Source organism: Moschus berezovskii, chromosome 7 (genome assembly GCF_049115385.1).
Source record: "Moschus berezovskii isolate FMDL1 chromosome 7, NW_MosBer_1.0, whole genome shotgun sequence".
NCBI lineage: Eukaryota > Metazoa > Chordata > Mammalia > Artiodactyla > Moschidae > Moschus > Moschus berezovskii.
In genome coordinates this window covers 45,372,401-45,516,579 of record NC_142466.1, presented here as the reverse complement: position 1 = coordinate 45,516,579, position 144,179 = coordinate 45,372,401, and the positions used below count along the sequence as shown (strand labels likewise).

The 144,179-nt window shown below is 38.9% G+C and overlaps 1 protein-coding gene across 4 annotated transcripts; it reads left to right on the top strand.

The window, feature by feature from the left end:
- The first annotated feature begins 44,229 nt into the window (after positions 1 to 44,229).
- On the top strand, positions 44,230 to 111,821 carry IL33 (interleukin 33). 4 transcript variants are annotated; one of them, XM_055428247.2, is made up of 10 exons: positions 44,232 to 44,439; positions 49,202 to 49,290; positions 90,402 to 90,570; positions 93,554 to 93,661; positions 101,075 to 101,197; positions 101,748 to 101,888; positions 104,619 to 104,726; positions 105,422 to 105,472; positions 106,328 to 106,425; positions 109,442 to 111,821. In XM_055428247.2, the coding sequence occupies exons 4-10, from the start codon at positions 93,565 to 93,567 to the stop codon at positions 109,646 to 109,648; spliced, it is 825 nt and encodes a 274-aa protein (XP_055284222.2). In that variant the 5' UTR covers positions 44,232 to 44,439; positions 49,202 to 49,290; positions 90,402 to 90,570; positions 93,554 to 93,564; the 3' UTR covers positions 109,649 to 111,821. The 4 variants fall into 4 exon arrangements, with proteins under 4 accessions (XP_055284225.2, XP_055284224.2, XP_055284222.2 ...); XM_055428250.2 differs by lacking the exon at positions 90,402 to 90,570 and having other exon boundaries at positions 44,230 to 44,439; XM_055428248.2 differs by lacking the exon at positions 49,202 to 49,290.
- The last annotated feature ends 32,358 nt before the right edge of the window (positions 111,822 to 144,179 follow it).

Below are 144,179 nucleotides of genomic sequence, written 5' to 3'. Positions count from 1 at the left end.
GCTTTTCCTACTACTATAGCTCTTCCCTTTAGGTCAAAGGAACTGGGCACTGCTTTTTCTCCAGTATACAGTCATCTGAGTAAATGGTCATAAGGAAGAACTGAAAAAAATCATTATAGTATATGCTTGCCATCATGTTTCAGGGTCCCTCCTACTCATGACCTAGCTTCCTTTTCAGTCAATGGGTTCTGTATATAAGAATTGGTTTTAATTAAGGAAACTATTCCATTCACTGTTGCAACGAAAAGAATTAAATACTTAGGAATATATAAGGAAACAAAAGACTTGTACATAGAAAACTATAAAACACTAGTGAAAGTAATCAAAGAGGACACTAATAGATGGAGAAATATACCGTGTTCGTGGATTGGAAGAATAAATATTGTGAAAATGAGTATACTACCCAAAGTAATTTATACATTCAATGCAATCCCTATCAAGCTACCAATGATATTTTTCACAGAACTAGAACAAATAATCTCACAATTTGTAAGGAAATACAAAAAACCTCGAATAGCCAAAGCAATCTTGAAGAAGAAAATGGAACTGGAGGAATTAACCTGCCCGACTTCAGGCTCTACTACAAAGCCACAGTCATCAAGACAGTATGGTACTGGCATAAAGACAGAAATATAGATCAAAAAAAAAAGAATTGGTTTAGATCTAAGAACTGAGCAAGGTATCATAACTCTATTGGGACTTCTGTGCTCAACTTCTATGTCTTCCATGATTCCCTTCTCCCTTTCATTTTTTGATTGCACAATACTCTTGGGTGCCTGCCAAAATAGTGCCTGTGTATTTTGCCTGTAGGGGTCCCAGACTCCATTAATATCTCAATAACCTCCTGAAGATCAAGCTTCCTTGGCAGCCTCTCTGATTTTGCTGGTCATTGTGAAAACTGTGACACTTTGGCTTTAAGTAGTCAAGTACTACCACCTGGCTTCTACTACTTCAAGGGCTCCATTATCCACGTGACATTAATGAACCTGGCTCTGTGACTGCATCTCCTACCAACAGCCTGAGTAAGCAGAAAAGACCTGCCACTGAACTTCTTAATGAGCCTGATAACCTTTTAACCAGTTCATTCCTAATATCTGGAGAAATGACATGTACTCTGAGCCCTTATTTGGCACATCATCATCTGAGAGTCTTTGGTTTCAAATAACATATTCGTTTCAGATTGGCTATTTCCTTTGACTCTTTATTCCCTACTCTGTTATCTTCTGGGAAACTTGACATTAGTCATGATTCTTTCCAACCTTTCAAGAATCACCTTCAGTTCAGTTCAGTTCAGTTCAGTTCAGTAGCTCAGTCATATCTGACTCTTTGAGACGCCATGAATCACAACACGCCAGGCCTCCCTGTCCATCACCAACTCCCGGACTTCACTCAAACTTATGTCCATTGAGTTGGTGATGCCATCCAACCATCTCATTCTCTGTCGTCCCCTTCTCCTCCTGCCCACAAGCCCTCCCAGCATTAGTCTTTTCCAGTGAGTCAACTCTTCGCATGAGGTGGCCAAAGTATTGGAGTTTCAGCTTTAGCATCAGTCCTTCCAATGAACACCCAGGATTGATCTCCTTTAGAATGAACTGGTTGCATCTCCTTGCAGTCCAAGGGACTCTCAAGAGTCTTCTCCAGCACCACAGTTCAAAAGCATCTATTCTTCAGCGCTCAGTTTTCTTCACAGTCCAACTCTCACATCCATACATGACCATGGGAAAAACCATAGCCTTGACTAGACAGACCTTTGTTGGCAAAGTAATGTCTCTACTTTTTAATATGCTATCAGTTTAGAGTTACCCAGTTTGTCCTATACTCAAGAGTCCTTGTTAAGGTTTAAATCTCATATTCCATAAAAGTGCTCATAGTTCAGTTCAGTTGCTCAGTCGTGTCCGACTCTTTGCAACCCCATGGACCACAGCATGCCAGGCTTCCCTGTCCATCACCAACTCCTGGAACTTATTCAAACTAACGTCCAGTGAGTCAGTGATGTCATCCAATCATCTCATCCTCTGTCGTCCCCTTATCCTCCCACCTTCAATCTTTCCAGTGAGTCACATCAGGTGGCCAAAGTATTGGAGTTTCAGCTACACCATCAGTCCTTCCACTGAATTTTCAGGACAGAGTTCCTTTATGATTGACTGGTTGGATCTCCTTGCAGTCCAAGGGACCCTCAAGGTCTTCTCCAACACCACAGTTCAAAAGTATCAATTCTCCATCGCTCAGCTTTCCTTATGGTCCAATTCTCACATCCATACATGACTACTGGGAAAACCATAGCTTTGACTATATGGGCCTTTGTTGGCTAAGTAATGTCTCTGCTTTTTAATATGCTGTCTAAGTTGGTCATAGCTTTCCTGTGAAGGAGCAAGCATCTTTTAATTTGATGGCTGCAGTCACCATCTGCAGTGACTTTGGAGTCCAAAAAAATAAAGTCTATCACTGTTTCCATTGTTTCCCCATCTATTTGCCATCATCTATTTTGCATGATCTTAGTTTTCTGAATGTTGAGTTTTAAACCAACTTTTTCACTCTCCTCTTTCACTTTCATCAAGAGGCTCTTTAGTTCTTCATTGCTTTCTGCCATAAGGGTGGTGTCATCTGCATATCTGAGGTTATTGATATTTCTCCCAGCAATCTTGATTCCACCTTGTGTTTCATCCAGCCCAGAATTTCACGTGATGTACTCTGCATATAAGTTAAATACAGCCTTGATGTACTGCTTTCCCAATTTGGAACCAGTCTGTTGTTCCATGTCCAGTTCTAACTGTTGCCTCTTGACCTGCATATAGATTTCTCAAGAGGCAGGTCAGGTGGTCTGGTATTCCCATCTCTTAAATTTCCACAGTTTGGTGTGATCCACATGGTCAAAGACCTTGGCATATTCAATAAAGCAGAAATAGATGGTTTTCTGGAACTCTCATGTTTTTTCAATGATCCAATGGATGTTGGAAATTTGATCTCTGGTTCCTCTGCCTTTTCTAAATCCATCTTTAACATCTGGAAGTTCACAGTTCACATACTGTTGAAGCCTGGCTTGGAGAATTTAGAACACTACTTTGCTAGCATATGAGATGAGTGCAATTGTGCGGTAGTTTGAACGTTCTTTGGCATTGCCTTTCTTTGGGATTGGGATGAAAACTGACCTTTTCCAGTCCTGTGAACACTGCTGAGTTTTCCAAATTTGCTGGCATATTGAGTGCAGCACTTTCACAGTACCCCCTTTTAGGATTTGAGCTACCTCAACTGGAATACCATCACCTCCACTAGCTTTGTTCATCGTGATGCTTCTTAAGGCTCACTTGACTTCGCATTCTAGGATATCTGGCTCTAGTTGAGTAATCACACCATCGTGATTATCTCGGTCATGAAGGTCTTTTTTATATAGTTCTTTTGTGTATTCTTGGCACCTCTTCTTAATATCTTCTGCTTCTGTTAGGTCTATATCATTTCTGTCCTTTATAGTGCCCATTGTTGCATGAAATATTCCCTTGGTATCTCTAGTTTTCTTGAAGAGATCTCTAGTCTTTCCCATTCTATTATTTTCTTCTATTTATTTGCATTGATCACCTAGGAAGGCTTTCTTATCTATCTTTGCTATTCTTTGGAACTCTGCATTCAAATGGGTATATCTTTCCTTTTCTCCTTTGCCTTTAGCTTCTCTTCTTTTCTCAGCTATTTGTAAGGCCTCCTCAGACAACCATTTTGCCTTTTTGCATTTCTTTTTCTTGGGTATGGTCTTGATCACTGCCTTTTGTACAATGTCACAAACCTCTGTCCATAGTTCTTCAGGCACTCTGTCTATCAGATCTAATCCCTTGAATCTATTTGTCACTTCCACTCTATAACCATAAGGGATTTGGTTTAGGTCATACCTGAATGGTCTAGTGGTTTTCCCTACTTGCTTCAATTTAAGTCTGAATTTGGCTCAAAGTGGTCGTGATCTGAGCCACAGTCAGCTCCTCATCTTGTTTTTGCTGACTGTATAGAGCTTCTCCATCTTTGGCTGCAAAGAATATAATCAATCTGATTTCAGTACTGACCATCTGTTGATGTCCATGTATAGAGTTTTCTCTTGTGTTATTGGAAGAAGTTGTTTGCTATGATCAGTGTTCTCTTGGCAAAACTCTGATAGCTTTTGACCTACTTCATTTTGTACTCCAAGGCCAAGTATGCATGTTACTCCAGGTATTTCTTGGCTTTCTACTTTTGCATTCCAGTCCCCTATAAGGAAAAGGACATCTTTTTTGGGTGTTAGTTCTAGAAGGTCTTGTAGGTCTTCACTGAACCGTTCAACTTCAGCTTCTTCAACATTACTGGTCGGAGCATAGACTTGGATTACTGTGATATTGAATGGTTTGCCTTGGAAATGAACAGAAATAATTCTGTCACTTTTGAGATTGCATCCAAGTACTACATTTCAGACTCTTTTGTCGACTATGATGGGTACTTATTTTCTTCTAAGGGATTTCTGCCCACAGTAGTAGATATAATGATCATCTGAGTTAAATTCACCCATTTCAGTCAATTTTAGTTTGCTGATTCCTAAAATGTCGATGTTCACCCTTGCCATCTCCTGTTTGACCACTTCCAATTTGCCTTGATTCATGGACCTAACATTTCAGGTTCCTATGCAATATTGCTCTTTATAGCATCAAGCATTACTTCCACCACCTGTCACATCCATAACTGGGTGTTGTTTTTGCTTTGGCTCCGTCTCTTCATCCTTTCTGGAGTTATTTCTTCACTGATCTCCCATAGCATATTGGCAACCTACCAACCTAGGGTGTTCATCTTTCGGTGTCCTATCTTTTTGTCTTTTCATGCTGTTCATGGGGTTCTCAAAGCAAGAATACTGAAGTGCTTTGCCATCCCCTTCTCTAGTGGATCCCATTTTGTCAGAACTCTCCACCATGACCCATCTGTCTTGGGTAGCCCTACACGCCTTGGCTCAGAGTTTCATTGAGTTAGACAGGGCTGTCTAACTTACTTACTTACTTATGTATATGTGGAAGCTAAAAAACAAAACAAAGGAACAAACATAACAAAATAGAACATACTCAAAAATACAGAAAACAAACTGGTGATTTCCAGAGGGGAGAGGTGTAGGGGGATGAGTGAAATAGTTGAGGGAGATTAAGAGGTGCAAACTTCTAGTTATAAAGTTGAAAATCATGAAGATATAATGTACAGAATTGGAAACATAGTCAATAATATTGTTAATAACTTCATATGGTGACAGATGGTAACTAGACTTTTCATAATTATCATTTTGTAATGTCTAAAAATACTGAATGTCTTACATACCTGAAACTAATATAATATTGTACATCAAAAATAAAACTAAATCTGTTTAAAGGAGCAAGATATACTGTCCTTACAATTAACATTTAAAACAAAATGATCAAGCTTGAAAATGAATAAACAGCAAGACAATAGGTAATTTTAAGCAAAAAATAAAGCGGGAATATCAATATTAGTTAAAATTGAATTTAAGGTGAAAAGAATTGCACATGACAAAGAGCATTAAGTTATTTTAAAAGGTATAATTTACAAAGTAAATACAACTCTCATAAATCTGCATGCAACTCCTAGAGTACTGGAAATAAAAGCAAAAATAAACAAATGAGACCCAATTAAACTTGAAAGCTTTTGCTTAACAAAGGAAACTATAAACATGGTGAAAAGACAGCCTTCAGAATGGGAGAAAATAATAGCAAATGAAGCAACTGACAAATAATTAATCTCAAAATTATACAAGCAACTCCTGCAGCTCAATTCCAGAAAAATAAACAACCCAATCAAAAAAGAGGCCAAAGAACTAAACAGACATTTCTCCAAAGAAAACATACAGATGACTAACAAATCCATGAAAAGATGCTCAACATCACTCATTATCAGAGAAATGTAGATCAAAACCACATTGAGGTACAATTTCACGCCAGTCAGAATGGCTGCTATCCAAAAGTCTACAAGCAATAAATGCTGGAGAGGGTGTGGAGAAAAGGGAACCCTCTTACACTGTTGGTGGGAATTCAAACTAGTACAGCCACTATGGAGAACAGTGTGGAGATTCCTTAAAAAACTGGAAATAGAACTTCCATATGATCCAGCAATCGCACTCCTGGGCATACACACAGAGGAAACCAGAATTGAAAGAGACATGTGTACCCTAATGTTCATCGCAGCACTGTTTATAATAGCCAGGACATGGAAGCAACCTAGATGTCCTTCTGCAGACGAATGGATAAGAGAGCTGTGGTACATATACACAATGGATTATTACTCAGCCATTAAAAAGAATACATTTGAATCAGTTCTAATGAGGTGGATGAAACTGGAGTCTATTATACAGAGTGGAGTAAACCAGAAAGAAAAACACCAATACAGTATACTAACGCATATATATGGAATTTAGAAAGATGGTAACAATAACCCTATATGTGAGACAGCAAAAGAGACACAGATTTGTCTTTTGGACTCTGTGGGAGAGGGCGAGAGTAGGATGATTTGGGAGAATGGCACTGAAACATGTATATTATCATATGTGAAATGTATCGCCAGTCCAAGTTTAATGCATGAGACAGGGTTCTTGAGGCTGGTGCACTGGGATGACACAGAGGAATGGGATGGGGAGGGTTGGAGGAGGGTTCAGGGTGGGGAACACATGTACATCCGTGGCAGATTCAAAAATAAATAAATAAATAAATCTGCATGCAGCAAAAAACTGTCACAAACAAAGAAAACACTAATAGCAATATAACTATCATGTATATTAATATACTTCTTCAAGAATTAATTTTCTAAACAATGAATAACTAATAATACAGAAAAATTAACATGTAAATAAAACTTGACTTAATAGATACACATAGAACCTATATATTTAGAATTGTTGATAACATATATTTTCAGTTCAGTTCAGTTCAGTTCAGTCGCTCAGTCGTGTCCGACTCTCCGCGACCCCATGAATCACAGCACGCCAGGCCTCCCTGTCCATCACCAACTCCCGGAGTACACTCAAACTCATGTCCACAGAGTCAGTGATGCCATCCAGCCATCTCATTCTCTGTCGTCCCCTTCTCCTCCCGCCCCCAACCTTTCCCAGCATCAGAGTCTTTTCCAGTGAGTCAACTCGTCGCATGAGGTGGCCAAAGTATTGCAGCTTCAGCTTTAGCATCAGTCCCTCCAATGAACATCCAGGATTGATCTCCTCTAGAATGGACTGGTTGGATCTCCTTGCAGTATTAGGGACTCTCAAGAGTCTTCTCCAACACCACAGTTCAAAAGCATCGATTCTTCGGCGATCAGCTTTCTTCACAGTCCAACTCTCACATCCATACATGACCACTGGAAAAACCATTGCCTTGACTAGACGGACCTTGGTTGGCAAAGTAATGTCTCTGCTTTTTAATATACTATCAAGGTTGGTCATAACTTTCCTTCCAAGGAGTAAGCGTCTTTTAATTTCATGGCTGCAATCAGCATCTGCAGTGATTTTGGAGCCCCAAAAAATAAAGTCTGACACTGTTTCCACTGTTTTTCCATCTATTTCCCATGAAGTGATGGGACCAGATGCCATGATCTTTGTTTTCTGAATGTTGAGCTTCAAGCAGACCTTTTCACTCTCCTCTTTCACTTTCATCAAGAGGCTTTTGAGTTCCTCTTCACTTTCTGCCATAAGGGTAGTGTCATCTGCATATCTGAGGTTATTGATATTTCTCCCGGCAATCTTGATTCCAGCTTGTGCTTCTTCCAGCCCAGCGTTCCTCATGATGTACTCTGCATATAAGTTAAATAAGCAAGGTGACAATATACAACCTTGACGTACACCTTTTCCTATTTGGAACCAGTCTGTTGTTCCATGTCCAGTTCTAACTGTTGCTTCCTGACCTGCATACAGGTTTCTCAAGAGGCAGGTCAGGTGGTCTGGTATTCCCATCTCTTTCAGAATGTTCCACAGTTTATTGTGATCGACAACACAGTCAAAGGCTTTGGCATAGTCAATGAAGCAGAAATAGATGTTTTTCTGGAACTCTCTTGCTTTCTCCATGATCCAGCGGATGTTGGCAATCTGATCTCTGGTGCCTCTGCCTTTTCTAAAACCTGCTTGAACATCTGGGAGTTCACGGTTTACATACTGCTAAAGCCTGGCTTGGAGAATTTTGAGCATGACTTTACTCATATATGCTCAGGTATGGCTTGGAGAATTTTGAGCATGACTTTACTCATATATGCTCAGGTAAAATATATATATATAAATATATATATATTTTACCTGAGCATTATTCATTTATAAAAATTAATATTTGGTGGAAAAAATTTTTTTTTTTTTTTCAGGTAGAGTAAAAATTTTATTTTTTTTTTTAGTTTTTTTTTCCAATTTTATTTATTTATTTTTTTCAAGTTGAACAGACTAAATTTCTTTAAACAAACTTGCTTATACTCCAGAGTCCTTTAAAAACTTAATAGCATTTATACATTGAAGGTATTTGATTTTCTTGTAACTAGCACTTCAAATGCAACAAGCATTTGAAGCAACAAGCATTTGACCCAACAAGTAAAACTTTCTACAGTTCATAACTTTTATAAATAAAATAAATTAAATGTACAGTGAATAAGTTCTCTGAAATATTTCAATATTTCTGCAGGTTTAGTAACATCGTAAAATACATTTCAACTAAAATTCACAAATCTAAAAACCTGTTAGGCATTTTTAGGCGTTTTAAGATGGAAATGAAGACCAATGTTACATCGTAATATGCCAATTACAAATAGTACTTCAAATAGCAAATACTACAGTTTGTCCCAAACTTTAAAAACTATTCATGAACTCAACACTGAACTATTGATGGCTATGAGAATTGTTTCCTAGCCTTTTTGAAAATTTCAACCCATTTACGTTTAAGGTAATTATTGATAAGTACGATCCTGTAGCCATTTTCTTTATTGCTTTGGGTTCAAGTTTATACACTCTGTGTATCCTGTCTATAGAAGATCCTTTAGCATTTGTTGGAGAGCTGGTTTGGTGATGCTGAATTCCCTCAGCTTTTGCTTGTCTGTAAAGCTTTTGATTTCTCCTTCATATTTGAATGAGATCCTTGCTGGGTATAGTAATCTGGGCTGTAGGGTATTTTCTTTTATCACTTTAAGTATGTCTTGCCACTCCCTTCTGGCCTGAAGAGTTTCTGTTGAAAGATCAGCTGTTATCCTTATGGGAATCCCCTTATGTGTTATTTGCTGCTTTTCCCTTGCTGCTTTTAATATTTGTTCTTTGTGTTTGATCTTTGTTAATTTGATTAATATGTGTCTTGGAGTATTTCGCCTTGGGTTTATCCTGTTGGGGACTCTCTGGGTTTCTTGGACTTGGGTGATTATTTCTTTCCCTATTTTAGGGAAGTTTTCAACTATTATCTCCTCAAGTATTCTCTCATGGTGACAATATACAACCTTGACGTACACCTTTTCCTATTTGGAACCAGTCTGTTGTTCCATGTCCAGTTCTAACTGTTGCTTCCTGACCTGCATACAGGTTTCTCAAGAGGCAGGTCAGGTGGTCTGGTATTCCCATCTCTTTCAGAATGTTCCACAGTTTATTGTGATCGACAACACAGTCAAAGGCTTTGGCATAGTCAATGAAGCAGAAATAGATGTTTTTCTGGAACTCTCTTGCTTTCTCCATGATCCAGCGGATGTTGGCAGTCTGATCTCTGGTGCCTCTGCCTTTTCTAAAACCTGCTTGAACATCTGGGAGTTCACGGTTTACATACTGCTAAAGCCTGGCTTGGAGAATTTTGAGCATGACTTTACTCATATATGCTCAGGTATGGCTTGGAGAATTTTGAGCATGACTTTACTCATATATGCTCATATATTTATATATATATATTTTACCTGAGCATTATTCATTTATAAAAATTAATATTTGGTGGAAAAATTTTTTAAATGAAACAACAAAGTCTTTAAAACCAGACACTCATTATAATCCAATAAAATTGGAAATATATAATATAAAGATAATCTTAAAAATTAGAAGGAACAGAAGTCAAACTTGACCCACTTAGTTTAGGATTAATGATTTTGCCTACCTCAAAGGTATTTTTTCATTGCTGAATTAGAACTGCTGCTTTTAATAATGAATTTTAACTATGAGAATGGTTGTTAGACTTATTTGTTTAGTAAGACAGGAAATGTATAAACATTTTAGCAGCATTTCCAAATTGTGAAGAAAAATTAAAAACTTGACAAAAAAAATTAGAACAAATATTAGAACAAAAATTAGAAAAATTTATAGAACAAATGTCCTACAAATGAGTACTCAGAAAATAAAATACAACCTAAAATTGATGGATTAAACAAAAAAATGCAGAAAGAAAATGTTGATTTAAAAGCTACTCCTTTGAACAGATCAATAAAAACATCCTTCACAAACCTAATTCTAGAAAAATATTGTAAAAAAACAAATTACACCTGATGAAGAATGAAAAGGGATTTACCTGTAGCCATCACAATATTATAAAGTAATCATTCCCAAATTAAATAAATTAAAAATAAATAAAAATTATGAGAATATTTTATACAAATCTACAGGAACAAATTTTAGGAGAGAAATTGATTATTTCCTTCCACAATGGAAACGGCTAGACCTGACCTAAGGAAGTATAAGACATAAAAGAGGTCTGTGTGCTAGTTCCTGAATCTGTGAATGAGTTGTTTTATATGGTCAAAGGATTATGTTTGGAAGATAAAGAAATTATCCTGTATTATCTGGTTGGTCCAAATGATGCAATCTCAGTTCAGTTCAGTCACTCAGTCGTGTCTGACTCTTTGTGACCCCATGTATTGTTGCACGCCAGGACTCCCAGTCCATCTACCGGAGTTTACTCAAACTCATGTCCATTGGGTCGGTGATGCCATGCAACCATCTCATGCTCTGTCGTCCCCTTCTCCTCCTGCAATCTCAAGGGTTCATATATGATAAGAAGAGTAGTAGGATAAGTAATGACCTTCAGGTATACTCAGGTTCTATTACCTGGAATTTGTGAACATTACCCTTTGTAGCAAAGAGATTTTTGCAGATGTAACTTCAGCATTTTATTCTATTATCTGGGTTGCCCCAAATATAATAACAAGTATCTTTATAAGATGGAGGTAGAGGGTGATCTGACCATAAATGAAGACAGTGTGACTGGGAGGCAGAGATTTGAAGATGCTACACTACTAGCTTGAAGATGCAGGAAAAGATTAGGAGCCAAAAAAATTTAGGTGGCCTCTAGAAGCTGGAAAAGACAAGGAACTAGATTCTTTTCTAGTGCCCTCAAAGAGGTGCAACCCTGATGACTTTAGCCAGTAAGCTGATTTTGCTTATTCAACCTCCAGAACTATGAGAGAATCAGTTCGTGTTGTTTTACTAATTTTGTGCTACTTTGTTACAGTAGCAATAGGAAACTAATGCAGGTGATTATTAAAGCCATTAAAACAAGGATCGACGTTTCATAACTGTGCTCTAACTCTTAAATAACAGGTAATTCTGATGCAATTTAAGCTTCTCTATTTATTTTATAAGCCAGCACAATCCTTTTTGCTGAAACCAAATAAAGAGCATGAAAAAGCAAAACTTTCAGGCCACTTTCACTAATGAATCTAGATATAAAAATTCTAAGTTATCAGCAAACAAAACTTAGCATCTAATGAAATGAATTACATGTATTATTTCTAGATGGTAAAAATTTTAGGAATCCAAGTGTATGGTCTAAAATAAATTACTCGATAAATGCAAAAGAAACAAAAGAGACCATAGCAAAAATCAACAAAGCCAAAAGCTGGTTCTTTGAGAAGGTAAATAAAATTGACAAACCACTAGCCAGGCTTATCAAGAAACAAAGGGACAAGAACCAAATCAATAAAATTAGAAATGAAAATGGAGAGATCACAACCGACAACACAGAAATACAAAGGATTATTAGAGAATACTATCAGCAATTATATGGCAATAAAATGAATAACCTGGAAGAAATGGACAAATTCCTAGAAAAGTACAACTTTCCAAAACTGAACCAGGAAGAAATAGAAAATCTGAACAGACCCATCACAAGCACAGAACTAGAGGCTGTAATCAGGAATCTTCCAGCAAACAAAAGCCCAGGTCCAGACGGCTTCACAGCCGAATTCTACCAAAAATTTAGAGAAGAGCTAACACCTATTCTACTCAAACTCTTCCAGAAAATTGCTGAGGAAGGCAAACTTCCAAACTCATTCTATGAGGCCACCATCACCCTAATCCCAAAACCTGGTAAAGACCCCACAAAAAAAGAAAACTACAGGCCAATATCACTGATGAACATAAATGCAAAAATCCTTAACAAAATTCTAACAATTAGAATCCAACAACATATTAAGAAGATCATACATCATGACCAAGTGGGCTTTATCCCAGGAATGCAAGGATTCTTCAATATCTGCAAATCAATCAACGTAATACACCACATTAACAAACTGAAAAATAAAAATCATATGATTATCTCAATAGATGCAGAGAAAGCCTTCGACAAAATTCAACATCCATTTATGATAAAAACCCTCCAGAAAGTGGGAATAGAAGGGACATATCTCAACATAATAAAAGCTATATATGACAAACCCACAGCAAACATTATCCTCAATGGTGAAAAACTGAAAGCATTTCCCCTAAAGTCAGGAACAAGACAAGGGTGCCCACTCTCACCACTACTATTCAACATAGTTCTGGAAGTTTTGGCCACAGCAATCAGAGCAGAAAAAGACATAAAAGGAATACAAATTGGAAAAGAAGAAGTAAAACTGTCACTGTTCACTGATGACATGATCCTCTACACAGAAAACCCTAAAGACTCTACCAGAAAACTACTAGAGCTAATCAATGATTACAGTAAAGTTGCAGGATATAAAGTCAACACACAGAAATCCCTTGCATTCCTATACACTAATAATGAGAAAATAGAAAGAGAAATTAAGGAAACTATTCCATTCACTGTTGCAACGAAAAGAATTAAATACTTAGGAATATATCTACCTAAGGAAACAAAAGACTTGTACGTAGAAAACTATAAAACACTAGTGAAAGTAATCAAAGAGGACACTAATAGATGGAGAAATATACCGTGTTCATGGATTGGAAGAATAAATATTGTAAAAATGAGTATACTACCCAAAGTAATTTATACATTCAATGCAATCCCTATCAAGCTATCAATGATATTTTTCACAGAACTAGAACAAATAATCTCACAATTTGTATGGAAATACAAAAAACCTCGAATAGCCAAAGCAATCTTGAGGAAGAAAAATGGAACTGGAGGAATTAACCTGCCGGACTTCAGGCTCTACTACAAAGCCACAGTCATCAAGACAGTATGGTACTCGCATAAAGACAGAAATATAGATCAATGGAACAAAATAGAAAGCCCACAGATAAATCCACGCACCTATGGACACCCTATCTTTGACAAAGGAGGCAAGAATATAAAATGGAGAAAAGACAGTCTCTTTAACAAGTGGTGCTGGGAAAACTGGTCAGCCACTTGTAAAAGAATGAAACCAGAACACTTCCTAACACCATACACCAAAATAAACTCAAAATGGATTAGAGAGCTAAATGTAAGAGCAGAAACTATAAAACTCCTAGAGGAGAACGTAGGCAAAACACTCTCCGACATAAATCACAGCAGGATCCTCCATGATCCACCTCCCAGAATATTGGAAATAAAAGCAAAAATAAACAAATGGGACCTAATTAAAATCAAAAGCTTCTGCACAGCAAAGGAAACTATAAATAAGGTGAAAAGACAGCCTTCAGAATGGGAGAAAATAATAGCAAATGAAGCAACTGATAAAGGATTAATCTCCAAAATATACAAGCAGCTCCTGCAGCTCAATTCCAGAAAAATAAATGACCCAATCAAAAAATGGGCCAAAGAACTAAACAGACATTTCTCCAAAGAAGACATAAGGATGGCTAAGAAACACATGAAAAAATGCTCAACATCCCTCATAATCAGAGAGATGCAAATCAAAACCACAATGAGATACCATTTCACACCAGTCAGAATGGCTGCTATCCAAAAGTCTACATGCAATAAATGCTGGAGAGGATGTGGAGAGAAGGGAACCCTCTTACACTGTTGGTGGGAATGCAAACTAGTACAGCTACTATGGAGAACAGTGTGGAGATTCCTCAAAAAAACTGGAAATAGAACTGCCTTATGATCCAGCAATCACACTCCTGGGCATACACACCGAGGAAACCAGAATTGAAAGAGGCACATGTACTCCAATGTTCATCGCAGCACTGTTTATAATAGCCAGCACATGGAAGCAACCTAGATGTTCATCTGCAGATGAATGGATAAGAAAGTTTTGGTACATATACACAATGGAGTATTATTCAGCCATTAAAAAGAAAACATTTGAATCAGTTCTAATGAGGTGGATGAAACTGGAGCCTATTATACAGAGTGAAGTAAGCCAGAAAGAAAAACACCAATACAGTATACTAATGCATATATATGGAATTTAGAAAGATGCAAATGATAACCCTGTACACGAGACAGCAAAAGAGACACAGATGTATAGAACAGTCTTTGGGACTCTGTGGGAGAGGGTGAGGGTGGGATGATTTGGGAGAATGGCATTGAAACACATATGTTGTCATATGTGAAACGAATCACTAGTTCAGGGTTGATGCATGTTATAGGATGCTCGGGGCTGGCATGTGGGGATGACCCAGAGGGAGGATAAAGGGAGGAGGGAGGTGGGAGGGGGGTTCAGGAAGGGGAACTTATGTAAACCCAGGGCGAATTCATGTCAATGTATGGCAAAACCAACCAATATAATATTGTGAAATAACTTGCCTCCAATAAAAAATAAATTAATTACCAAAAAATTAAAAAAAAATAAAATAAATTACTCATTACAACAGAAAATTAAAGAAAAAAACCACCATGTGAACCATATGACCATATGAAGACTTGCTGAAAAGACACTGATAAAATCTAGCAGCCTCTCCTAATAAACTCTCTATGTAAAATAGATACAAAAAGAAATCAGTGGAAAAGGTAGTGAATGACAAGTACGTGAAATCTAATAAGTGCTCATTCATTCAGTAAGTACTTACCAGTACCAGGCACACCAAGGATACAATAATGAACGTGATAGATACAATCTGTGCTCCCTAAAGCTTACAGTATAGTGGGAGTGACAGGAAGTTCACTTAAGGTTTTGATGTGGAAGTTGGATATGGGAACCCATGAGAAAGCTAAACCCAATCAGGGTCACATAAGAATAGAATTATTGCAGGAAGTGACATTTAATGAGATTGAAAAAGTAAGTTCACTGCATCTAGATTAAAGTGAGAGTGACTGATTGTAGTATATAACATGATAAATGTAATTGGCTTTTATATACGAAAGTTGCTAAGAGAGTAAATCCTAAGAATTCTAATTATAAGGAATTTTTTTCTTTGTTTTGCATCTCTATGAAATGATAGAGGTTCTAAACTTACTGTAAGAATCATTTCATAATGCATGTAAGTCAAATCATTATGCTGTACAACTTTAACTTACACAGTGTTGTATGTCAATTATATTTCAATGGAACTGAAGAAAAAGGTAGAGTGTTTGGAGAAAATATTTTTGAAAGAGAGAATAGTCCTTACAAAAGCCTGGATATGAAAGACCCAAAGTTGTTGTGAGTGAAGTTTAGAGAAGGAAGAGAGGGAAATACGTGATAAAATTGGTGAAGAAGACCCAGTCTAGACCAGGAAACAGCTAGAACCATACCAAGGATCTTAGACTTTATCCTATAAGCACAGTGAAGACATTGGTGAGGTTTAAGCAGGGGTATTGTGTTGGTTCTTCTCTGTTTCCCTTACATGAAAACCCACTCTTTGCCTCGATCTTGCCATGGAAAGCTGATCCCCACAGGGTCCACCACCCAGTTTCTTTTGCCTGCTGGCTTTTGGTTCAGTTTGGCCAATGAGTTGCTATGCTTCATGCCCTCTTGCTTCAGTGCTGTATCTCTGTCAGTGACTATTTATCTCTCCTGGGTCTCCAGCTCTCATGGAGTAACTATTTCTTGACCCTACAGGCCTTAAAGATGGATATGACTTCCCCTCTTCCTAGTCTCCTTAATTTTGCTCACATCTCTGTAAGAAACTCATCTATCGAAACTTTTCATCTGAACCATCTCAGTTAAAGTCTATTTCCTTTAGAGAATCTGACTGATATAGGAATGATTAAATCATATTTCTATTTTACAAAGATCCTTTAGGCAGCTTTGTGGAAAACAACCTGGAGGATGGCAAGCCTGTCTTCAAAGAGATGAGTAAGGAGGCTGTTTCAGAGGTAAGAGAGAACAGTGGCTTGGGCTAAGGTTTCAGAACAAGGGATAGGGAATGAGGAGTCCAGCTTCTTGCCAAAATCCTATTTTTGACTTTTCAGGTCCTACAATAGGCAATTACAAAGGCTTTACCAGGCAGGCTGCATAGGGAAAAGCCTCTCTCCCACACTAGCCAATGCACTGCAGTCTCTAAAGGGAGTTGCAGCCATACTCTTACATACTCTGTATTCCTTGACCACATATCTCCATTTGGAGGTCTCCTTATCAGGGACCCTGGAAAATACTTTTCCCATTCCAACACAGTACTCAGAATTTTTCCACTTCTAGCCCTTCTCCATCTTCCTCTCCTTTGGCTCCACAGTTCATAACATTGTAGGAGCCTCTTGTTTGGTGCACACTCAACAGTGAGTCAACTCCATCCGTTCATAATTCCACAGCAGAAAATGAAATGGAGGGTGTCAACACTTAGTTTGCTTTTATCTTCTTCCTTGTACTATGGTAGTTAAGTGATTAAAGACTTGATTGTTACTTTCATTTTAGCTCATTGTTCAGCTACTTCAACACCTGACAGCTAAATGTTCTCTAGCTCACTTGAGCTCCGGAAGAGAGAAGCATGTGGATTCCAGAGATAATTGGAAGACAGAGTTGACAGGTTCAGTTATTGACTAGATTCAGAGTGAAGTGGATGAAGAGCAGTAAGGGAAAACATAAAGCCAAGGAAGTTGCTTAGTTTTCTCATTTGGACAACTGAGTGGATAGTGCTGTCATTCACTGGAATGTTAGACAAGGAGCAAGAGAAGAGCGGCAGGGAGATATTTCCATTTGAGGTCTGTGGGTCATCCAAGTTAGATCTGCACAAGGGAGCTGGATATGTGAAAAGAAATTTAGGGGAGAGGTCTGGATTGTGGCAGAGATTTGAGAGTCACTGGTTTATAAAAGGTAATTGTAGCTATGGACATGAATAAAATGGTCCTGGGAGAATACAGAGTAAGAAGAGATGGTCTGAGACTAAAGCCTACAATGGTCCTTTCTTAAAGTTGACCTTTTGAGATTCTTTAGAGGAATTCTCTAACAATATATTTGTCTATGAATCTAGCAATACCCTTCTTAAACTTACTGAGTAAAGTAGATATAGTAGATTACAACATAGCACCAAAATTTAGAGTCAGTCCCATCATTCCTACTCTCCTCTGGCCTCCACATTGCCCTCCTTGCCCCCATAACTCTAAACTATGCCTTGGTTCACTCTTCTCAAGAAGCTAGAGGACGATGGACCCAATCAAGCTACCATTTGTTACCTTTCCATTAAATCACACAATCCTGACCTCCCTATATTTTGAGTCTCTCCAAAGAGCAAAGGAATAGCCAGAATTTAGAGTTCAACTCTTGAGTTTTTCTTTCTTTGAAGACAGGGATAATAATAGCACTTACTTCATAACTTTCTATATCAAATGATATGAGATAAATTAAAGCATTTATGACTGAGCTTGGAACACTGTAGATACTCAGTAAATGTGAGCCCTTTCTCTGAACTCCATGTCCCTCAGAGTTGATAGAAATCCAAAGAGCTTGATTAAAGCACATGTTTAATGGCAAGCTGTTCTTAAATGAAAGCAGCTGTCTTCACAACTGCAGGTAATATAGTTCTTGGAATAATGTGTTCTGTACATTTACATCAATAGTGTAAATGATTATTTCTTTTGGTTCACAAATAATTTCTCCTAATCAGTAAAGAGTACTACCTCTAAACCAAACCTGACTAAACCCTTTTCTCAGGAAGCAGGCACTATGACTCTGAATAAAATTGCAGAATAATTTCCTGAAAACTTTCATTTTCTTTTTCCATTTCCTATTGGCAAGCTGAACCGAGCAGAAGGCTAAATGACTAAGTATCAGGAAATATAAGGGTCACTGTGTATAATTCATCTTGAAAGGTTGAAATTAAATCAATCTGATAAAGATGGGGATTTCCTGATTTTCATTCTGTTTATAATGAACTATTATTTTGTTATGTTTAAAAGCATTCTTTCAAAACAAAGACCTGGCAAGATGCCTGAGTATCTAATCTCTTTCTAACCTCTCTTCTAACTTCTGTGTCCCCATGTGAGAGGCAGCACAGGCCCCACAGTTCTCTGAAAATACGTAAGCTTTGGAATTAGGCAATCTTGGGCTCAACTTTGAGCTTCACTGCTAAGCAGATTTGTAACCTTGGATCAGCCACTTAAACTCTATGAGCCTTAATTTTTCTATCTGTGTAATGATAATTTCACTGGGGTCCTGTGTCAATTAAATGAAATAATATGTATATAGCCTCAGGAACACAGTAGGTACCCAACAAATGGAAGTCATGATGATATTTACTATGGAGGGTTAAACAAGACAGAAGAATGGAGTGGGCCCAGAAAACATTTCTTGAGAGGAAGAAAGAAAGGAAAGGAGTAGACAGAATGGGAAGAGAATCTCATGATCTTTTATTCACTTCTCAGGGAAACTGGAAGGGACAATATAAGGGTGGGAGGGTCACTTGAGATGAAAAGCATATGAATAAAGTTTCACCAGGTCAAAAAAGAGAAGCAAAGTTCATTAATACTTCTTTTTGCATTCAAACAAAAATTTCTAAGAAAAAAATTCCAATTAGAGATGGGGTTGCAAATTTCAGGGAGGTGAAATGGATATCATCATCCCAGAGGACTCAACAATAGAATCACGCTGTGGGGAAAACACTAGAGAAAATACCTGGGAATGGGACCTGCAAGCGTAGCTGGTATTATTTTTCTCCATGTTTGTTTGGTTTATATTTTCTGTCCAAGAGCCATTTCTGTATCTGAGTGAGAGTTCCCTAGTTTACTTTGGGAAGATGACCTTTCCTAATGAAGTTGCAAAGGAGGAACTAAAGAGCCTCTTGATGAGGGTGAAGGAGGAGAGTGAAAGTGGCCCCACTACTTCATGGCAAATAGAAGGGAAAAAGGTGGAAGTAGTGACAGAGTTCCTCTTCTTGGGCTCTAAAATCACTGCAGATGGTAAATGCAGCCGTGAAGTCAAAAGATGACTGCTTCTTGGCAGGAAAGCTATGACAAACCTAGACAGTGTGTTGAAAAGCAGAGATATTACTCTGCCGACAAGTCCATATAGTGAAGGCTATGGTCTTCCCAGTGGTTAGGTACAGTTGTGAGAGCTCGACCATAAAGAAGACAGAGTGCCAAAGAATTGATCCTTTTGAGTTGTGGTGCTGGAGAAGATTCCTAAAAGTCCCTTGGAGAGCAAAGAGATCAAACCAATCAATCTTAAGGAAAATCAACCCTGAATACTTGTTGGAAGGACTGATGTTGAAGCTTAAACTCCAGTATTTTGGTCATCTGATGCAAAGAGCTGATTCATTGGAAAAGTCCCTGATGCTTAGAAAGATTGAGGGCAGGAGAAGAGGGCATCAGAGGATAAGATGGCTGGATGGCATCACCGATGCAATGGACATGAACTTGGGCAAACTTTGGGAGATGGTGAGAGACAGGGAGGCCTGGGGTGCTGCAGTCCATGGGGTCACAAAGAGGCAGACATGGCTGGATGACCGAACAACAACAATGAAGTTGCCATCCTTTTGAAGACTGATCAGCTTAATTATCTTCTCTTGAACTTTGAATCTTCAGTAGAGATTTAAAAATGAAAAGTGGATACAATGAATTCCTCTAAACTGGAGTGCCTAACAGAGTTCCTACCTTTACCCTACCCCCATCAGTTTCTGTTTTCCAGTTCCAGCTTTCCCTTCACTTCTGTTAGTCACCCAATTATCTTTCCAGTGAATCTCTTTTCTGTTTAAGTGCATGAGAGATGGAAATCCAGTTGCTCAGTGATGGCACTGAATTACAACACAATTTACAAGAAAAGAGGCCTCTAAAAGTAAGAAGATGGTCAAGTCAGTATTATGATATCACTCCTTGGAAAAGTTAATTTTTAGTTTCATTCATGCCTTTTAGCATTCTTTATGTTGCAGGATGCTGGAAATCTGCAAACTAGATTTTCTAGGTTTCCTTGCCAGGTAGTTTCCAGTGAGATTCCACCAAACGCAGGCCTAGAGAAAGACTAGGCCAGAGAAGAAAGATGGTGTCTTTACCATTTTCTGCATTTGGATCAGAGGCAACAGGCAACCATAAGCTCCAGAAGTCCTGGCTACTCCAGAAACACCAGTGGAACTGTGAGCTTCCATGTTCTTTCAGCTTCAGTAAGAGTGCAAACTCTTAGCTCCTAGAAGTATCAACAAATACGGAAGGGTCCCAATAGTATAGCCTCAGTACTACAACTCTTGTGAGCTCTGAGTACCATCATATACCCATTTCGGTCTCTTTGGATTTTATTCTCTTTATCTGAACTGCCTAGAGCACTTCTGCTTTTCTGACTAGACACTGACTAATAACTGGGTGATTTAATATTAAAATTTTTATGGGACTGTTGACACACAAGTAGAATCAAGCACCCAAGCACTCCATTCCTGCTAAGAGATTCTTGTCCACAGTAGTAGGTATAATGGTCATTTGAATTAAATTTGCCCATTCCTGTCCATTTTAGTTCACTGATTCCTAAAATGTTGATGTTCACTCTTACTGTCTCCTGTTTGACCACATCCAATTTACCTTGATTCATGGACCTAACATTCCAGGTTCCTATGTAATATTGTTCTTTACAGCATCGGACTTTACTTTCACCATCAGACACAACCATAACGTTGAGTCATTTCCACTTTGGCTCAGTTTCTATATTCCTTATGGAGCTATTTCTCAGCTCTTCTCCAGTAGCATATTGGACACCTTCCTCCATGGGTGGCTCATCTTCTGGTATCAATTTTTTTTTTTTGCCTTTTCATTCTGTTTCTGGAGTTCTCCAGGCAAGGATACTGGAGTGGTTTGCCATTCCCTTCTCCAGTGGACCACATTTTGTCAAACCCTCCTAGGAGGACAGGCCCTTCAGTAGCTCCACATAGCTGGATGGCATGCCTGGTGCCCTGGTTGTCCCATTGCTGGTCCTCCTTGAGTGCATAAACCTTCACTGGCCATTGAATTTTGGTCAATGTTCCGCCAGGGAGCCAAGGCAGAGGTCCTGCTGGAGTCCCCCCGGAAGGGGATCTGAGAAAGGCTGGAGATGTTCGATGGCATCCAGGAGTGGAGGGCACACAGGCCTCGCCTCTACATTGGCCGCCCTTATAAGTGGACTCTCTCTTCATATTCCTGCTTGAACTCATGGTTGTATCTGAGGGATATGGGCGATAATCTTCACACTTACTGAGATCTGTTTTCCTAAGACACATGCTTGGTATTCTAGTTTGCACTAAGAAGAGTATGTTTGTCCCACAGCACTGCCTGCAGGTGGATGGAGGGGGCCCCTTGCAGGGCTTATGCCCAACTCCCAAATCTTTCATACTGTGGATGAGCTTCCAATGCAGGCCGCTGTCTGAGAACCTTGAACGATGCACACTTCGTGGCAACTACATTTCATCCTTTAGCCTGATAGAAGTCTTTCCTGGACTCCAAGTGCAGAAATAATCGTCTCGGAAGCAGTTCCACTGTCCGGCCTCTTGGTTGTACTAGGACACTGTGCTGAGCTATTGTTTGTCTTCCAGAAAATTGCCGCCATCCAGCTGACCTGCAGCTGCCCCCTGAGCCTGCCTGCACCAAGCAGCCACACCCATGCACAGCACTGCCAGCGCCCAGAGCATCTGGGGATGCACACATTGGAGCCAAATCACACGGAGGCCCAGAACGCACGGCTCAGCCAGGAGCAGGGGTGAGAAGGCAGCCAGTGCCAATCCTGTGAGCCACCCAGCCCCTGCCGGACGCACTGGACAAGCTCCCAGAGCCGCTCCTAGATCCCATGGCCGCTGACCCCTGCCTAATCCAAATCTATGTCCCAACCATTAATGTCGAAGCTGAAGTAGAATGATTCTACAAAGAATCACAAGACCTCCTAGAACTAACACCAAATAAATATGTCCTTTTCATCACAGGGGACTGGAATGCAAAATTAGGAAGATACTCCAGGTAACTGGAGTAACAGGCAAGTTTGGCCTTGGAGTACAAAATGAAGCAGCTCAAAGGCTAACAAAGTTTTGCCAAGAGAACACAATGGTTACAGCAAACACCCTCTTCCAACAACACAAGAGATGACCCTACACATGGACATCACCAGATGGTCAATACCAAAATCAGATTGATTCTATTCTTTGTAGCCAAAGATGGAGAAGCTGTATACAGTCAGCAAAAACAAGACCAGGAGCTGACTATGGCTCAGACCATGAGCTCCTTACTGCAAAATTCAGACTTATATTGAAGAAAGTAGGGAAAACCACGAGGCCACTGAGGTATGACCTAAATCAAATCCCTTATGTCATACAGTAGAGGTGACAGATAGATTCAAGGGACTAAGTCTGGTAGACAGAATGCCTGAAGAACTATGGATGGAGGTTTGTAAAACTGTACAGGAAGTGGTGACTAAAACCATCCCCAAGAAAAAGAAATGGAAGAAGGCAAAGTGATTGTCTGAGGAGGTCTTACAAATAGCTGAGAAAAGAAGAGAAGTGAAAGGCAAAGGACAAAGGAAAATATATACCCAGAGTTTGAGAGAATAGCAAGGAGAGATAAGAAAGCCTTCTTAAGTGAACAATGCAAAGAAATAGAGGAAAACAGTAGAAGGGGAAAGACTAGAGATCTCTTTAAGAAAATTAGAGCTACCAAGGGAACTTTTCATGCAAAGATGGGCACTATAAAGGACAGAAATGGCAAGGACCTAACAGAAGCAGAAGATATTAAGAAGAGGTGGCAAAAATACACAGAAGAACTATATAATATAGTTCTTAATGACCCAGATAACCATGATGGTGTGGTCACTCACCTAGAGTCAGATATCCTGGAATGTGAAGTCAAGTGAGCCTTAGGAAGTATTACTATGAACAAAGCTAGTGCAGGTGATGGAATTCCAGCTGAGCTATTTCAAATCCTAAAAGATGATGCTGTGAAAGTACTGCTCTCAATATGCCAACAAATTTGGAAAACTCGGCAGTGGCCACAGAACTGGAAAATGTCAGTTTTCATTCCAAAGAAGGGCAATCCCAAAGAAGGGCAATACTGAAGAAAGTTCAAACTACCACACAATTGCCCTCATTTCACATACTAGCAAGGTAATGCTCAAAATCCTTCAAGCTAGGTTTCAATGATACATGAACGGAGAACTTCTAGATGTAGAAGCTGGATTTAGAAAAGGCAGAGGAACCAGAGATCAAATTTCCAATACCCAATGGATTACAGAAAAAGCAAGGGAATTCCAAACAAACATCTCCTTCATTGACTATGCTAAAGCCTTTGACTGTGTGAATTGCAACAAACTGTGGAAAATTCTTAAAGAGATGAAAATACCAGACCACCTTACTTGCCTTCTGAGAAACCTGTACACAGGTCAAGAAGCAACAGTTAGAATCAGACATGGAACAATGGACTGGTTCCAAATTGAGAAAGGAGTTGTCAAGGCTGTATATTGTCACCTTGCTTATTTAACTTATATGCAGAGTACATCATTCAAAATGCTGGACTGGAGTGCGTAGCCTTTCCCTTCTCCAAGGGATCCTCACAACCCAGGGATCGAACCCAGGTCTCCCACATTGCAAGAAGATTCTTTACCAGCTGAGCCACAAGGGAAGTCTAAGAATACTGGAGTGGTAGCCTATTCCTTCTCCATTAGATCTTCCCAACCCAGGAGTCTAACCAGGGTCTTCTGCATTGCAAACAGATTCTTTATCAACCGAGTTATCAGGGAAGCCCTTATATGCAGAGTACACCATGCGAAATGCTGGGCTGGATGAAGCACAAGCTGGAATCAAGGTTGCTGAGAGAAATATCAACAATCTCAGATATGCAATTAATACCACACTAATGGCAGAGAGTGAGGAGGAACTTAAGAGCCTCTTGATGAGGGTGAAAGACAATAGTTTATGAAAAAGCTAGCTTAAAACTCAACATTCAGACAACTAAGATCATGGCATCTGGTCCCATCACTTCATGGCAAATAGATGGGGAAAAAGTGGAAACAGTGACAAATTTCATTTTCTTGGTCTCCAAAATCACTGCAGATGGTAACTGCAGCCATGAAACTAAAAGACGCTTGCTCCTTGGAAGACAAGCTATGACAAACCTAGATAGTGTATTAAAAAGCAGAGACATCACTTTGCCGACAAAGGTGTATCTGGTCAAAGCTATGGGATTTTCCAGTAGTCATGTGTGGATGTGAGAGTTGGACCATAAAGAAGGCTGAAGGTCAAAAAACTGATGCTTTTGAACTGTGGTGTTGGAGAATACTCTTGAGAGTCCTTTAGACTGCAAGGAGATCAAATCAATCAATCCTAAAGAAAATCAACCCTGAGTATTCATTGATAGGACTGATGCTGAAGCCAGAGCTCCAATACTTTGGCCACCTGATGCAGAAAGCTAACTCATTAGAAAAGACCTAGATGCTGGGAAAGATTGAGGGCAAGAGAGAAGGGGTCTACAGAGGATGAGATGGTTGGATGGCATCCTTCACTCAATGGACATGAGCTTCAGCAAACTCAGGGAGATAGCAAAGGATAGGGAAGCCTGGCGTGGCATAGTTCATGCAGTCACAAAGGGTTGGACTTAGAATCAGCAAGGTGTACTGCAGCCAGACAGACCTGTGTTTAAACCTGGCTCTTTCACCAAGGCAGTGTCTTGGGCAGGTAACCTAACTTAAACATGCCTCAGTTTCCTTATCTGTAAAATAGAGATGACAAGATTCCTCATAGAGATATTATATAGATGAAATGATAATATGTATGTACTTGACACTTAGTAGGCACTTAACAAATTTTAGTTTCCTGTATATCTCTTTTTCAGCACTTGCCTACAGATGGTTTGGTAGGCTCAGTAGTAAAGAATCCACATGCCAATGCAGGAGACATGAGTTTGATCTTTGGGTCAGGATGATCACTTGGAGGAGGAAACGGCAACCCACTTCAGTATTCTTGCCTGGGAAATCCAAGAACAGAGAAGCCTGGAAGGCTACCACCCATGGGGTCACAAAAGAATCAGACATGACTTAGCAACTAAACAACAATAACACATGGTTTGGGGACGTAACTACAGACACAGTTCAGAAATTTTTACTTCAGATAAGCTTATCTCAAGAACTAAGATGCAACAGAATCAGACTATAAGAAGTCAGAAATGGAGAGGAAACATTTCCTGTCAGTTGCTGATAGGAAATTTAAGCTGAGTTTGCAGAAAGAGTGCTTTCCAGAAGATAAATACGACATACACACACAAAATTTAAATCGTCACTTCATAACAACCTAGCTCAAATCATAAATATAGGGCCCTATTCAGAAAAATTATGTTCTTATGTAAGTGTGGAAATTAGATATTAATTTGGCAAAAAATTTACTGCTAATCCTACTGTGGATATTTTCGTAATCTTACTTGGAAAATGGAATGAGTTATTTTTGACCCATCTGTATAGGTCACATTTTGTGTCATTTAGTATGAGTTATCACAGATGTTAACAGAGAAAAAATGCCTTTTCATATGGGCCCCTTTAGCCCTTTGGGGCACTGGCTCTCTAGAATGAATTATTTGAAGTAAATCCAAAAGAGATAAATAAAAATGATGCAATGACTAAAGGATTATTGCAAGGACTTCATGAGGAAATAGTAGGGATTAAAGATGTTTAAGTGTGAATAAAATTATAGGATACTAGTATTGGATGAGGAGATCCTTACCTTCATTCTTATTTTTGGATGAGGAAATCTAAGGTCAGAGGAGAAGGGACCCACTCCTAAGTCACGCATATATTTGAGGGCAGAAATGTAACAAGATTTCCTATATCTGGGAGGGAGGCCCCCAAATGTGCTATCTTTTGATGTTTTCTGGAGGATAATCATTGTTATGCACCTTCTTAGGGCTAACAAGCATTAGATTTTTTTTAAAAAATTATCTATCAGGAAAGCTCAGCCTCTCTCTCAGGGGGAGCACCAGTTATTCACTCCTTGCAGTGCAACCATACCAGGTACATTGGTTCCAGGGGAAGGGCAGCACCATACAGTGCCCTCTGGGCAAACTCTGCCCAGATCTTTGACTTTGGGGAACCCCAACAGTGATCTCCCATTCTTGGTTAGTAAGGTCACACATAAAAAATATGCCACTCTCTGCCACATATGTTTTGATCTAGTATTGAATAGACAGACATTTGCTTTCACATATATCCTTCAATATAATTTCATCATAAGCTTTGCAACTTCTATAATTACAAATGATCAAAAAGGCCTCAATTTTGACAAATACATATAAAATGAAGAGTGACTGCTCCACTCTGTTCTAGCAAGGAACAGAAACTGGCTTGGAAAGCATGCCTTTTGATATTCAGTCTTATTTTTTCCCTAGTTTCTCCAAAATACATAACAATAGCTTTCAAAAGTATTAAAATATGGTGCCCTGCATGTGTTTTATAAGAATACTTTATTTTCCCTTAAAAAAGAGACTTGTAATAGCTGGTCTAAATTTCTGGGAGGCACAATCAAATAATTTAAAGTAAATATTTTAATATTACACTAATGGTCACTAAGGATCAGCATAGTATTACTAATATTTCTAGAAAGCTTGAAGAACGTGTTTGACAATGTGAGGGATGAAAAGATAGCCAGACATTTTAGTTCACACTGTTCTTTGAATGTGTTGACAAGTGATGATGCTGAGAAGTCATCCCCATAGGATCCAGTCCAAGTGAAAGAGATATGGTATTGGCAGCCAGACATTTTGAGTGTTGCTGTTGTTATTTTTAACCACTTTGTTTTAAAAAACAGTTTTACTGAAATATAATTCACATATATACAATTCACTCACTGAAAGTGTACAAATCAATGGTTTTAATATATTCACAGGGTTGTGGTACCATCACTACACTCAGTTTTAGAACACTTTCTAAATGAAACCCTGTACCTATCAGCAGTCACTCCCCTTTTCATCCTTCATCCCATCTCAGATCCTGGCCACCACTAATCTGTTTTTTGTCTCAATGGAGTTGCCTATGCTGGACCTTTCATATAGATGGACTCACACAAAATATCACACATACATGGCCTTTTGTGTCATTTATTTTACTTAACATAATGTTTTCAAGGTTTGTCCATGTTATAGTATGTACCAGTATTTCATTCCTTTATATTGCTAAATAATATTCCATTATATAAATATACCACATATTTTAAACTCATTCACTAGTTGATGGACATTTGGGTTTTTTCTCTTTTTTGCTATTACAAAAGTCAGTATGAATATTCAGGTACAGGTTTTTGCATGGACATAATTCTTTCACATCTCTTGACTATCTACCTGGAGTGGACTTCCTAGGTCACATGGTAACTCTATGATTAACCTTTTGAGAAATTTCCAGACTGATTTCCAAAGTGGTTGCACCATTTTATATTCCTACCAGCAGTATGAGGGTTTCAACTTTCTACATCCCTTCAAAAATCTGTTATTTTGTCTCTTTTTTATTTTAGCCATTCTAGTTTATAAGGTATGGCACCCGATGGTTTTGATTTGCATTTTCTAATAGATAATAGGGCTTCCCTGGTGGCTCAGAGGTTAAAGCGTCTGCCTCCAATGCGGGAGACCCGGGTTCGATTCCTGGGTTGGGAAGATCCCCGGAGAAGGAAATGGTAACCCACTCCAGTATTCTTGCCTGGAGAATCCCATGGACGGAGAAGCCTGGTAGGTTACAGTACACGGGGTCGCAAAGAGTCGGACACGACTGAGCGACGGAACAGAACGGAATAGATAATAATGTTGAGTCTTTTCATGTATTTTTTAGACACTTGTTTATTTTCTTTAAAGAGCTATCATTTATGAAAGAAAGTTTTGCTGTACATACGTCCTGATAGTCACTTTCTTTCTTTCAGTACTTTCAAAATGTGATCCCACTTCCTTCTGGTATCTTGTTTCTTATGTGAATTCAGTGATCAAACTAATTGGAATTCCACTTCATATAATCACTCATTTTTTTCTTATGCTTTCAAAATGTCTATTTTTGGATTTTTACATTTATGATACATTGTGTATCTCTATATTTATCCCACTTAGAATTTATTGAGCTTTTTGGATGTGTAAATTAAAACTTTTCATGAATTTGGGAAGTTTTCAAACATTAAATCTTTTTAAAATTTTATTTATATTTAGTTTTTGGCTGTGCTGGGTCTTTGTTGCTGCATGTGTTTTTCTATAGTTGCAGCGAGCAGGGACAACTCTCTAGCTGCAGTGCACAGTCTTCTCACTGAGGTGGCTTCTCTTGTTGTGGAACTAGGGCTTTAGGCACACAGGCTTCAGTAGTTGCAGCTTGCAGGCTTAGAGCATTGGCTCAGTAGTTATGGCTCACTGTCTTGGTTGCTCTGTGGAATGTGGGATCTTCCCGGTGTCCCTTGCATTGCAAGGTGGCTTCTTTACCACTGAGCCACCAGGGAAGCCCTCAATCATTAATTCTTTGATTATTTTTTCTGCTCCTTTCTCTTCTCTCTTTAAGGGACTTCCATTAAACAGATATACACATACTTAATGGTGTCCCACATTTCTCTAAGACTGTTCATTTCCATTTTTTTTCTTTTTGTTCTTCAGATGGCATAATTCGTATCAATTTATCTTTAAGTTCACTGTTTTTTGTTTGTTTGTTTGTTTTTAATGCTTGTTGAAATCTACTATTGAGTTCTTCTAGTCAATTTTTCTTTCAGTTATATTCTTCACTTCCAGAACTTCCATGAGTTTATAATTTCTATCTTTTTATTGATACTCTCTATTTGGTAAGATACAATCATCTTGCCTTTTTAGGTTTTAAAGCATGGTTCCTTTTAGTTCTCCGAACATATATTTAATGGCTTTCTTGCAGTCTTTTTCTGCTGAGTCCATTTGGGTATTCTCACAGGAAGTTTCTATGGTTTCTATCTGCTATTTTTCCTATATATCACTCTTTCCTGTTTCTTTGTGTTAGGTAGTTAGAATAGGAAAAAGGAGTCCAAAATGGCAGTGGCCAAAGATAAGTTAGGGAAAAACCAACAAAAATAAAACAAAGGAAGGTCCAAGGACTGGAGTGAGGACCTCAGGTAAAACAAACAGCACTCCTTGCTAGACCAATTTACATAGGGCAGGCCCAGGGGGAGGAGAAAAAAACCATATAAAAACAGGAACCAAAGGGCCAGGGGTCTCTCTTTCTTCGTGTCTTTTGGGTCAGCATGCCCTCAGGCCTTGAGGATGTATTTTCCTTTACTTTCTAAATAAAACTGAGCTGTAACACGGAGCTATAACACTGGTCCATCTGAGGGCTGTAACACTGGTATGTCGCTTCAAATTTTTGTTGTGACGAGACAGAACCAAGGAGATTACACATTCCCCTGACATATATGGTGCCACAACTTGTTTAAGCCAGGTTTAAACAACCTGGCTTAAACAACCTTGGCATGGCCTTCGCAAGGAGGAGGCCAAGCACAGCAGGAGCCCAACTTGGCGAAAGCTCCCACGGTGGAAGCGGAACACAAAGAAAACCCAGCACACAGGAAGTGACAAGAAGCCCAGCATACTGGAAATGGGACAGTGAAAAAGGAAATCAGCAGAAAGTTCATGCGGCTCAGTCTCAAATTCCAGAAGACCTCCAGTTAAGGTAGGAGATCCTTGGTCCTATGGCTGGAAGGACATATGCCTAGCAAAATCTTAATTCCTTTACAGTCTCTCATTTCTTGTTTTCTTGAACCCCCTGTGAACAGGCGAGCAGTAGTATATGCAATGAGGGACTCTGGAGAGGCTACTCCTCAGTGTGTCCTGAAGACTCTCCTCTGTGCTCTAGTAGCTGTTACCCAAGTTGGTGGAGGTTCTTCTGTCCTTAATCTTCTTTGTGCCATGGATCAGGCCAATGAAAATTGTGAGCACAGGTCAGGTATTTAGCAGATTTTCCAACAAGTTATGAAGGGGATTCCTCGGCACGTTTTCCCCCACTGTTTTTTCCTCCTGTCCTTCAGCTCTTCTCTCCTGGGACTTGAGCCTGGCCAAAACCCATGACGCCTGGCTTCAGGACCTAAAGAAACTCAGGCTCTTATGTCTCATTACAAAAATTCAGTTAGAGACACAGCAATAGGTAAGAGGTGGATTTGTTGGGATTCAGAGAGAAGCACACTCTGCAGAGTGTGGGTCATTGCAGAGGGCAAGTGCTGAGGCCATGGAATGAGGTGTGGCTAGTTTTTGTGAGCTGGGTGAATTCATACACTAATGAGCGGGAGGATCATCCCAACCGTTGGGGAACCACCCACTCTTCCATCTTTTGACAGTGTCTTGGAACTGTTCTGCCATCTCTGGGTGTGTCATTTAGCTTGCAGACTGGGGATCAAGGTTTAGTTGAATTTGGCTTGTCATCTTGGATCTATTTGATTTTAATTGGTTTATGTTATGCCCTTGGGCTATGTCATTCTTTCAAAATTGTTCCCTGCTCCCTTCCCTCTTGTTTCATGCTCTTTTCCTGAGCCCTGTCCAGGCCCACAGTGTTGCCTCTACAATCTTCCAGAGGGACAACCAGAAAAGAGCTGGCCCTTGGGAGGGAAATACTGTATAATATCCAATCCCTCTACATATTCAGGCCTTCATCTTCCCTGTTTCCTACAACATGTGCAACAACAGCATCTCTCCGTGGACCCACTAGGGTAGGAGACAGGCACACAATGCCTGCTAGAAGTCCATCTGTTGGCATCCCTTCAAAGGCAATTGGGCTTCCAGGGATAATGTTGGCCACTTTGGGAGTTAGCCCTGCAGGCCGTTTGGGCCCAAACCCTTACCACCCTTCTCCTAAAGTTACAAACATATTGAAGGAGGAAACAGACAGAACTGGACTCCATCTTAGGCCAGGCTGTGAACATTAGGCTACACACATGGTCACCCTCCCAAAGGACTCTGAACTTTGTGCCCAGTGTCTATAAAAATGGCATGACAATGGAAAACCAGATCCCCAGATAAAAGAGCCTCAGGACTTGTACTTGGACTCTCTGTTGCCTAAAAAAATATGCTAATTATCTCTGTAATAGAAAAAAAGTGGTAAATTCCATTATGTTTATCAGGATATAACCATAGGCCTATTGATAAATAGCCACTGTTTATCTAGTCTTGTGACATATGAATCATGAGTTAATTTTGATCGTATCTCTCTTTTACCTTGTCCAGACTAGTTTCAAGGAATTTGGGGAGGTGGATTTGAGCAAGTACACTTAAGGTATATAAGGTTTTCACAAAAACTGGTCGGGGTCCTTGGCTAAGAGGAGACTCTGCCTTGGGCCCGCCGGTGTAATAAACTGCACTCCACTATCTGCATTGTCCTTCTAAGTGAGTTTGTTTCCCGGAACGTGTAGCTACAATACCCCCGGATCAAATCTCCACTCCACTTTTATGGAACATCTGGTCTGTTGCCTCTTATCAATTTGTTCTTAAGCCAATTGCTAATTCCTATGACCAGAACCCTGCCCCCTTGTAAGCAGCATTGCTCCACCCCACTTATTATTTAAATATTCTTAATGCCCCTAACAGGGCCACATAACCCACTCCTTTGTCATTACTTCTGTTATTACCTAAAGTGGGTCTATGATAATGAAATATTTACCATTGGAGACACCCTAACCTGCTCTTATGAAGGACGAGGAGAGGAAATCACTGACTTATACATTCCCTTAAAGCAGTAAGAGGATAAGGCTTATGGCTGTTTCACCAGGTTTCCAGTCTCAGGGCACAGGCTTGGATTGCTTAACACCATGATATCTATTCCTATATGTGGTGAACAAACTGGCAATGAGTTAAAGATTACAACCCCTTAATCCTACCCAGTACTGGTCACACTGGAGACCTTGGGGATGCCCAACTTCAGTCCAGGGGTCCTAGGCGGTCTACCTGCCTAGGGATCTGGTCCTTGAAAGGTTGTCACACCTCAACCTGCCTGGGGATCTGCCAGTCCAGGGGTCCCAGGAGGTCAACATGCCTCGACCTGCCCAGGGACCCAATTCTCAGGAGGCCAACATGAATCAACCTGCCTGGGGATTCAGTCTCCAGGTGGCTGTCATGCCTCAGCTTGCCTGGGTATTTGCACACTAACCCAGGGCCATCTGGCTCTCAGGTTGCAACAGTGTTGGATAGGATAAGTTTCAGAAAGGCTCACCCCTAAGGAAGTCAATCCATGGATATAGAAGGAAGCCTATTACTTGTGGGACTGTGCCCAGTCTCAGCAATAACTCAGGAGCCCAACAAGAACCTCATTGCCTTTCTGGAAAGGCTGAAAAAGGCCCTCCAAAAGTTTACCAATCTGTACTTAAGACTCTTATGAGGGACAGGTGAGTTAAAGGACAAATTCCTGTCCCAATGTGCATCAGACATCAGTATAAAGTTACAACAGCTACAGCAGCAGGACCCTGCTGCCTCTATAGATGAGATGATCCAGACAGCCACCCATACCTTTTAAACAGAACAGGAGAGGGAGGCCAAGGCCCAGGAAAAGGAGAAAAGGAAAGAGACAAGGCATGTCCAGATGCTGGCCACCCTCCAGGGAAACTCTATGCCAAACTCTGAATCCTTGAAAGACAAGGCACCAGGTAAATGCCTAATCTGTAGACAGGCAGGGTATTGGGCCAGAGAGTGTCCAAACTGTGATAAGCTTCCTAAAATGGCTTGCTACAAATGCCATCAATTGGGACATTGGGTGACACTCTGCCTTCGGGACCCAAGAGCCTCAAGGTCAAGCACCAAGCCTTCCCTCACAGTGGTTCAATAGGTCTGAAGCAGCCCCTAATAAGGGGCTGGAGCCAAGGGTACAATTGGATGTGGCAGGTAGGTTCAAGAATCTCTTGGTTGACACAGGGGCTACCTACTCTGTCCTGACCTCCTACTCCAGAGCCTTCTCCTCTGAAACTTGTACTGTTTTGGGTGCTACTGGAAAAACAATTACAAAAGATTCACCCAAGTACTTCTTTGTTGCTGGGAAGGACAAATATTTTCCCACCAGTTTCTGGTGGTCCCTAAGTGTCCTACTCCTTTACTGGGAAGAGATCTTTCCTGCTTTTGAAATCTTGCAGCTATTGCAGTCCTGATAGAAGATGCTTTAAAACTCTCTCTTGGGGGCAAACTATTTTTATCAGCCACCAGGTGAAACAACTCCTGAATGGGAGAGGCCACTTATGGATGTCTGATCAAAGGATCCTCAGATATCAAGTAGTACTAATGGAAAATCCAGGCTACACTACATCCCTTTGTGGGGTTTTTAATCCAGCCAACCTCCTGCCTACTCCCAAGGGCTCTCTCCCCTTTCACTCTTGCCTAGACACCTTGGACCACTGGACAAAACCCTGAGAGAGATTGTCGGAAGATCCTCTGACCAATCCTGAGGAAATCTGGTACACTGATGGAAGCAGCTTTGTCTTGGACCGGAAAATAAAAGCCAGATATGCAGTAGTCTCTAATTTTGAGGCCATAGAGGCTAAACTTTTGCCACCAGGTACTTCAGCCCAATTCAGTTCAGTTCAGTTCAGTCGCTCAGTCGTGTCCGACTCTCCACGACCCCATGAATCACAGCACGCCAGGCCTCCCTGTCCATCACCAACTCCCGGAGTTCACTCAAACTCATGTCCATCGAGTCGGTGATGTCATCCAGCCATCTCATTCTCTATCGTCCCCTTCTCCTCCCGCCCCCAACCCCTCCAAGCATCAGAGTCTTTTCCAGTGAGTCAATTCTTCTCATGAGGTGGCCAAAGTATTGGAGTTTCAGCTTTAGCATCAGTTCTTCCAATGAACACCCAGGATTGATCTCCTTTAGAATGGACTGGTTGGATCTCCTTGCAGTCCAAGGGACTCTCAAGAGTCTTCTCCAGCACCACAGTTCAAAAGCATCAATTCTTCGGTGCTCAGCTTTCTTCACAGTCCAACTCTCACATCCATACATGACCACGGGAAAAACCATACCCTTGACTTAGACGGACCTTGGTTGGCAAAGTAATGTCTCTGCTTTTTAATATGCTATCTAGGTTGGTCATAACTTTCCTTCCAAGGAGTAAGCGTCTTTTAATTTCATGGCTGCAATCAGCATCTGCAGTGATTTTGGAGCCCCAAAAAATAAAGTCTGACACTGTTTCCACTGTTTCCCCATCTATTTCCCATGAAGTGATGGGACCAGATGCCATGATCTTAGTTATTTGAATGTTGAGCTTCAAGCCAACCTTTTCAATCTCCTCTTTCACTTTCATCAAGAGGCTTTTTAATTCCTCTTCACTTTCTTCCATAAGGGTGGTGTCATCTGCATATCTGAGGTTATCGATATTTCTCCCGGCAATCTTCATTCCAGTTTGTGCTTCTTCCAGCCCAGTGTTCCTCATAATGTACTCTGCATAGAAGTTAAATAAGCAAGGTGACAATATACAACCTTGACATACTCCTTTTCCTATTTGGAACCAGTCTGTTGTTCCATGTCCAGTTCTAACTGTTGCTTACTGACCTGCATACAGGTTTCTCAAGAGGCAGGTCAGGTGGTCTGGTATTCCCATTTCTTTCAGAATTTTTCACAGTGTTGTGATCCACACAGTCAAAGGCTTTGGCATAGTCAATGAAGCAGAAATAGATGTTTTTCTGGAACTCTCTTGTTTTTTCCATGATCCAGAGCATGTTGGCAATTTGATCTCTGGTTCCTCTGCCTTTTCTAAAACCAGCTTGAACATCTGGAAGTTCACGGTTCTCATATTGCTGAAGCCTGGCTTGGAGAATTTTGAGCATGACTTTACTAGCATGTGAGATGTGACTTTACTAGCAATTGTGCGGTAGTTTGAGCATTCTTTGGCATTGCCTTTCTTTGGAATTGGAATGAAGACTGATCTTTTCCAGTCCTGTGGCCACTGCTGAGTTTTCCAAATTTGCTGGCCTATTGAGTGCTGCACTTTCACAGCATCATCTTTCAGGATTTGAAATAGCTCAACTGGAATTCCATCACTTCCACTAGCTTTGTTCATAGTGATGCTTTCTAAGGCCCGCTTGACTTCACATTCCAAGATGTCCGGCTCTAGGTGAGTGATCACACCATCGTGATTATCTTGGTCGTGAAGATCTTTTTTGTACAGTTCTTCTGTGTATTCTTGCCACCTCTTCTTAATATCTTCTGCTTCTGTTCTGTTCCGTTGCTCAGTCGTGTCCGACTCTTTGCGACCCCATGGACTGTAGCCTACCAGGCTTCTCCATCCATGGGATTCTCCAGGCAAGAATACTGGAGTGGGTTACCGTTTCCTTCTCCAGGGGATCTTCCCGACCCAGGGATCGAACCCAGGTCTCCTGCATTGGAGGCAGACGCTTTAACCTCTGAGCCACCAGGGAAGCCCTCTGCTTCTGTTAGGTCCCTACAATTTCTGTCCTTCATCTTTGCATGAAATATACCTTTGGTATCTCTAATTTTCTTGAAGAGATCTCTTTTCTTTCCTATTCTGTTCTTTCCTCTATTTCTTTGCATTCTCAAGGGTGTAAGTACCTATTAGTCATGACAGATACATTGACAGGATGGATTGAAGGCTTTCCCCCTCAGGCTGAGAAGGCTGAGGAGGTGGTAAAAAAATTGCCCCATGAAATCATTCCAAGCTTTGGTCTGTCCAGGTCATTACAAAATGACAATGGGACATCATTTACTTCTAAGGTAACCCAAGGGGTCTCTAAAGCATTGGGCATTATTTATTATCCCCATTGTGCCTGGAGGCCTCAGTCTTCAGGAAAAGTAGAAAGAGCCAACCAATACTTAAAATCAGTGATAAAAAAGATAACCTAGGAGACCTCCCTGGGATGGAAGGAGGCTTTACCAATAGCTCTTCTCTGCACTCATATTGCCCCTTAGAAACAGGTTGGTCTTAGTCATGAGATGCTATATGGGAGACCTTTTGTTTGTGTCAATGACCTCTTCCTAGATCCAGAGGCTCAGACCTTCTGGTCTTATACCATGGCCATTGGGCAATTCCAACAGGATATACGCTTGTGGGGTGTCAAACAGGACCCAAAAGATTCTAAATATTCACCACTATATGCTCCAGGGACTCAAGTCCTAATTAAAGTCTGGAAAGATGGGTCTCCAAAGGCTCAACTCCAGCCCACATGGAAGGGCTCCTACCCTGTAATACTTTCTATCCCCATAGCAGTCAAGGTACCAGGACATGACTCCTGGATTCACAACTCATGAGTCAAGTCATGGAAGAAAACAGAAGAGGACACTCCATACACCTGTGAGCCCCTGGGAGATCTTAGTTAACACTCCATGATCAGTCACTGTCATGAACTCTTTGCATACATCCTCAGCTCCTTAGATCCTATCTCCCTCCCTCATTCTTACCAAACATATTCCAACACTGGTTAAATCCAGTTTTTCACCTACTCAGCACTTGCAATGTATCTTCACATAGCCCAGGAAAAACACATATCTACCTGAACAACCTCAAATATGCCAGCCTACTTTCACCTGTGCCATATATTCTGACTACCTTTAAAAGTAAGGGATATATGTGTAACTCCTCCATATGGGTATTAGATCCCATATCCTTGAGCCAGCTCAAAGACTATGACATTGTGATTATCCGTTCTTTCACCTGCATCATTATGATCCCCCATCTCTACTCTCTAATTCACATCAGCATACAAATTGTTGTAATTATCTCCCACAATATTCCTCTTTATGTCCAGATCACCACCCTCCAGATGTCATCTTCTTTTCAGCAAAACTCTTTAAAAGAGAGCTATTACTCTCCTTTGGGATTGGCCCACCCTCATGCCTCAAGGGTGTACTTTCCTTTGCTTGCCAAATAAAACTCTGCTGTAACTGAGCTGTAACACTGGTCTGCCTGAATTTAACCTGGGTGAAATAACCTTGGTTCGGCCCCTGCAAGGCTGAGGCCAAACAACAGCAGCCCAACTTGGTGAAAGCTGCCACAGTGGAAGTTGAATGTGAAGAAAACCCAGCGCAGTGGCAGTGGCAAGAAACAGAGCACTCTGGAAACTGGGACAGCAAAAACAAACTCGGCAGAATGCTCATGTGGCTCACTCTCAGAATCCAGAAGATCTCCAGTTAATTTCTTTTCCCATTTAGGCGTTACATAATCTGTGTGGTTCTAAGAGTTGCTTTGGGATTCCAATTGAGTGAAGGAGTCAGGCTGCCAGTCCCTTCCATCTGGATTGCTGGCTAGTTTATGCTGCTTCCTCAACTACTGAACATGGGTGAGAAGAACCCACAGCACTGGCTTTAGGGAGCCCTGAGGAGAAATCCATGTGCTGAGAGAAACTGAGCATCCTCCCAACAGTCAGCAAGGAGCTGAGGCCTTCTGCCACTAGCCCTGTGAGTGTGACATTTTGGAAGTGGATCACCCAGCCCCAGAGATCAAGCCCTGAGTCTTTGGAGTGGGAGCACTGACTCCAAGAACATAGACTACCAGAAAAGTAACCCTAAGGAGTATCAAATAGTGAGAACTCTCGCAAAGGAAACCACCTAAATACAAGACCCAGCATCACCCAACCACCAATAGCACCCTATGCAGGACACCACATCTAAACAACAAACAAAACAAAAATACAAACAAAATCATCAACAGACAGGATTACCACCTCTCAGTCTTGCCCATCAGAGGACAATCAAACAAACAAATAATCTCAGCACAAATCTCACCCTATACAAACTTTACACAAACCACTGGACCAACTTTAGGAGGGCAGAAACCAAAAGGAAGAAAGAATTCAACCTTGAAGCCTGGGAAAAGGAGACCTCAAACACAAGAAGTTAAAATAATAATAATAATGAAAAGGCAGAGAAATACTACACAAATGAAGCAACAAGCTAGAAACATAGAAGTCCAAATAAATGAAGAGAAAATAGGCAAACTACCTGAAAAGGAATTCAGAATAATGATAGTAAATATCATCAAACACCTTGAGAACAAAATGGAGAAAATGTAAGAATCAATTAACAAAAACCTAGAAGAATTAAAGAATTAAACATACAGAGACAAACAACACAATTACTGAAAATAAAAAAAAATTTTGCAAAGAATCGATAGCAGAATATCTGAAGCAGAAGAACGAATCAGTGAGCTGGAAAATAAAATGGTGGAAATAACTTCTGAAGAGCAGAATAAAGTAAAAATAATGAAAAGAACCAAGGATAGTCTCAGAGATCTCTGTGACAATATCAAATGCATCAAATTTGAATTATAGGGGTCCCAGAAGAAGAGAAAAGAAAGGGTATGAGAAAATTTTTGAAGAGATTATAGCTGAGAATTTCCCCAACATAGAAAAGGAAATAGTCAACCAAGTCCAAGGTTGGCAAAGAGTCCCATACACGATAAAACCAAAGAGAAATACGCCAAGACACATACTAATCAAACTAACAAAGACTAAGGAAAGACAAGGAAAGAATATTAAAAGCACCAAGATGAAAAGTTGTGGCTGAGCTGTGAAAGACACCGGGATTCTTGGCCTCTGGAGGAGAGGAATTCAATCTGGGGCCAGTGATGAGGCTTGATCACTCAGAACTTTTCTGTTATAAACTTTTATTAAAGTATAAAAGAGATGGAAAAAAGCTTCTGACATAGACATCAGAAGTGGACAGAAAGATTGCCCCCTGCTAGTCTTTAGTGGAATGTTATATAGCTACTAGTAGGCTGCTAATTAGAGACAGGAGATGTCTCAAAACTCAGAGACTGGCATCAGGCCCCTCGCCTACAACATGCATTTTGAGATAACACTGGCACAAGGTGAGTTGTCCCACACCATAAAATGGTCTTGAAGTAAGGCAGGTTTCCAAACAAAGACACAATCTCATTAACATAGCTTAAGAGAATATTTGCATGAGTAAAACATACTGGTTTGTCAAGTTGGTTCTAAGTCTTAGGCAAACCGACTTAAAGACAGAGTTTGGGGTAAATTGTTTATTAACATAGCTCCAGTGGTCATGTATGGATGTGAGAGTTGGACTGTGAAGAAAGCTGATCGCCGAAGAATTGATGCTTTTGAACTGTGGTGCTGGAGAAGACTCTTGAGAGTTCCTTGGACTGCAAGGAGATGCAACCAGTCCATTCTAAAGGAGATCAGTCCTCGGTGTTCATTGGAAGGACTGATGCTAAAGCTGAAACTCCAATACTTTGGCCACTCATGCGATGAGTTGACTCACTGGAAAAGACTCTGATACTGGGAGGGATTGGGGGCGGGAGGAGAAGGGGACAACAGAGTATGAGATGGCTGGATGACATCACCGACTCGATGGACATGAGTTTGAATGAACTCCGGGAGTTGGTGATGGACAGGGAGGCCTGGTGTGCTGTGATTCATGGGGTCGCAAAGAGTAGGACGTGACTGAGCAACTGAACTGAACTGAAGAAAAACATTTTCATAAGAAAAGCGCATTGGTTAGCTCAAGGTTTGAGAAAAGTTAAGTTCAGGTGGAATCAGGTGTCATTATGGCAACACAGAATTTTAAAAGAAACCTCTTTTAAAATGTGTATAGAGAAGGGAAAAAAATCTGACATGTAGTTTGTTTCCTCCTGCTGCTTAAGAAAGAGATTTAAAAATGTCTGACCCTTGCAGCCTATTTCCTCCGTTTGGAGACCCCTGGTCTTCCTGCCTGTTACCCTCTCAAAGGGTAAAGCAACAAGTAATATACAAGGGAAACCCCATACGTTTAACAGGTGATCTTTCAGTAGAAACTCTGCAGGCCAGAAGGGAAGGACAGGATATATCTAAAGTACTGAAATGGAAAAATCTACAACCAAGATTACTGTACTCAGCAAGGATCTCATTCAAAATTGATGGAGAAATCAAAAGCTTTTCAGACAAGCAAAAGTTAACAGAATTCAGTACCACCAAACCAGCTTTACAACCAATGTTAAATGGACTTATATAGTCAAGAAATACAAAAGAAGAAAAAGATTTACAAAATCAATCCCAAACAATTAAGAAAATGGCAATAGGAACATACATATCAATAATTACTTTAAATGTAAATAGATTAAATGCTGCAACCAAAAGATACAGACTGGCTGAACGGATACAAAAAGAAGACCCATATATATGCTGTCTACAAGAAAACCACTTCAGATGTAAAGACACATATAGACTGAAAGTGAGAGGATGAAAAAATAGATTCCATGCAAATGGGAAGCAAAAAAAAGCTGGAAGAGCAATCCTCCTATCAGACAAAATACACCTTAAAATAAAGAAGATTACAAGAGATAAGGAAAGACACTACATAATGATCAGGGGATCAATCCAAGAGGAAGACATGACATAAATATGCACCCAACATAGAAGCACCTCAATACGTAAGACAAACACTAACAGACATAAAAGGAGAAATTGACAATAACACAATAATAGTAGGAGAAATTAACACCACACTCACACCAATGGACAGATCATCAAAACAGAAAATTAATAAAGAAACACAAGTCTTAAATGATACATTAGATGAGAAGGATCTCATTGATATCTTCAGGACATTCCATCCAAATGCAGAAGAATACACCTTCTTCTCAAGTGCACATGAAAGATTCTCTAGGATAGAACACATCATGGGTCACAAATCAATCCTCAGTAAATTTAAGAGAATTAAAATCATATCAAGCATCTTCTTCAACCACAATGCTATGAGACTAGATATCAATTACAAGAAAAAAACTGCAAGAAACACAAACACATGGAGATTAAGCAATATGCTTCTAAATAAGCAGCAGGTTACTGAAGAAATCAAAAAGGAAATCAAACAATTTCTAGAAACAAATGACAATGAAAACACAACAACTCAAAACCTATGGGACGTAGCAAAAGCAGTTCTAAGAGGGAAGTTTATAGCAATACATTGCTACCTCAAGAAGTAAGAAAAACATCGAATAGACAACCTAACTTTACACCTAAAACAACTGGAAAAAGAACAAAATAACCCAAAATTAGTAGAAGGAAAGAAATTCTAAAGATCCAACCAGAAATAAATGAAAAAGAAATGAACCAGTTCAGTTCAGTCACTCAGTTGTGTTCAACTTTTTGTAAACCCATGGACTGTAGCACACCGAGCCTCCCTGTCCATAATCAACTCGCAGAGTTTACTCAAAGTCATGTCCATTGAGTTGGTGATGCCATCTAACTATCTCATCCTCTGTCATTCCTTTCTCCTCCTGCCTTCAGTCTTTCCCAGCATCAGGGTCTTTTCAAATGAGTCAGTTCTTCGCATCAGGTGGCCAAAGTATTGGAGTTTCAGCTTCAACATCAGTCCTTCCAATGAATATTCAGGACTGATCTCCTTTAGGATGGACTGGTTGGATCTCCTTGCAGTCCAAGGGACTCTCAAGAGTCTTCTCCAACACCACAGTTCAAAAGCATCAGTTCTTCGGCACTCAGCTTTCTTTATAGTCCAACTCTCATATCCATACAAAACTACTGGAAAAACCATAGCTTTGACTAGATGGACTTTTGTTGGCAAAGTAACGTCTCTGTTTTTTAATATGCTAAGTTGTTCATAAAATTTCTTCCAAGGAGCAAGCGTCTTTTAATTTCATGACTGCAGTTACCATCTGAAGTGATTTTGGACCCCTCCCCCACAAATAAAGTCTATCACTGTTTCCACCATTTTCACATTTATTTGCAATAAAGTGATAGGACAAGTACTGAAGCTCCAATACTTTGGCCACCTGATGTGAAGATCCGGCTCATTGGAAAAGACCCTGATGCTATGAAAGATTGAGGGCAAGAGGAGAAGGGGGTGACAGAGGGTGACATGATTGAATGCCATCACTGACTCAATGGACATGAGTTTGAGAAAATTCAGGGAGATATGAAGGATAGAAAAGCCTGGTGTGTTACAGTTCATGGGGTCGCAAAGAGTTGGACACTATTTAGCAACTGAACAACATCATCATCATCATATCTACATGTGTCTGTGGGTCAGCAAAATTTCAGACAGCCACCTTGCATCTACCCTGAAAGAAGGCAGCTGGTATTTGAGAAGGAATAGGAGAGGAGAAACAACTATATAAGTCATAAAACTGGGGTAACCATATCTCAATGTTCACCTATTACCTTGGACTGATTATTAATAATACTCTCTTCATTCTCATACGTTTTAGTTTTGATAATAAATTATTCTATTGTCACTTGAATAAAGCCCAAAAGACCTGCAGTCCTCCTGGCTTCTGAAGACATGCTTTCATTGGCACTGAACTCAAATTTCAGTTTGAATGGAATGGTGTACCTTGTGGCAGTCCAGTATTGTCATTAAGATTAACCAGAAGGGCTGAAAAAGTTCCACAAACAAAAAACAAATTAAAAATCCATATAAACGTAAGAGAAAGAAAAGAAGCATTGAGGATGAGGAATCAAGATTCCAGGAAGACTGAAGCTGAAGCTACAGCTGCTTTTTTTCCAGGGGTATTTGACAATTCCATGTGTGTACCAGGAAGCAGGCAATCTGGATTTCCGGGCAAAAGGCCACTGCTAGGAAACAGAGAAATCAACAAAGTCTTTGGTTGTCTTTTGGAGATGAAGAGACAAAATTGGAGGCTTGCAGGGCCAAGAATTCAGTGAAAAAAGAGGGCTGGCGAGAACTGAGCCTGGAGTTTTCACCTCAAAACATTTGCCAAATTACACAGCTGCATTAGGCAGAGGCTTTAAAAAAAAAAAAAAAGAAAGCCGCTTAAAAGCAGAGCTGAAGTTTTGGCAGTTTTTATTTTGCAATCTGACTCCACTGAGGAGACAAGAGTTATAGAGCATGAATGCTAGGGAAAATTTTCATAATTTAAAAATTTTGTTAATCCAAAAGAAGCAAAGAAAGAAAGAAAATGAGGCATAAACAAGATTGACAAAATATAGAAAGAATAAAGCAAAATTTCAGAAATAAATGCAAATATACCAGCAATTGGGAGAAGTCAATGGCAACCCACTCCAGTGTTCTTGCCTGGAGAATCCCAGGGATGGAGGAGCCTGTGGGCTGCCGTCTATGGGGTCGCACAGAGTCGGACACGACTGAAGCGACTTCTCAGCAGAAGCAGCAGTAGCAGCATACCAGCAATTACAGTCTGTACAAAGACAAACTGGTTAAAACCAAACCAAAACAAAAATCAACTATACCCTGCTTATGAGACACTTCTTAAATAAACATCAATAGATAATAGATAAAGAGGGACTTCCCTTGTGGCTCAGCTGGTAAAGAATCAACCTGCAATGCAGGAGACCTGGGTTTGATCCCTGGGTTGGGAAGATCTCCTAGAGAAGGAAACAGCTACCCACTCCAGTATTCTGGCCTGGAGAATTCCATAGATTGTATAGTCCCTGGGGTCGCAAAGAGTTAGACACGACTGAGCGAGTTTCACTTTCAATAGCTAAAGAAGGGCATTTTGTAGTAACAAAGTCAAAGAATTGCACTGTTTATTCTTTGTATTCTTAGTATTTGCAAAAATTTCCAAGGTAGAACATAATGACAGTCCCTTGGCTGCTATTAATACCTGTCATCTCTACCTCCCATTTACTGTACACAGCTGAATTCCTAATCAGCACAGATTGTCTAGCTTCCTGCCTCTCTGTGTTCTTCCTTCACTGCTTTATCTCAAGAATGGATACAGCCGTCTTCTTTCATTCCTCAGAAAGGCAACACTTGGCTTGCTCAAGATCATTGCTCAAGTTTGGGGATAATGAAAGGGTTGCATATGAGTTGATTTTGATGGGAATTGGAAGCATAAAAACAGAACATCAAATTCATAATTGCAGGATTAACTTAAGATGGAAATGGGGAGGAGACAGTGAATTTGAGCTGACAGGATTGTAACTATTGGTTGTTTGCTGCTGCTGCTGCTAAGTCGCTTCAGTCGTGCATGCTATTAAAAACCTGCTAAAATGTCACCCAATCAGCTCTTCCTTCCACAGCAATTTGGTTCTCTGCCAAACTTTCAATAACAAATAGAGCCTGCAAGAGCTCTGAACACAGAGCTGCAGCTTTTCAGGGAAGAAATCAAAACAAGATTGCAAGGTAAGAATGAAACCAATATTCTGGTACATTTTAATAAGGTCTTACAAAGTAAAATCTTGAGAACCACAGAGAAATGCTTTTTATTTCTATAAAATAATTAGGTTGATTTATTATTATTGCCAATAGAATTAAAAGTTGATAACAGTTGTTGTTAACTTAGAATTCCATTTTGTTCTCTTTTGAATGATTTATAAAATTATTAATAAATTGCTAAAATAAGTTGTCTTTATAGTACATGTTCCCCTTTTGCACCACAAAACTTCATAAAGCAAGTTGATATTCTACTTCTTACTCCTGAAATGCTTATCCAAGGCAAACCTACTCACAATTGTTCACAACTGGTTTTTAAGAAAGAAGGACAAATATAAGAACTAAAGATGCCATCCTCTCAAAAACAATTTGTGGAAAAAATAAGGAATTGACTTTCTAAATGAGTAAATTCAAAAGCTTATTAGTTTTGCTACTATTCTTCATTTAGAGTGAAAATCGCTTTTTTTTTCCTCTTTAATTCTTGCTTTCTTGCACTCTTGTCTGACTTATATTTCCTTGCATAAATACTTGTCTCCAGGCTATTTTAATTAAAATAAAAAATGGCACTAAGTCTTAAGTACTGTGGCTGCACACAAGTTGACTCTAGAGGGTTTCTGGAGACTTGAGAGTGAAGTAGGACTAGGGGTGGCTGGACTTGACTCTCACTCCCTCCTCAGCACTGTGCTTATTCTGTCTGAGTCATCCCTGTATGTCATCCTATGCTGTTCTCTATATTCCTACCTACTGCATCTCATGTTTGTCTTTTGAATACTTAATGCTCTTCTTTTAATTTTGACCCTGAAAAGGCACAGCTCTGTGTTCAAAAAACCTCAGAATTCTCTATTTCTTAGAGTTTGGGGTGCTTGAGCTGAATCACACAACTGGGTAGTATCCTTAAATTGTAAAGTACTCTCACAGGCATCACTTTCTGCAACTCAAATTTCACATTTTCTTCTACATGCTTCTCTGAAAGGATCCTAGATTTCCTACTAATCTTTAACTGCTGTGGGGCTGCTAAGTCGCTTCAGTCGTGTCCGACTCTGTGCGACCCCATAGACGGAAGCCCACCAAGCTCCCCCGTCCCTGGGATTCTCCAGGCAAGAACACTGGAGTGGGTTGCCAATTCCTTCTCCAATGCATGAAAGTGAAAAGTGAAAGTGAAGTCGCTCAGTCGTGTCCGACTCTACGGGGCCCCACGGACTGCAGCCCACCAGGCTCCTCCGTCCACGGGATTTTCCAGGAAAGAGTACTGGAGAGAGGTGCCATTGCCTTCTCCGAATCTTTAACTGGTGGCTGCCTAATTCATTTTCTCAGCAATGTATTGACCTAGATGTTTTACTCTTTCCCATCACTGTTTAACTTACAATATCTAAAGCCAAAAGATACCTCTTTTCCTTTCCCATTTATAGAGAGGGAAGAATTCTGAGGGGAATTTTCACTGAAACATTGAAACTGTGCTAAAAAGTAAAGGAAGAGATTGAGAAATGGGAGCCACCTCTCCTGGACATAGTCTGTAAAGGATTAAAGAGGCAGCTTTCAACCAACTTTAGGGGATGTACTGAGTCACTGTAAAAAGTTCTGCTCCATGAAGGAATTAAATCATTTCAGCAAATACTGTGGTAGGCGAGAAGGGGGATAATGGTGGAACAATGAGGGAAGAAAAAAAAAGCACCAAGAATTGTTCACGCCAATAAATCTGATAGCATGAAGTCTTTTTGGAGAATATGAGTGCAAAGTTAAATCATTACATGGAAGTACTGCAGGGAGGGAAGCATCGGGGGAATAAAAATATTACTTCAGAGAAATTTATGCCAGTAAATCTGACAGCAGGAGGTCTGTTTTTGAGATGGGAGTGTGACTGTGCCAAAATCATTGTATCTTTCATTCGACAAGGTGAATTTTGGAAAACACGGTGGGAATCAAGTGAGAGAATTCTTCTTTTATATCTCAATTTGCAGCAGGGACATTTAGAAACATTAAGACCAAAAATAATCTTGAACAGCAGAAAAAAAATTTTAATTCCATTAAAAACAAACAAAAAATTAATATTTGGTTCAAGAACTTTGGGACATAGTAGAACTTCTAATCTCTTTTCATTTTCCGTCTTGTTTCCCTGGTGTTAATATCTGTACACAGAAGGAATCTTTAAGGGTACACAGTCTTAGAGGACAGGCAAAGTTCGTTGTTGGGGGTTGTTAAAGGTGGTATAAGGAGTTTGGGGCACTTCCTCACTGTAGCGGACTCCTGGCATGACATGATCACATGCTGTCCTTTCTGTTATTGGTAAATCATCCTATAACTGTGAAGATTTTTGTTTCTGTTCATTCTTTGCTTTAAGTGTAGACTGCAGTGTAGCATAACAGTAAACAAAAAAAAAACCACAAAATTTTTAGAAGAAGATAGCCTTCAACTCCATCATCTGTCATTGACTAGCTGTGTGATTTTGTATCTTAACATTCCTAAGCCTGAATTATTTTCTCTTGAGTAAAATGTAAAACAAAAATGAAAGAATAATAAGATACTCTACCTCAGAGAGGTGTTGAGATGCTTTTGAAGGTAAAGCAAGTAAGAAGCAGTCATGAAAGGTAACTGTTAATAATCACTGAAATTTCATTAAATGTGAGATATTAATTCCACATTCTCTCATTTAATCTTCACAGAATCTCTATGAAATAAATATTATCTTCTCCATTTATAAAATTAAAGAGATGAGATTTAGAAAGACTGTACTAACCCAAGATGACACAACCAGCAAATTTCAAACCAGCAATTAAAACCCAGAGTCAAGTTCCAGGAAGGAGAAAGAACCAACAGGAAAGATGGATTCCAAATGACTTCATTTAATGCATCTCTAATCATCTTTGTGAAGCCATTATCTATTTAAGGTTTCAGTCATTTTCAAACAAAAATTTTAATGAAATAACATTAAAATCTTTCAGCTATTTTCTTTAGGACTACATTTATTGCCTTCTGAAGGAAAGGGTTCCTGTCAGCCACTATTCTCTTAAGTAATTTTCTATTGTCACTGCCACTGGTAATGCCAGAACAGCATCCACCCATAAACTTGGCTTCACTTTTAACCAGCATAGCAGTCTACATCTAGTTCCCCCTTACTTTGCACAGATCATGAATTGGGTAATCATTACAGTTTTCCCCAGAAGTGCTAATACACCTGAGACCTTTTGCAAGTGTAAGAATGTTTAGCTCATTACTTCTCTTGGGTTTCCTAGGAAAGATCAGATATTTTCTTAAAGAACTTCATAGTTTTGCATATCTGCTGTGTTCAAATCTCAGACACTCTAACTCCTTAGCCTTCTGGCTCTATCATTGGCTGTTGTTTAAGAAATGCTATGTAAGTAGTTTATGTGTGTGTTGTGGGTTCAGTCACTCAGTTGTGTCTGACTCTTTGTGGCCCCATGGACTGTAGCCCACCAGGCTCCCCTGTCCATGTAATTCTCCAGGCAAGAATACTGGAATGGGTTGCCATGTCCTCCTCCAGGAGATCTTCCTGACCCAGGAATTGATCCTCCGTCTCTTGAGTCTCTTGCATTGTCAGGCAGATTCTTTACCACTGGCATCACCTGAGAAGATTTTAAGTAGTTTATATTTTCTTTTTAAAAAGGAAATTATATGCCTTTCTCCCATGTTCTTTCATTGGGGAGCTTATTAAACCAAATCACGAATTTTCCTCTAACCTGAATTTACTAGTTCCCAAATTTTTCCTTCCTGAGGTTTTATGTTTCCATTATCTTTTATGCATATATCATATATCAATTGTCCACATTCTTTAGCAAAGGTGTTCAAACAGTTTATCAGTAGTCAGCATGGTGACTTCATACTAATCAATGAATAGTAGTAGGATTGTTTTCTTGAGTAAATATTTCTTTTCTTCTAGTTTTGTAAAAGTGTGAGCAACAGACCTAGGTGCCAACATTCATTCTAATATAATTTGGTGGCTACTTTTAGCTTCTTTTTTTCTTCAATGTGACTTTTATAAGATTCATATTGCATCAGTGTATATGTAGCATTATTTATCAAAGAGCAGGCACAGTTTTTTCTTCACTTACTTACTCAAGTGCTATATGGCTTGTGAAACCATAATCATAATCATAATTGTCACTATGTGGTATAAAACAGTATAAGCTGTTTTAATAAACAAGTTTGGAGAGTGCCATGCCTAGGGTGTGACATATAATGCTTATGGGGCTGTCTAATTACTATTACCTTTCAAAAGTCAAGTGGAAAGATTTATACTCAGTACTATAGGTCCATGAGAGTAGACTCAGCATGTAGAAGCATTAAAGTCATTTGCACTGTGATATGTCAGTTGGAAAAAAATACTATCTGTAAATCTTTGTATTTTTTTAATTCATAAAAGTATAAAAATTGGATAGAAATTTTTAGAGCATCCGTTTTTTTTCTGGTTATTTGTGACAAATGCTCCTAAAAGAGCACCTGTTTTTAGACTTACTAGTTCTCCCTACTATCTAGGTAGAACCATGCAGGGACTAGTAGCCTCAAGGATTGTGGTTCACTGTTAGATCTGGATAACTTTACCTATCCCATGCAATACCTCTTGTTGGCAAAGTAAGAGACCCTAGTTACATTCTTCTGCCCTACATCATTAGATATACTCAGAAAGAGGTCATCTCTGTCCAAAGAAGGAAAATGATTAGGTCTAGCTTGGAGAATAAGAGAAGTGTCTAGCACAATCTTTTCACTTTAATCCCAGCTACCAGGTAAGAGATACCCCTCGTCCAAGGTAAGGTGCAGTGGCTACGCTTTCTTGGAGCAGCTGTGAAGAGATATCCCACACCCAAGGTAAGAGAAACCCAAATAAGATGGTAGGTATTGCGAGGCGGCATCAGAGGGCAGACACACTGAAATCATAATCACAGGAAACTAGTCGATCTGATCACATGGACCACAGCCGAATGTGGTCCACTGGAGAAGGGAATGGCAAACCACTTCAGTATGCTTGCCTTGAGAACCCCATGAACAGTATCAAAAGGCAAAATGATAGGATACTGAATGAGGAATTCCCCAGGTCGGTAGGTGCCCAGTATGCTACTGGAGATCAGTGGAGAAATAACTCTAGAAGGAATAAAGGGATGGAGCAAAAGCAAAACCAATACCCAGTTGTGGATGTGACCGGTGATAGAAGCAAGGTCCGGTGCTGTAAAGAGCAATATTGCATAGGAACCTGGAATGTTAGGTCCATGAATCAAGGCAAATTGGAAGTGGTCAAACAGGAGATGGCAAGAGTAGACATAGACATTCTTGGAATCAGTGAATTAAAATGGACTGGAATGGGTGAATTTAACTCAGATGACCATTATATAGACTACTGTGGGCAGGAATCCCTTAGAAGAAATGAAGTAGCCATCATGGTCAACAAAAGAGTCCGAAATGCAGTACTTGGATGCAATCTTAAAAACCGCAGAATGATTTCTGTTCGTTTCCAAGGCAAACCATTCAATATTACAGTAAACCAGGCCTATGCCCCAACCAGTAACGCTGAAGAAGCCAAAGTTGAACGGTTCTATGAAGACCTACAAGACCTTTTAGAACTAACACCCAAAAAATATGTCCTTTTCATGATAGGGGACTGGAATGCAAAAGTAGGAAGTCAAGAAACACCTGGAGTAACAGGCAAATTTGGCCTTGGAGCACGGAATGAAGCAGGGCAAAGGCTAATAGAGTTTTGTCAAGAGAACGCACTGGTCATAGCAAACACCCTCTTCCAACAACACAAGAGAAGACTCTACACATGGACATCACCAGATGGTCAACACCGAAATCAGATTGATTATATTCTTTGCAGCCAAAGATGGAGAAACTCTATACAGTTAGCAAAAACAAGACCAGGAGCTGACTGTGGCTCAGATCATGGACTCCTTATTGCCAAATTCAGACTTCAATTGAAGAAAGTAGGGAAAACCACTAGACCATTCAGATATGACCTCAATCAAATCCCTTATGATTATACAGTGGAAGTGAGAAATAGATTTAAGGAACTAGATCTGATAGATAGAGTGCCTGATGAACTCTGGACGGAGGTTTGTGACATTGTACAGGAGACAGGGACCAAGACCATCCCCCTGGAAAAGAAATGCAAAAAAGCAAAATGGTTGTCCGAGGAGGCCTGACAAATAGCTGTGAAAAGAAGAGAAGCGAAAAGCAAAGGAGGAAAGGAAAGATATAAGCATCTGAATGCAGAGTTCCAAAGAATAGCAAGGAGTGATAAGAAAGCCTTCCTCAGTGATCAATGCAAAGAAATAGAGGAAAACAACAGAATAGGAAAAACAAGAGATCTCTTCAAGAAAATTAGAGATTACAGGGAACATTTCATGCAAAGATGGGCTCGATAAAGGACAGAAATGGTATGGACCTAACAGAAGCAGAAGATATTAAGAAGAGGTGCCAAGAATACACAGAAGAACTGTACAAAAAAGATCTTCACGAGCAAGATAGTCACGATAATGTGATCACTGACCTAGAGCCAGACATCTTGGAATGTGAAGTCAAGTGGGCCTTAGAAAGCATCACTATGAACAAAGCTAGTGGAGGTGATGGAATTCCAGTTGAGCTATTTCAAATCTTGAAAGATGATGCTGTGAAAGTGCTGCACTCAGTATGCCAGCACATTTGGAAAACTCATCAGTGGCCACAGGACTGGAAAAGGTCAGTCTTCATTCCAATCCCAAAGAAAGGCAATGCCAAAGAATGCTCAAACTACCGCACAATTGCACTCATCTCACACTCTAGTAAAGTCATGCTCAAAATTCTCCAAGCCAGGCTTCAGCAATATGTGAACCGTGAACTTCCAGATGTTCAAGCAGGTTTTAGAAAAGGCAGAGGAACCAGAGATCAAATTGCCAACATCCGCTGGATCATGGAGAAAGCAAGAGAGTTCCAGAAAAACATCTATTTCTGCTTCATTGACTATGCCAAAGCCTTTGACTGTGTGGATCACAATAAACTGTGGAACATTCTGAAAGAGATGGGAATACTAGACCACCTGACCTGCCTCTTGAGAAACCTGTATGCAGGTCAGGAAGCAACAGTCAGAACTGGACATGGAACAACAGACTGGTTCCAAATAGGAAAAGGAGTACGTCAAGGCTGTATACTGTCACCTTGCTTATTTAACTTATATGCAGAGTACATCATGGGGAACGCTGGGCTGGAAGAAGCACAAGCTGGAATCAAGATTGCCGGGAGAAATATCAATAACCTCAGATATGCAGATGACACCACCCTCATGGCAGAAAGTGAAGAGGAACTCAAAAGCCTCTTGATGAAAGTGAAAGAGGAGAGTGAAAAGGTTGGCTTGAAGCTCAACATTCAGAAAACGAAGATCATGGCATCTGGTCCCATCATTTCATGGGAAATAGATGGAAAAACAGTGGAAACAGTGATAGACTTTATTTTTTTGGGTTCCAAAATCACTGCAGATGCTGATTGCAGCCATGAAATTAAAAGACGCTTACTCCTTGGAAGGAAAGTTATGACCAACCTCGATAGTATATTAAAAAGCAGAGACATTACTTTGCCAACAAAGGTCCATCTAGTCAAGGGTATGATTTTTCCCGTGGTCATGTATGGATGTGAGAGTTGGACTGTGAAGAAAGCTGATTGCCGTAGAATTGATGCTTTTGAACTGTGGTGTTGGAGAAGACTCTCGAGAGTCCCTTGGACTGCAAGGAGATCCAACCAGTCCATTCTAGAGGAGATCAATCCTGGGTGTTCATTGGAAGGGCTGATGCTAAAGCTGAAACTTTGGCCACCTCATGCGACGAGTTGACTCACTGGAAAAGACTCTGATGCTGGGAAAGGTTGGGGGCGGGAGGAGAAGGGGACGACAGAGAATGAGATGGCTGGATGGCATCACCAACTCTGTGGACATGAGTTTGAGTGAATTCCGGGAGTTGGTGATGGACAGGGAGGCCTGGCGTGCTGTGATTCATGGGGTCGTGGAGATTAGGACACGACTGAGCGACTGAACTGAACTATACTGAACCAGGTAAGCCTTAGATTCCCATGTAAGGATGATGAAGTCAGCAATTTGGGAAATGGTTGCAACACACAAACTAGGCAGGGTGGGAGACAAGGTTTATCATTTCATGGTGGACAAGTTTCCAGACGTCTGAATTGTACTTTCTGATCATTGAACAAGGTAACTCTATTGAAACTCTTATGGGAATTAAATATACAGGATGTGGATTGCAACTTAGCCTGTTCAGGTCAATATGCAGGAACTCTAACATCTGTGAGTAGAAAGAGTTTATACTCTTGATTTTTAAATTCTTCTAACAATAAAATTTAATATCTAATACACAATGCAGTATATCAGTGGGTGGCCACTGGCTTGAGAAAGAAAATCTCATGGTGTTTACAGGGTGAGGTGCAAAACATTTAACAGCTGGAACGGCATGAGCAGATAAAATAGTGAGAAAGGAACTAGCCATTTGGAGCATGCCAGCTGAATTCCAGCACTGGGAGGGACCTTCACTGTGGCTTTGACCTGTATCAGCCAATCTAGGAAAACATGGGAGTGACAGAGCAATGCAAATACTAAAGGTTTACAGAACTTTTAACAAGTTGGCCAGTGTTTCTGTTACCGTTCCATATGCAAATCCCAAACAGAAGAGAAAAATCCTATAAGAGTTATGCTAGCAATAACTTTAGTCTTTGTACAAGGAAACACTTTCACATACTGTGAGACTATATTTATAATTAACTTCTGAAAGGAAGTAATGAGAGATAATATTTGATCTAAAAACAGCTTTTTACTCCATCATTATGGACTCATGATTTTGGTGATATTACAATTAACTCATTTTCAGACTTGTTTTGATTATTTACAATTTTTTGTTGTGCTGAGCTACATGGTCACAATTTATCACACAGAAGCCCCTTCATGGTGGCTCATTTTAAAATTTTCTCAGAACAAATATGCATCACTGCTTTCAGGCAAAAGTTATTTAGGCTTATCCTGCATTTCTTTTACCTGAAATAATAAATCAGCCATTCTCCAAAGAACCCCAATTTCTTTAGTGGAGAACAACATTCAGTTCAGTTCAGTCACTCAGTCGTGTCCAACCCTCCGCGACTCCATGACAACATTAGGCTACTGAAAATCTGGGCCCTGGGATATACATTGGATTATTTCATGTTAATACTGAAATTAAAGCAGTTCAGTTATCAGATATAGGGAAGAAAATTATATATTATATAAAATCAGTAGTTCATATTTGTATTATCACTGGAGTTCTATGATATATGTCAAAATACTTTTTACAATTATTTTTAATATTTTATTTTGTTATGAGTTTATAATCATTTGATTTACACTGTTGTCCAAATTCTTTTAACTTTGAAAATGTTGATGTTTTATTAATTGGCAGCTTTTGTTTGGTTCCTACATTAGTTTGGAGTAGGAAATGGCAACCCACTCCAGTATTCTTGCCTGGGAAATTCCATGGACAGAGGAGCCTGACAGGCTGCAGTCCTTGAGGTTGCAAAGAATTTTTGGCCACATTATTGGAGGATATGGTCTAACTGGTGTCCATTACTTTGGCAAATAAAGGTATTGCATATGATAGGTACAGAAGTCATCTGGATCTACCAGTGAACCACAGTCCTCAAGGTTACTAGTCTCTGCATGGTTCTACCTGCTAAACAGTTCACTTTATAAGTAGGATGTTATGAAGTTTGATCTTCAATGTCTTTATAAGTCATTTCATTTTGTCACTGTTTGTCCACTCATTATGAGCTAATGCATCATTATAAGATATGATTTTCATAATCAATTTTATACACAAATTAATATATATAAAAAATTATGGCAAACAAGCTCAACTGGTGTTTTATAAGAGTAAAATATCAATAAAAGTACTATACTGGCAATTTGTAAAATTAGTAGTAAAAATAGTAATACCAGTACCATTATTGGCAATCTGAATTTAAAAAAAGAAAAAGAACAAAACTGAAATAGTTACTTATAAATTTCAAAATTTTTTCCTGATACACAAAAAAATTCAGTTTACCCATTCTGTTTCTGGTGTATCATGCTGTTTTCTGATAAATAATATTTTTATTGATTTTAAAATACAATTTATATATTCATATCATTTTACTAAAATTTTGCTTAAAATATAACATTACTTAAATATTAAAATTTTAAACGAGCTGCAATAGGACACAGTATGAAGATTCCTCAAAAAAAATTAAAAATAAAACCACCATATGATCTAGCATTCCCACTTTTGGGTACATATCCAAAAGAATCAAAAATGGGATGGCGAAGAGGTAGCTACACACCTATGTTCATTATAATATTATTCAAAATAGCCAAGAGGTGGAATCAAACCAAATGTTCACTAATGAATAGATAAAGAAAATATAGTAAACACATGCAATGAAATATCATTCAGCCTTAAAAAAGAAAAGAAATCCTGTCACATGCTCAACATGGTTGAACCTTGAGGACATTATGTTAAGTGAAATAAGCCAAACACAAATACTGTGTACTATAGGATCCCACTTATATGAGGTACTAAAGTAGTCAAACACAAGAAACAGAGGGTAAAACTATGTTGCCATGGGCTTTGGGAAGGTGAAATGAGGAGTTGTTTAAACTATAGTTTAAACTATAGTTTAAAATTAAACTATAGTTTTAGTTTTGCAAGATGAAAAAGTTCTAGAGGTCTGTTGCACAACAATGTGAATGCAGCTAACACTACTGAAATATACTTAAAATTGGTAAGATAGTAAATTTTATATTATCCATTTTTACAATTAAAAATGTTTTAAGAAGAGCTTTGAGCCAGGGATAAGGAAGAATGTTTAAACAACCCAACTGTATTTAGAGATATTATTAATTCAGTGTCCAGAATACATTAGTTGTTAGTCACTTCTTTTTAGGATTTAGAAAAAGCCAATACAGATCACATTTAGACAAAAAAATATATAAAGATAATTTGTATCACTTGATAAGCTTTAACTAGAATAAAATATAAATTGGCTATATAAGGGCACTTAGTGCTCACTTAACAAGAGGTTCTGAAGTGGCAGCCCCAGAGTTAGTACAAAGAATCAAGAACATCACCAAAAGACCCAAGTTCATCTTATCCTTCTGTTCTGCCATTCTTAGACTATCCATGATCTCTCCCTTCAGGGGAGAGGATGGCCAGCCTAGCTCTGAGCATCATATCGTCACAGAAACCAAGTGAGTGGAAGTTAAACAGCACTTACTTCTAAGGAGAAAAGTTTTCTCAGAAGTCTCAGACACGCCTCCCCTTTGTCTCATTAGCAAGATCTGTGTCATGTGCCCATACTTAGACCTGTTATTGGCAGATGGAAACAGTATTGCCATGAATGGCTTAGGTTTCTGCATATCCAAATTTCTTCTTTGGTGGACAGGGAAGCCTGGTGTGCTGCAGTCCATGAGGCTGCAAAGAGTCAGACATGACCGAGCGAATGAACTGTACTGAAGTTTGTTCACTTTGTGATAACTCATTAATCTGTATAGTCATGACTTGTACAATTTTCTGTGTTTATGTTATATGTTAATGAATTTTTTAAGTTAAAGGAAACAGAGACTGTCAGTGAATTCTAAAATATATGAATTCTACATTCTCAAGTGTGGTGGCCAAAGAGACTCATTGACAGAACCAGGCTTCCCTGTCCATCACCAACTCCTGGAGCTTGCTCAAACTATGTACATCGAATCAGTGATGCCATCCAACCATCACACCCTCTGTCGTCCCCTTATCCTCCTGCCTTCAATATTTCCCAGCATCTGGGTCTTTTCCAATGACTCAGTTCTTTGCATCAGATGGCCAAGGTTTTGGAGTTTCACCTTCAGCATCAGTCCTTTCAGTGAATATTCAGGACTGATTTCCTTTAGGATTGATCGGTTTGATCTCCTTGCAATGCAAGGGACTCTCTCTTCTTCAACACCACAGTTCAGAAGCATCAATTCTTTGAAGCTCAGCTTTCTTTATAGTCAAACTCACATCCATACATGACTACTGGAAAAACCATAGGTTTGACTAGACAGACCTTTGTCGTCAAGGTAATGTCTCTGGTTTTTAATATGTTGTCTAGATTGATCATAGCTTTGTTTCCAAGGAGCAAGTATCTTTTGATTTCATGGCTGAAGTTACCATCTGCAGTGATTTTGGAGCCCAAGAAAATAAAGTCTGTTACTGTTTCCCCATCTATTTGCCATGAAGTGATGGGACTGGATGCCATATCTTAGTTTTTTGAATGTTGAATTTTAAGCCAGCTTTTTCACTCTCCTCTTTCACTTTCATCAAGAAGCTCTTCAGTTCTTCTTTGCTTTCTGTCATAAGGATGGTGTCATCTACATATCTGAGATTATTGATATTTCCCCTGGCAATCTTGATTCCAGCTTGCACAAACTTGCTGCTGCAGCTGCTGAGTCACTTCAGTCGTGTCCAACTCTGTGCAACCCCATAGACGTTAGCCCAACAGGCTCCCCCGTCCCTGGGATTTTCCAGGCAAGAACACTGGAGTGAGTTTCCATTTCCTTCTCCAATGCATGAAAGTGAAAAGTGAAAGTGAAGTCGCTCAGTCGTGTCCGACTCTGAGCGACCCCATGGACTGCAGCCTACCAGGCTCCTCTGTCTATGGGATTTTCCAGGCAAGAGTACTGGAGTGGGTTGCCATTGCCTTCTCCGTGCACAAACTTATACAACCATAAAAAGAAACAGAAGAGTAAAGGATTCCAGAAGCCACCTCTTTCCCTCTTCTAATCATTTCTCTCTACCTCAAGACAGAAGCCATTATTAGGTTTTCTAACATACATTATTAGGTTTTCTAACATACATTCAATTTGCCTGTGGGGGTTTTGACCTATTTATAAATAAATTCACACATTATTTACCTTTTTTTGTCTGGCCTTTCACTCAAGATTATGGTTGTGAGATGCCTCTGTGTTGCATATAGAAGTAGCTTGTTTACTCTCATTACTAGTTAGAATTCCTCTAAATGAACATGCCATAATTTATCCATTATGATGTAGATGGACATTTGCATTGTTTCCAGCTTGGAGTTACATGACTAGGACTGCTAGGAACATTCCCTTACATATATTTTGGCAAATACTTTTATGTCTTTCTGTTAGACATATTATCTTTAAGTAGACTTTTCAGGTCAAAGGTATATATATGTTTTATATATATATATAAAACATACGCCACTAGGGAAGTCCACATACAAATTTTTTTTTTTTTTTCCAAAGTGGTTGTAGCAATTTACACTTTCAGCACCCATGTATAAGAATTACAGTTGTCCCAAACCCTTGCAAATAACTGGTATTTTCTGTCTTCTTCACTGTATTCATTCTGATAGTCATTGTGGTTCTCCTTTAATGCATGCTTTTTTTTTTTTTACTTTTCCTAGAAATATGTAACTTTTTATTTATATATTATACTTAATATGTACACTTAACTACATATTAAGTTAGTTGACTTAATATGTAAGTCATATTACATATTAATATGTAATAATTACATATTATTTGTGATTAATGCAACTACACTTAAGTTAGTTGACAAACACACTTTAGAAAAAGATATCTTCCCTATGACTATATTTTGGAGTTGACATATTCCTCTGTTGTATACCAATAGCAAGAAAACATTAGTTAGAGAGGAAAACATTAAAACAAACCATTATACTATACTTGGGTTTCAGAACAATATAGTCAGGAAGACACATGTACCCAGATGTTCACTGAAGCACTATTTACAATACCTAGGACATGGAAGCAACCTAGATGTCCATGGACACACGAATGGATAAATAAGTTGTGGTACATATACACAATGGAATAAAAAACATGCTCAGCCATAAAATGGAATATATTTGACTCAGATCTAATGAGGTGAATGAACCTAGAGCCTATTACACAGAGGGTAGAAAGAGAAAGACAAATACTGTTTATTAGCACATATATATGGAATCTAGAATGAGGTACTGATGAACCTATCTCCAGGGCAGCAGTGGAGATGCAGACATAGAGAACAGACTTGTGGACACAGGAGGGAGGGAAAGGGTGGGACAAATTGAAGAGTAGCATTGAAACATATACATTACCAATATACATTCAGTTCAGTTCAGTCGCTCAGTCGTGTCCGACTCTCTGCGACCCCATGAATCACAGCACACCAGGCCTCCCTGTCCATCACCAACTCCCGGAGTTCACTCAAACTCATGTCCACAGAGTTGGTGATGCCATCCAGCCATCTCATTCTCTGTCATCCCCTTCTCCTCCCACCCCCAATCCCTCCCAGCATCAGAGTCTTTTCCAGTGAGTCAACTCGTTGCATGAGGTGGCCAAAGTATTGGAGTTTCAGCTTCAGCATCAGTCCTTCCAATGAAAACCCAGGATTGATCTCCTTTAGAATGGACTGGTTGGATCTCCTTGCAGTCCAGGAACTCTCAAGAGTCTTCATACACTACCATATGTAAAATTAGATAGCTGTATGATGCAGGGAGCTCAAATCCAGTGCTCTGTGGCAACCCAGAGGGGTCAGATGGGGTGGGAGGCAAGAAGGAGGTTAAGGAGGTTAAGAGGGGACATACGTATACTTATGACTGATTCATGTTGATATATGGCAGCAACTAACACAATATTGTAAAGCAATTATCCTCCAATTAAAAATAAAATAAAAATGTTACACTATAGTGGGAAAAAAATGGATTTCTCTTATCCCCACGATCACAAATGGAGTTTCTATAGACCTTGAACACAACATAATTTAAGAAATTTAGTCAAGTATTGTTGACTTATTATGAGCTAATAATCCACACCAATATTTTCTTAATTAAAACATAGTTCAAATGACATAGAATTTAATTTATAACAAACAAACTGAAAGACCAGATAAAATAGAGGCTCTATTTGTGATAGCAAAGTTTTAAAGGCTGAAAAACTGGTTGATTTGGGTTCTTTATTAAGCACAAGTACAATTCTTATCTTTATTGTCTAATATTTTGGTTGTCTATTTATTTTACTATTTTTTTCTTTTTATTTATTTATTCATTTATTTTTTTATTGAAGGATAATTGCTTTACAGAACTTTGTTGTTTTCTGTCAAACCTCAACATGAATCAGCCATCAGTTCAGTTCAGTCGCTCAGTTGTGTCCGACTCTTTGTGACCCCATAAATCACAGCACGCCAGGCCTCCCTGTCCATCACCAACTCCCGGAGTTCACTCAAACTCATGTCCGAGTCGGTGATGCCATCCAGCCATCTCATTCTCTGTCATCCCCATCTCCTCCTGCCCCCAATCCCTCCCAGCATCAGAGTCTTTTCAAGTGAGTCAACTTGTCGCATGAGGTGGCCAAAGTATTGCAGTTTCAGCTTTAGCATCAGTCCTTCCAATGAACACCCAGGATTGATCTCCTTTAGAATGGACTGGTTGGATCTCCTTGCAGTCCAAGGGACTCTCAAGAGTCTTCTTCAGCACCACACTTCAAAAGCATCAATTCTCCGGCGATCAGCTTTCTTCACAGTCCAACTCTCACATCCATACATGACCACGGGAAAAACCATAGCCTTGACTAGATGGACCTTTGTTGGCAAAGTAATGTCTTTGCGTTTTAATGTGCTATCTAGGTTGGTCATAATTTTCCTTCCAAGGAGTAAGCATCTTTTAATTTCATGGCTGCAATCAGCATCCGCAGTGATTTTGGAGACCAAAAAAAATAAAGTCTGACACTGTTTCCACTGTTTCCCCATCTATTTCCCATGAAGTGATGGGACCAGATGCCATGATCTTAGTTTTCTGAATGCTGAGTTTTAAGCCAAATTTTTCACTCTCCTCTCTCACTTTCATCAAGAGGCTTTTGAGTTCCTCTTCACTTTCTACCATAAGGGTGGTGTTATCTGCATATCTGAGGTTATTGATATTTCTCCCGGCAATCTTGATTCCAGCTTGTGCTTCTTCCAGCCCAGTGTTCCTCATGATGTACTCTGCATATAAGTTAAATAAGCAGGGTGACAATATACAGCCTTGACGTACTCCTTTTCCTATTTGGAACCAGTCTGTTGTTCCATGTCCAGTTCTAACTGTTGCTTCCTGACCTGCATATAGGTTTCTCAAGAGGCATGACCTAAAGCAAATCCCTTATGATTATACAGTAGAAGTGAGAAATAGATTTAAGGGACTAAATCTGATAGACAGAGTGCCTGATGATCTATGGACAGAGGTTCGTGACACTGTACAGGAGACAGGGATCAAGACCATCCCCATGGAAAAGAAATGCAAAAAAGCAAAATGGCTGTCTGAGGAGGCCTTACAAATAGCTGTGAAAAGAAGAGAAGCCAAAAGCAAAGGAGAAAAGGAAAGATATAAGCATCTGAATGCAGAGTTCCAAAGAATAGCAAGGAGAGATAAGAAAGCCTTCCTCAGGGATCAGTGCAAAGAAATAGAGGAAAACAAAAGAATGGGAAAAACAAGAGATCTCTTCAAGAAAATTAGAGATACCAAGAAAACATTTCATGCAAAGATGGGCTTGATAAAGGACAGAAATGGTATGGACCTAACAGAAGCAGAAGATATTAAGAAGAGGTGGCAAGAATACACAGAAGAACTGTATAAAAAAGATCTTCATGACCAAGATAATCATGATAGTGTGATCACTCACCTAGAGCCAGACATCTTGGAATGTGAAGTCAAGTGGGCCTTAGAAAGCATCACTATGAACAAAGCTAGTGGAGGTGATGGAATTCCGGTTGAGCTATTTCAAATCCTGAAAGATGATGCTGTGAAAGTGCTGCAATCAATATGCCAGCAAATTTGGAAAACTCAGCAGTGGCCACAGGACTGGAAAAGGTCAGTCTTCATTCCAATCCCAAAGAAAGGCAATGCCAAAGAATGCTCAAACTACCGCACAATTGCACTCATTTCACACGCTAGTAAAGTCATGCTCAAAATTCTCCAAGCCAGGCTTCAGCAATACGTGAACTGTGAACTTTCAGATGTTCAAGCTGGTTTTAGAAAAGACAGAGGAACCAGAGATCAAATTCCTAACATCCGCTGGATCATGGAAAAAGTAGGAGAGTTCCAGAAAAACATCCATTTCTGCTTACTGACTATGCCAAAGCCTTGACTCTGTGGATCACAATAAACTGTGGAAAATTCTGAATCAGCCATAGGTATACATATATCCTCTCCCTTTTGGACCTCCCTCCCATCTCCCTCCCTATCCCACCCCTCTAGGTTGATATAGAGCCCCTGTTTGAGTTTCCTGAGCCATACAGCAAATTCCCATTGGCTATCTATTTTACATATGGTATGTAAGTTTCCATGTTACTCTTTCCATACATCTCACCCTCTCCTCCCCTCTCCCCATGTCCATAAGTCTATTCTCTATGTCTGTTTCTCCACTGCTGCCCTGTATTAAATTCTTCAGTATTATTTTTCTAGATTCCGTATATTTGTGTTAGAATTTGATATTTATCTTTCTGTTTCTGACTCACTTCACTCTGTATAATAGGTTCTAGGTTCATCCACCTCATTAGAATTGACTCAAATGTGTTCCTTTTTATGGCTCGGTAATATTCCATTGTGTATACTTATCACAACTTCTTTATTCATTCATCTGTTGAGGAGCATCTAGGTTCCTTCCATGTTCTAGCTATTGTAAATAGTGCTGCAATGAACAATGGGATACACGTGTCTTTTTCAACCCTGGTTTCCTCAGGATATATGCCTAGTAGTGGGATTGCTGGGTCACATGGTGGTTTTAGTCCTAGTTTTTTAAGGAATCTCCATACTGTCTTCCATAGTGGCTGTATCAATTTATATTCCCAACAACAGTGCAAGAGAGTTCCCTTTTCTCTACCTCCTCTCCAGCATTTATTGTTTGTAGATTTTTTGGTGATGTCCATTCTGACCAGTGTGAGGTGATATCTCATTGTGGTTTTGATTTGCATTTCTCTAATAATGAACGATGTTGAGCATCTTTTCATATGTTTGTTAGCCATCTGTATGTCTTCTTTGGAGAAATGTCTGTTTAGGTCTTTTTCCCACTTTTTTGTTGGGTTGTTTGTTTTTCTGGTATTGATTTGTATGAGTTGCTTGTATATTTTGGCAATTAATCCTTTGTCAGTTGCTTCATTTGTTATTATTTTCTCCCATTCTGAGAGTTGTCTTTTTACCTTGCTTACAGTTTCCTGTGCTGTGCAAAAGCTTTTAAGTTTAATCAGGTCCCACTTGTTTACTTTTGTTTTTATTTCCATTACTCTAGGAGGTGAGTCATAGAGGACCTTGCTTTGATTATGTTATTGAGTGTTTTGCCTGTGTTTTCCTCTAAGAGTTTTATAGTTTCTGGTCTCACATTTAGGTCTTTAATCCATTTTGAGTTTATCTTTGTGTGTGGTGTTAGGAAGTGTTCTAATTTCATTCTTAGCTACATTCTGGACATGTAACTGTCCAGTTTTCCCAGCACCATATTTTTTTAATTTTTATTGAAAGCTAATTATTTTACAATATTATATTGGTTGGTTTTGCCATACATTGACATGAATCTGCCCCGGGTATACATGAGTTCCCCCTCCCAAACCACCCTCTCACCTCCCTCCTTCCCTTATCCTCCCTCTGGGTCATCCCCGCATATTAGCCCCTAGCATCCTGTAATATGCATCGACCCTGAACTGGTGATTCGTTTCACATATGATAATTTACATGTTTCAATGCCATTCTCCCAAACCATCGCACCCTCACCCTCTCCCACAGAGTCCCGAAGACCGTTCTATACATCTGTGTCTCTTTTGCTGTCTTATATACAGGGTTATCATTTGCATCTTTCTTTTTTTTTTTCAAATATAAGTTGATTTTATTGAATGCAAGATTATTTTCAGTCTGGGTGTCTTCACTATTGATAAAATAGACTGCGGATGGGCTCCTTTAGCTGGAGGGACCATATGCATAAGAAAATGCTTGCAGAGAAGATGACATATGTCATACCATGTGCCAAATACCATCCTAGATCTGGAAGTGACAATTTTCTCATATATATTGGCACTTGGAGCTCTCTATCTTTGGATGTATTTCTTCTCCACAAGAACTCAAGTGACATTATGTGTGTTTCTGAAAAGCTTGGTAGGAGGTTTCCTGGCAAATTAGTTATATTACATTTTATATTTTTATCTGATTTCCTTTAATTAATATGCTTTGTGAATTATTTTTGTTGTACCTCTTAAATGTCAGACATGAGCTTGCATCATCTACTCTATAGTCTTCAGGTTTCTTTTTTTTTTTTTTTTTTTGAACAGAGGAAAATTTATGCGTCGAACCTGGACTGGTCACTTATGATAATATACATGCTACAATTCCATTCTCTCCAATCATTCCACCTTCACCCTCTCCCACAGAGTCCCAAAGACTGTTCTAAATGCCTATGTCTCTTTTGCAGTCTCTTATACAGGGTTCAGGTTACCATTTTTCTAAATTCCATATATATGCGTTAATATACGGTATTGATGTTCTTCTTTCTGGCTTACTTCACTCTGTATAATTGGCTCCAATTTCATCCACCTCATTAAAACTGATTCAAATGCATTCTTTTTGATGGCTGAGAAATACTCCATTGTGTATATGTACCAAAGCTTTCTTATCCATTCATCTGCAGATGGACATCTAGGTTGCTTCCATGTCCTGGCTATTATAAACAGTGCTGCAATGAACATTGGAGTACATGTGTCTCTTTCAATTCTGGTTTCCTCGGTGTGTATGCCCAGGAGTGCGATCGCTGGATCATATGGCAGTTCTATTTCCAGTTTTCTGAGGAATCTCCACACTGTTCTCCATAGTGGCTGTACTAGTTTGTATTCCCACCAACAGTGTAAGAGGGTTCCCTTCTCTCCACACCCTCTCCAGCACTTATTGCATGTAGACTTTTGGATAGCAGCCATTCTGACTGGTGTGAAATGGTATCTCATTGTGGTTTTGATTTGCATTTCTCTGATGATGAGGGATGTTGAGCATTTTTTCATGTGTCTATTAGCCATCTTTATGTCTTCTTTGGAGAAATGTCTGTTTAGTTCTTTGGCCCATTTTTTGATTGGGTCACTTAGTTTTCTGGAATTAAGCTGCAGGAGCTGCTTGTATAATTTGGAAATTAATCCTTTATCAGTTGCTTCATTTGCTATTATTTTCTCCCATTCTGAAGGTTGTCTTCTCACCTTGCTTAGAGTTTCCTTTGCTGTGCAGAAGCTTTTGATTTTAATTAGGTCCCATTTGTTTATTTTTGCTTTTATTTCCAATATTCTGGGAGGTGCGTCTTGGAGGATCCTGCTGTGATTTATGTCGGAGAGTGTTTTGCCTACGTTCTCCTCTAGGAGTTTTATAGTTTCTGGTCTTACATTTAGATCTTTAATCCATTTTGAGTTTATTTTGGTGTATGGTGTTAGGAAGTGTTCTAGTTTCATTCTTTTACAAGTGGCTGACCAGTTTTCCCAGCACCACTTGTTAAAGAGACTGTCTTTTCTCCATTTTATATTCTTGCCTCCTTTGTCGAAGATAAGGTGTCCATAGGAGCGTGGGTTTATCTCTGGGCTTTCTATTTTGTTCCATTGATCTATATTTCTGTCTTTATGCCAGTACCATACTGTCTTGATGACTGTGGCTTTGTAATAGAGCCTGAAGTCCGGCAGGTTAATTCCCCCAGTTCCATTCTTCTTCCTCAAGATTGCTTTGGCTATTCGAGGTTTTTTGTATTTCCATACAAATTGTGAGATTATTTGTTCTAGTTCTGTGAAAAATATTGTTGGTAGCTTGATAGGGATTGCATTGAATGTATAAATTACTTTGGGTAGTATACTCATTTTTACAATATTTATTCTTCCAATCCACGAACACGGTATATTTCTCCATCTATTCATGTCCTCTTTGATTACTTTCACTAGTGTTTTATAGTTTTCTATGTACAAGTCTTTTGTTTCCTTAGGTAGATATATTCCTAAGTATTTAATTGTTTTCATTGCAACAGTGAATGGAATAGTTTCCTTAATTTCTCTTTCTATTTTCTCATTATTAGTGTATAGGAATGCAAGGGATTTCTGTGTGTTGATTTTATATCCTGCAACTTTGCTGTAATCATTGATTAGCTCTAGTAGTTTTCTGGTAGAGTCTTTAGGGTTTTCTGTGTAGAGGATCATGTCATCAGCGAACAGTGAAAGCTTTACTTCTTCTTTTCTAATTTATATTCCTTTTATGTCTTTTTCTGCTCTGATTGCTGTGGCCAAAACTTCCAGAACTATGTTGAATAGTAGTGGTGAGAGTGGGCACCCTTGTCTTGTTCCTGACTTTAGGGGAAATGCTTTCAGTTTTTCACCATTGAGGATAATGTTTGCTGTGGGCTTGTCATATATAGCTTTTATTATGTTGAGGTATGTCCCTTCAATTCCCACTTTCTGGAGGGTTTTTATCATAAATGGAAGTTGAATTTTGTCGAAGGCTTTCTCTGCATCTATTGAGATAATCATATGATTTTTATTTTTCAGTTTGTTAATGTGGTGTATTACGTTGATTGATTTGCGTATATTGAAGAATCCTTGCATTCCTGGGATAAAGCCCACTTGGTCATGATGTATGATCTTCTTAATGTGTTGTTGGATTCTGATTGCTAGAATTTTGTTAAGGATTTTTGCATCTATGTTCATCAGTGATATTGGCCTATAGTTTTCTTTTTTTGTGGGGTCTTTACCAGGTTTTGGGATTAGGGTGATGGTGGCCTCATAGAATGAGTTTGGAAGTTTCCCTTCCTCAGCAATTTTCTGGAAGAGTTTGAGTAGAATAGGTGTTAGCTCTTCTCTAAATTTTTGGTAGAATTCAGCTGTGAAGCCGTCTGGACCTGGGCTTTTGTTTGCTGGGAGATTTTTGATTACAGTTTCAATTTCCGTGCTTGTGATGGGTTTGTTCAGATTTTCTATTTCTTCCTGGTTCAGTTTTGGAAAGTTGTACTTTTCTAGGAATTTGTCCATTTCTTCCAGGTTATTCATTTTATTGCCATATAATTGCTGATAGTATTCTCTAATAATCCTTTGTATTTCTGTGTTGTCAGTTGTGATCTCTCCATTTTCATTTCTAATTTTATTGATTTGGTTCTTCTCCCTTTGTTTCTTGATGAGTCTGGCTAGTGGTTTGTCAATTTTATTCACCTTCTCAAAGAACCAGCTTTGCATCTTTCTAAATTCCATATATATGCGTTAGTATATTGTATTGGTGTTTTCCTTTCTGGCTTACTCCACGCTGTATAATAGGCTCTAGTTTCATCCACCTCATTAGAACTGGTTCAAATGCATTCTTTTTAATGGCTGAGTAATATTCCATTGTGTATATGTACCAAAGTTTTCTTATCCATTCGTCTGCAGATGGACATCTAGGTTGCTTCCATGTCCTGGCTATTATAAACAGTGCTGCAATGAACATTGGAGTACATGTGTCTCTTTCAATTCTGGTTTCCTCGGTGTGTATGCCCAGGAGTGTGATTGCTGGATGATATGACAGTTCTATTTCCAGTTTTTTGAGGAATCTCCACACTGTTCTCCATAGTAGCTGTACTAGTTTGCATTCCCACCAACAGTGTAAGAGGGTTCCCTTCTCTCCACACTCTCTCCAGCATTTATTGCATGTAGACTTTTGGATAGCAGCCATTCTGACTGGACCAGCACCATTTTTTGGAGAGGCTATCTTTGCCCCATTGTATATTCTCCCTTCCTTTGTCAAAAATAAGGTACCCATAGGTGCATGGGTTTATTTCTGGGCTTTCTATCTTGTTCCATTGGTCTATGTTTCTGTTTTTGTGCCAGTACCATACTGTCTCCATAAGTGAAGGTTGATTCCTCCAGCTCCATTCTTCTTTCTCAAGACTGCTTTGGCTTTTCAGGGTCTTTTGTGTTTCCATATGAATTGTGAAATTCTTTGTTCTACTTCTGTGAAAAATACCATTGGTAATTTCATAGGGATCACATTGAATCTGTAGATTGCATTTGGTAGTATAGTCATTTTCACAATATTAATTCTTCCTACCCAGGAACATGGAATACCTCTCCATCTGTTTATGTCATCTTTGATTTCTTTCATCAGTGTCTTATAATTTTCTGTATACAGTTCTTTTGTCTCCTTCAGTTCAGTTCAGTTCAGTCACTCAGTCGTGTCCGACTCTTTGTGACCCCATGAATCACAGCACGCCAGGCCTCCCTGTCCATCACCAACTCCCGGAGTTCACTCAAACTCATGTCCACAGAGTCGGTGATGCCATCCAGCCATCTCATTCTCTGTCGTCCCCGTCGCCTCCCACCACCAATCCCTCCCAACATCAGAGTCTTTTCCAGTGAGTCAACTCGTCTCATGAAGTGGCCAAAGTATTGGAGCTTCAGTTTTAGCATCAGTCCTTCCAGTGAACACCCAGGATTGATCTCCTTTAGAATGGACTGGTTAGATCTCCTTGCAGTCCCCTTCAGTTCAGTTCAGTTCAGTCGCTTAGTCGTGACCGACTCTTTGCGACCCCATGAACCACAGCACACCAGGCCTCCCTGTCCATCACCAACTCCCGGAGTTCACTCAAACTCATAGGTAAGTTTATTCCTATATATTTAATTCCTTTCGTTGCAATGGTGAATGGGATTGATTCCTTAATTTCTCTTTCTGATTTTTCATTGTTAGTATACAGAAATGCAAGTGATTTCTGTGTGTTGATTTGGTATCTTGCAACTTTGCTAAATTCACTGATTAGCTCTAGTAATTTTCTGATGCCATCTTTAGGGTTTTCTATGTACAGTATCATGTCATCTGCAAACAGTAAGAGCTTTACTTCTTTTCTGATCTGGATTCCTTTTATTTCTTTTCTTCTCTGATTGCTATAGCTAGGACTTCCAGAACTATGTTGAATAGTAGTAGTGAGAGCGGACACGCTAGTCTTGTCCCTGTTCTTAGGGGGAATGCTTTCAGTTTCTCACCATTGAGAGTAATGTTTGCTATAGGCTTATCATATATGGCCTTTACTATGTTGAGGTAGATTCCTTCTAATGCCCATTTTTTGTAGAGTTTTAATCATAAATGGGTGATGAACTTTGTCAAAGGCTTTTTCTGCATCTATTGAGATTACCATATGGTTTTATCTTTCAATTTGTTAATATGGTGTATCACATTGGTTGATTTGCATATATTTGCAAATCATTTGCATAGAATCCTTGCATCCCTGGAAAAAACCCAACTTGATCATGGTGTATGAGCTTTCTGATATGTTACTGAATTCTGTTTTCTAAAATTTTATTGAGGATTTTTGCATCTATGTTCATCAGTGATATTGGCCTGTATTTTCTTTTTGTGTGTTGTCTTTGTCTGGTTTTTGTATCAGGGTGATGGTGGCCTCATAGAATGATTTTGGGAGTGTTCCTTCCTAATTTCAATTTTTTGAAAGAGTTTTAGAAGGACAGGCATTAGCTCTTCTCTAAATGTTTGATAGAATTCTGTGACTCCATCTGGTCCTGGATTTTTGTTTTTTGGGTGATTTTTGAGCACAGATTCAATTTCAGCGCTTGTAATTGGGTTATTCATAATTTCTATTTCTCCCTGGTTCAATCTTCAAAGATTGAGCTTTTCTAAGAATCTGTCCATTTCTTCCAGGTTATCCATTTTATGGCTGAATAGTTGTTCATAATAGTCTCTTATAATCCTTTGTATTTCTGCATTATCTGTTGTAACCTCTCCTGTTTCATTTCTAATTTTGTTGATTTGATTCTTCTCCCTTTTTTCCTTGATGATCTGGCTAATCATTTGGAAATTTTGTTTATCTTCTCAAAGAACCAGCTTTTAGTTTTATTATAATAATATTATTATTAAATATATTATTAAATAATATTAAAATTCTCTACTATTATTTCTTTCAGTTCTTTTTCGTTTATTTCTGCTCAGACCTTTATGATTTCTTTCCTTCTACTAATTTGGGGGCTTTTTGGTTCTTTTTCCAGTTGTTTTAGGTGTAAAGTTCAGTTCAGTTCAGTTCAGTTCAGTTCAGTTCATTTCAGTTCAGTCTCTCAGTCATGACCGACTCTTTGTGACCCCATGAATCATAGCACACCAGGCCTCCCTGTCCATCACCAACTCCCAGAGTTCACTCAAACTCATGTCCACAGAGTTGGTGATGCCATCCAGCCATCTCATTCTCCGTCGTCCCCTTCTCCTCCTCCCCCCAATCCCTCCTAGCATCAGACTCTTTTCCAGTGAGTCAATTCTTCGCATGAGGTGGCCAAAGTATTGCAGTTTCAGCTTTAGCATCAGTCCTTCCAATGAACACCCAGGATTGATCTCCTCTAGAATGGACTGGTTGGATCTCCTTGCAGTCCAACGGACTCTCAAGAGTCTTCTCCAGCACCACAGTTCAAAAGCATCAATTCTTCGGCGATCAGCTTTCTTCACAGTCCAACTGTCACATCCATACGTGACCAGTGGAAAAACCATAGCCTTGACTAGACGGACCTTTGTTGGCAAAGTAATGTTTCTGCTTTTTAATATACTATCAAGGTTGGTCATAACTTTCCTTCCAAGGAGTAAGCGTCTTTTAATTTCATGGCTGCAATCAGCATCCGCAGTGATTTTGGAGCCCAAAAAAATAAAGTCTGACACTGCTTCCACTGTTTTTCCATCTATTTCCCATGAAGTGATGGGATCAGATGCCATGATCTTTGTTTTCTGAATGTTGAGCTTCAAGCCAACCTTTTCACTCTCCTCTTTCACTTTCATCAAGAGGCTTTTTAGTTCCTCTTCACTTTCTGCCATGAGGGTGGTGTCATCTGCATATCTGAGGTTATCAATATTTCTCCTGGCAATCTTGATTCCAGCTTGTGCTTCTTCCAGCCCAGTGTTCCTCATGATGTACTCTGCATATAAGTTAAATAAGCAGGGTGACAATATACAGCCTTGACATACTCCTTTTCCTATTTGGAACCAGTCTGTTGTTCCATGTCCAGTCCTAACTGTTGCTTCCTGACCTGCATATAGGTTTCTCAAGAGGCAGGTAGGTGGTCTGGTATTCCCATTTCTTTCAGAATTTTCCACAGTTTATTGTGATCCACACAGTCAAAGGCTTTCGCAAAGGCTTTTACTTTAGGTGTAAAGTTAGGTTGTCTATTCAATTTTTTTCTTTTTTCTTGAGGTAGGATTATATTGTTATACACTTCCTCTTAAAACTGCTTTTGCTGCATCCCTTAAGTTTTGAGTTGTCATGTTTTCATTATTTGTTTCTAAAAATTGTTTGATTTCCCTTTTGATTTCTTCAGTAACCTGTTGGTTATTTAGAGCATATTGTTTAATCTCCATGTGTTTGTGTTTCTTGCATTTTTTTCTTGTAATTGATATCTAGTCTCATAGCATTGTGGTCAGAGAAGATGCTTGATATGATTTCAATTTTCTTAAGTTTACTGAGGCTTGTTTTGTGACCCAAGATGTGGTCTATCTTGTAGAATGTTCCATTTGCACTTGAGAAGAAGGTGTATTCTTCTGCATTTGGATGGATTGTCCTGATGATCAATGAGATCCATCTCATCTAATGAATCATAATGTACCATTAGACTTGTGTTTCCTTATTAATTTTCTGTTTTGATGATCTGTCCATTGGTGTGAGTGGGGTGTTAAAGTTTCCTACTATTTTCGTGTTATTGTCAATTTCTCCATTTATGTCTGGTAGTGTTTGTGTTATGTATTGAAGTGCTCCTATATTGGGTGCATAGATATTTACAATTGTTATGTCTTCCTCTTGGATTGATCTCTTGATCATTATGTAGTGTCCTTTCTTATCTCTTGTAATCTTCTTTATTTAAAGGTTTATTTTGTCTGGTATGAGGATTGCTACTCCAGCTTTCTTTTGCTTCTCATTTGCATATAATCTATTTTCCCATCCTCTCACTTTCAGTCTATATGCATCTTGAGGTCTAAAGTGTGTTTCTTGTAGACAGCATATATATGGGTCTTGTTTTTGTAACCATTCAGCCAGTCTGTGTCTTTTGGTTGGAGCATTTAATCCATTTACATTTAAAGTAATTATAAATCACAGCAGGATCCTCCATGACCCACCTCCCAGAATATTGGAAATAAAAGCAAAAATAAACAAATGGGACCTAATTACAATTAAAAGCTTCTGCACAGCAAAGGAAACTATAAGCAAGGTGAAAAGACAGCCTTCAGAATGGGAGAAAATAATTGCAAATGAAGCAACTGACAAAGAATTAATCTCAAAAATATACAAGCAAGTCCTACAGCTCAATTCCAGAAAAATGACCCAACCAAAAAATGGGCCAAAGAACTAAACAGACATTTCTCCAAAGAAAACATACAGATGGCTAACAAACACATGAAACGATGCTCAACATCACTCATTATCAGAGAAATGCAAACAAAAACACAATGAGGTACCATTTCACGCCAGTTAGAATGGCTGCTATCCAAAAGTCTACAAGCAATAAATGCTGGAGAGGGTGTGAAGAAAAGGGAACCCTCTTACACTGTTGGTGGGAATGCAAACTAGTTCAACCACTATGGAGAACAGTGTGGAGATTCCTGGGATGAACTCTGGACGGAGGTTTGTGACATTGTACAGGAGACAGGGACCAAGACCATCCCCAAAAGCAAAGGAGAAAAGGAAAGATATAAGCATCTGAATGCAGAGTTCCAAAGAATAGCAAGGAGAGATAAGAAAGCCTTCCTCAGTGATCAATGCAAAGAAATAGAGGAAAACAACAGAATATGATCCAGCAATCCCACTCCTGGGCATAGCACACCGAGGAAACCAGAATTGAAAGAGACACATGTACTCCAATGTTCAACACAAAGGAGTATTACTCAGCAATTAAAAAGAATACATTGAATCAGTTCTAATGAGGTGGATGAAACTGGAGCCTATTATACAGCGTGGAGTAAGCCAGAAAGAAAAACACCAATACAGTATACTAACACATATATATGGAATTTAGAAAGATGATAACGATAACCCTGTATACGAGACAGCAAAAGAGACACAGAAGTATAGGACAGTCTTTTGGACTCTGTGGGAGAGGGCGAGGGTGGGGTGATTTGGGAGAATGGCACTGAAACGTGTATATCATCATATGTGAAACAAATCGCCAGTTCAGGTTCGATGCGTGAGACAGGATACTCGTGGTGGTGCACTGGGATGAACCAGAGGGATGGGATGGGGAGGGAGGTGGGTGGGGGGTTCAGGATAGGGAACTCATGTACACCAGGGGCGGATTCATGTCAATGTATGGCAATACCAATACAACATTGTAAAGTAATTAGCCTCCAATTAAAATAAATAAACTAAAAAAAAAAAAGAATGAAAGCTAAAATAAATAAATAAATATATCTTGCCATTCCCTTCTGGCCTGCAGAGTTTCTGCTGAAAGATCAGCTGTTAAGCACATGGGTTTTCCCTTGTATGTTACTTGTTGCTTTTCTCTTGCTGCTTTTAATATTCTTTCTTTGTGTTTAGTCTTTGTTAGTTTAATTAGCATGTGACTTGGTGTGTTTCTCCTTGGTTTTATCCTGTATGGGACTCTTTATGCCTCTTGGATGATTGACTATTTCCTTTTCCATGTTGGTGAAATTTTCAACTATAGTCTCTTCAAAAATTTTCTCATACCCTTTCTTTTTCTCTTCTTCTTCCGGGACCCCCATTATTCGAATGTTGGTGTGTTTGATATTGTCCCAGAGATCTCCGAGACTATCCTCAGTTCTTTTCATTCTTTTTACTTTATTCTGCTCTTCCGAAGTTATTTCCACCATTTTATCTTCCAGATCACTGATTCATTCTGCTATTGATTCCTTCTAGAGTATTTTTGATTTCAGTAATTGTGTTGTTTGTCTGTGTATGTTTATTCTTTAACTCTTCTAGGTCTTTGTTAATTGATTCCTGCATTTTCTCCATTTTGCTTTCAAGGTTTTGATTATTACCATCATTATTCTGAATTCATTTTCAGGTAGTTTGCCTATTTCCTCTTCATTTATTTGGACTTCTGTGTTTCTAGTTTGTTGCTTCATTCGTGTAGTATCTCTCTGCCTTTTCATTTTTATTATTACTTTAACTTTTTGTGTTTGAAGTCTCCTTTTCCCAGGCTTCAAGGTTGAATTCTTTCTTCCTTTTGGTTTCTGCCTTCTAAGTTTGATCCAGTGATTTATGTAAGCTTCTTATAGGGTGAGATTTGTGCTGAGTTTTGGTGGTCATGTATGGATGTGAGAGTTGGACTGTGAAGAAAGTTGATCGCCAAAGAATTGATGCTTTTGAACTGTGGTGCTGGAGAAGACTCTTGAGAGTCCCTTGGACTGCAAGGAGATCCAACCAGTCCATTCTAGGGGAGATCAATCTTGGGTGTTCATTGGAAGGACTGATGCTAAAGCTGAAACTCCAATACTTTGGCCACCTCATGCAACGAGCTGACTCACTGGAAAAGAGTCTGATGCTAGGAGGGATTGGGGGTGGGAGGAGACAGGGACGACCGAGAATGAGATGGCTGGATGGCATCACTGACTCGATGGACATGAGTTTGAGTGAACTCCGGGAGTTGGTGATGGACAAGGAGGCCTGGCGTGCTGTGATTCATGGGGTCGCAAAGAGTTGGACATGACTGAGCGACTAAACTCAACTGAACTGAACTTTTTTGTTTGGTTGGTTTTCCTCTGATGGGCAAGGCTGAGTGAGGTGGTAATCCTGTCTGCTGATGATTTTGTTTGTATTTTTGTTTTGTTTGCTGTTTAGAAGAGGTGTCCTGCACAGGGTGCTATTGGTGGTTGGGTGATTCTGGGTCCTGTACTAGAGCAGTTTCCTTTGTGTGAGTTCTCATTATTTGATACCCCCTAGGGTTAGTTCTCGGAGAAGGCAATGGCAAGCCACTCCAGTAGTATTGCCTAGAAAATCCCGTGGATGGAGGAGCCTGGTAGGCTGCAGTCCGTGGGGTCGCTAAGGGTCAGACACGACTGAGCGACTTCACTTTCACACATTGGAGAAGGAAATGGCAACCCACTCCAGTGTTCTTGCCTGGAGAATCCCAGAGACGGGGGAGCCTGGTGGGCTTCTGTCTATGGGGTCACACAGAGTTGGACACGACTGTAGTGACTTAGCAGAGGCAGCAGCAGGGTTAGTTCTCTGTAGTCTAAGGTCTTGGTTTCACTTCTCCCACTCCAAAGGCTCTGGGCTTGATCTCTAGTTTTGCATGGGTCTATATATTCTTTTCTGCTGGTCAGGTACTCCTGTTCACTCTCAGCTGATGTTCTGCATGCACTTCTGTGTGTGAATGTGTATTCCTGATATATCTTGTGCTGTGAACTGGGACAGCAATCACATCTCTTAGGGGTTTAGTTTTCTTCCAGACCTCTTCATGACACTGGGGAAGGCAAATTCTTCTTAGGTAGGACACTGAAAACACCATCTCTCAGAGTTCACTGTCTTCCTGGATGCTCAGCTGCAATTCTTATTTTTTGCTGAGTGTCAGAAGCTTTAAAATAGAAAGTTCAGACAAAGCAAAACATATTTTTAGAACTTAGATTTAATCTTCATAATATTGCTAGAATGTCCTATGTAGCAGTTGACTTCGATTCTTAAAGAAGCTTTTTCCTTAACTGTTTTTATTTTTAAAGCAGGTCAGGTGCATTTACCTTCCACCAATGCAAAGATTTGCTATATCAACTACTGCTTTGGGTTTCCTTCTCTTGGCCCTTAGTTTTATTTTTTTGCCTACACTGTTGCTGTGGAGGTCCCTTTTGGTCTTAAATTTTAGAGGTTAGATTCCTTATTTCCCCACTACTATAAATATCTGGCTCACCCTTTCAGAAGCTCCTCTTGTTATTCTTCAGTTTTCCAAATCTGCCTTCAAATGAAGTCTACTACCTCCAGGATCAATTCCAGAAGTATCTAGTGGCATCCCTTTGCACTGGAAATGGAAGTTAGTCACACTTTCACTGGATTTAAAGATATATATATCTGTGGTATCTGGAGGAAACTCTTCTTATCAATGTTTTATGTAGTTAAGAAATTCACCACACCCAAATCAGGCTACTACTTTATGGGTTGAAAGATAAATATAGCATTCTTTGAAGATAGACTTCAAAATCTAATGCTTTTCTTGTCTAAAATCTGATGTTTCTCTTAAAAAAAAAAACAAACATCAAATCATCTGATAGAATTTCAGATGCTGCCCAAAGAACCCTATCCTTGTTAGGATTTGGAATTATAATAATTCACAAATAATAAGTCATGTTAGGCTCTGGAATCTGGGCACTATTCCCAGAGTCAATGGTGATATTAATGGGCAAATTCTTCTCTTTGATTAAGCAATTGTTTTGGTTGATTTGTTGGCATCCAGATTGGCATTCGCATTTGTTAGTATGTATTTGCAGAGACTAGACAAGATCCAGAAATAACACTTCAAGCATACATACAAACAATTACTATCATTTTATAAATAAACAGGAATAATAGAGTTTGATATATCTTCATTGTCTACCCTTGCAAGTTGTCTTCCTTTGTGGATCTAGGTATAAACTTTTTTTTGGCAGTGCAATTTCTTGTAATATTTATTTTCACAAGTTTTCTGACACATAGATTAATATTATAATCAGAAAAAGCTTATCATAGTATATTGCTAAATGAAAACAATTATAAAATAGTAACAGATGGTGGCTGCTTAAAAATATACATACATAAAAATACTAAGATAACAGAATGTAAAATAATTCCACTTGAGTAATGGAATTATAAATTTTATTCATTATTTCCTAAATTTCTTATAATGAAAACATTACTTTGGTAAAATGAACTTATGTTAAGGGGAGTGGGAGTTCTGGCATGCACTACCAGGAAGGGCGTCATACCTCATGATCTCAACTAGCTTGACCTGTGACCATGAGGCTACTTCTCATCCTAGTTTTTTCTTCTCATTTTTTCACCCCTCCCCACAACATATCTAAATCTGCTCTTTTTACTGCTTAACTCTAAAATCCCCTGGAAATGGTTCAGGCTATCCTCACAGCCAAGGTGAGAGATGTGGAACAACACTAAGGCAGTGGCATGAGAAGTGGAGAGAGAGGCTGGGCTGGATTGTGGGGATCTTTATAAGGTGGAAGATTTTAGACTCTGGTGGTGAAGGAGAGGGAAGAGCAGAGATTTCTAATCTGGACAGCTGGCTGGATGGTGGTGGGAATACAGGAAAGGTGCAGGTGTAGACAAGTTGAGTTTGCACAGCCACAGTCCTTGGGGGTGATGTCCAATAGGTGGTGAGGTATGTGGATGCTGAAAGTTCAAGAAAGGTCTAGATTTGGGCATGATGAATGCAGGGGTGAGCAGTACTGAAGTCATGAAGTGGGTAAGGTCAGCCACAAATGACAGAAAGGAGTAAATCGGGTTGATAGAATCTTGGGGATTCTCCCTTTAAGAGGTAAGGAGAACTCTTAAAAAGCAGGGGTAGGCAGCAACCAGACTTGAGTGGCTGAAATAAATGAGTTAGGAGAGTGGAAGCAGAAAATATTTAGATATCTCTACCACTTGGTGGTAGAAGAGGCCACAAACTGATGGTCTACCAGGCTTCTGTAAAATACTGAATTTGTTGTCAGGATTTAAATTAAGTAAACTTCTCATAAATCTGGATTTCCGGCTTTCCTCAAGAAATAAGGAGATTCAACAATACTGGACAGTTATTTCTGCATGGCAATAACCAGCATGAATCATATACAAACTACTTCATAGTTCTTAGGTATAAACTTTTTAGAAAGCAAAGCAAGGCAAGTCTAAACAGTGAACTGAAGCAAAACAGATGGGATTTTATCTTCAGTTTTGAATGCTGATTTTATGACCTAGTGACTCAGGTATACACTCTGTGGTTTGACACCTGCTTTTACCTTGTGTATTTCTCAGCAAAGCCTTTGTCCAGGCTGGAATTTTGCTCCCACTCCTTGTTCCCCTGCCACTAATGTAATGCTATGCCAGAAATATTTTCTGTGATTCAGTTTTAATCACATCTTCTGAAACCTTTCTCACTCTTCCCTCACATTGTCCTACAAGCTAGAAGAAAACAAAGCAAGGCTGCATACCCTTATCCCCATCCAAAAAAGTTAGCAGTTTCCTTGGTTCCTAGAGATGGGACATTGTACTGTGGAAGAAGTTATTCAAATATTTATTAAATTCTGTAAGTGAGACAAAATGACAGCACCAAAAAATTACCTGATGAAATGGAAGTCTTCCCTGTACTTTCTCCATTTTGTTTTTCTTTGCTGCTGTTGCTTAAATTTTTAAAGAAACAGCATCAGGTTACAGAGGAAAGAGCAGTCATAGCTATAGCTCTGTGAGTTGGGGACCTAAGTTCTGGTCCTGGCTCCACCACTTCCTAGCTGTGTGACCTTGAAGAAGACCGATTTTGAGTGTCACTTCCCTCATCTGTAAAACAAGGAGTTTTAGACCAGTCCAGGAGTTCTTAATGGTACTCAGTGGACTAAAAAATGTGCTTTAGTGGTTCTACAAATATCTGATGCTAATTTCATGGGTTCTGGACTACATAGTTCTAAAACTACATCAGTTCAGTTCAGTTCGGTCGCTCAGTCATGTCTGACTCTGTGACCCCATGAATCACAGCATGCCAGGCCTCCCTGTCCATCACCAACTCCCGGAGTTCACCCAAACTCATGTCCATCGAGTCAGTGATGCCATCCAGCCATCTCATCCTCTGTTGTCCCCTTCTCCTCCTGCCTCCAATCCCTCCGAGCATCAGAGTCTTTTCAGTGAGTCAACTCTTCGCATGAGGTGGCCAAAGTATTGGAGTTTCAGCTTTAGCATCAGTCCTTCCAATGAACACCCAGGACTGATCTCCTTTAGGATGGACTGGTTGGATCTCCTTGCAGTCCAAAGGACTCTCAAGAGTCTTCTCCAGCACCACACTTCAAAAGCATCAATTCTTTGGCGCTCAGCTTTCTTCACAGTCCAACTCTCACATCCATACATGACCACTGGAAAAACCATAGCCTTGTCTAAGACTACATACTTATCCATAAATCCAATAAAAATTCCTTTCTTCTAATCCAAATTGTTTCATTGTTTTTAGTGACTGACATTACCATCTTCTCTCTTTTTAAAAATGTTCTGCAGTTTTATAATTAATATGTCAAGATGTATATTTCTTTCTTTAGTTTTTTAAACCTACATTGGGATTTTTAGATCTCAGGATTGGAGTCTCTCAATATATCTGGAAGGTTCTCAGCCTTTATTTCTTCAAATATTGCTTCTTTCTTATTCTACTGCCTTCTAAAATTCCAACTAGATACACATTAGACTGTTTCATCCTGTTCTTTCCGTTTCTTACCTCCTTTTTTATATTTTTCATTTTTATATACATTTTTATCTTTAAGTATTCCTAGACTGTATTCCAAGGAATATTTTCAAGTATATTTTCTAGTTTGTTGACTCTTCATTTGTGTCTAATCTGTTTAATCAATACATGGAGCTATACATTCAACAATATGTTTTTCATTGCTAGATATTCTATTTGGATCTTTTTCATATCCATTTGTTCTTTGTTCATGTCTTCAATCTTTTTAGAACACTACCTAAACATATTAAAATCGGTTGTTTCATATGTCATTTCTGATTGTTCTAATACATAAAGTCTTTGGAAGTTGGTTTCTGCTGTCTGTTCCCTTTTGGGGCTCTCAACATGGTGCCTACTATCTGTGTTTGCTTAACAAATCTTGGCTGCAAATTACTAATTCATCTGGGAAATTTTTTTGTGTAAATCTTTTGTGGCTTGGGATGCAGTTCACAAGATTCATCAAGATAAAATCTGAGTTTGTCTTTCCAATATGACTTGGGATACTAGCAACCTACAACAATTTTGTGTTTAATTCTCTGTTTCAGGCTTTTGGAAGCACACAGGTAGTGAGTATGATTTCAGGCTGCAGAGCCTTGTGGGGCTGACTTTTCGTGTTGCTGTTGTTGTTCAGTCGGTGGGTTGTGTCCAAGTCTTTGTAGCTCTGCAGTCTGCAGCACACCAGCCTTTCCTGTCCTTCACAATCTCCCTGAGTTTGCTCAAACTTATGTCCACTGAGTCAGTAATGCCATCTAGCCATCTCATCCTCTGTCACCCTCTTCTCTTTCCACAGTTTGTTGTGATCCACACAAAGACATTTGCACAGTCAGAGAAGCAGAAGGAGACATTTTTCTAGAATTCCCTTGTTTTTTCTATGTTTTTGCCAACAGATTGGCAACTGGCAATTTGATCTCTGTTTCCTCTGCCTTCTCTAAATCCAGCTTGTACATCTGAAAGTTCTCAGTTTAGGTACAGTTGAAACTTAACTTGAAAGATTTTGAGTATTACCTTGCTAGTATGTGAAATGAGTGCAATTGTATGGTAATTTGAATATTCTTTGGCATTGTCTTCTTTGGGACTGGAATGAAAACTGACCTTTTTTAGTCCTGTGACCACTGCTGAGTTTTCCAAATTGTTGGCATATATTGAGTGCAGCACTTTAACAGCATCATCTTTTAGGATTTTAAATAGCTCAGCTGGAATCCCATCACCTCTGCTAGCTTTTTTCACAGTAAAGCTTCCTGTGGCCCACTTGACCTCATACTCCAGAATGTCTGGCTCTAGGTGAGTGACCAAGCCATTGTGGTTATCTGGTCATTAAGATTTTTTCTGTATAGTTTTTCTGTGTATTCTTGCCACGTCTTCTTAATCTCTTCTGCTTCTGTTAGGTCCTTGCCATTTCTGTCTTTTATTGTGCCCATCTTTGCATGAAATGTTCCCTTAGTATCTCCAATTAAAGAAATCTCTAGTCTTTTTCATTCTATTGTTTTCCTCTATTTATTTGCATTGTTCACATAAGAACACTTTCTTATCTCTTCTTGCTATTCTATGGATCTCTGTATTCAGTTGGGTATATCTTTCCTTTTCTCCTTTGCTTTTCACTTCTCTTCTTTTCTCAGCTATTTGTAAGGCCTCCTCAGACAACCACTTTGCCTTCTTCCATTTCTTTTTCTTTGGGATGGTTTTGGTCACCACCTCCTGTACGATGTTAGGAATCTCTGTCCATAGTTCTTCAGATATTCTGTCTACCAGATCTAATTCCTTGAATCTATTTGTCACTTATGTGAGGCATGAGGTGGGGCAACCAAAGGGAATAAAACAACACATTGAACTGAATAATTAAAAATGTTGATCGCACTAAAACCACGGAGTCAGAGACTAAAGATAAAGTCAGCTTCTTTAAATGCTTTAGAACAAGCACTGACACAAAAACAAGAAGACCTGGGTTCTATCAGTTTGAGTCATATAAAAGTGTTATTTTTATAGGTCAAAATTCAGTAGTGCCAGTTCCATAGTGCTCAACCCACTGTTCCTGCTACACCGCTCTGTGGTGATCTTTGGGATTTGGATAGGGCTTCCACATCTGTCCAGCTGGTGATGCCTGCCTTGCCTAATTTGTAGGGTTTCTGCAAGGACCTACACAAATTATACAACATTTTATTGAGTGTTTGCTTATGAGTAGTTGCTTGGAAAACAAAAGACGACTAAGGTATAATGTTCGTTCCCAAGGAGCTAACAACCAATGGAGGAAACAAAGAGAAACAACATTGGATATGATGAGCATGTAAGGAAAGAAGCAATAAATTCTGTTGAATGGTAGACAAAATCATTTCAATTGAGCTCTAAAAGTTAAATAGAAGTTTCCCATGTGAAGGGGAAAAGACAAATTTAGCAAGAGGAACAACTTGAACAAGGCATGCAGGTGTGAAAGTGCATGGTAACTTGAGGAACAGTAAATCGTCCAGTGGGTCTAAAACATACAGGGTAATGAGGACGTGGGTGTGTGAGGCCAGAAAGTCTGAAGAGGTGGGTCACACCAGGGTATAAAAATGATTGGGTAAGATACATCCAGAGGAACTGTAAGAAAGCATAGAGTGTTTTACAAATGCTGTTATTTACCTTGAATACGTGAAGAGGAACTCAAAAGCCTCTTGATGAAAGTGAAAGAGGAGAGTGAAAAGGTTGGCTTGAAGCTCAACATTCAGAAAACGAAGATCATGGCATCTGGTCCCATCACTTCTTGGGAAATAGATGGGGAAACAGTGGAAACCGTGTCAGACTTTATTTTTTTGGGCTCCAAAATCACTGCAGATGCTGATTGCAGCCATGAAATTAAAAGACGCTTACTCCTTGGAAGGAAAGTTATGACCAACCTTGATAGTATATTAAAAAGCAGAGACATTACTTTGCCAACCAAGGTCCGTCTAGTCAAGGCTATGGTTTTTCCTGTGGTCATGTATGGATGTGAGAGTTGGACTGTGAAGAAAGCTGATCGCCGAAGAATTGATGCTTTTGAAGTGTGGTGCTGGAGAAGACTCTTGAGAGTCCCTTATACTGCAAGGAGATCCAACCAGTCCATTCTAGAGGGGATCAGTCCTGGGTGTTCATTGGAAGGACTGATGCTAAAGCTGAAACTGCAATACTTTGGCCATCTCATGCGACAAGTTGACTCACTGGAAAAGACTCTGATGCTGGGAAAGGTTGGGGGCGGGAGGAGAAGGGGACGACAGAGAATGAGATGGCTGGATGGCATCACCGACTCTATGGACATGAGTTTGGGTGAACTCCGGGAGTTGGTGATGGACAGGGAGGCCTCGCGTGCTGTGATTCATGGGGTCGCAGAGAGTCGGACACAACTGAGTGACTGAACTGAACTGAACTGAAACTTAAATACATAAAAGAAAGTTTCCCTCAAAACTCACATTATCCCTCCCCTTTACTCACAAAAGGTTTGGCTTGAGTCATAGATTGCTTGCCAGATTTCTTAATAGAGCATTTCCTCTCCCTAGGAGGCATGTAGAAACTTTCAGAGTGGTGGGGAGCAGAGAACAGGAAGTGATTCAGTTTGAGTGCTATCAGATTGTTGCCCCCTTCTTCCATATCAGTTAGTCTGATCTCCCCCAAGAAAGAATTAAAGCTACCACAGCCAGTGGAGGAGAGGGTCAGTGTGAGCACACTTCCCTCTTACCTTTCCCCTTCTGCTTCCCTGTAAAATCTCTCAGAATTAAGGCATTTAGTGTCGCCAAGCTTAGTCATATTTTCCATTTCCCCTCTATCCTACCAGCCAGGATCAACTTTGGGGTGCTGACTTCTTTCAATAATTTTCTGGTATCCAACAATGGGTTAGTATAATTCCACCATACCCTCAGAGTTCCTCTGTACAAACAAGAACATGCAAGCCTGATAACACAGTGAATGGAACTGAAGGCCCAGGAATTCAATTTCACCTTATTCTACCAATGGTTCCCACAGAATAAGAGAAAGAACCAAATGGACTTGATTTCAAATTCTGCCCTTGCTACTTACTATGTGGCCTTTTGCAAGAGAGTTAATCACTCTGAGTCTCTATTTCCTCACTTCTAAAATGAAGGAAACCATATCAAATACTGGTGATATGGTGACTATTATAAACAATGTATGTAAAACATCTGATCCACGGAAGATGTCCAAGATACTGTAACTGTTATCACCGTTAGTGTCATTGTCAGTTCAGTCAGTCAGTCAGTTCAGTCGCTCAGTCGTGTCCGACTCTCCGCGACCCCATGAATCACAGCACGCCAGGCCTCCCTGTCCATCACCAACTCCCGGAGTTCACTCAAACTCATGTCCACAGAGTCGGTGATGCCATCCAGCCATCTCATTCTCCGTCGTCCCCTTCTCCTCCCGCCCCCAACCTTTCCCAGCATCAGAGTCTTTTCCAGTGAGTCAACTCGTCGCATGAGGTGGCCAAAGTATTGTCACCACCATCATTATTAAGAGTCTGAACTAATGCAGACTCCCTGCTGGTTTCATTCCTTCTCTCTTACTGCTCTCCATCTGTTCCTCACATGGCAGCCAGAGCACTCTTTAAAATACTCAGTCATATTCCACATTACTTAAAACCCTTATTTGGCTTCCCATTGCACTTTGAATGAAATCCAGCTCCTTCCCCTGGCCTCCAGGGCCCAGCCCTACTTGGTTTCTTCCTCCTTCCATCTCCAACGTTATACTCTCCCAATTGCCCAATCTGCTCCAGCCACGCTGGCACTCCTAGTTCCCTAAAAACTGCAAGTTCTGCAAGTTTGCCCCTGGAGTTTTCTCTATCCAGAAGGCATCCTCTGTTTCCTCTTGGCCATAGGTTCTTCACACCCATTGGGCACAGCTTAAATGCCACCTTCTCTGACCACACTATCTTAGTACCATTCTAGTCCTTAAAATCCCTCATCAATCTAATTCTTATTTATCATATTCATAAATGATTTATTTGTATGGTTATTTTCTCAAAATATATCTCCCCAAAAAAGAATAAACTCCAGGAGGGCAGGAAGAAGTTTGCTTTATTCACTACTGTATCCCTAGCACCTAGCTGAGCACTAGAAAAGTGATTTATTATTGTTATTCTCAGCACTCCGTGCAGATACAAATCCACACCACTTGTGAACTCGGGACCTCACAGAGGTTGGGATTTCTCTATAATGATTACTAGTTATATTTCTTTTCAAAGCATTTAACTACTTTCTAGGACATCAAAGATTAAACTTTCGATTTTCTGTATCATCCAAATTTTACATAATGAACATATATTTTTAATAAAAATTTCTCTTAAACTCTGCATTTTAACAAGATTCCTCACTCCAATTTGATTAAATTCATTTATTTTAAAAGTAAAATCTACAAAGAGGAAAGAAAGACCAGCAACCAACTTAATAGTCTTAAGGAAGAGAGAAATTGCTAATCAAAGAGCATCACCTGACATATAAGAGACATTTACTGATTCAATAAACAATTTTCCAGTAGATCAAATGTAGATTATATGACAAACTAAAATGAAAACTGTTGTGTTGTGTCCCATGGGTTAATGCTTATGGAATACATCAGTTCAGTTCAGTTCAGTCGCTCAGTTGTGTCCGACTCTTAGCGACCCCATGAACCACAGCACGCCAGGCCTCCCTGTCCATCACCAACTCCTGGAGTTCACTCAAACTCATGTCCATCGAGTCAGTGATGCCATCCAGCCACCTCATTCTCTGTCTTCCCTGTCTCCTCCTACCCCCAATCGCTCCCAGCATCAGAGTCTTTTCCAGTGAGTCAACTCGTCGCATGAGGTGGCCAAAATATTGGAGCTTCAGCTTTAGCATCAGTCCTTCCAATGAACACCCAGGATTGATCTCCTCTAGAATGGACTGGTTGGATCTCCTTGCAGTCCAAGGGACTCTCAAGAGTCTTCTCCAGCACCACACTTCAAAAGCATCAATTCTTCGGCGATCAGCCTTCCTCACAGTCCAACTCTCACATCCATACATGACCACGGGAAAAACCATAGCCTTGACTAGACGGACCTTGGTTGGCAAGGTAATGTCCCTGCTCTTTAATATGCTATCTAGGATGGTCATAACTTTCCTTCCAAGGAGCAAGCGTCTTTTAATTTCATGGCTGCAATCAGCATCCGCAGTGATTTTGGAGCCCAAAAAAATAAATCTGACACGGTTTCCACTGTTTCCCCATCTATTTCCCAAGAAGTGACGGGACCACATGCCATGATCTTCGTTTTCTGAATGTTGAGCTTCAGGCCAACCTTTTCACTCTCCTTTTCACTTTCATCAAGAGGGCTTTGAGTCCCTCTTCACTTTCTGCCATAAGGGTGGTGTCATCTGCATATCTGAGGTTATTGATATTTCTCCCGGCAATCTTGATTCCAGCTTGTGCTTCTTCCAGCCCAGCATTCCTCATGATGTACTCTGCATATAAATTAAATAAGCAGGGTGACAATATACAACCTTGACGTACTCCCTTTCCTATTTGGAACCAGTCTGTTGTTCCATGTCCAGTTCTGACTGTTGCTTCCTGACCTGCATACAGGTTTCTCAAGAGGCAGGTCAGGTGGTCTAGTATTCCCATCTCTTTCAGAATTTTCCACAGTTTATTGTGATCCACAGTCAAAGGCCTTGGCATAGTCAATGAAGCAGAAATAGACGTTTTTCTGGAACTCTCTTGCTTTCTCCATAATCCAGCGGATGTTGGCAATTTGGTCTCTGGTGCCTCTGCCTTTTCTAAAACCTGCTTGAACATCTGGAAGTTCACGATTCACATATTGCTGAAGCCTAGCTTGGAGAATTTTGAGCATGACTTTACTAGCGTGTGAAATGAGTGCAATTGTGCGGTAGTTTGAGCATTCTTTGGCATTGCCTTTCTTTGGGATTGGAATGAAGACTGAAATTTTCCAGTCCTGTGGCCACAGTTGAGTTTTCCAAATTTGCTGGCATATTGAGTGCAGCACTTTCACAGCATCATCTTTCAGGATTTGAAATAGCTCAATTGGAATTCCATCACCTCCACTAGCTTTGTTCGTCGTGATGCTCTCTAAGGCCCACTTGACTTCACATTCCAAGATGTCTGGTTCCAGGTGAGTGATCATGCCATCGTGATTATCTTCGTCGTGAAGATCTTTTATGTACAGTTCTTCTGTGTATTCTTGCCACCTCTTCTTAATATCTTCTGCTTCTGTTAGGTCCATACCATTTCTGTCCTTTATCGAGCCCATCTTTGCATGAAATGTTCCCTTGATATCTCTAATTTTCTTGAAAAGATCTCTTGTTTTTCCTATTCTGTTGTTTTCCTCTATTTCTTTGCATTGATCACTGAGGAAGGCTTTCTTATCACTCCTTGCTATTCTTTGGAACTCTGCATTCAGATGCTTATATCTTTCCTTTTCTCCTTTGCTTTGGCTTCTCTTCTTTTCTCAGCTATTTGTAAGGCCTCCTCAGACAGCCATTTCGCTTTTTTGCATTTCTTTTCCATGGGGATGGTCTTGGTCCCTGTCTCCTGTACAACGTCACGAACCTCCGTCCAGAGTTCATCAGGCACTCTATCTATCAGATCTAGTCCCTTAAATCTATTTCTCACTTCCACTGTATAATCATAAGGGATTTGATTGAGGTCATATCTGAATGGTCTAGTGGTTTTCCCTACTTTCTTCAATTGAAGTCTGAATTTGGCAATAAGGAGTCCATGATCTGAGCCACAGTCAGCTCCTGGTCTTGTTTTTGCTAACTGTATACAGCTTCTCCATCTTTGGCTGCAAAGAATATAATCAATCTGATTTCGGTGTTGACCATCTGGTGATGTCTATGTGTAGAGTCTTCTCTTGTGTTGTTGGAAGAGGGTGTTTGCTATGACCAGTGTGGATAGTCCCTGGCAACTAATGGGCACTCACTATTTTTGGAATGTAGGTTTCTGGAAGCCTTCTCCAGCCAAAGAAGCAATAATACACATGGCAACTTTGGAAATGATAATATCGCATACATTTTTGTTGCTGTTGTTGCTCAGAAATGAATTACCAACTAATGAATTTCTATTTACGATACTATTCCTTGATTAAAATCTCATTTCAGGTTTTTATTTTACTTTTTGTGATTTAGTGTTAGTCACTCAGTCGTATCCGACTCTCAGTGACCCCATGGACTGTAGCCAGCCAGGCTCCTCTGTCCATGGAATTCTCCAGGCAAGAATACTGGAGTGGGTGGCGATTTCCTTCTCCAGGGTTTAGTGATTTAAATGTATTCCATTTCCTCTGGAATGTTCCTCTCCACTACACGTACACTCTTACCCTCTTCTTCCTCCTTCTTTCTTAAAAAGTTCCTTCTCTTTCCTTGTATTGTTTAAAACATGGCTTTCCCCTGGTGACACTGCTATTCTTAAATCCACTCTCCTTCATTGTGTGCACATTTCCCAGCACCAATACAGGAAGCGGCACATTTCTCATTTTCCACTGCCCTTGGTAACCTCAACCCTGGGCCCAAATACTCGTGTTAATGTCTTTCCATTCTGGTTACCAGGGATCCCAACATCCTTTTCTGTTTGAGTTGCCTCCTCTATCATCACCCTCAGTTGACTTCATTGCCTGTTTTAATGATTCTTTAGTCCTCTACAGGACTTTGCTGGTGGCTCAGATGGTAAAGAACCCATCTGCAACGCACAGCTCACTCACAAAGCCTCATCCTGACCACCATTATCATCAAACATCTCCACCTCCAAGATAGGAACACTGGAATTCACCTGTTTATAATATAAAACAAGCTTCTGTATTTTTACTTCTCCCACTCTCATTTTTAAAATCTTTAGAAATTGTGCTAAAATGTAACAATAAATATATCTGATCTTCATTTTAATCATTTCAGGTGTATATGAAATACACTGACATTAGTGAGCAACCATCATAATCCAGCTCCAAAACTTTTTTCATCTTCCAAAAATGAAGCTTGATATCCATGAACAGTATTACCCCATTCCCTAGTTAAGTCTTTTAAGCATATTTATATTTCCCTTAATCGCTGTAAAGCTTCTCACAACCTACTTTATGAAGAAGAATCAGGCCATTTTACAAGATTCTCAAGTTCAAGTTCCTAGACCTGACATTTCACATCTCTCCCATTTTCTCACTTTTCCTCCTCTCCTACACAAAGAAATATGCCTCCTCCTTTTCAAAGCTGACCTTCCACTAGTATTCTTCCCCCTATCTCTTCTCTGTCTCCTCAGGGACTTTGATATAGAAAACTATTTACATAGTTTTGATACAGAAAACTTTATCAGTTTTCTCTTTCTCATTCACTACTTTCTCTCTACATTGAAATACACCTAGAAGTTTCATATTCTAATAAAAAAACGAAAAAAAAATAACGTGTGAAGTTTTACTATGTCTAGCTATTATGCTCGGAGAAGGCTGGTGTTTGGGATAAGCATTTGGGGAAAAAAAAATCCCTAAATTACTCTTTATACTAGACGTAATAAGGGATTAAAGATTTAAATATTGAATAGTGAAGAATAAAACTTTTAGAAAGTGACATGATAAATTTATAATCTTTGAGGAGGGGGAGTCTTCAAAGCAGGACATGAAATCCAGAAGTTATAGAAGGAAAAGTTGATTAAAATTTACCACATAACATGGGTGTACCTATGCCTGATTTTTGTTGATGTTTGACAGAAAACCACAAAATTCTGTAAAGCAACTATCCTTCAATTAAAAAAATAAATAAAGTGGCAAAAAAATCAATCAAACATGAGTAAACCTATGGCTGATCATGTTGATGTTTGCTAGAAACCAGTGCAACACTGTAAAGCAATTATCCTTCAATTAAAAATAAATAACATTTTTAATATCTTAAAAAATATATACTGCATAATACTTGAAAACTTATGTCAAAAAATTTTTTAATGCAATTAACAAAGTAATAATCAGTACTGGGGAAATTTTTTCACAGACAACAATTTCACCTCTTAATTTACAAAGAGTTCATATAAGTCACTAATTTACAGACACTGACAACAAATGTTTTTTTTTTTTTTAAAAAGTTAAATCTCACTAAATAATTAAAGAAACAAAATTCAAAACCATGAGCTATTTCCCACTCTTTATAAAGCAAACATTTTAAAGGTGATGACCTCCCCTACCCGCACTGCACCCCTGATGCTAAGACAATGGAGAAAGGACACTCACTTGAATTGCTAAAATTATAAATCAGTACAAACTTTTTGAAGTCAGTTGGATAATATCTATCAAAATATAAGATGCTTATACAGTTTGATCTGGAAATCTTGCTACAAGGAATGTATGCTACCAATGAACTTACAAAGGCTTACCAGAATCACAACACACACACACACACACACACACACACACATAGACCTGTCAGTTACAACACTGGTTATAGCAGAAAAGAAGAAAAGGGAAAAACTGGAAATGGCCAAAGAATTAATCAATACAAGATTGCTTATAGTATATTTATATGATTATGTATATTTGTTGCTGCGGTCCTTTAACGGACCGGAACCTGGCGGTCCGGAGTCGACGATAAGAAAGTGAAAGAGAGAAACAAAGAGAGAGAGGAAGAAAGAAAGAAAGACACGGGAACCCAGGCTCTGATGGAGCAAGGGTGCTTTGTTAGCAGAAATGCAGGCTTATATATCTTTTGTAAGATGATTACTCAGCTATTACACAGAATGAAATTTTATCAATAGCCACAATATGGATAGTTTAATACATACAAGGTCGCTGACGCTGAAAAGAGTCACTGCATGTCTCATCGTCTGACCTCAGTCCTGAGAACTGCGTGCAGCTCAACTCGTTCTCAGAATAGGAACTGACAAGGAACAGAGAATCCTTGAGAAATAGAAAACTGCATGCAGGAATCCTGCTGTTACATGTTCCCTGACAATTTGTAATGCTTCCTGTACAAAGAATTATTCTGACATGTAGAAATGTCATGTTTATGCTTATGATGCATGTTAACTGTATAATGAAAAAAGCTTACAAAATAACATTAGCAGTATGATTCTACTTTTTAATTAAAAAATAGATATATATAGTACTTCTTCACTGAAAAAAAGAATGTTAGGATCTACAGTATACATGCTTTCCTGTCATTTACACATTTTCTAAGTACATATATCATTTTTATAACTAGAAAAAGATTACTTAAAAAGTTTTCAACTTTCTGTAGGAAGTGAAGTGAAGTGAAGTCGCTCAGTCATGTCCGACTCTTTGTGACCCCATGGACTGTAGCCCATCAGGCTCCTCAGTCCATGGAATTTTCCAGGCAAGAGTACTGGAGTGGGTTGCCATTTCCTTCTCCATTCTGTAGGAAAGAGAAAGGCAATTAAATAATCTGGTCCTTATATGCCCTACAGTGAGTAATAAACAGTAGAGTCCAAATGATAGAGGTTTTATAAAGTTAATGACTAACTGAGTATAACTCATTGAAAGTGCTATGGCTAACATAATCTAAAAGCTCTGTTTAGGATTTAGTTGTGGGAATGAGAATGCATTCTCACACATTCTAATCCATTCAGCTGGCTCTATTAGGATTGACTCATTCATCTAATGCTGTCACCCAACATTGCTTAATCCAAGAGTGTGCATATATAAGTAGAGTTGGAATATAACTGCATCAACTACTACCACGTGTGGACAACAGGAAGCCTCATCATTTGAGACCAGCTCTTCACATTGATAACTTAGGTGGGTATCATAAACAGTATGCGAGAATATTTGCCATATATTATTGGAAAGAGCAGCTCAAAAGAACCAGTAATATTTACAATGCCATACTCTAATATTTCTGATTTTAAAATAAGAGAATAAACAGTAAATTTTAAACGTAAATTTTTTTTAAAAGAGTGATTGCATTTTTTAAGGTAAAGATTTGTAGGTTGTTCAAAGAAAATGTTTTGTTTTTCAGACAAAGATCAGAAAATATTTCCTGTTTTTGACTTATCACATGCTCCTTAAAAAGCAGTTGACCTTTTCTGTGTCAATGACTCCATTTTAAATGCTATATTTCAGTTTCTTGGCAAGCCACTCCAGTACTCTTGCCTAGAAAATCCCATGGAAGGAGGAGCCTGGTGGGCTGCAGTCCGTGGGGTCGCTAAGGGTCGGACACGACTGAGCGACTTCACTTTCACTTTTCACTTTCACACATTGGAAAAGGAAATGGCAACCCACTCCAGTGTTCTTGCCTGGAGAATCCCAGGGACGGGGTAGCCTAGTGGGCTTCCGTCTACAGGGTCTCACAGAGTCGGACACGACTGAAGTGACTCAGCAGCATCTATCTTACATGAATCCACAGGCTAATATTGGTTTAGAATAGAGTTCCTCCAAGTGTGTTCTCTCAAACTAACCATGGGAATGTTCACAGAGTGAGTTGAGGAGATTATTTGAGATCAAATAATCACTGAAAATAATTAGTTAAACAAAGGTACCCACAATTCTACAGTGAGGGAATGTCAGCACCTTTACTATGCTAATATGAATTCTGCCTTTCCAAGAAGTGGAATATAGATTGAAATATTTCCCAGATTTATTTGAAAATACAACTTTTAAAAATGTCTATCCAAGAGATTTTTTTTTCTAGGACATGAGGATTCTTGGATAAAAGAGAAAAACAAATCCAGCAATGTAATCTTCATGTTATCAGTAAAATATTACCTGAACACCTACTGTGTGCAGGGTACTATTTGAACTATTTTCTGAACAACTTAAAATTTAACACAATAAAGCTACCAAAATGCACTATCCCACATTATGGTTACAAATCAAATATCATATTCTGAAATGTATTATTTAAAAGAATTTGGACAATTGCTTGAGCATTTGAAGCTGAATTCTCATTTCTGCTTACTTTCTTTCTACATTTGGAGGGAGAAGAGAATAGCAAGGGTCAAGAAGCTCTGGCATAAAGATGGAAATCAGGAGAATAGCTTCTAGTTCTGGTTCTGCTTCTGTGAACCTGGGCAAGGCACTTAACCTTTCAGTCCTAGCCTACTCAAATACAGAGTTGAGGGGGTGGGGTGCTCAGTAAATGACGTATAAGTTTCTCTGCTTCTTATGTTCAACTGTTCTTGATCAATAAAGGTGGCAGAATCAGAGGAAGAAGGTAAGGACTGATGTGAGCCCCTCATGCTCTGTGAGGATAATATTTACTCCCATGGACGATACATTCATTTCTAGGGACAGAATGGGGAATCTCAATTATGCTATCATTGAAGGATTTTGCTCATCAGACAGGCTGTAAATAGAATGGCTTTGTGTAAGATTCTAGTTCCATTTAAACAAAAAAATTTGGAATTTCAGCCTATTGGGGACTTGGCAAGGGACAAAAATAAAGGTGCAGGTAGTTTATTTTCCAATCAGTCCTCTAACCCAGGAACTCAATGTTCCTCCTTTACTCTCCTAGAAGAGCAGGTCCTAATGAATTTTATAAGAGATTTAAATTGTAACCATTCTTGGGATAATTTGGATTCAATTTTTTAAAAATCTAGCACAAAGAGAGCAATGCTTACTATAAGAAGTATTAACTATTATAGAATTTCAGGCAATATTAGAGAAAGTTTAAGACTGGAGGAGCAATCTTGCTCCCTCCACAAACCACAGCAACAGTGCCTTACCTTGACCATGAAACCTGGTTGCAGCACCCTACTGAAAGAATACATGAAAGTGAAAGTGAAAACGTTAGTTACACAGTCATGTCTGACTCTGCGATCCCACGGACTATAGCCCACTAGGCTCCTTTGTCCATGGAATTCTCTGTGAAAGAATACTGGAGTGAGTAGCCATTCCCTTCTCCAGGGAATCTTCCTGACCTAGGCAATTTATAAGACAACTCCATATTCCTTCAAAATGGTACTATGACCCAGCTTGATAATTAAGGAACAGCGTCATTGATGATTCTTGCCTGAATCAAATATTAAATTGGGGGCTGCAAAATGGTGATTTTTCTAATTCTATCATTCCTTCCATATTGAATAAATCTTATTCATTCTTAAGAAATGCTATGGACTTGTAGCGTTTTTTTTTTTTAATAAAATGCTTTATAGTCAACTACCATCATTTTTTCTGATACTCAAACTGTGCCAAATTTGTGCAGCAGAAGACCCTTCAAGGGGACTCCTGTGTCCTTTTGACACAATCTCACTAGTTTTTGAATGATTCACTGCTTTCTGGTACAATAAGATACTCAGTGTTCACTTCTATTATTTCCCAACCCAGATCTAGAATCCTGGTTCCCTTCAGTGGAAAAAGTAGTTAGAAACTAAGATACAGGCACTATATTGATAATTCAAATTTAACACTACAGGGATTTTCTTTTCTACTTTTATTTTATATTTGTATCTCCTTTTCCCTGCAGTGAAAATCCTATTACACCAATACATTTGTTCTGTTCTATAGTATAGCAAAAAACAGTCTCAGAATTTCAAAACCAATATTTCCACTAACAACAAGCCCACAAAGTAAAGTTAAGATTGGAATTCTTTTCACCCTCTGACAATAGTTCTAGTGTGTGTGTATATATATATATATATATATATTCAGAATACTATATTCAAATTTTACTGAATTATTTTTCTATGTAGCCTTGTTATCAATTTTATATTGAGTTAGCCACAGTTTTTTGTTTGTTTTCAAGTTGAGACAATTGACGTAACATTATCTTTTAATTGAACAGAAGCCTGAAAAATGAAGCCTAAAATGAAGTATTCAACAACCAAAATTTCCCCAGCAAAGATGAAAAGCTCAGCAGGCAAAGCCTTGGTAAAATCTCCCAAGTTGAGAAGTAAGGACTTAAGTCTTTCTGATTGTTTTACACACTATTGTTTATCTGTCACCAAATCTTTATTATTCCAATGTTTATACATGCTACCTTATTAAAAACTGCTAAGATGGCTTATAAGTGTATAATAGAGAAGACTTTGGTTGCAAAATCAGACTATAAAGGGCCAACTTTTGTTTATTTGATATATCACAGAACAGGAGTGGCTTAGGTGATTTAAACCTGCTAATAGTGATAAATATAATTAAAGCCTGTCATATCAATTCCTTCTCTACCCAAACCTACTGACACCGAATCCCAAAACCTTTTTCCCAGATCACCTAACAAAAATTTAAACTGACCGACTTTTAGTCAACAAATACTTATTAAGACCTTTGGTATATCAAGTTTTTGGTCTTGACTTCAGATAAAGGAGAGAATAATAAGTGAAGATATTTGAATAATCCGGGCACCAAATAAAGCAGAACTGACCAAATGATGCTCAAGTTTATCCAGTTGCAAACTCAAAGTGTCTGAAATAAGTTGAAGGGCAGATAAAGTCAGAGAGTAGCCATATCTTCAAGATGAAAGAATTATTAACATCTTTGATTCTTAAAATTACCTATCCTAGGAAAGAATTATGCAAATTTACACTCATGTTTTTCATTTGAGAGCAGTAACACAAAAGAATTAACAGAGCTCTGGTGTACTGAGAAAAAAAAGAGAATGAAAAATGGTAGTGGGGACTGGCGTATCTTTGTCTTTTGTGCTCCTCTTCATTCCCCTGAACATGTAAGGCTAGAAGAGAAAACAATGTCAGACAGAGTATCATTTCTGTCTTCTCTGAGGCTCTGGCCCATTAATGCTCCTCTCTTATAAGTAGGAAGAAAAATCTGCTGTTGTTTCTGAATTGCCAGGAAATCACAGCTAAGTTAGTTGTTTTATTTATGTCTGAGTCAGAATGCTCCTTTCAGGAACAGTGACTCATTAGAAGTGACTCTGTGTCCCCAGATTCCCTCTTAATAAAGAATGCATTTTCTTTGTACCCTAGGAGATGTGGGCTCTCTATAGGTACTGATACGAGGCAGCAGGCTGGGAATATATACCAGAGTCGCTGGCATTAATGGAAAATGAAAATGTAACCCATCCTTTAAGGGTGCAATAGACCCAACAGCTTATTTATGCCATTTAGAGAAACAATGATAAAGATTATCGCCAAATCACATTACATTGTTTTTATCATTCCTAGCAGATTTTTCCCTTTCAATAATAACTGGTTCAGTTTAATACTAAAATTGTCATTATTTAAACACTCCTGGCTAAAATTTCAACAGATACCTGTATGGTATCTGACAGATATGAACTGCTTCTCAAAACTGAAGGTGCAAGAAATGTCACACCTTATTTTTGTAAATAAACTGCTCTGAGTACCCAAGCAACAAAGTCCATTTTAATACCTTCCCCTCCCCTGGGCTAGCAGGATCTTACACAGTGGAAAAGCCATAAAACTCAGTACTTAACCTCTAACAGTATCCATACAATCAGATCCCACATGAGTTCTGGTCAGCACCAAAGCATTTCACCTCTAGTTTTCACCTCTAGAGCAACACAGTACAGAACTTTGGGAGTTAGAGGAAAGCCTCTCCCCAAATTTATCTCCTTTCCAGGAAGCTACTCCAGAGTTAGCCCATTCTCCCCTACTATTTCCTCTCCCTCATACCCATTAATCATTTCCCTGCCCTGACAATCCAGTGTCCTTATGGATCTATTCAGAAGTCACAATAAGGAAGCCTTGGCCCATATCCATCCAACAGAAGTATTTTAGTTGGCCTAAACAGTGTTACTGTTGTTTTTAAATTGAGGTAACATTTAAAAGTTGGGAGATTTTGCATAAAAATCTGAATTACAGTTTCTCAGGAGAAATTTGAAGATCTAGCAACAACTGGGCCCATATATCTCTACATGGCAATAGCCGGAGACAGAACAGAGTAGGGATCACCCCCTTTAGTTCGGAACTATCTATGAGATAATCTTCTGTTACAGTGAAGGAGCTTTAACTTTATCCTGTGGATAGCAGGGAACCACTGAAAATGTTTAATTGGGAAATAATAAGACATTTTTACTTTGGATCGATCATGTTGGTGGTAGTGAAGATAGAGTAAAGAGGCAAGAGTAGAAACAGACTGGTCAGAGGTCTGCTGCATTCATCTTAGGGGACTGATGATGAGGGCCTGACCTAAGATGACAGAATGGAAAGGAAAAATTAAAATTCAGATACATTCAGAAAATGAAATCTGTAAGGCTTAATAACAAACTGAATAAATTGAAGAATGGAGACAGGTGGGGAAATGGATAATTCTCAACTTTCTGATTTTAAAATTGGGCAGATAATGGCAGAGAGCAGTACTATTTTTAAAGATGGGGAATTCTTCAGGAATATATTGGGGATAGAGAAAGATAAAGCTTAGTTTTTTTATTGTAAGTGTATTTGCATTTGGGGTAGGTCATCTGGGTCAAGATATCCAGAATTCAGGAGGCTCTACATAGATAGAAGTAGGGATGCTTTAAGGGAACTTAAGTCAAAATGCCCCATGGCATCAAAATTTCTGTGGAGAAAAAACAAAAGATATAAAGCTTGGGAGAGAGACCAAAGGTTTACTTACAGTTTGGGGAATCATCAACATTTAAAAAGATGATTGAAATCATGGGAGCAAGCAAGATTGGCCGAAAAGTCTAAACTGAGAAGAAAGACAAAGGACAAAACCTTTAGGAACACTAACATTTTAGGAGCAAGCAGAGAAGGAAGAACAACGAAGAGACAGAAATGGAGTGATCAGAGGGAAACAAAAAGAATCCAAGAAGAGTGTTCACGCCACAGTAAGGGAAGAGGGATTCAGAAAGGATGCGGTTCCCAAATCACATGCCGCCGACAGGTCAAAGATAGTAAACAGTGAGGGGAGACCTTTGGTGAAATCAGTGCTTGGGAGAAAAAAGAAAGATGAAGTCATGCACTTCTGTAGTTCCTGTCAGCCATGGTCTGGCTTTCTCTGTAGAAGAATTAAAAGAAGATTTCTGGGCCCATCCCCATGACATACCAGAGGGATTTCATTATGCTGTTGCTATGATGAAATTATAGGTTATGAGAATTTCCTTAAAAGCCATATAAAGACAGTGCCCTCAGATATCAAGCAGGATGAAGACATAGAAAATGGCAACAGTAAGTCTGAAGGCTTTGACCCTAGTGGAACACTCTCTTCAACAGAGTTCTCATAGCCATGCCAGCTTTATGCTTTCCTCTCAAGAACACAACCCTCATACCAGTTTCAGCTACCCCAAACATCAAAGTATACCTTCTTCCAAATTCTTCCAATTGCTGGGAGAAATATCAATAACCTCAGATATGCAGATGACACCACCCTTATGGCAGAAAGTGAAGAGGAAATAAAAAGCCTCTTGATGAAAGTGAAAGAGGAGAGTGAAAAGTTTGACTTGAAGCTCAACATTCAGAAAACAAAGATCATGGCATCTGGTCCCATCACTTCATGGGAAATAGATGGGAAAATAGTGGAAACAGTGTCAGACTTTATTTTTGGGGGCTCTAAAATCACTGTGGATGCTGATTGCAGCCATGAAATTAAAAGACACTTACTCCTTGGAAGGAAAGTTATGACCAACCTAGATAGCATATTAAAAAGCAGAGACATTACTTTGCCAACCAAGGTCCGTCTAGTCAAGGCTATGGTTTTTCCCATGGTCATGTATGGATGTGAGAGTTGGACTGTGAAGAAAGCTGATCGCCGAAGAATTGATGCTTTTGAACTGTGGTGCTGGAGAAGACTCTTGAGAGTCCCTTGGACTGCATGGAGATACAACCAGTCCATTCGAAAGGAGATCAGTCCTGGGTGTTCATTGGAAGGACTGATGCTAAAGCTGAAACTCCAATACTTTGGCCACCTCATGCGAAGAGTTGACTCACTGGAAAAGACTCTGATGCTGGGAAGGATTGGGGGAGGGAGGAGAAGGGGACGACAGAGAATGAGATGGCTGGATGGCATCACCGACTCGGACATGAGAGTTTGAGTGAACTCTGGGAGTTGGTAATGGACAGGGAGGCCTGGCGTGCTGTGATTCATGGGGTTGCAAAGAGTCGGACACAACTGAGCGACTGAACTGAACTGAACCGAAAGTATTTTAAATACTTCAAACACAGTCAGCTCCCAAGGAATTATATCCAGATTTTGTCTCACTAGATGCTACTTGCTACATTACTATCTTCAGCCTCTAATCCTCTTCTACATCCACAATATTTCCTCAGTACTATGACCTTCACTTCTAACTGCCCAAGACCCATATCCTACTCCCCAGAGTCCACTTCCAATATTGGACATACCTGCCATGGCCCCATGGGACGCTACACATTAAGATAAACTTATAAGGAATGAACATGTTTAGAGTATCATCTTATGCCTTTTTACTCTGAAAAGACAATGTGATACAATATAGTGTAAGCCATGACAGTTGGATTTTGCTTTTCTATTTTGTAATTCAAGTGTCTGACTTAAGCTTTGATTGCTGAGGCATCTACTTCGAAAATGATCATCTCAAATAAACACACATATAGTCCATGGAATTCTCCAGGCCAGAATACTAGAGTGGGTAGCCTTTCCCTTCTCCATTGGATCGTCCCAACCCAGGGATCAAACCCAGGTCTCCCACATTGCAGGCAGATTCTTTATCAGCTGAGCCACAAGGGAAGCCCAAGAATACTGGGGTGGGTAGCCTCTCCCTTCCCCAGTGGATCTTTCTGACCCAGGAATCAAACTGGGGTTTCCTGCATTGCAGACAGATTCTTTACCAACTGAGCTACCAGAGAAGCCCAAATACACACAACCAGTCACGAAGCTAGATTAAGATCAGAAGATCTTGGTTGATTTCCATAACTGACCATTTGGCCTACTTGCTTTTTTTTTTCCCCCTACTCTTCCCATGCTTTAAATTCCTGCTCTTGTGTTTTAAATTCACCAATAACAGTGAGCTCTCACTATCCTATGATCACACACTCAATCCCAATAAAAAGCAGAACCTCAGGCCCATGCACTCTCTCTACCTCTGACCTCTCTGTGTAGTCCCAGATATGCAGTGTAATTTCCAAATCCTATAATTAAAATCAAAGCTACGGTTTTTCCAGTAGTCATGTAGGGATGTGAGAGTTAGACCATAAAGAAGGCTGAGTGCCCAAGAATTGATGCTTTTAAACTGTGATGTTGGAGGAAAGTCTTGAGAGTCCCTTGGACTGCAAGATCAAACCTGACAGTCCTAAAGGAAATCAACCCTGAATATTCATTGGAAGGACTGATGCTGAAGCTGAAACACCAAAATTTTGGCCACCTGATGTGAAGAACTGACTAACTGAAAAAGGCCCTGATGCTGGGGAAGACTGTAGGCAGGAGGAGAAGGGGACAACAGAGGACGAGATGGTTGAATGGCATCACCAACTCAAAGGACTTGAGTTTGAGCAAACTCTGGGAGATGGTGAAGGACCGGGAAGCCTGGTGTGCTGCAGTCCATGGGGTTGCAAAGAGTTGGATACAACTAAGTGACTAAGCAACAACAACATATAATTCATTAACCTTTATTTCTTCAATTTCCTGATGGTTATTGCTGAAGGGCATTTTGCAATCATAATAAGAACATTAAGGGCCAGTCCAAATACAACATTGGTTATTATTAGCAGGCTAAGATCAGCACAAAATATACAATTAATAACATATTGTATTAAATTATTGTCAGGAGGCCAAGTTCAGGGTTGACTCTGGCACAGCTTTGTAAATTGTCTTTGCGTTAAATACATGTAAGATACCACAGTTGACATATCTAAAGTTATAAAGGAATATTAGGAATTTCCAGGGCAAATGAGTATGATTAAATGACCTTACCCTGTTCAAATAGTTGAAGACACCTAAAGGTAGATGCTCATCTGAACTGGAGGCAAGATATAGAAAAGTCAAACCAGTAACTAACAAAAGTTTATTCCACTTAACTTGGATAACCATATTAGGAAGGCAAATCTTCTAGAGAATTTTTAAAAAAATATCATAGAATGTATCTCAAAATCACAAGTAATTATTTTCATTTTCTAAATTACTGTGAATTATTGAATTTGGCTATATTGTATAAATTTCTTGATAATTCATTTACTATAATGTTGAAAATCGAGATCTTATCACCGAAGTGTTATAACTTTCTTTTCTATTTGACTTTTAAAGCCTTTTTTAAAAATGATTTTCAAGTGGCAAATTTAATTTTTATTTGAAATTTTAATTTTTATTTGGATAAATTAAATAAGAATTAATGAATAACTGATTTTTTTTTATTTCAACTGATTTAATTTTAGTTTGTGTTTTGTTAGTCTCCAAAATTGCAATATAGCATTTCCTTAGATGGAGTAGATGGAAGTATAGCTTTGATATTAGACACACTTGAGTCACAACTTCTCATCAGAACTTTATCAAATGTCATGACTGCTAAGAACTTCAAATCATCATTTGTAAAACGAAATGAATAATACCTACCTTGTAATATTATTTGTGAAGGTTTAAATGAAAATTACTCACAGTGCTTGGCCCACTGTAGACACACTAATAATTGACAAGGAAGCCAAGAATACTCAATGGAATAAAAAACAGTCTCTTCAATAAATGGCGCTGGAAAAACTGGATTATAACATGTCAAAGAATGAAACAACCCCTATCTACACCACTCACAAAAATTAACTCACAATGAATTAAAGACTTAAACGTAAGACCTGAAACCATGAAACTTCTAGAAGAAAACATAGTCAAAAAGCTCCCTGACCTGGGTCAGCTATTCTTAATAACCTTTACAGACTATAGTCATCTCTCTAAAATTATTAAAAATAGATTCTAGATAAGCAGAGAGGATTATAGATTTCATATAACCAAAGAGCTCCCTGCCAGCGAGGCAAAGATTGATATATGTAGGATGTAGAGCCACACTCTCTTATGCCAATTTTTAAACCAAAATTGTTTCTAAAGACCTAAAGCTTTTCATAACTCATTTGACAGCGAAATATGACCTGAACTCATTCAACAGTTAAATCCTGACCTAAACCAACACGACGTCTTTATTTGTTTCACTTGATGTAAATTTTCCTGTGCTTCACTATAAAGTTATTAATTTTTTATTATGAGGTGCTCCCCTAGTCCCTGCTGAATGTGCTAGTTATATAGAATATGTGCTCTACACAACAGTCTTAAAATCTAAAAAAAACTCTGAATTTTGAAAAACAACTGGCTCCAAGGTTTGTGATAAGATAGTGTAGACTGTGGTTGCTTTCTTGACCTGCTACACTCAGGGTTTGTAAAAGGATAAAGAAGGATGGAATGAAATGGTATCACGATTCTTTCAATTACTTAGAATCCCAACAGAAGGCCGAAGAAGTTTGTCAGATGTACTATATGCAGCTACGCTCTGGCCTTAAAATAGAAAAAAAGGTCTGTTACTTTAGAAAAGAAACCACCAAAAGTCATTCATCAACAGGTAAGGAAAACTATGCATTTCCCGATAATTTTTCAACATAATGATGGGCATTGATTTGCCTTCACTTATCACATCAAGATACATAATTTCTTTCCTCACCCAAATTCCTTCTGTAAAAGAGTAAGGATGAGGAACTATTTTTTAGTCATTTTCAGAAGGGCATCTAAAGTTTTTAATAGTGTGGAAGAAATGGTTATATCATGTTAAATAAAAATAGAGGATACAAAATTATAAAAATATATTTTATAATATTTTTAAATGTTTTTTCTTTCATTTAATGAAAGTAAACTAAAATGTTAATTCGCCTTTTGGGTGTTGAGACCATGAGTGACTAGTTTTCTTCTGCTTGGACTCCAGTGAGTGTGTCCTACTGGGATATAAGTATGTAGAAAGTATTGATTCCTTCAGACCATAGCATGACCAAAGCCCTGGGGTCAGTCATCACTGTGAGCAAGCAGCTTTGACTGGAAGTCCTCAAAGGGGTGATGGGAAGGGGTCTGCACTGAGTGAGGATTGACAGTCCACTCCTATCCCCACCCTTGTCATGCAGCTGAGAAATACAAAGAGTATCAGGCATTAGTTACCTGTGAGCAGCCGAAACACTTTGGACAGTCTGTGGACCAGGGCTTCACCTTGGGTAATACAATAGTCCAGAAATACACTACAGCAACTGGCCTTCCAAGTATCAAAGGTAAGATTGGTCACAAGGGTGTGTGAGGGTGCAAAGGGAGGTAGGACATGGGACCCTCACAAGTGCTGGTCCAAGAAGCAGCCCCAACTCTACAATTTCATGTATATCAGAAACTTCTGTCCTTTTTAAGTGGTATCCAAAGTAGTACAGGGTATCTGCTTTAACAGTACTTGTGCATTCTATAGTCAGAACTATATTATTATTTTGAAATGCTTGCTATGGATTGGAATTTCATCTACATAATTCTTGAGAAAAATATATTATCCTTTTGGGGAAAAAAAAACACATTCTCTCTCCAAATTTCAACATTTTGACAATGAAAGAAAAGGAAGAGCTATTATATTTTCAAATACAATTTCAACTCAAAATTTTTAAATAACTGTTTTAAATTATATCACACACATGCAAATAAATTCAATATTTAAAGTTCTTAATGTTTTATATATTATTTTCTTTAGCATAATTCTACACTATAAAAAAATAATAATTTTCTTTTCCTCTAGCGCCTATATATGTAGTCTCTAAATCTGACCCAGTTTACCCCAGCATGCTGCAGAAATATCATTTTCTGTGTGTGCTGATATATTAAAAAGATTGAGAGTACAGATTTAAGTGTTGCAGTTTTTTAGCCAGAAGACAAATGAGGCTCATGCTTGCATCCTCCAGGACTGTTGAAAGTCTCCAAGTAACTCCATCTTTACAGATGGGTAACCACTTATCCATGTCTATCAAAATGCAGTCCCCTGTTGCCCACAGTTCCCTAGATCATGTGAAATTAAGAAGCAAAGTTTTCTTCAGGTAATGTCTATCACTTTTCCAGGTTTTTCTCCCCATCAAACCCTCCCCTAAGCTCAATAATATGGCCTCCCATGGCCTTCACACAGGAGGCTAGAATCTTTGATCTCCTTCATGCAGAAGGTTAGCATCTTATGATCCTATAACGTAGCTCAACCTTTGAGCTATGTTAAGTTTATGCCTGAGACTTTCATCTATCCAACAGTGATAGACAAAGTACAGCTCAAATCACAAAGACAAACAAAAATACACAACACATTTAGAAGGTTTCTTAATTTCCAAAAGATTTTTCATGGAAACACATTTTTAAATTCTTTTTTTTTTTTTACCTTAAGGCAATATCATTTTTTTTTTATTTTTTTTCTTCAAGTTTATTTAATTTTTTAATGGGCATACATTACTGTATAAGGCTCACAACATGAAGGTTTGATTAACATATATTGTGAAGTGATTATCATAATAGGTTCAGCTAACATCCATATTCTCATATAGATATAATTTTTAAACTTTCCTTATGATGACAACTCTTAGGATTAACTTTTTTTTTCCTTAGCTTCATTGGAAATTTATTGTATTAAAATAAGCTTTTTTTTTTTTTTTTACATTGACATGAATCTGCCCCGGGTGTACATTTGTTCCCCATCTTGAACCTCCCCCCCAATCCCATCCTTCTGGTCCATCCCAACATACCAGCCTGGAGCATCCTGTATCATGCATCGACCCTGGACTGGTGATTCGTTTCATATATGATAATATACATGTTTCAATGCCATTCTCCCAAATCATCCCACCCTCACCCTGTCCCACAGAGTCCCAAAGACTGTTCTATACATCTGTGTCTCTTTTGCTGTCTCGTATACAGGGTTATCGTTACCATCGTTCTAAATTCCATATATATGCGTTAGTATACTGTATTGGTGTTTTTCTCTCTGACTTACTCCCCTCTGTATAATAGGCTCCAGTTTCATCCACCTCATTAGAACTGATTCAAATGCGTTCTTTTTAATGGCTGAGTAAATACTCCATTGTGTATGTGTACCAAAGCTTTCTTATCCATTCGTCTGCAGATGGACATTTAGGTTGCTTCCATATCCTGACTATTATAAAGAGTGCTGCGATGAACATTGGAGTACATGTGTCTCTTTCAATTCTGGTTTCCTTGGTGTGTATGCCCAGGAGTGGAATTGCTGGGTCGTATGGCAGTTCTCTTTCCAGTTTTTTAAGGAATATCCACACTGTTCTCCATAGTGGTTGAACTAGTTTGCATTCCCACCAACAGTGTAAGAGGGTTCCCTTTTCTCCACACCCTCTCCAGCATTTATTGCTTGTAGACTTTTGGATATCAGCCATTCTGACTGGCATGAAATGGTACCTCACTGTGATTTTTATTTGCATTTCTCTGATTATGAGGGATGTTGAGCATCTTTTCATGTGTTTGTTAGCCATCTTTATGTCTTCTTTGGAGAAATGTCTGTTTAGTTCTTTGGCCCATTTTCTGATTGGGCCATTTATTTTTCTGGAATTGAGCTGTAGGAGTTGCTTGTATATTTTTGAGATTAACTCTTCGTCAGTTGTTTCATGTGCTATTATTTTCTCCCATTCTGAAGGCTGTCTTTTCACCTTGCTTATAGTTTCCTTTGCTGTGCAGAAGCTTTTCATTTTAACTAGGTCCCATTTATTTTTGCTTCATTTCCAGTATTTTGGGAGGTGGGTCATGGAGGATCCTGCTGTGATTTATGTCGGAGAGTGTTTTGCCTATGTTCTCCTCTAGGAGTTTTATAGTTTCTGGTCTTACGTTTAGATCTTTAATCCATTTTGAGTTTATTTTTGTGTATGGTGTTAGGGAGTGTCCTAGTTTCATTCTTTTACAAGTGGTTGACCAGTTTTCCCAGCACCACTTGTTAAAGAGATTGTCTTGATTTTTACTTGTTACAGAACATTCTGCTTCCCTGAGTACATACAACGATCAGTTCATTACTTTTGTTTTTGCGGATGGAAGCTATGAGATCTATGTTGATGACTTGATAAAAGACCAAGAGAAAGGTAGACTATTTCCTTTTGTCTATAATGATATAATGATGACTAGTAAAGTAAAAATTAATAAATTTAACAAACTGTAAACAATAGATTAACTCAGATATGGCTAATAGAATTCATGCTGTGTGCTAAATCCAATGCATTGGCAATAGATGCTTGAATATCACTGTATTGGGGAGGATTCAGAAGCTTATTCAGGGTTCATCAAGGAAGAATGATGATATTGATAAGTTGTATCTGTTGTGAAATACGGAAGGAAGTACCACACATATTGACTGTCATTAAATTATTAATATCTACTAGGTCTTTCCAGTTTTATCAACACCACTAGAGTATAATTCTAGCAAAAGAGTATACCAGTGCTGCTGCTGCTAAGTCACTTCAGTTGTGTCCGACTCTGTGTGACCCCATCGACGGAAGCCCACCAGGCTCCCCCATCCCTGGGATTCTCCAGGCAAGAACACTGGAGTGGGTTGCCATGCTATGAAGAACATTTTAAATATTTTAATACCAACATTGTTGGAGAAATTCTCAGAGCATATTTATACATTTTTAAGACCTTCCTCAAAGCCACAAAAGTTTTGCTTTTATTGATACATAATAAGAGGATGTTTTCTGATGCTTATATATATATATGTTGAAACTGAAATCATTTGATAAAATTGTATCTCACTAAAGGGATTTTATGCATTCTCTTTCAGACAAGGTGTTACTCCGTTATTATGATTCCCAATTCCCCTCAAGTGAAACAGGTAATTTGGGAGGCTGGGTAGCTCTGGGGCTTGAATTCTTAAATTTAGGGTAAAGACAAATTCAAACATGTTCCATGGGAAAGGAAGGTGTCTCAGAAGGTTCTCTCCTACCCAATTCATGGTAAAAAATATTGGATTTTAGATTTTAAAAGGACTTATTCCATCTCATCCATTTTGCAGTTTAATAATTAGGATAATTTGGCTGCATTTAACAGAGATTCAGAATAACAATGTCTTAAGTTACACAAAATTTTATTTCTGTTTTAGCTAGGGCATAATGGTAGTTCAGCAGGTGCCCAGGGACCAAGCTCCTTTCATCTTTGTGGCTCTGTAGCATCTACATGATTCAAGATTCCTTGCCACCATGAAATATCTTATCAGAAGGACAGAGGAAGACAAACTATGAGTTTTATTTCCTTTAAGAACACAACCTGGAAGTTGTACTTGACACTTTCATTCACCTTATGGTGGTCAGAACTAAGACATATTGCTACATAAGGCAGACTTGGAAACATTCTATTATTACACAAAAGAGGAGTTAGATATTGGGAGACAACTATCAGTGGCTTTCTGTGCAGACAGAGAAGCTGACACTGAGAGCAATACCCATTAGAGTCTCAATTCCACTATTAGGAAGCGTATAAGAAAACTAACCTCTCTCCTAAGGGGACTTAGAATTATACCTTACTGTCCAATGACTCTTTAGTTTTATGTGGGTACAAATATTTCTAATAGATGTGTTGGTGAATGAAGTAGTCATTTTACATCTTGGACTCTTTTCCTTGGTGTTAAATTCATTTAAATTAAAATGAGTTACAATTCTTAACTTTATAATTTGTGTTTTTTAATTGCAAGATGGTGATGGTAATCATCGGAAGTTAATGGTAAACCTGAGCCCCACAAAAGACAAAGACTTTTTGCTGCATGCTAACAGTAAGGAGCACTCTGTGGAGGTAACAGAAACATGCACCTAATTGTCATGATTGATTGACTGTACTCATCTGTGCAGATTTGGGTTTTTTGGCTACTTTGAAGAAGTTTTGTTTGTAATATTGTGAATAAAACAAAATCAGTTACAATTAATACCTTGCTTCTGAAATAGGGAAGGGAGTAAAATTGGCATGTGTAGCCTTCCTACTGAAAGTCTGGTCTCTGCCAGCAGTGCAGCATTACCTGGGAGCTTGTTAGAAATGTAGACTTTCAGACTCCCTCACAACTGAAGCAAAATGAGCATTTTAACAAATCTCCAGGAGACTCATAAGTACTCCTGGGTACATAGGTACTCACAGGTACATAGACTCATTAAAGTTTGAGAAGCACTGCTGAATAGGATGATATAAAATCCTTTCTGTTTGGCTGTAGGAACTACTGTTTCCTTCCAGGCAGTATTTCCTCGTAAAATATCATTATCTTAGGCAACTGAAAAGTAATTTCATAGTCTGAAACTGCTAAAGGGGTGGGTTCATAAACATTTCCCAATGCCAAGATATAGAGATAGCATAACAACCTACATTCTAATCATAGGATTCACTGCACTGTCTTCCTCAATTAGTAAATAGAACTGTTATATTGGTCATGATAAGTGAACAATGAAAAGAAAGAGGAAAGCAATAGAATGGAAAAGACTAGAAATCTCTTCAAGAAAATTAGAGATACCAAGGGAACATTTCATGCAAAGATGGACACAATAAAGAGCAGAAAAGGTATGGGCCTAACAGAAGCAGAAGATACTAAGAAGAGGTGGCAAGAATACATAGAAGAATTGTACAAAAAAAAGGTCTTAATGACCCAGATAACCACAATGGCATAATCACTCACCTACAGCCAGACATCCTGGAGTATGAAGTCAAGAAGGCCTTAGGAAGCATCACTACAAACAAAGCCAGTGGAGGTGATAGGATTCCAGCAGAGGTATCTAAAATCCTAAAAGATGATGCTGTTAAAGTGCTGCACTCAATATGCCAGCAAATTTGGAAAACTCAGCAGTGGCCATAGGACTGGAAAAGGTCAGTTTTCATTCCAATCCCAAAGAAGGGCCCTGCCAAAGAATGTTCAAACTATTGCACAATTGTGCTTGTTTCACATACTAGCAAGGTAATGCTCAAAATCCTTCAAGCTAGGCTTCAACAATACGTGAACTGAGAACTTGAAGCTGTACAAGCTGTATTTAGAAAAGGCAGAGGAACTAGAGATCAAATTGCCAACGTCTGTTGGATCACAGAAAAAGCAAGGGGACGCTGGGAAAATATCATCATTTGTCTTCATTGACTAGGCTAAAGCCTTTGACTCTGTGGATCACAACAAACTGAGGAGTATTCTTAAAGAGATGGGAATACAAGACCACCTTACCTGCATGCAGGTCAAGAAGCAACAGTTAGAACCAGCCATGGGACAACCGACTGATTCAAACTAAGGAAAAGAGTACGTCAAGGCTGTATATTGTCAACCTGCTTTTTTAACTTATATGCAGAGTACATCATGTGAAATGCTGGACTAGATGAAGCACAAGATGGAATCAAGATTGCCAGGAGAAATATCAATAACCTCAGACATGCAGATGACACCACCCTAGTGGCAGAAAGCAAAGAGGAACTAAAGAGCTTCTTGAGGAAGGTTAAAGAGAAGAGTGAAAAAGCTGGCGTAAAACTCAACATTCAAAAAACTAAGATCACCATGACTTCATGGCAAATAGATGGGGATAAAATGAAAACAGTGACAGACTTATCTTCTTGGGCTCCAAAATCACGGTAGATGGTGACAGCAGCCATGAAATTAAAAGATACTTACACCTTGGAAGAAAAGCTGTGACAAACCCAGACAGTCTGTTAAAAAAACAGAGACATCACTTTGCCTACAAAGGTCCATATAGCCAAAGCTAAGGCCTTTCCATTAGTCACGTACAGATGGGAGAATTGGACCATAAAGAAGGCTGAGCACAAAAGAACTGATGATTTTGAACTGTGGTGCTGGAGAAGACTCTTGAGAGTTCCTTGGACAGCAAGGAGATCAAATCAGTCAATCCTAAAGGATATCAACTCTGAATATTCATTGGAAGAGTTGATGCTGAAGCTGAAGCTCTAATACTTTGGTCATCTAATTTGAAGAGCCGGGAAAAACCCTGATGCCAGAAAAGATAGAGGGCAAGAGAAGAAGGGGAAAACAGAGGATAAAATGGATGGCATCACTGACTCAATGGACATGAGTCTGAGCAAAGTCAGGAAGATAGTGAAGGACAGGGAAACCTGGCATACTGCAGTTCATGAAATCACAGAGTTGGACACGACTTGGTGACTGAACAACAACAACAGCAGGATAGTCATGCAAGGTACTAATATAAACTCTGAATGTACCTCCCTTAAGAAAACATTTCTAAGTTTATATAACAGTGTTTGGCATATATAACTACTCAACAATACGAGCTGACTCCTAATGAGCTTTATTATATATACCAAGTTGTGTGCTAAAGGTTAAGTACTGTCTTATTTAATTCTCACAGTAACTCTCTTATGAAGTCATTGTATTGGTCAGGTACACTGTGTAACGAACCACTTAATAACTTAAAATAATACTCATTTATATCATTCACATATCTATGGGTAAGTTAGGGGTTGAACTAGAAAACTGGCTTCAATAAAAACTTGAGACTTGAAACATAAAGCAAAATGTCTAGTTCTCAGAGATACCACATGGCAAAAAGAGAGGTATGAATCCAGAACTGCTGCGTCAAGGTCCACTCATTCTAAGCCATTATGTCTCTCAAAATATACTATCAGTGAATCAAATCAAATTCCCCTACTTGGGCCCTCTGCTCACTTCCTCCCCACTTCCTATCCCCTATCCAGTAAACAGGCTTGCTAGAAATAACAAGTTATGAATAATTATTCTCTTTTAGTTTCCAACACAGGGATGTAAAGTTGACTCTGAACTTCCCACTCATATATTGGTTACTTTCTCTCCTGTTTTCCTCAGCTGCAAAAATGTGAAAACCAGTTGCCAGAACAAGCCTTCTTTGTCCTTCATGAGAAGTCCTCCCAGTGTGTTTCATTTGAATGTAAGAGCAATCCTGGAGTGTTTCTAGGAGTAAAGGATAACCAACTAGCTCTAATTAAAAGAGGGGAACACCCTGAGGATTCAAATACACAGAATATCACATTTAAGCTGTCAAACTTAATGTGATGGAAAGCTGCAGATCTTGGGTTGAGTAGCCCAAATAGCTACCACTGGAGAAAAGATGAGATATAAAGAGACAGATAACATGAAAGCAAATGGAATGTTTAGTATGGTGTGGAATGTTTTCCTTATTATGTACAAAAAATTTTAATAACCCTTCAGTTCTGTTTTTCATTTCCCTCTGCATATCTCTCTGTATATTCTACTGCATATTCAATATTGGAATATTCACATTCATATTGGAATATTCATATTCAAATATTGGAATATTTAATAGCATACTGGTAAAGAGACTTGCCAACATTCTGAAGTATACACCTGACTTTTACTTTTTTCCTACTTTCAATCCAGAAAGAACTTAGTATTTCAGAGAAGGCAATGGCAAGCCCCTCCAGTACTCTTGCCTAGAAAATCCCATGGATGGAGGAGCCTGGTAGGCTGCAGTCCGTGGGGTCGCTAAGGGTCGGACACAACTGAGCGACTTCACTTTCACTTTTCACTTTCACACATTGGAGAAGGAAATGGCAACCCACTCCAGTGTTCTTGCCTGGAGAATCCCAGGGACGGGGTAGCCTGGTGGGCTGCCATCTATGGGGTCACACAGAGTCGGACACGACTGAAGTGACTTAGCAGCAGAAGCAGCAGCAGCAGCAAAGAGACTTGCCAACATTCTGAAGTATACACCTGACTTTTACTTTTTTCCTACTTTCAATCCAGAAAGAACTTAGTATTTAGAGTGAGACCTCTGGGGAGAAGCAAAGGGCCTTATCCCTAGTCTTGCTTTAGACAAAGATCAATTTTAAAGAGCTACATAGGGACATCATTTTCCATGGTTCTAAATAATAGCCTCAAACACTTAGAGGCACTAATAAGACAACTGGAAGCTACACAGATTGACCATTTCACAACCAGAATAAAACATCAAGATTGTTTATAAATACTCAAAATTTCAGATGCCTAAATGGCTAAGCAGGTAATATGAATATGTGAAAAGGCAAGAATAATTTTAAAATTAAGAAAATTAAATCTAGTATTTAAAAGTGAATAATTTCATCTCTCATTTTTGAAATTCCAATTTTTATAGATTGTGTTAACTTTAAGCAAGGCATTCTTACATTAGAAAGTAAAATAAATTTTATTTCAGACATAAAACTGAAATTATTAGGAATATCTAACAAACTAGAATTTTTTTTTGAAGCGTTGAGCCACAGCATATGTTCAGTCATCCAAGTACCATGGGCGGCAAGTACTGTGGAGGAGCCAGAAGTCTTCTAACCTACTAGAGCTTATATGGGACATAGGATCAATATTACAATTTCAATAACTGGCTATCCCTCATATGTTCTTCTGACCCTGACTTTCAGGAACCCGTGACTTTTGATATATTCATCACCTTAAATAAAATTTTTTCTAATCCTTTCTTCTCACATGCGCAAGTCCTTTTATTGTCTGATTTCCCAATGACCCTGCTTCCTATGGAATATTCTGACTTGTTCCTTCCTCATTTCTTTTGACCAACGGTGTCCTTTTGTGCTCCCTGCCCTCACTTCTACATCACCTGTTCTCTCATGCCAATATGTTTATTCTGCCTTTTCTACCTGATGCTGTAGAATTTTACATAAACCTATTGGTGGCAATATTTTTCATTAAACATCTTTGTGTTTTATTGTTACTAAGGTACTAAAGTTTATAGTCAATCATATAATAACATTTCTCAACTACTAAATAGTTTTTGTTTATTTTAAAACCTTAGCAATTTCTACTGTAATTTTTCAATCCAGAAAGAACTTAGTATTTAGAGTGAGACCTCTGGGGAGAAGCAAAGGGCAATAAATGACAAACATAATGACAAAATACTTACAAAATAAGACTTTTTCTGAAAGTGTAGGCTTTTTAAGTTGTTGAGATATATTGACTATAACTGCTGGTGCAACATAAAAGAGGCTGAGAATTACTATATGAGGGCAAAAACTTATAGAATGATATATCTTTGTTCCATTACTTTGTCAATAATTCAACTATAGAAACAACAATAAAAACAGAATCTGTATCATTCCCTCTGTAAAACACTAAATGCGGTGATGTGTATATGTATAATAAAATTAAAATGATTATTATTAAGTAACCAAATATATCCATTACATTGTTCATATTCTTGAATAAACTGTGTTTTTCAAAAGTATGTGAGACCACAGTGATTTTATCATAAAATGACTCAATATTGTAAAATTCTTAAGTGAAAGTACACATACCCTAATCCATCAATGTCAGTAAGTGGAGGAAGTTATTTGTCTAAATATTTGTGGTGATGTAAAATTTTCCAGAGAAGAGATTGTGTCTTTTTCACCTTTGTACTCCCAGTGCTCATCATGGTGGCCAGGACAAAGTGGGTATTCAGTGACTTAAACCCAAGATCAAACAGCCAACACGTACTTGCATTATAATTTTAATCTAAGACTTCCAACCTGGTTTTCTTATTTTACATGCTGAATTTTCCTTTAAAAAACACTTTCTGTCATCACTATGGTCAGTGTATTTGATTAAAATATTCAAAAGTATGGTGGTTTTTGTCACTTAGATGCCTGTGTTTTGATGGTGGATAAAGGTAATGCCAAAGAATGCTCAAACTACCACACAATTGCACTCATCTCACCCGGTAGTAAAGTAATGCTCAAAATTCTCCAAGCCAGGCTTCAACAGTACGTGAACCGTGAACTTCCAGATGTTCAAGCTGGTTTTAGAAAAGACAGACATCAATTGCCAACATCCACTGGATCATCGAAAAAGCAAGAGAGTTCCAGAAAAACATGTTTCTGCTTCATTGACTATGCCAAAGCCTTTGACTGTGTGGATCACCAGAAACTGTGGAAAATTCTGAAAGAGATGGGAATACCAGACCACCTGATCTGCCTCTTGGGAAACCTGTATGCAGGTCAGGAAGCAACAGCTAGAACTGGACACGGAAGAACAGACTGGTTCCAAATCCGGAAAGGAGTACGTCAGGGTTGTGTATTGTCACCCTGCTTATTTAACTTATATGCAGAGTACATCATGAGAAATGCTGGGCTGAAGGAAACACAAGCTGGAATCAAGATTGCTGGGAGAAATATCAATAACCTCAGATATGCAGATGACACCACCCTTATGGCAGAAAGTGAGGAAGAACTAAACAGCTTCTTGATGAAAGTGAAAGAGGAGAGTGAAAAAGTTGACTTAAAACTCAGCATTCAAAAAACTAAGATCATGGCATCTGGTCCCATCACGTCATGGCAAATAGATGGGGTAACAGTGGAAACAGTGACAGACTTCATTTTCTTGGGCTCCAAAATCACTGCAGATGCAGCCATGAAATTAAAAGATGCTTGATCCTTGAAAGAAAAGTTATGACCAACATAGATAGCATATTTAAAAGCAGAGACATTACTTTGTCAACAAAGGTCCATCTAGTCAAAGCTTTGGTTTTTCCAGCAGTCTTGTATGGATGTGAGAGTTGGACTATAAAGAAAGCTGAGTGCTGAAGAATTGATGCTTTTGAACTGTGGTATTGGAGAAGACTCTTGAGAGTCCCTTGAACTGCAAAGACATCCACCCAGTCCATCCTAAAGGAAATCAGTCCTGAATGTTCATTGGAAGGACTGATGCTGAAGCTGAAACTCCAATATTTTGGCCACCTGATGTGAAGAACTGACTCATTTGAAAGACCCTGATGCTGGGAAAGATTGAAGGTAGGAGGAGAAAGGGATGACAGAGGATGGGATGGTTGGATGGCATCACTGACTCAATGGACATGAGTTTGAGTAGTTTTCGGGAGTTGGTGATGGACAGGGAGGCCTGGCATGCTGCAGTCCATGGGGTCGCAAAGAGTTGGACATGACAGAACAACTGAAATGTACTGAACTGAAGAAGGCAAAAGAACTGTGCTCCAAAAATTATAAGATGCTGATGAAATAAATCAAAGAAGACACAAACAGATGGAAAGATATACCAATTTCTTGGGTTGGAAGAATGTTTTATAATTATATATTTGTTATATTTTACAATATAAACAAATATCAAATCATTATATAGCATACTTAGAACCAATATAATGTTATGTCAATTATATCTCATTTTAAAAAGATTACAGTAGATCAAACTCTTTGCAACAGTAACCATCTGTCATATAAGTGCCTTTGTTCCTAGAAAGAATTAAGTTACATGATATTGATGATTTAACACAACTCCATCACCAGTTCAGAACCACTTGATTGATGCTCAGTAATTTATCTTTTCAGCTTAAAGTTCAGAACTCATACACATTTAACATTTAGCATTAGTCACCTTTGTTTTTTCATATTAAACTTTAACAGGTGTTGGCTCACTTTGGCCAAACCTGCTATTTTTCTAAGGAATGCCAGTTCAGTTCAGTTCAGTCACTCAGTCGTGTCTAACTCTTTGCAACCCCATGAATCACAGCACGCCAGGCCTCCCTGTCCATCACCAACTCCCGGAGTTCACCCAAACTCATGTCCATAGAGTCGGTGATGCCATCCAGCCATCTCATTCTCTGTCGTCCCTGTCTTGTCCCGCCCCCCATCCCTCCTAGCATCAGACTCTTTTCCAGTGAGTCAACTCATCACTTGAGGTGGCCAAAGTATTGGAGTTTCAGCTTTAGCATCAGTCCTTCCAATGAACACCCAGGACTGATCTCCTCTAGAATGGACTGGTTGGATCTCCTTGCAGTCCAAGGGACTCTCAAGAGTCTTCTCCAACACCACAGTTCAAAAGCATCAATTCTTCGGTGATCAGCTTTCTTCACAGTCCAACTCTCACATCCATACATGACCACTGGAAAAACCATAGCCTTGACTAGATGGACCTTGGTTGGCAAAGTAATGTCTTTGCTTTTTAATATGCTTTCTAGGTTGGTCATAACTTTCCTTCCAAGGAGTAAGCATCTTTTAATTTCATGGCTGCAATCAGCATCCTCAGTGATTTTGGAGCCCAAAAAAATAAAGTTTGACACTGTTTCCACTGTTTTCCCATCTATTTCCCATGAAGTGATGGGACCAGATGCCATGATCTTCGTTTTCTGAATGTTGAGCTTCAAGCCAAACTTTTCACTCTCCTTTTTCACTTTCATCAAGAGGTTTTGCGTTCCTCTTCACTTTCTGCCATAAGGGTGGTGTCATCTGCATATCTGAGGTTATTGATATTTCTCCCGGCAATCTTGATTCCAGCTTGTGCTTCTTCCAGCCCAGCGTTCCTCATGATGTACTCTGCATATAAGTTAAATAAGCAGGGTGACAATATACAACCTTGACGTACTCCTTTTCCTATTTGGAATCAGTCTGTTGTTCCATGTCCAGTTCTAACTGTTGCTTCCTAACCTGCATACAGGTTTCTCAAGAGGCAGGTCAGGTGGTCTGGTATTCCCATCTCTTTCAAGCCAAGATACATCTTAATACATGATTCCAAACATCAATGAAGCAATCAGTATCCAAGGAAAATTTTTACAGAAGCATATTTTTTTATGCTATAGTTGACCCTACAGACTAAAGATCCACATGGCATAAGAAGGACCTATATCTCATAACATTTACAAGGGCAAAAACTATCCCTTTAAGGACACTGATATCCAGAGGTACACTGCCTTATCTATGGATGAGATCCTTTGAGCCACTACCTAAGAGATATTAAATAATACCCTTAAAGATAAGCATTTTGAAAATAAAATTTGAATAGACATTGGACTTTCAATATGAAGTTAACAATCAAACTATGCCCCAAACTCCCTCTAAGTGATAGGCCCTTTCATTCAGACAATACAAACTTTCTAAGGCAGATGAGAGCCAATTCTAAAAATGGCTACCACAATATTTCTCAACCCATATGCTCTTCTTATAAAGTATCATTTATATTTCTCTTATGAAGAGGTAGGATCTTTCTCCTCTCCCCTTGAACCTGGGCAGACCTCCATTACTGCCTGGACAAAGAGAGCATAGCGGAAGGAATGCTCTGTGATTTCGAAGGCTAGATTGTTAAAACATCAGGCAATTCTGCCTTGCTCTCTTGGCATGCTCGCACTTGGAGCCCAGCTACTATACTGTGAGGAAGTTAAGCAGCCATATTGAGAAGACAGGAATGGGTGTTTTAGCCTACAACCCCAGCTGAAGTCCTAGTCAGCAGATAGCATCAGTGCCACACATGAGTAAATGAGCCCTCAGATAATGCCAACTCCCAACCATCACGTCAACCCTAGCCTTCAAGCCACCTCTATATAAATTACAGGATTCCGCACCAATTTCGCAGATTTTGGGGAAAAAAGAAATGATTGCTGCATAAGCCATTACATTTGAATGGCTTTTAGAGAGCAATAGGTAACTAAAACATTCCCCTCTTTTAAATTTAAGAAACAAAAGCAAAAAAATGAGGCACAGAGATGTTGCGTGATTTGTCTAAGATCATACTGATAGTAAAGGGTTAAACTGGAATTTGAAGCCAGCCTGTGAGTTCTGAACCACTGTGTAGTACTGCCTCTCACACTTCTAGCACCATCACTGGAAAACCAATCTAAAGCTTATGTATGACTCTTTGAGGCTGGCAAGTATACTCAGTTTGCTGATCCAATCTCTTTTCCTTAAACTGACTGTTTAGACTTTCACCTTGTTCTCTTTTTCTTAATATGAGTTTTCAAAGAAGTTGACTTTCTGCCCAAATTTGTCATCCTACTAATGGTGGTCCCCAACTGGAAACAAATTTGTGACCTCTTAAACTTTTCAAATAGGCACTTATTATGTATGTTCCACATACGAAACCTAAGTTCCACAAATTTCATAACTATTTGAAATTTTCTATGATTCATCATAAAAAAATAGGCTAAGTAAATAATTTTATTTGTATATATTACAAATATTATGTACCAGTTTTTTGTATATTACAAAGCAATTTACTTAAAAACTGTGCCCTTTAAAAGATCAATTTAATTTTTAAAAATTCCAATGCTATCACTGATATCTAAGGAGCACGGTTCATGCTTTAAGGAGATGGGAGTCACAAAAGCACTTGAGAAGGAAGAAAGTGAACTTGAGAAGGAAGCAAGTGAGAGAGCAAGAGAAGAGGGGAGAAGGAAGAGGAAATCCTCAATCACTTTATTTTTCACATCTGGCATTTCTGCAGCTGTTCTGTGTTTCTCTTGAGGTGCGGTAGCCATAACAACACCTGATGTGTGGCTTTTGGAGTAGTACATTGATTTCTAGGACTCAGCCAAGGCCATTCTTGACTGCAGCAGACTGAGGGTGGACTAACCAGGGAAAAGTCCAGTCTCTGGGTATCTGTTGACAGCTCTGTCTATCATCTCAGAAGCAGATTCTGAAATCTTTTTTTCCCAAAGGGATCCTTCCAGGATCATATTTATAATGTTAACCCTAATACCAGCCACCACTCCTCACACTCAAATTATATTCTATAATAAAATTCAATCTATCAGTAAGCATAAAGAGAGCGTCAATGTGAGAAAAGCCCACTTCTAGCCCCTGAAAAGTACAGAAGAGCAGGAGGAAGATAGGAAAGTCACCCTCCAAAGGATTATAACAATAATGGCCATGGATACAGAACATAATAACAAATGGCATCAGAGGGCAAGCCCTGTACTCTTACGAAGACAGACTCATACTCCTTTTAAAGTTTCATCATGAGTTCATCATGTCACTCACATGATTCTATCCTACTCACAGAGTTTTGGTAATCTGAAACTCTGTGACAATAAGACTTAGGAAAAGGTATAGGGTCCTGAGGACAGGCTAGATTGAGAATGGCCAAAATTTACATGACCACCTTAGGGCTTATGATGAGCTGTGATGGAGAAGGGCAACCAGAAGTCAGATCCAAGGAAATAACACTGTACACCATGCTGTTGATGAAAGGTAGACAGGGAAACAAGTCTCAGAGACTCAGGAGAAAGGTCAGTCACAGAGTGTGTGGTGACTGAGGCAGATGATCCAGGATTGAGGGGATAGATGGCAGAATCTATTTTTATATGGCACCAGATTCATGGTACTGGGAAGGAATGACAGATCAAAAAGGCCACACAGACAGATCTGGATATCCTCTTCTCAAAATCTCTGCTGCTTTGCTAGGACAGCAGACGCAGGGACAGAGTCACAGGACTTCAGACTATACTTCAAAGCCACAGTAACCAAAATACCAGGGTATAGGCACAAAATCAGACACATAGATCAATGGAACAGAATAGAGAATCCAGAAATAAATCTATGGACCTATGGTTAATCTATGACAAAGGAGGTAAGAAAATACAATGAAGAAAAGACAGTTTATTCAACAAGTGGTTCTGAGAAAACCAGAAAGCCACATGTAAAACAATAAGATTAGAACAGCCCCTCACAACGGATACAAAAAGAAACTCAAAATGGTTTAAAGACCTAAATGTAAGATCTGAAACCATAAAACTCCTAGAAGAGAACAGAGGCAGAAAACTCTTTGACAAAAATCACTGCAGTATTTTCTTGGATCAGTCTCATAAGGCAAAAGAAACAAAAGCAAAAATAAACAAATGGGACATAATTAAACTTAAAAGCTTTTGTGCAGCAAAGGAAACCATCAACAAAACAGAAAGACAACCTACTGAATGGGAGAAGATATCTGCAACATGATCAATAAGAGGTTAATATCCAAAATATATAAACAGCTCATACAACTCAGTTTCAAAAAAATAAACAGCCTAATTAAAAATAGAGGACTTGAATAGACATTTTTTCAAAGAAGACATATAAGTGGCCAATAGGCACATGAAAAAATGCTCAATATCACTAATCATCAGATAAATGTAAATAAAAAAATGCAATGAGGTATCACTTCACACCTGTCAAAAAAGCTGTCATCAGAAAGTCTATGAATAGGACTTCCTTGTTGATGAAGTGGACCAGTAGTTGTGATGCATAGGCCTACCTATGCAGGGGATACAGGTTCAATCTCTGGTCTGGGAAGATTCCACATTCTGTGGAGCAACTAAGCCCGTACATCATAACTATTGAGCCCACGCTCTAGGACCTGCAGCCATAACTACTGAGTCTGCATGCCCTAGAGCACGCCGCCACTATTGAGCCCATATGCTGCAACTACTGAAGTCCATGCCCCTGCTCTGCAACAAGAGAAGCCACTGCAATGAGACACCTGTGCACTGCAAGGAAGAGTGGCCCCTGCTCCAGGCAACTAGAGAAAGTCTGCACAAAGCAATGAAGACCCAGTGCTGCCAAAAATAAGTGAATAAATAAATAAAATTTTTTTAAAAGAGCTTCAAAAGGAGAAGGGCTACAAATAACAAAGGTTGGCAAGGATGTGGAAAAAAGGGAACCCTTGGACACTGTTGGGGAGAATGTAAATTGGTGCAATCACTATAAAAAAAACAGTATGGACACTCCTTAAAAACTAAAAATAGGGGCGGCGCAGGCGCAGACGCGGGAGACGCCCGGCTCCGGCGCAACCGACCACGTGCAGAATCGTGGCTGAGATGAGCTACCCCGCGCCCAGGGTTAGGGCGGTGGCCTAGAGGAGCTGTACCACGTTCAGGAGGCGGTGGCTGCTTGGGCACCGGAGGGCCGAGAGGAGCTGATCCACATTCAAAGCAGGAGGCGCGGCCTTGAGGAGATACCCCTCGTCCAAGGTAAGGTACAGCGGCTGCGCCTTGCTGGAGCAGCTGGGAAGAGATACTCCACGACCAAGTGGAATATAAGAATCCAGTGTTCTGGGGAGGAAGGAACAAGATGGCGGAGGGATAAGATGGCAAGACCACTTTCTCCCCCACAAATTCATCAAAAGAACATTTGAACGTGGAGTAAAGTCCACAAAACAACTTCTGAATACTGGCAGAGGACATCAGGCTCCCAGAAAAGCAGCCCATTGTCTTCTAAAGGAGAGAGAAGAAATCCAGCTCCACCCACCAGAACACCGACACATGCTTCCCTAACCAGGGAACCTGGACAAGTCACCCGTCCAACCCCACACACAGCGAAGAAACTACGTAATAAAGAGAACTCCACAAACTGCAAGAAGAGGGAAAGGCCACCCCAAGCAAAGCAATATAAGCAAGATGAAGAGGCAGAGAAATACCCAGCAAGTAAAGGAACAAGATAATTGCCCACCAACACAAACGAAAGAAGAAGATATAGGGAATTTACCTGATAAAGAATTTCAAATTTTGATGGTGAAAATGATTCAAAATCTTGAAAGCAAAATGGAGTTACAGATAAATAACCTGGAGAAAAGGATTGAGAAGATGGAAGAAAGATTTAATAAGGACTTAGAAGAAATAAAAAAGAGTCAATATACAATGAATAATGCAATAGATGAGATCAGAAACACTCTGGAGGGAACAAACAGTAGAATAACAGAGGCAGAAGACAGGATAAGCGAACTAGAAGATAGAATTGTAGAAATAAATGAAACAGAGAGGAAAAAAGAAAAATGAATTAAAAGAAATGAGGACAATATTAGAGACCTCTGGGACAATGTTAAACGCTCCAACATTCGAATCATAGGAGTCCCAGAAGAAGAAGACAAAAAGAAAGACCATGAGAGAATACTTGAGGAGATAATAGTTGAAAACTTCCCTAAAATGGGGAAAGAAATAATCACCCAAGTCCAAGAAACCCAGAGAGTCCCCAACAGGATAAACCCAAGGCGAAATACTCCAAGACACATATTAATCAAATTAACAAAGATCAAACACAAAGAACAAATATTAAAAGCAGCAAGGGAAAAGCAGCAAATAACACACTAGGGGATTCCCATAAGGATAACAGCTGATCTTTCAACAGAAACTCTTCAGGCCAGAAGGGAGTGGCAAGACATACTTAAAGTGATGAAAGAAAATACCCTACAGCCCAGATTACTATACCCAGCAAGGATCTCATTCAAATATGAAGGAGAAATCAAAATCTTTACAGACAAGCAAAAGCTGAGGGAATTCAGCATCACCAAACCAGCTCTCCAACAAATGCTAAAGGATCTTCTATAGACAGGAAACACAGAAAGAGGGTATAAACTTGAACCCAAAGCAATAAAGAAAATGGCTACGGGATCGTACTTATCAATAATTACCTTAAACGTAAATGGGTTGAAATTTTCAAAAAGGCTAGGAAACAATTCTCATAGCCATCAATAGTTCAGTGTTGAGTTCATGAATAGTTTTTAAGTTTGGGACAAACTGTAGTATTTGCTATTTGAAGTACTATTTGTAACTGGCATATTACGATGTAACATTGGTCTTCATTTCCATCTTAAAACGCCTAAAAATGCCTAACAGGTTTTTAGATTTGTGAATTTTAGTTGAAATGTATTTTACGATGTTACTAAACCTGCAGAAATATTGAAATATTTCAGAGAACTTATTCACTGTACATTTAATTTATTTTATTTATAAAAGTTATGAACTGTAGACAGTTTTACTTGTTGGGTCAAATGCTTGTTGCATTTGAAGTGCTAGTTACAAGAAAATCAAATACCTTCAGTGTATAAATGCTATTAAGTTTTTAAAGGACTCTGGAGTATAAGTAAGTTTGTTTAAAGAAATTTAGTCTGTTCAACTTGAAAAAAATAAATAAAATTGGAAAAAAAAAAAACTAAAAATAGAACTATAATCCAGGAATTTCCCTCCCTCGCGCATATATATATATATATATGGAAAAATTTAAAAACTGATTCAAAAATATCAGTTCAGTTCACTTCAGTCACTCAGTCATGTCTGACTCTTTGTGACCCCATGAACCATAGCACACCAGGCCCCCCTGTCCATTACCAACTCCCAGAGTCCACCCAAACCTATGTCCGTTGAGTCAGTGTTGCCATCCAACCATCTCATCTTCTGTTATCCCCTTCTCTTCCTGCCCACAATCTTTCCCAGCATCAGGGTCTTTTCAAATGAGTCAGCTCTTCTCATCAGGTGTACCCTAATGTTCATAGCAGCACTATTTACAATGGTCAAGACATGGAAGTAATGCAAGTGTCCATTGGCAGATGATTGGATTAAGAATATGTGATAGATATAGATAGATAATGGATTATATAATTATATACGATAGAATCTTGTTGCTGCTGCTGCTGCTAAGTCACTTCAGTCGTGTCCAACTCCGTGCGACCCCATAGACAGCAGCCAACCAAGCTCCGCTGTCCCTGGGATTCTCCAGGCAAGAACACTGGAGTGGGTTGCCATTTCCTTCTCCAATCTGTGAAAGTGAAAAGTGAAAGTTGCTCAGTCGCGTACGTCTAGTAGCGACCCCATGGACTGCAGCCCACCAGGCTCCTCTATCCATGCGATTTTCTAGGCAAGAGTACTGGAGTGGCTTGCCATTGCCTTCTCCGACGATAGAATCTTACTTAGCCATAAAAATGAATGAAATAGTGCCATTTGCAGCAACATAGATAGACCAGAGAATATATGCTTAGTGGAATAAGTCCGTGAAAGACGAATAATATGATCTCATTTATTCATGGAATCTAAAAACTAATATAAATAAATGAATGAATGTATATGCAAAACAGAAACAGACTCAAAGATACAGAAAACAAACTTGTAGTTTCCAAAGGGCAGAGGGAAGTGGGGAGGAATAAATTAAAGAAACGGGAGTAACAGATACAAACTACTACATATCATTTAGGTAAGCAACAGAATACACTGTATATTGATAGTACAGGGAATTATACCAATTATCTTATAATAACCTATATTGGAATATAATCTGCAAAAACACTGGATCATTTTCTGTACACCTGAAACTAACACAATTTTATAAATCAATTACACGTCAATTTTTAAAAAGGAAACTTCTATTTGATTCTTCTCTGTTTATACCATGATGCCTCTCTCCTGAAGCCTCCTTATTGCTCCTCTACCTGAAACATTCATTCCTACCAGTCTGTTTTTTCACATCTGATGTATCTTCTTGAATCTTTTCTATCAATGTCTTTCCCATGCTTCCTTCAAAATCCAGTTGTCTCCATCATCTTATTATCTTTTCAAGACTTATGGATGACTCTGACTGTGGTGACAAAGTTGATTGTATTCTCCCTAGCACTGTATATATGCATGATTTATCCTCCATAAAGGAGTGTAATACCATGAGGACATGTTTTATTTTCTTTCAATCTTCCTGCTAGGACACACAGTGATCTATAACTAGGATAAGTTAACTTTATTCTGTTCTTATTTGTATCTTCATTTCAGGATTATAGCAAACTTTCCTCAGAACACATCTTTCAGAGAATATGCCAAACTTCTTTGTCCTATGTCATTCTCTTCTCAAACATCTATTAATCACTTTGCTGACAAAGATCCATACAGTTAAATCTATGATTTTTCCAGTAGTCATGTACGGAAGTGAGAGTTGGACCATGAAGAAGGCTGAGTGCTGAAGAATTGATGCTTTCGAATTGTGGTGCTGGAGAAGACTCCTGAGAGTCCCTTGGACAGCAAGGAGATCAAATCAGTCAATCCTAAACAAAATTAACCCTGAGTAATCATTGGAAGGACTGATGCTGAAGCTGAAGCTCCAATACTTTGGCCACCTGATTTGAAGAGCCAACTCAATGGAAAAGACCCTGACGCTGGGAAAGATTGAGGGCAAAAAGAGAAGTGGGTGACAGAGGATGAGATGGTTGGATGGCATCATCAACTCAATGGATATGAGTCTGAGCTAACTCCGGGTGATAGTGAAGGACAGGGAAGCCTGGTGTGCTGCAGTCCATGGGGTCGCAAAGAGTTGGACAGGACTGAATGATGAAACAACAACAAATTAATTCTTTAGATCTTGGTAAAGTCTTCTCAAGTGTACCATATTACTGATGCAAAATACTCACACTGGGAAAACTGAGTTCCCACATTAACAGGGTAAGGGAATGAATATTGATGGATAAGACTAAAAAGGTAGGCATGGAACATATCACTCAGGGTTTTATAAGTCATGTTAAAAATTTTGTTTTTACCCTATGTGCAAAGGGAATCCATCAAACTTTGGAGCAAGATAACAAGATTCAATGAATTGGAAGGAAAGGAGAGATTATTTGGAGAGCTATTACAATAATCCAAGTTTTTTAAATGATGTTTGGTTTAGGGTGATGGCAGTAGACAATGGAATTAGTACACAGATTGAAGATATATTTGAAAGAGTTTTAAACAGCACTTGGAGATGAACTGGATTGAGAACTGAATGATGAAGTGATTTGGAAATGATTCCGTTTTCTGACTTGAGCAGCGATGCACAAAGGCACTGAGATGGCAATACTTGAAGAGAAACAGATTCATGGATGGATGAGCAAGCGCTTCATTTTGAATAGTTTGAGATGCTTGACATATCCACATGTAGATACCAAACAAGTTTCATTTCTGGAGCTCAGAGGCACTATTCACAGAGACAATCTGCACCATAGTTGTTTTCAGTTCAGTCGCTCAGTCGTGTCCGACTCCTTGTGACCCCATGAGTCACAGCACACCAGGCCTCCCTGTCCATCACCAACTCCCGGAGTTCACTCAAACTCACCTCCATTGAGTTGGTGATGCCATCCAGCCAACTCATTCTCTGTCGTCCCCTTCTCCTCCTACCCCCAATCCCTCCCAGCATCAGACTCTTTTCCAGTGAGTCAACTCTTCGCATGAGGTGGCCAAAGTATTGGAGTTTCAGCTTTAGCATCAGTCCTTCCAATGAACACCCAGGATTGATCTCCTTTAGGATGGACTGGTTGGATCACCTTGCAGATCAAGGGACTCTCAAGAGTCTTCTCCAACACCACACTTCAAAAGAATCAATTCTTCGGCGATCAGCTTTCTTCACAGTCCAACTCTCACATCCATACATGACCACGGGAAAAACCATAGCCTTGGCTAGACGGACCTTGGTTGGCAAAGTAATGTCTCTGCTTTTTAATATGCTGTCTAGGTTGGTCATAACTTTCCTTCCAAGGAGTAAGCGTCTTTTAATTTCCTGGCTGCAATCAGCATCAGCAGTGATTTTGGAGCCCAAAAAAATAAAGTCTGACACTGTTTCCACTGTTTCCCCATCTATTTCCCATGAAGTGATGGGACCAGATGAAGTGATGGGACCAGATTTTGGAGCCCAAAAAAATAAAGTCTGACACTGTTTCCACTGTTTCCCCATCTATTTCCCATGAAGTGATGGGACCAGATGAAGTGATGGGACCAGATCTTTGTTTTCTGAATGTTGAGCTTCAAGCCAACTTTTTCACTCTCCTCTTTCACTTTCATCATGAGGTTTTTTAATTCCTCTTCACTTTCTGCCATAAGGATGGTGTCATCTGCATATCTGAGGTTATTGATATTTCTCCCAGCAATCTTGATTCCAGCTTGTGCTTCTTCCAGCCCAGCGTTCCTCATGATGTATTCTGCATATAAGTTAAGTAAGCAGGGTGACAATATACAGCCTTGATGGACTCCTTTTCCTATTTGGAACCAGTCTGTTGTTCCATGTCCAGTTCTAACTGTTGCTTCCTGACCTGCATACAGGTTTCTCAAGAGGCAGGTCAGATAGTCTTGTATTCCCATCTCTTTCAGAATTTTCTACAGTTTATTGTGATCCACACAGTCAAAGGCTTTGGCATAGTCAATGAAGCAGAAATAGATGTTTTTCTGGAACTCTCTTGATTTTTCCATGATCCAGTGGATGTTGGCAATTTGATCTCTGGTTCCTCTGCCTTTTCTAAAACCAGCTTGAACATCTGGAAGTTCACGGTTCATGTATTGTTGAAGCCTGGCTTGGAGAATTTTGAGCATGACTTTACTAGCATGTGAGATGAGTACACTGTTACCTAATTCTATTTTCAGTAAGAGAGCAATTTCATCACTGTATCTTCTAGATTTAGTCACCACAAAATTGCAGCTTAAATCCTAGCATAAGCTTGGCAGTATGGAGGCTCTTTTTAAAGACTTGTTATAAAAACACTTATAAAGCAAACTTCAACAAATGAAATGGATCACTGAGCTCATGAACCCAAGGGCCTTTCCCTGGTAGCTCAGACGGTAAAGCAACTGCCTGCAATACGGGAGACTTGGGTTCGATCCCTGAGTCGGGAAGATCCCTGGAGAAGGAAATGGCAACCCACTCCAGTACTCTCGCCTTGAAAATTCCATGGACAGAGAAGCCTTGTAGGCTACAGTCCATGGGGTCGCAAAGAGTCGGACACGACTGAGTAACTTCACTTCACTTCACTTCATGCACCCGCCATGTGCTAGACTACATGCTTTACATGCATTATCATATTCTGCAAAGTGGTTCTATTCCTCTGCCTAGTTTACAAATGAAGAAACCAAGGCTTAGAAAGATTAAGGCATTTTCTCAATGATATTTGGCATCACAGCTTCAGTTCAGTTCAGTTCAATTCAGGCGCTCAGTCGTGTCCGACTCTTTGTGACCCCATGAATCACAGCATGCCAGGCCTCCCTGTCCATCACCAACTCCCAGAGTTCACTCAAACTCATGTCCATCGAGTTGGTGATGCCATCCAGCCATCTCATTCTCTGTTGTCCCCGTCTCCTCCCACCCCCAATCCTTCCTAGCATCAGAGTCTTTTCCAGTGAGTCAACTCTTCGCATGAGGTGGCCAAAGTATTGGAGTTTCAGCTTTAGCATCAGTCCTTCCAATGAACACCCAGGATTGATCTCCTTTAGAATGGACTGGTTGGATCTCCTTGCAGTATAAGGGACTCTCAAGAGTCTTCTCCAGCACCACACTTCAAAAGCATCAATTCTTCGGCAATCAGCTTTCTTCACAGTCCAACTCTCACATCCATACATGACCACAGGAAAAACCATAGCCTTGACTAGACGGACCTTGGTTGGCAAAGTAATGTCTCTGCTTTTTAATATGCTGTCTAGGTTGGTCATAACTTTCCTTCCAAGGAGTAAGAGTCTTTTAATTTCATGGCTGCAATCAGCATCTGCAGTGATTTTGGAGCCCAAAAAAATAAAGTCTGACACAGTTTCCACTGTTTCCCCATCTATTTCCCGTGAAGTGATGGGACCAGATGCCATGATCTTCGTTTATCACAGCTTAGTGACTAATAAAGCTAGGACTAGAAGTCAAGTTTATCTGACCTCTTTGATCTTTCATTGTTTTCTTGGAGGTCATTTTACATAACATGACCACCCAAAATGTCAGCAGCAGCATTTTCTTTTCCTAGAATATGAAATATTACTTCCCTTCCCAGTCCCAAGTCTCCTTTTTCTCTACTAGATTTCCTCCCCCAACCCTTTTCCTTCTCTCTCCTCTTTCTTTCATTTGGGAAAAAAAAATCTGTTCCTATCTGAGTGATGGATGAGGAAAGATGGGTAAGAATCAAATATTCCAATGATATTGGTTAATTTTGGCTTTCTCGAGGCACTGTTAAATATGCTACTAACAGAGCTACAGAGAGAAAATAGTCACTCTGGTCTGGTACTGGAATAAAACTCATTTGCCTTCATTATAAAACCATTATGATTTGATGAATGGGAAATGAACTATTGTTACAACTGTTGTATTCATTAATTACTCAAATAGACTATGAGGAAAGGGCATTCTGCTTTTGCAAAACAACTTACCACACCCTTCATATGGTTTCATTTGAAAATGAAGACTGTGTGTAAGTCAGTCTCAAAACTAATATAAAGTAAGTATGCAAATTAGAGACTGTCAAAATTGATTTCAATGTTGGTCATGAAACTGTCTTTTAAAGTATTTCCTTGTATATTCTCCCTCTAGACTTTCCAGAATACCAGTGTTCAATTTGACAAATTATTCCTCTCATATAGCCAATTGTTGACACCATACTCTTTATCCCTAAAGATTTATGAATTATTTTTTAAATGAAAAGAAAAAAGAAAGAACATAATGGACTATGTTAACACTTTCTGGGTTTAAGAAGCAATTTGAGCTATTTTGAATCTTCCTGTTGGGTGGTATAGCAGACATTGCTCATGATCTACATAACATGTGGGACAGTCAGACCATCCCTCCTCCTAGTTCATGAATAATGAGGCTTATCATTTTCAAAATACATCTGAAGTGTTTTCTGTTTTTCACTGTTACAAGCTGCACTGCTGTTAATATTCCTATACTTTCTTTACATGTCTTCCAGGGCAAATGTGCAAAAATTTCTCTTTAAGAGTGGGACTGAAGAATCATGGGGTATTATATTACTTTTCTTTAATTTCAAAATGGTTATACCAATTTACATCCCCATCCACAGTCTAAGTATTCCTCTTACTTCACATTCTCACCAAAACTACTTATTGTTAGCGTTTTATTTTTGCAAATCTCATGGGTAAGGTGACATGGTACTATGTTATGATTTTAATTTATATTTCTTGACTACTGAGGTAGAACACTATTTAATACATTAATTTGCTATGCTGCTTTCTGTTTCTATGAAATGCTTTTTGAGCTTTTTCCTATTTCTCTATGAACTTTTTTCTAACTTAAAGGTAGAACTTATGTATATATCCTGGATACTGACTTTTTGTCAGTTTTATCAGTTGCCAACGTCTTCTTCCAATTTGTGCCCTATATTAGTAATTTTTCTTTGTGCTGTCTTTGGTAAATGGACAAAGCCGAGTTTATGCATCTTTTATGATTTATGCTTTCTGTATTTTTTAAAGAAGTCCTTCCCTACTCCATGTCATCCACATCATTAAGACATTTTTCTATACTGTTTCTAACAATTTCATAATTTTGCTTTTCATGTTGAAAACTGAATGCATCTACAGCCTATTTTTGCCATGTGGATAATCAATTTTCCCAGTATCATTGCTTTAAACATTCATTCTTTCCTTCACTTATTTGCTGCAAGTTTTCATATACACTGTAAGTTTTCATATATACATGAACCAGTTTCTTATGCTTCTATTCTGTCCCATTACTCTATTTGTCTGTCTTGATATCCAATAGCATTTTGGTAAAGCAGGTCCCCCAATCTAATAATTCTTCAAGAATGACGTGTATTCTTATAGTTCTTTGCATTTCCACATGAATTTTAGAATTGATTCATCAGGTTTAAATATACAATTGGGGGGACTTCCCTGATGGTTCAGCAGTTAAGAATCTGCCTTTGAATGCAGGAGACACAGGTTCGATCCCTGGTTGGGAACTAAGAGCCCACATGCCACAGGGCAACTAAGCCCACACGCTGCAACTACTGAATCTGTGCACTCTACAGCCTATGCTCCACAATAAGAGAAGCCTGGGCACTGCAACTACAGAAAGATTGTGTATCACAAAAAAGACCCATTTAGCCAAAATAAGAAGTAAAATAAAGTCTTTAAAAATTATAAATAAATGAATAAACAGTTGAGATTTTTGATGGAAATTGCACTGAATCTGCTGATCACTTGGAACAAGTTAAATATTTACAATATCATACCTTCTAATCCATGAATGTGATTTATTTCTCCATTTGGGTATTTTCTAATGTCTTTTGATAATGTTTTATAATTTATGCCAAAACTTATTTGGACATACCTTGTTAGGTTTGCTCCAGAGCTTAACATTTCTTAATGTTATTGTAAATTTTATTAAAGCATATTTTTGTTGCTATTGTATAGAAATGTAATGATTTTTGGCATATTTATATTGTGCCTAACAGGCTTGCTAAACTTTCTTATTAATTTTAGTAATTTATCTATTGATTTTCCAATCTTTATACATTTTATTCTTTTTTCTTGCTATATCACACTGGCTAGAACCTTCAGTACCATAGTAAAAGAAAGCAGATGATAGACACTCTTCTTGTTCCTAATCTAAAAGCAAATTCTTTCAACATTTCAACACTGAATTATGCCTATATCTAAAGCTGAAGAAATCGTACTGCTCAGCAGTAAAGCAGTTGCTCAAGATCATAAAGCCTTTAAGTGATAACTCCAGGATTCAACATTAATCCAAGATCCATGTTTCTTGTTTTTTTTCAAATCAGTTTGTGTTAGTGGCCAAAAATTTAACTAGAAAGACTTAAATTAAGCAGAAGCAAGGGATACATTTGGATTTAAGACAATCTAACCCAAAATAAAAGCCTTAGAGTTTTGCTAAAACTTTAGAAAATTCTGGTAATCATCCTGAAGTTCAAATATGGGCATAATCCTTAAAATGTCCTGATAGTTCCTTGCTTCTCACAAGGGTAAAGTCCCAATTCTCAGCAGAATACCTTTCCAGATTCACTTCTAGTTACCTTATCCCCAAACACCTTCAACACTGCGTGATCCACTATTCTCTAAACCTGCCATACATTTTCATCTCCTGTGACTTTGAGCACTCAGTCCTACCTGTTGTACAATTAAGAATCTTAACCATTAATTAATTCATTAATTCAACTAACAAATACTTACCAAGAGCCTTGAATGTGGCAAAAGTTGTGGTAAGCACTGAGGATATAACTGTTCAGAAAACAGAAAAGTCCCTGCATTTATCAAGCCATTTGTCAAGGCTTTAGAAAATAGGAAATTGTGAGAAAAGAACAGAAGACAGAATAGCAGTGTTCTAATTGTATTTCTGTTTGCTTTAATTGAATCTTTGATTTGTAAGCTGGGTTAACCATTCTGAAGTCCCCTATCTTTATTTATCCTTTTACTTCTTGTATTAGTCAGAGATCTCCAGAGAAACAAACCAAATGGATGAATGTGTACCTGTGAATGTGTGTATAACACATACAGAGAAAGAGAGAGATTTTAAGGAATTGACTCACATGATTGTGGGGGCTTGGTAAGTCTAAAATATGATGGGTAGTCCAGCATGCTGAAGATTCAGGAAAGAGCTGCAGTTTGAGTCCGAAGGCAGTTTGCTGGCAGAATTCCTTTTTACTTTGGGGAAGATGGAGGAAAGGTGTCAAGTCTATTGAAACTTTCAACTGATTGGATAAGACTCACCCACCCATTACGGAGGACAATCTACTTTACTCGAAGTCTAACAAATTAAATGTTAATCTCATCCAAGATATACCCTAACAAAAACATCAAGAATAATGTTTGACAAATACCAGGGCACCATGGCCCAACCAATCTGACGTATAAAAATTAACCATCACACTTATCCTTTCCTCTCTTTCCTACATTCTTGAATTAATTTTTTTAAAGGAGAACTGAAATCCCAACAAACAGCATTTGTCTTCATGTTCATCTCCCTCAGAAACTCCAAGTACATGCATAGATTATTTGGTAAACGCTCCCACAGCTGGAGAAAAAAAATCTTATAAAGTAGAGTAGTTATTTTCTTTCTTAGGAGAAAATAAATGTAAAACTATTTCAGATTTGGGGTTTATATTCACAAAAAGGGCCCACATAGACTCCTCTTTCTGAAAGAAATTTAGTTTTAAATGTTAAATAATTAAATTACAGAAAATAATTCTTTAAAGTCATATAAAAAGAATATAGGAAAGAAACACATACTGAATATAAAATGAGGTCCTTTTGGGGATATCAGAAGCAATAAGTATTTATTTTCCTAAATCTCTCTTCCACACAGATTGAAAAAAAATGTATCCTGCTTGCAAAATCATGTGAAATAGTTCCTTCAGTGTAAGAATAAAGCTCTGTGAATTGACAGGGAAATATCAATAGATAAAACATTATGAGGGTGCAAATATACAAATCTGAATTCACCTTGGATCAGCTGAAGAAGCCATCATGAGAGGAGTCCACACTACCATCTAGTGGTTCATTTGAGGAAATGACATTTGTACCCTCCAATATGTTTCAACTAGTTAGGCAATCCAGTCCTTACAAATGGACCATTTTGCTCTGAGAGAAAACACGCTAAGAAAAATTAAACAGATATACAGTATGCCATGGCAAACATATCACTGGACTAAGAAGTCTGATATCTGAATTCTAGCTCTGAGTTCTACTTCTCATAGCTGTGTGACTTTGAGCAAACTTAACCCCTCCATACTTGTTCCTCATTTGTAAAATAAAGTGGCTGCTCTAGGGCATCTCTGGTGGCTCAGTGGTAAAGAATCTGCCTGCCAATGCAGGAGACACAGGTTTGATCTCTGATCTGGGAGGATTCAGCATGCCATGAGGAGACTAAGCCCATGCCCAGCAACTCTTGAGCCTGTGCTCAAGAGCCTGGCAGCATAAGTACTGAGCACACAAGCCATAACTACTGAAGCATGTGAGCCCAGAGACCATGCTCTGCAACAAGAGAAACAACGGCAATGAGAAGCCCTCTCACTGCAACTAGAGAGTAGCCCCTGCTTGCCACGACTAGAGAAAAAGCTTGACATCAACGAAGACCCAGCACAGCCAAATATTGAATAATAAATACATATTATTTATAAATAAATAAATGTGACTGTGTTAGATTAATGTTTCTCAGGTGGCAATTTATAACACAGCAGTCATACAATCAATTTAATGGGTCATTAAATACAATACAATCAAAATAATGGGTCACGGGCTTATTTGCTACGTGGCAGTTGCGATCTTCTCAGACCAGGGATCCATGTCTCCTCCATTGGCAGGCAGATTCTTTACCACTGAGCCACCAAGGAAGTCCCATACTAGGTACTTTCAAATGAAGTCCCAATCCTTTGTCTTCCAAATTTCAAAATAAATTGTTGTTGTTCAGTCAATAAGTCCTGTCTGACTCTCTGTGACCTCATGGATTGTAGCATGGTTTGCTCAAATTCATGTCCATAGAGCCGGTGATGCTTCTAACCATCTCATACAATGATGCTCTTTTCTCTTTTTGCCATCAATCTTAACCAGCTTCAGGGCCTTTTCTAATGAACTGGCTCTTCACATCAGGTGGATAAAGTATTGGAGCTTCAATATCACTCCTTCCAATGAATATTCAGGGTTGATTTCCTTTAGGATTGACTTGTTTGATCTCCTTTCTGTCCAAGGGACTATTAAGAGTCTTCTTCAGCACCACAATTTGAAAGCATCAATTCTTTGGCATTCAGTCTTCTTTATGGTCCAGCATTCACATCTATATATGTCTACTGGAAAAATCATAACTTTGACTATACAGACTTTTGTTGGCAAAAAGATGTCTCTGCTTTTGAATACACTGTCTAGGTTTGTCATTGCTTTCCTTCCAATGTGCAAGAGTCTTTTAATTTCATGGCTGCAGTCACTGTCAGCAATGATTTTGGAGCCCAAGAAAATAAGTCTGTCACTGCTTCCACTTTTTCCCATTTGCCATGAAATGAGACTAGATACCATGATCTTAGTTTTTTGAATGTTGAGTTTTAAGCCAGATTTTTCACTCTCCTCTTTTACCTTCATCAAGAAGCTCTTTAGTTCCTTTTCACTTTCTGCCATTAGAGTGGTGTTATCTTCATATCTGAGGTTATTGATATTTCTCCTGGCAACCTTGATTCTAGCTCGTGACTTATCCAGACATTTCACATTATGTACTCTGCACGGAAGCTAAATAAAGAGGATGATAATACACAGCTGTGTTGTACTCTTTTAGCAATTTTGAACCAGACTGTTGTTCCATGTCTGGTTCTAACTGTTGCTTTTTGACATGCATACAAGTTTCTCTTGAAGAATTTTCCACAGTTTGTTGTGATCACACAGTTAAAGGCTTTAGCGTAGTCGAAGCAAAAGTAGATGTTTTTCTGAAACTCCCCTGCTTTTTCCATGATCCAACGGATGTTGGCAATTTGCTCTCTGGTTTTCCGCCTCTTTGAAACCCAGCTTGTACATCTAAGTTCTCAGTTCATGCACTGCTGAAGCCTAGTTTGAAGGACTTTGAGCATTACTTTGCTAGCATGTAAAATGAGTGCAACTGTACAGTAGTTTGGATATTCTTTGGCATTACCCTTCTTTGGGATTGGAATGAAAACTGACCTTTTCCAGTCCTGTTGGCCACTGCTGAGTTTACCAAATTTGTTGGCATATTGAGTGCAGCACTTTAACTAGATGATAATCCTAAAAGTATCATCTTTTAGGATTTGAAACAGCTCAGCTGGAATTACATCACCTCCACTATCTTTGTTTGTAGTAATGCTTCCTAAGGCCCACTGAACCTCACACTCCAGGATGTCTGGCTCTAGGTGAGTGACCATACTATCATGGTTATCTGGGTCATTAAGACCTTTTTTTGTCAGTTCAGTTCAGTTCAGTTCAGTTCAGTTGCTCAGCTGTGTCCAACTCTGCGACTCCATGAACCGCAGCAGGTCAGGCCTCCCTATCCATCACCAACTCCTGGAGTTTACCCAAACTCCTGTCCATTGAGTCAGTGATGCCATCCAACCACCTCATCCTCTGTCATCCCCTTCTCCTGCCCTCAATCTTTCCCAGCATCAGGGTCTTTTCAAATGAGTCAGCTCTTTGCATCAGGTGGCCAAAGTATTGGAATTTCAGCTTCAACATCAGTCCTACCAATGAACACCCAGGACTGATTTCCTTTAGGATGGACTGGTTGTATCGCCTTGCAGTCCAAGGGACTCTCAAGAGTCGTCTCCAACACCACACTTCAAAAGCATCAATTCTTCGGCGCTCAGCTTTCTTTTTAGTCCAACTCTTACATCCATACATGACCACGGGAAAAACCATAGCCTTGACTAGACGGACCTTGGTTGGCAAAGTAATGTCTCTGCTTTTTAATATGCTGTCTATGTTGGTCATAACTTTCCTTCCAAGGAGTAAGCATCTTTTAATTTCATGGCTGCAGTCAGCATCCACAGTGATTTTGGAGCCCCCCAAAATAAAGTCAGCCATTGTTTCCACTGTTTCCCTATTTCCCATGAAGTGATGGGACCAGATGAAGTGATGGGACCAGATCTTTGTTTTCTGAATGTTGAGCTTCAAGCCAACTTTTTCACTCTCCTCTTTCACTTTCATCAAGAGGCTCTTTAGTTCTTCTTCACTTTCTGCCATAAGGGTGGTGCCATCTGCATATCTGAGGTTATTGATATTTCTCCCGGCAATCTTGATTCCAACCTGTGTTTCATCCAGCCCAGTGTTTCTCATGATGTACTCTGCATATAAGTTAAATAAGCAGGCAGACAGTATACAGCCTTGACATACTCCTTTTCCTATTTGGAACCAGTCTGTTTTTCCATGTCCAGTTCTAACAGTTGCTTCCTGACCTGCATACAGGTTTCTCAAGAGGCAGGTCAGGTGGTCTGGTATTCCAATCTCTTCCAGAATTTTCCACAGTTTCTGGTGATCCACACAGTCAAAGGCTTTGGCATAGTCAGTAAAGCAGAAATGGACGTTTTTCTGGAACTCCCTTGCTTTTTTGATGATCCAATGGATGTTGGCAATTTGATCTCTGGTTCCTCTGCCTTTTCTAAAACCAGCTTGAACTTTTGGAAGTTCACGGTTCATGTACTGTTGAAGCCTGGCTTGGAGAATTTTGAGCATCACTTTACTAGGGTGTGAGATGAGTACAATTGTGCGGTAGCTTGAGCATTCTTTGGCATTGCCTTTTTTTGGGATTGGAATGAAAACTGACCTTTTCCAGTCCTGTGTAATGCAAAAAAAGAAATCAGGTACCAAGCACACTGGGGAGTGAAACTGAAGCAAAACTTACCCTATAAATAAAGCCAAAATTAGGGGATGGAGGGAAAACTATAACAGGATTGTCTAGACAAGCAGGGCTCTTGGAAAACAAACACTAGGTTACTGATATTGTTGATTAGACTGCCATTTTCAGTGCTGACTCAGGAACTGGTGAGAGTTTGAGCCTAGCAGATGGGATACATCAACTGCAGAGCTGGATAAAACACTGAGTAACAAAATAAGGCAGTAATAGACAACATAGGTGAAAGTAATATCTAAAGCATCCTAAAGAGAGTGAATGATTCACATAAGGACAACATAGTTAAAGTAAAAGGGAAAGGCTCATGGTTGACAATTAGTTATGTGTACCATTATAACAATAACTACTGTAAAATATGAAAATACTTCCATGCTAGTTTGCAAATAGCAGTTGCAATGAGCCTTCCAAGTGTCTCCCTCTCCTCACCCGTCTCCCTCATTGACATCCCCAGTGGCAGATCATCTCATGACCCAGCATATAAACAGCACAGCAGAAGGTCTTCTGGACCCTATTCCAGCCACTCTCCATTCTGTTTATCTGTGCTCATGCATCATCGGTTATCAAATAATTTCTATATTCCTGGGAAGCTTAACCTGAATTGTGAATGTAAAAATGTGTATCTGTCTGATGTATCAGATTGCATACAAATGAACAAGTTCATAAATATTTTTGTATGAGCAACCCAACTGTTTAGTACCTTTATGCATGTCAGTGCAAAGATATTCTAAGAGGTTATGGAAAGAATTTTCATCAATAGAGGAGTCTTCCTCACAGTGATATGGGAAACTTCAAGGTTTTCTGGTCTATACAGCTATCTTTTATAACCCTTCTGAGTCTATGAGACATCTGTAGTATTTACCAATCTAACAAGGTCCAGTAAAACACTTTCAACTTTAAGACACAAATTCAACTCTGGACTTCTGTTAAAACTCCACATCCTCTGATGATTTCACTGAAATGAGAATAGAAGGAATTACATACTTTTAAGGCACAAGCCAGAAGAACAAAGAGAGAGAGGAGACAATCACCACAAACATGAAGAAAGCAGAGGGAAGAGTAGTAACTTGCTTGGAAGACAAACCCTAAGCTGGTAGTGAAGAAAGTCAAGAATCAAAGCAAGTTACATTGCATGACTACCAAAGGTTTAAGAAGTGGCAGCACCAGGTGTCTCTGGAAGTAGAAAAAGGAGGGTGGTGGAATGAAAATGGGACTAAAAACATGAAGACAAGTTGAAAATCCAGTTAAGGAGTTAGATTTCCTACAACCCCTCCCCCAACTGTGGTCAAGCAATGTCAAAATCATCAAAAAATACTGAAAGTTTACTGTCTGGAAAGGGTAAAACAGGGTTTTGTATTGAAGGCACAAATGAGAGCACGGATTTTGTACTCAAACAGGGAGATAATTTTGCAAAACAACAAAACCACAGATGGCCAATGAAGATCTTTCTTAAGGTCAACTAGTAATTAAAGTAATATAAATTAAACAGTAAAATGTAATTTTTCCCTATTAAATTGGCAGACTAATGATATGACCTAGTGTTAATGAGAACAAAGGAAAATAAACTCACATTCTGTTGATGGAGCGTTGTTATAAGTTTTTCTGATTTATATATATAAAATCAGGTCACTTACTCATTCTTCTACCTCAATTATTCTTCTATTGATTCCTTCAAGAATATTTTTCATTTCAGACATTGTATGGTCCATCTCTTTTTGTTCTTTAGTTCTTCTAGGTCTCTGTTAAACATTTCTTTTATTTTTTTGAGCCTTGCCTCCATTCATTTTCTGAGATCCTGGATCATCTTCACTATCATTATTCTGAATTCTTTTTCTGGAAGGTTGCCTATCTCCACTTCACTTAGTTGTTCTTGGTTTTATCTTGTCACTTAATCTGGAATACATTCCACTGCTATTCCATTTTGTCTAACTTTCTGTGATTGGGGTTTCTGTTCCACGGGCTGCAGGATTGTAATTCTTCATGTTTGTGCTCTGTGCCCTCTGGTGGATGAGGCTAAGAGGCTTGTGCAGTCATCCTGATGGGAGGGACTGGTGGAGTAGGGTCTTGTCCCTCTGGTGGGCAGGGCCATGCTCAATAAGACTTTAGTCTGCTTGTCTTCTGATGAGTGGAGCTGTGATTCCTCCAAGTTGCTTGCTTGGTCTGAGGCTTTCCAGCACTGAAGACTACAGGCTGTTGGGAGGGCTCACACTAATGGGTACATCCCAAAACCACTGCCGCCAGTGTCTCTGTCCCTACAGTGAGCCACAGCTGACCCTGCCTCATCAGGAGACTCTCCAATACAAGCAGGTATGTCTGGCCCAGTCTGCTTTTTCCCCTGGGGCCTGGTGCTCACAGGTGTTTGTGCATGCCCTCCAAGGGTGAAGTTTCTATTTCCCCCAGTCCTGTATAATTCGTGTAAATAAACTCCACTGGTCTTCAAAGTCAGCTTCTCTAGGGGCTTCTCCTGTTGTCAGACCCCCAGGCTGGGAAGCCTGATGTGTGGCTCAGAACTTTTACTCCAGGGGAAAAATTTCTGTGGCATATTTGAAAAAGAATAGATACATCTATATATATAACTGAATCACTTTGCTGTACCCCTGAAACTAGCATAACACTATTAATTAACTATACTACAATATAAAGTAAAAAATTTAAAAAAAGAAAGAAAGAAAGAAAATAGCAACACAGGATCCTGGGGTAGGGGTGGGGAGCAGATAGGGTAGGGTAAGGATAGGAGATTTCTCATTGCTTATCTTTTAGTATCTTTTGAATTCTGTGTCTTGTGAGTGATTTACATATTCTCCCATCCCCACACATACACACACAAAAATAATTTTTAAAATAAAAATGCTTTAAAAGTATTTTAAAATCATAATAAAAGAATGTATATTTAATGACATGGAAAATGTTCATGATAAACTGATAAGGGAAGATAACAGGTTATAAAACAGAAATGTATATATAATCCAAATCTAGTAATCATATATGCACAGAGGGAAAAAAGCCTAGCAGGGTATAATCAAAACTTTTCTTCTGCAGCTAGAAAGAATTGTTAGCTTTAAATGGATATTATATATAGCTATAAAAAAGACATAACAAAATAAACACATAACAACATAAATAAATCTGACGTAAATTTAAATAAAAGAAGTCACACACACACACAAAAGTGTTTATTACATGATTCCATTTATAGACTGTTCAAGAAGAAGCAGAATTTATGTTAACAGAGGCCAGACTGGTGACTACCTCTGTGGGAAGAATGGCTGTGACTGGAAAGGGGCATGAGATAGTCTTCTAGAGTGTCAGAAATACTCCATGTCTTGATTTGGGGGGATGTTACATAGCTATGTCCATATGTACAATTATCTTGAGATATACACTCAAGAATTGACCACTTTATATATGTTATGTCTCAATTTTTTAAATTAAGCCTGGAAGGATATGTGTGTGCACGTGTGCATGCTCAGTCGCTTCAGTCACGTCCGCGTCTTTGCGACCCCATAGACTGTAGCCTGCCAGGCTCCTCTGTCCATAGGATTTCTCAGGCAAAAATACTGGAGTAAGTTGCCATTTTCCTCTCCAATTATGAGAGTTATATATACCATATCTCAAGAGAAAAACAATAAGGATGTTCCAGGTAACCTGAAATGTTAAGGTAAAGAGGTTGAACTTGGGAGTCAGATAGACCTAGGTTTGAATTCCAGCTTTGCCATTTATCAACTCTGTGAATTTGGGCAAGTTATCCAACCTCTGTCTCAGATTCCTCACCTGTAAAAATGGGAAAAATAAGAGTACTGATATCACAGGATTATTGTAGGTATCAAATGAGATAAAGTAGGTGAAGTACTTAAAAGAGTAAGTGAGTAATGGTAGGTACTGTATTCAGGAAAAATTTCTCTGCTGCTAAAAGTAAATGCAGAAATTCTTTTTTTTTTTTTTGATCCAACACAGGAGCATGCCCATGCCTGAGCACCCACTTGCACACACACATGCATGCATACACATACACACACAGACACATACACACAGATTCTCTACAAATGCCTCAATTCTATTGGCCAAAATTACCAAGAAATAAAGCAAAAAGAAAAGAGACTAACAGCCAGGATTACACCATTTCCAAGAAAAATATAAAGTATTAGGCAAAAATATTTTTAAATATGCATATTTCAATTTGCATAAAACATTTTGTGAAGTTTCCAATGGAATTTTCAAAAATCCTAACATCAAAAGAACATATTTCAATATTCATCACTGGTTTTCAAAAGTATCACTTGGGAATAAACAACAACAAGGTCTTACTATATAGCACAGAGGGCTATATTCGGTCTCCTATGATAAAGCATAATGGAAAAGAATATTTTAAAAAGAATGTATAATTGAATCACTTTGCTGTACAGAAGAAATTAACACAATACTGTAAATCAACTATTCTTGTTTAGTCACTGAGTTGTGTCCCCATGGATTGCAACCCCATGGATTATTTCAATTGAAAATTACATTTAATTCTCACTGAGAATTTCAAATAGGAAATTGGAAAATGGATCAGGAAATGGACATGGAAGTTTTTAAATGAATTTGACTTGCCTTATTGGAGATATTCAGATCAACCATTAACTATGTGGTGAAAAAGTAAATAAATCTTCATTTGTATACTAATAAAAGCTGAAATAAACCCTGTAATTCTTTTGCTTGGGCCAAAGGGAAGAAAATAGTAATAACTCTTTTTCATAGATTTTTAATCAGAACTGCACTCCTGGCCTGGGAAACAGAAATATATCAGTGGATCAATGACTAAAAGAACCAGTATTCTGAAGAAAATTTTCAAATTGTGAGTGAACACAGCACAAGTTTAATAACTAAATTATGCAAACAAAATGAGAATAAAAATCTTTCAAGGGAGTGCCTGTGAAGTATTTCTGTTGGCAGACAATGCAAATTTTAAAGCAATGTGAAATATTTTAGGGATAATTCTAAGAAATAAAAAGACAAAGATCTTCAAAGTTTAAAAACCAGGTTATTTGTGATTTTGTTTTACCACTGAACACCAATAGTTTAATTTCTGAGGGTGAGAGAGACCAGAGGACACATTAATAGAAATACACAAATCTCATGTTAGTCAATAATATCAAAAAATAGTCAAAACTGATACTGAAAGGTTGCTGCTGAGCCATGAAAAATGCCAGGATTCTTGGCCTCCAGAGGAGAGGAAATCAATCCGGGGCCAGTGACTAGGCTTGATCGCTCAGAGCTTTTGTGTAATAAAGTTTTATTAAAGTATAAAAGAGATAGACAAAGCTTCCGACATAGACATCAGAAGAGGGCAGAAAGAGTGTCCCCCTTCTAGTCTTTAGCCGGATGTTTTATGTCTGTTAGAAAGCTGTTAATCAGATAAGAGAGACACCTCAAGGTTGAGGGAGTTTCACCAGACCCCTCTCCCACAATATGCATTTTTGAGATAGGATGGCATGAGGTGTGTCATCCCCCAGCCATAAAACAATTGATATGAATACTGGTTTTGTTGAGTTATTATCAGCCCGAGGTTTGAGAAAAGAAAAAAAGTTAGTCTTAGATGGAATCATTTTGAAGAAAGGCAAATTCCAAAGCAAATATACAGTTTCATTAACATAGCTTAATAAAAACATTTCCATAAGAAAAATGCACTGGTTAGTTCAAGGTGTGAGAAAAGTTAAGTTCAGGTGGGACCAGGTGTCACCATGGCAACACAGAATTTTAAGAGAAACCTCCTTTTATTTTTGTATGGAGAAGGAAAAATATCTGACACTTGTAGTTTGTTTCCTCCTGCCGCTTAAGGGAGAGATAAAAAATGTCTGACACTTGAAGCCTATTTCCTCCGTTTGGAGACCCCTGGCCTTCCTGCCTGTTACCCTCTCAATACCCTACTTCCTCTGTGCCAAACACTACTCTAAGTATTTTTCATGTATTTACTAATTTAATACGGTAAATATTATCATTATTATCACTTAACAGACAAGGAAACAAGGAACAGAGGGATTAAGCAACTTTACCAGGTCACGAACTAATAAATGACAGAATCATGATCCTAATTCAGTCTTCAGACTCTAATACTGATGCTCTCACCACTCAGTCATTTAACTCGATATTAAAAAGTATGTAAACTCAGTGATGTCATGTTGATAGTATCCTTGATATAATGTGATGAGGATGACACTCTCCTTTGTGGTTATCCTCTCCCAAACATCAGACAACCTTAAACTGATAGACTTCTACAAAATACTTGACTAACACTACTCTAAACTGTCAATGTCCTCAAAAACAAGTCAAGTCCAAAAAACTGTCACAGGCCAAAGGAAGCTAAAATGGCACTAGGACTAAATGTAATGTGGTACAAATTGTGGGTGAAATTCTGGAATAGAAAATGGACATCAGGGAATAATTAGAGGATTCAAATTGTGGAATTTACTTAACAGAAATACGCCAATGTTGGTTCCTTGTATGTGGCAAATGTAGCACAGTAATATAAGACACTAATAAGAGAAAACTGAGTGAGTGAATATAGGAATGCTCTCAACTGTTTCTGCAAATTTAATGTAAATCTAAAAATATATATACAAACAGCTTATGCAGCTCAATATTAAAAAAAATAAATAACCCAATTTAAAAGTGGGTAGAAAATCTTCTTTCTTCAAAGAAGACATATAGATGGCTAAAAAGCACATGAAAAGATAGTCAATACCACTAATTATTAAAGAAATGCAAGTCAAAACTATAATGAGGTATTATCTCACCCCAGTCAGAACTGTCATCATCAAAAATATACAAACAATAAATTCTGAAGAGGGTGTGAAGAAAGGGGAACCCTGTTGGTGGGAATGTAAATTGGTGCAGCCACTCTGGAGAACAGTATGGAGATTCCTTTAAAAACCAAAAATAGAGTTATCATATGACACAATAATCCCACTCTTGAGCACGTATCTGGAGAAAACCATAGTTCAAAAAGAATAGCCAGGACATGGAAGCAACCTAAATGTCCATCAACAGAGGAATGAATAAAGAAGATGTGGTACAGGGACGTCCCTGGCGGTTCTGTGATTAAGACTCTGTGCTTCCACTGCAGGGGGAACAGGTTTGATCCTTGATCAGGGAACTAAGATCCCTCATGCTGCACAACATGGCAAAAAAACAAAAGAAGAGGAAGATACAGTACATATATACAATTAAATAATACTCAGACATAAAACAGAACAAAATAATGCCATTTTCAACAATATGGATAGACCCAGAGATTGTTGTACTGAGTGAAGACAGAGAAAGACAAATACCATATGCTATTGCTTATATGTGGAGTCTATTTTAAAAAAGGATACAAATAAATTTATCTACAAACCAGAAATAGAGTTGTAGATGTATAAAACAAACTTAATGGTTACCAAGGGGGTAAGGGGAAGAGGGATAAATTTGGGAGACTGGGGTTGACATATACATACTACTATATATAAAATATAAAATAGATAACTAATAAGAACCTATTGTATAGCACAAAGAACTCTACTCATTACTCTGTAATGGTTTACATGGGGGAAAAATCTAAGACAGAGTGGGTAAATGTATAATTGATTCACTCTGCTATACACCTGAAACGAACGCAACATTGTAAATCAACCATACTTGAATAAAATTTTTAATTACAAAAACATTTTAAAAATGTGTGTTACAAATAAAAATGGTCTGCATAAACTCTTTTTTAAAAAAATGTAAATCTAAAACTATTCAAAAATCAAAAGGATATTTCTTTTAAAATATATAACCAAATGTATGATTTTTTACTCCACTCATTCTTTGAGATACTTCTTGGTGAGCTATCCAACAGATAAGCAGCTAGTGTCAGAAAAACACAAAGAGGGAAACAAATGAGAGATTTTCTTTCCATGCCAGGAAAAATCCCCTGGAAAAGAAAGTGGGTTTTATCTTGTTGCTCTTGGAGAAATTTCTCTGGAATCTAGCCAAAAGACCTGAAGGCAAATGAAAATAATCTGTATTTTTCCATCTCTCTTTTACCAACAAGGATATGATTCGTGCCCTACCCCCAACCTAAGGACATTTTTTAACAATGGATTTCCATATTTCCTGTTTATTAGAGTTACTAGTATACAAAACAGACCTTTCATACAATCTTTACAGGCACCAAGTATAACTATGCAGTTTTATTCAATAATACTTTGGATACTCCAGAAAACCAATTCTGACTTAACCCTGAGATGATCGCAGGAAGTCCCCTCTGTTAATTCAAGGAGAAACTCCAAACCAGAAGGTAGTGGAAGATGGTTTTTGTAACCAGACAACTCCTGATAGGTGGGCAAGAGTTGGCCAGGAAATAACCATTCCAGGCAGAAAGAGTGACATGTGCCAAGGCCTATAGGCAAGAGGACACAATAAACATGAAGTTTTCAGAACTGCAACAATTTAGCCCTGGAGTATAAAGTACATGATGGGAAGTGAAAGAAATGAGGCTGTAATGATAACACCTCAAATATGTTTCAGGATACATTTCAGGAAAGAAGAGTCTACTGTGAACAAATGCAGTCACATGTGAAAGAAAACATTAAATGTATATGCAGGAATAGACTTAGGACAGGCCTCTGATCTGGGGTGGTATACCAGAAAAACTTGCCTTCTAATCTTTACTCAGTATCTTGGTAAAGAACTTTCATAGATAGAATGTTCAAATACATTGAGTTATAGGCACACCAAGGACTACTACACAGCAATGAAAATGAATAAATTATAGCAATAACACCAAAATGAATGAATCTTAAAAACAGTGGACAAGTCGCAGAAGAATACATAAGGTATGATTCCATTTATATAACATTCAAAAACGGTGACAGATGTTAACTAGACTTATTATAGTGATCATTTCACAATAAAGTTGATCCTTGAACAACAATGGAGGTGAGGGATGCCAATCCCCACACAGTTGAAAATCTACATATAATTTACTGTTGGCCCTATGTATCTATCTAGTTCTA

Excerpts from the sequence above, each read along its gene's own strand:
- IL33 (XM_055428249.2), top strand. The coding sequence starts at position 93,565 with ATGAAGCCTAAAATGAAGTATTCAACAACCAAAATTTCCCCAGCAAAG. Across the intron at positions 93,662-101,074 it reads AAAATCTCCCAAGTTGAGAA|AATCCCAACAGAAGGCCGAA; the intron begins GTAAGGACTTAA and ends TCAATTACTTAG. Across the intron at positions 101,889-104,618 it reads TGGCCTTCCAAGTATCAAAG|AACATTCTGCTTCCCTGAGT; the intron begins GTAAGATTGGTC and ends TACTTGTTACAG.